We start from the raw sequence: 136165 nt of genomic DNA, 5'->3' as shown, positions 1-136165 counted from the left end.
TTGTAGAGTGAAGTAAAGAGCACAGCAATGCCCATAGCGAGCGTTGTGGTGCTCTGCATCTCTCTAAAAAATTGGTGTCAGTGGGAGGAATAGTGCCCCATCATTGGTATTAGTGTGAGGAATAGTGTCCCATCATTGGTATCAGTGAGAGGAATAGTGTCCCATCATTGGTGTCAGTGGGAGGAATAGTGTCCCATCATTGGTATTAGTGTGAGGAATAGTGTCCCATCATTGGTATCAGTGAGAGGAATAGTGTCCCATCATTGGTGTCAGTGGGAGGAATAGTGTCCCATCATTGGTATAAGTGGGAGGAATAGTGCCCCATCATTGGTATCAGTGAGAGGAATAGTGTCCCATCATTGGTGTCAGTGGGAGGAATAGTGTCTCATCATTGGTGTCAGTAGGCGGAATAGTGTCCCATCATTGGTATCAGTGAGAGGAATAGTGTCCCATCATTGGTGTCAGTGGGAGGAATAGTGTCCCATCATTGGTATCAGTAGGCGGAATAGTGTCCCATCATTGGTGTCAGTGGGAGGAATAGTGTCCCATCATTGGTATCAGTGGGAGGAATAGTGTCCCATCATTGGTGTCAGTGGGAGGAATAGTGTCCCATCATTGGTGTCAGTGGGAGGAATAGTGTCCCATCATTTGTATCAGTGGGAGGAATAGTGTCTCATCATTGGTGTCAGTAGGAGGAATCGTGTCCCATCATTGGTATCGGTGGGAGGAATAGTGTCCCATCATTGCTATCAGTGGTAGGAATAGTGTCCCATCATTGGTATTAGTTGGAGGAATAGTGTCCCACCACTGGTATCAGTGGGAGGAATAGTGTCCCATCATTGGTGTCAGTGGGAGGAATAGTGTCCCATCATTGGTGTCAGTGGGAGGAATAGTGTCCCATCATTGGTGTCAGTGGGAGGAATAGTGTCCCATCATTGGTATCAGTGGGAGGAATAGTGCCCCATCATTGGTGTCAGTGGGAGGAATAGTGTCCCATCATTAGTATCAGTGGGAGGAATAGTGTCCCATCACTGGGATCAGTTGGAGGAATAGTGTCCCATCATTGGTATCAGTGGGAGGAATAGTGTCCCATCACTGGGATCAGTTGGAGGAATATTGTCCCATTATTGGTGTCAGTGGGAGGAATAGTGTCCCATCACTGGGATCAGTTGGAGGAATAGTGCCCCATCATTGGTGTCAGTGGGATGATTAGTGCCCATCACTGGGATCAGTTGGAGGAATAGTGCCCCATCATTGGTGTCAGTGGGATGATTAGTGCCAAGAATCAATAGGAGGATTAGTGCCCGAAAGGGGCCACAGTTTGGAGAGCACTGCGGAGGGTTCCACAGTTACTAATTACTGTGATAGCAAATCACAGGCTAGCACAGTGATCATGTGATTGGGTGCTGGACTGCCGGTCCTCCCGGTTCCCAATTGTCAGTTCGAGAGACCTGGACTGATAGAGTTCACATCGGAAAATCGATCAATCCTGATGTACTGATGGCCGATCTCATTTCTGGAGGCCTTTATAATGCCAGGACAGAACAAATACCCCCCAGATTACTCCTTTTTGGAAAGTAGACAGTCCAAGGTATTTAATAAGAGGCATAGTGAGTTTACTGAAGTTGTAATTTTTTGTCATAAGTTTTTATAAAATAAAGAAACATTATTTTTTTTAACACACTTTGATCAGAGGAATATAATGTTGCCATGTAACATTCAATGTACAAGCAATCAGTATTTATTTTTTTACACATTATGTTTGCATAGCCATAGAGCAATGCATTTCATTGCTATAAGAATGCATTTCACTGAATGAAATCGATTAATTCCGTCTGTATTGTTGTGATTGGCTGTGATTGGCCAGAGCTATTCACATGGTTCAGATGGACTGTGATTGGCCCAGTCTGTACCATGTGATTACACTGACTAATCACAGCTAGCAACACAATTACATACAATGGATGGCTTAAAAGGAAGACATCCGTAGTTTACATCTGTCATGTGACCTGCTGTGATTGGTTACAGTGGTCACATGGCACCGGCAGCGAGCTGGTCCCCAGGGAGCGACCTGGGAGGACATCATATGACATCCAACCGAATCGACCATGGGATCCCGCCGGCGTCATCCTGCTATAGGCCCCGCGGGAACTAGTTAACCGCTTCCCGCCCGCCGTATGCAGAATGATGGCCGTAGAGTGGCTCTATTAAATATCCTGACTGAGCGTAGGGTGACCACGTGTCCCGGATTGCCCGGAACAGTCCCGCATTTTGTAGGTCTGTCCCGAGCACCTTCAGTCCAGGACAATACAGTGTCCCGGAATGAAACTGAAACAGTCACCCCCCCGGGCCAACCTGATGCCCCCAAAAAAGGCCGCCACATCACCACTTTACTCACTGACAGTACTTGTCCTGGCCTGGAATGCCTGGAGGAGCACAATCCCCGCCCCCTGCTTGTGATTGGAGAAATCATAAATCCCACCTCTTGTGTCCAATCACTGTGCTGTGATTCGTTACAGCACAAGCTGATTTTTGGGAAGGGAGGGTATCCCTGAATGGTAGTTTGGAAATGTGGTCACCCTAACTGAGCGTCATATGACATCCAGCAGGATAAGGCGCACAGCACGTCGCTCTGACACACCGCATCTCTGATCCCGGTAAAGAGCCTATGTGTGGTCTTTACCATGTGATGAGCTGTGCCCAATCACAGCCCAATCACAGCTCATCACATGGTAACCAGAGAGTGACGCTTATTGGCTTTTCATCTCTTCGCGCTGATCAGCGGCTCTCCTGACAGCAGGGGTCTGTGCTGATAATCAGTATATTGACTATCAGTGCAGACCCATCAAGGATGCCCAACCCGTGCTAATCAAGCATGCCAATCAATGCCCATCAGTAATGCCTATCAGTGCCATCTATCAGTGCCCATTATTGCCCATCAGTGCCACCTATAAGTGTCCATCAGTGTGGCCTATGGTAGAACTTATCAGTGCCCATCAGTACTGCATATTAGTGCCCCATCAAAAGTGCCACCTCCACAGTGCTCATCAGTGAAATAGAAAAATTACTTATTTACAAAGTTTTATAAACAGAAACAAAGAAAAACATTTTTTTTTCCAAATTTCAGTCTTTTTTTTATTTGTTTAGCAAAAAAAAAAAACCCCAGTGGTGAGTAAATACCACCAAAAGGAAGTTCTATTTTTTGGGAAAAAAAATAACAATGTCATATGGGTACAGTTTTGCATGACCGCGCAACTGTCATTCAAAGTGTGAGAGCGCTGAAAGCTGAAAATTGGCCTGGGCAGGAAAGATGGCTGTGAAAGTGCCCCCCCAGGGGTGAAGGGGTTTTGCTATGTGAATGGGAACCTGTAACAAATACAAAGTAAGTTTTATTGCAATTTGGCAGCAAAAGTGGAAATGCGCTTTAAAACATGAACTTTTTGTATCCCTGAAGAACAGGGAGAACTTTGAGCTCCTGAAACGCGTCGGGTATTTTGTGTTGTCTTGTTTGGAGTTTGTAGTCAACGTTTCTGGATTTTTGGACCCGTCCTTTGGCGCTCTCGTTATACTTTGTAGACGTGATTCTGCCTGATCTCAGTGGTGTGAAATGCTCTGTGTGGTCATACAAGGAGCAGGATGTCTCTGAACTCACATACGGTCACATGCGGTCCCTCGTCTATCGTCATTCTCAGAAGTTTCGTTTTTTTCTTCTACAAGAGTCTTCAGAGGATTATATTTCACTGGAGTTTCGGTATGACTGACACACACACAGGTCATGACAAGTGCAACCAACAAATAGAATTCTCCACCATCACCACATACAGAGGATGAGGGGCGAGATAAGTTCTGTTATGTGTAAATGCCGTGTGCAGATCCCTTCCATTGACCCCTCAAGACTTCCACAAACGACAAAATCAGGATGACAATGACCATCTGGCTGCGGGTCAAGAATTGTTAGACAAACTTCCAAAAAAATTGAATTACGAAACACATTACTAAATCTGTTAAATTGAAAATGGCAATTTTTTGGAACTAATAGGCAAGGGGGTGTCAAAAAATATCATTGAGGGGGTGTGTAGTGCACTGGAGAACATGTGCCAATGCAAAAAAAAAATTCCATTTGGCGGGGAGCAGTGATTTTTTTTTTAAATGATTAAAGTGGAACATTAAAAATGTCAAATTTCTTTAAATAACATGCCTGGGAGGTGTCCTCATCCTGGGAGGTGTCCTCAACCTGCGAGGTGTCCTCATCCTGCGAGGTGTCCTCATCCTGCGAGGTGTCCTCATCCTGCGAGAACACTGGGAGGCGTTCTCATCCTGCGAGGTGTCCTCAACCTGGGAGGTGTCCTCATCCTGCGAGAACACTGGGAGGTGTTCTCATCCTGGGAGGTGTCCTCAACCTGGGAGGTGTTCTCAACATGCGAGGTGTCCTCATCCTGCGAGAACACTGGGAGGTGTTCTCATTCTGGGAGGTGTCCTCATCCTGGGAGGTGTCCTCAACCTGGGAGGTGTCCTCAACCTGCGAGAACACTGGGAGGTATTCTCATCCTGGGAGGTGTCCTCAACCTGGGAGGTGTCCTCAACCTGGGAGGTGTTCTCAACCTGCGAGGTGTTCTCAACCTGCGAGGTGTTCTCAACCTGCGAGGTGTCCTCATCCTGCGAGAACACTGGGAGGTGTTCTCATCCTGGGAGGTGTTCTCATCCTGGGAGGCGTCCTCAACCTGGGAGGCGACCTCAACCTGCGGGGTGTCCTCAACCTGTGGGGTGTCCTCAACCTGCGGGGCGTCCTCATCCTGCGAGAACACTGGGAGGTGTTCTCATCCTGGGAGGTGTCCTCATCCTGGGAGGTGTCCTCAACCTGGGAGGTGAGCTCATCCTGCGAGAACACTGGGAGGTGTTCTCATCCTGGGAGGTGTCCTCAACCTGGGAGGTGTCCTCATCCTGCAAGGTGTCCTCATCCTGGGAGGTGTCCTCATCCTGGGAGGTGTCCTCATCCTGGGAGGTATCCTCATCCTGTGAGGTGTCCTCATCCTGCAAGGTGTCCTCATCCTGCGAGAACACTGGGAGGTGTTCTCATCCTGGGAGGTGTCCTCAACCTGGGAGGTGTCCTCAACCTGGGAGGTGTCCTCAACCTGGGAGGTGTCCGTATCCTGGGAGGTGTCCGTATCCTGGGAGGTGTCTGTAACGGGAGGGCCCGTGGAATCCAGAAGCTCCTACAAAAGTATGAGCCAGGAAATAATGGACATATCTTGGATTGCTTTAACGTGGGTCGGTAATTCACAATATATTCCAGGATATCTTGAACTATTACTGGTTGTTCTTTATGGAATTTGAATGCTATTTTGTGACAGTCCAAACATTCATTTGAATAGCCTATGGTGAAAAGAATAGTCCCAAACAAGATGTTCCGTGAGAAGACTAAGAAATTCCCACTAGAGACAGTCCAGCGATATCCTTTAAAACCACCACCACTCGTGCAATGAGCAAGTAAAACTCTTACCAGACAACGCTGGGTAATAAGCGTTGTATTATAACTTAAATCACAGCAGGGGTTAAATCCAATCCAATCCTCATTAGATATCCTCTCCCATGTGTGAAAAGAAACAAACAATGGCCCATAGCATAATTCCGTTTGGTTTAATATTAAAAAACAAAAATATATAAAATGTGCACTTACATTTGAATAAAGTAAGTCAGGCAATGTACATAACAGCTTGCGTCATTCGATCTAGGAAACGAGCATCCAGAGCGGCGTCCACCGCTCGGTTCGAAATTGTTTCTCCCGCTGCGCTGTGTAATCACACGCCAGTAACGATCGACGTGATGACGTCACTATGATGGACAGCCGTACCAACCAACCCAGACGCGTTTCGTCATAGAGTTGACTTCATCTGTGGGTGTGGTTGTACGATGCTGATAGGGGTATATATACACACCCCCTTCGCAATTATGCTAATTAGAAGAGGCCAATGCAGAGTTTATACGACGCCCGCTCTGATAGCTCATTCCTATTGAAGCATATTATATAGGCTACATAGTAAACAGTGCGTTCTCTGCCCCCTACTGGGTAAAGCAGAGAATGCCACTAATAATACACAGATTCTTTATATATTTATTCACAGCACTATCATGCTTCTAAATAATGAACTGAATATCTGCACAAAGCCAGTAATCTCCAATGTCGCCATTAACATTACCTCTATTATACACTCCATGACATAAATAGCATAAATTAAAAACCAAATGTATATAAGTAGATACAAAAATAAAATAAAAATAAATATAAAAATAGGCAAATATATGTATATATGTAAATACACAATAAAATCAATTTTATAAGAATATCAGAATATAAAGTCAACTGATATACTCGGAACTATCAATAGAATTAAAATAATAAATGAGCTGTATAAAAATTCAATAGGAATTTAATAAAAAGTTAAAAAGATTTTATATAGATGGTTAATTGGACCATATCCTTAAAGATCACTGATAAAACAGTTCACATCTAACTCCACATTCATACCCTTAGGAGTCAGAGTGTCCATAAAATGTATCCATCTTGTTTCTCTCTTGGAAATTTCCCTTACTAAATTAGAACCTCTCCAATTTGGGTGAATACAATCAATTCCCCAAAACTTCAGACGTGAAGGATCCTGGTCATGATATTTTTTAAAATGAAGGGAGACACTGTGGTCTTTGTATCCTATTTCTATATTATGCAGATGTTCTGCAATGCGTACCCTCATTTTTCTCTTCGTCCGACCAACATACATGAGATTGCATGGACATTGTAGAACATACACAACATGTGTCGTATTACACGTAATAAATTCTGTGATGCTGCAGACATTATTATTTCCAGTAGAGACAAATTCTGTCAGGCCTCTGATATGGTTATTCACTGTTATACAAGAACTGCACTTCCTGCAAGAATAAAACCCAGTAACCTGCCAACACATGCTCTTCCTTTTAGGTGGATCTAGCACCTTCTGTACAACTTTGTCGCCAAAATTCTGCGATTTCCGATAGATAAATTTCGGCATTGGTGGTAAAGCCTGTTGTAACACTCTATCCAAGCATAAGACATGCCAGTGCCGTTTGAAGATTATTTCAATATCTTTGTACTGATTATGAAAGTTGGATAAAAAGCTCCATTCTTGTTTGGAGTTAATAGGCCGGTCTTTATTTACAAGGCAGACATCTCTCGGGGTCTCAGCCAGTTCATTTATTATTTTATCCAAATGTTCCTCTCTGTACCCCTTTTGGATAAATCTCTCTTTTATGGTTTTAGAATGGGTTACAAAATCAACGTTAGTGGTACAATTTCGTTTGACTCTCATCAACTGACCCTTTGGTATATTTCTTAACCAATCCGGATGGTGTCCACTAATTAGTGGTAGGTAACTATTCCTATCCGTCGGTTTAAAGTAAATGGTAGTCACCAGAGCTGTACCTTGTATTCTAACATCTACATCCAGGAAGTGAATATGTTCATTGCTGAATTCATATTCCAGTTTAATATTATTATTGTTATTATTCAGTTCATCCAAGAAAACCAACAAAGACGATTCACTACCTTCCCAAATAAAGAATAAATCATCAATGAATCTCCTATAAAATAGGAGTCCATCTTTTTTATTTGCGAATACTGATTTGTCCTCCCATTCCCCCATAAACAAATTTGCGATGCTAGGAGCAAATTTTGCTCCCATCGCAACACCCCTTTTCTGGGAAAAAAAACCTTGATTATACCAAAAGTAGTTATGGGACAGGCAAAAGTCCAGGGCCTGTCCCAAAAAAACTTTCTGTTCGTGTGGCAGATCATCTCGCTGACATAACGCCCAATTAAGGGCTAGCAGAGCGTCGTTGTGTTGGATGATCGTATATAACGACGATACATCTGCTGTTACCAAATATATGTCAGTTTTCCCTGTCAGATCAATATCACCAATGAATTGTAAAAAACTCTTAGTGTCCTTTAAATAGGCCTTAGTTTTTTGAACACTAGCCTGAAGAAAGGTGTCCAGATATTGGCCTAGTCTGGCAGTTACTGAACCTATAGAATTGACAATAGGGCGAGCTGGTGGTCTTACAGCATCTTTATGTACTTTAGGTAATGTGTATATAGTCGGCACCCTGCAAAAGCTGGGCGATAGGTATTTATGTTCTTTATTAGTGAGAACTCTCCTTTTCTTCCCCATGTCTACAAGTTTCTGCAAATCAGCATGGTATGCATTAGTAGGGTTGTTTTTTAATTTGGCATAAGTCATCTCGTCTGACAGCATATCGGTGAGCTGGGTGTCATAATAGGATTTATCCAATATAACAACACCGCCCCCTTTGTCTGCTGGACGTATGATTACATTATTTCTTTCTTGTAGTAGCTCGATGCCGTCTTGAATATGTCTAGGATTAATGTTCTTTTTAATCTCCACTTTGTCCAAATCCTTCAAGACTAAATTCCTAAAGACCTCCAAGTGCTGATTAGCGGAATTTGGTGGATTAAACAAGGACTTGTTTTTTAGACCACTATCTATTCCTATAGTATTCTTAATGGCCGGGTAATTACTACTTGGACCAATATTCAAAAAATATTTTTTGATGTTTAACTTTCGAATATATTTATGGACATCCATATATATATCGAATTTATTGAGAGACTTTTTTGGGGCGCACTTTAAACCTAGGTTCAATATATTTAATTCTTTATGAGTAAGCTGAGCAGAGCTTAAATTGTATATTCCGGATCTTCCATCCTTCTTTTTTTGTTGTTTATATTGGGCCCTCCTTCCTGCCCTGCACCCCCTTCTTCCCTTATGGGAGGATCCTGAGGGTAGGGATAAGGGTATGGGCCCTGTTGGGGTCTCCACCAACCCTGATCGTTCTGTGGTGGGTATGCATTCCCGGGAGGTCTCCCTCTGTATGCATGGTTGCCCCTGTGTCCCCTGGGTCCTCTTTTGCCCCGACCTAAAAAAGATTGTCGTGGGGACTCACAATGGGTATACTCGTCATTATAGGCCAGTGGTCCGAATCTATTATTGGTAGCTACAGGGTATTGGTAGTTACTGTAGGGTATATTACCCTTATTATTTTGACCTCCTCGTAAAGTAGGATGATTCTGTCCACCTCGGCCCCTCCCTCCTCTTCCCCTATCATTCTGAGGTCGAGGAGTAAAATCACGAGTGAGACTTGGGGTCCCGGGTGTCTCTACATACTCTTGTCTAGTTGTACTTTGAGAGGCACTCACGGTACTATTATTGGTGATATTGTCCTTAGTCGATGCAATTTTACTTTGCCATAGGTACATTATGCCATTTTTAAAGTCCCCTGCATCACGATGATATTTTTTCACTTTTTTCTTCTGGGTATCTTTATCCACCTTTTCTAATTTTTTATTAATATTACCGTTAAATTCAGTCCATATTTGGGTGCCCTTAATGGGTTCTAGTTTAGTATTTAAGTCACTAATTAATTTTTCCAAAATAACCATCTTTTTACGTTTACGCTTTAAAACCAATTCTTGTAATTTAAAACCCACCCCATTAAAAAATTCTAGCCATTCTGTCATGGACTCAGTGTCGTCCAGGCCATCCTGAGGAGTGACCTCCCATCTGAGACTTCTAACAATAATGTGATCTTTCACATATTGTTCCATGGTGCAGATGTCCCACCAAGTTCTTATCTGTTTCTCCAATGCATTGCTGAGAGCATTGAGATTACCCTTGTGGTCATCCTGCACCACTGAATCATACTGTGCATTAAACAATGTTTTAACATCAATTTGCCTGTTCATTAAAAATTGAACTGCTTCCATAGCTGCCAAGAAAATATATCGATATAAATATCGGTATAAAAATTGCAAACCAAAGCTCTCAGCCCTTCCCTCAGCTCTCGGCGCTTATAGAGACAGAATAACAATTTAAACAAATACACAAATATAACCAAAACTGCGCGAGAGACTATATGCAGATCTATAGTGCACCTCCCTCGCACTCAGGCTAATTAGAAAAGGTGGATAAAGATACCCAGAAGAAAAAAGTGAAAAAAAATCATCGTGATGCAGGGGACTTTAAAAATGGCATAATGTACCTATGGCAAAGTAAAATTGCATCGACTAAGGACAATATCACCAATAATAGTACCGTGAGTGCCTCTCAAAGTACAACTAGACAAGAGTATGTAGAGACACCCGGGACCCCAAGTCTCACTCGTGATTTTACTCCTCGACCTCAGAATGATAGGGGAAGAGGAGGGAGGGGCCGAGGTGGACAGAATCATCCTACTTTACGAGGAGGTCAAAATAATAAGGGTAATATACCCTACAGTAACTACCAATACCCTGTAGCTACCAATAATAGATTCGGACCACTGGCCTATAATGACGAGTATACCCATTGTGAGTCCCCACGACAATCTTTTTTAGGTCTGGGCAAAAGAGGACCCAGGGGACACAGGGGCAACCATGCATACAGAGGGAGACCTCCCGGGAATGCATACCCACCACAGAACGATCAGGGTTGGTGGAGACCCCAACAGGGCCCATACCCTTATCCCTACCCTCAGGATCCTCCCATAAGGGAAGAAGGGGGTGCAGGGCAGGAAGGAGGGCCCAATATAAACAACAAAAAAAGAAGGATGGAAGATCCGGAATATACAATTTAAGCTCTGCTCAGCTTACTCATAAAGAATTAAATATATTGAACCTAGGTTTAAAGTGCGCCCCAAAAAAGTCTCTCAATAAATTCGATATATATATGGATGTCCATAAATATATTCGAAAGTTAAACATCAAAAAATATTTTTTGAATATTGGTCCAAGTAGTAATTACCCGGCCATTAAGAATACTATAGGAATAGATAGTGGTCTAAAAAACAAGTCCTTGTTTAATCCACCAAATTCCGCTAATCAGCACTTGGAGGTCTTTAGGAATTTAGTCTTGAAGGATTTGGACAAAGTGGAGATTAAAAAGAACATTAATCCTAGACATATTCAAGACGGCATCGAGCTACTACAAGAAAGAAATAATGTAATCATACGTCCAGCAGACAAAGGGGGCGGTGTTGTTATATTGGATAAATCCTATTATGACACCCAGCTCACCGATATGCTGTCAGACGAGATGACTTATGCCAAATTAAAAAACAACCCTACTAATGCATACCATGCTGATTTGCAGAAACTTGTAGACATGGGGAAGAAAAGGAGAGTTCTCACTAATAAAGAACATAAATACCTATCGCCCAGCTTTTGCAGGGTGCCGACTATATACACATTACCTAAAGTACATAAAGATGCTGTAAGACCACCAGCTCGCCCTATTGTCAATTCTATAGGTTCAGTAACTGCCAGACTAGGCCAATATCTGGACACCTTTCTTCAGGCTAGTGTTCAAAAAACTAAGGCCTATTTAAAGGACACTAAGAGTTTTTTACAATTCATTGGTGATATTGATCTGACAGGGAAAACTGACATATATTTGGTAACAGCAGATGTATCGTCGTTATATACGATCATCCAACACAACGACGCTCTGCTAGCCCTTAATTGGGCGTTATGTCAGCGAGATGATCTGCCACACGAACAGAAAGTTTTTTTGGGACAGGCCCTGGACTTTTGCCTGTCCCATAACTACTTTTGGTATAATCAAGGTTTTTTTTCCCAGAAAAGGGGTGTTGCGATGGGAGCAAAATTTGCTCCTAGCATCGCAAATTTGTTTATGGGGGAATGGGAGGACAAATCAGTATTCGCAAATAAAAAAGATGGACTCCTATTTTATAGGAGATTCATTGATGATTTATTCTTTATTTGGGAAGGTAGTGAATCGTCTTTGTTGGTTTTCTTGGATGAACTGAATAATAACAATAATAATATTAAACTGGAATATGAATTCAGCAATGAACATATTCACTTCCTGGATGTAGATGTTAGAATACAAGGTACAGCTCTGGTGACTACCATTTACTTTAAACCGACGGATAGGAATAGTTACCTACCACTAATTAGTGGACACCATCCGGATTGGTTAAGAAATATACCAAAGGGTCAGTTGATGAGAGTCAAACGAAATTGTACCACTAACGTTGATTTTGTAACCCATTCTAAAACCATAAAAGAGAGATTTATCCAAAAGGGGTACAGAGAGGAACATTTGGATAAAATAATAAATGAACTGGCTGAGACCCCGAGAGATGTCTGCCTTGTAAATAAAGACCGGCCTATTAACTCCAAACAAGAATGGAGCTTTTTATCCAACTTTCATAATCAGTACAAAGATATTGAAATAATCTTCAAACGGCACTGGCATGTCTTATGCTTGGATAGAGTGTTACAACAGGCTTTACCACCAATGCCGAAATTTATCTATCGGAAATCGCAGAATTTTGGCGACAAAGTTGTACAGAAGGTGCTAGATCCACCTAAAAGGAAGAGCATGTGTTGGCAGGTTACTGGGTTTTATTCTTGCAGGAAGTGCAGTTCTTGTATAACAGTGAATAACCATATCAGAGGCCTGACAGAATTTGTCTCTACTGGAAATAATAATGTCTGCAGCATCACAGAATTTATTACGTGTAATACGACACATGTTGTGTATGTTCTACAATGTCCATGCAATCTCATGTATGTTGGTCGGACGAAGAGAAAAATGAGGGTACGCATTGCAGAACATCTGCATAATATAGAAATAGGATACAAAGACCACAGTGTCTCCCTTCATTTTAAAAAATATCATGACCAGGATCCTTCACGTCTGAAGTTTTGGGGAATTGATTGTATTCACCCAAATTGGAGAGGTTCTAATTTAGTAAGGGAAATTTCCAAGAGAGAAACAAGATGGATACATTTTATGGACACTCTGACTCCTAAGGGTATGAATGTGGAGTTAGATGTGAACTGTTTTATCAGTGATCTTTAAGGATATGGTCCAATTAACCATCTATATAAAATCTTTTTAACTTTTTATTAAATTCCTATTGAATTTTTATACAGCTCATTTATTATTTTAATTCTATTGATAGTTCCGAGTATATCAGTTGACTTTATATTCTGATATTCTTATAAAATTGATTTTATTGTGTATTTACATATATACATATATTTGCCTATTTTTATATTTATTTTTATTTTATTTTTGTATCTACTTATATACATTTGGTTTTTAATTTATGCTATTTATGTCATGGAGTGTATAATAGAGGTAATGTTAATGGCGACATTGGAGATTACTGGCTTTGTGCAGATATTCAGTTCATTATTTAGAAGCATGATAGTGCTGTGAATAAATATATAAAGAATCTGTGTATTATTAGTGGCATTCTCTGCTTTACCCAGTAGGGGGCAGAGAACGCACTGTTTACTATGTAGCCTATATAATATGCTTCAATAGGAATGAGCTATCAGAGCGGGCGTCGTATAAACTCTGCATTGGCCTCTTCTAATTAGCATAATTGCGAAGGGGGTGTGTATATATACCCCTATCAGCATCGTACAACCACACCCACAGATGAAGTCAACTCTATGACGAAACGCGTCTGGGTTGGTTGGTACGGCTGTCCATCATAGTGACGTCATCACGTCGATCGTTACTGGCGTGTGATTACACAGCGCAGCGGGAGAAACAATTTCGAACCGAGCGGTGGACGCCGCTCTGGATGCTCGTTTCCTAGATCGAATGACGCAAGCTGTTATGTACATTGCCTGACTTACTTTATTCAAATGTAAGTGCACATTTTATATATTTTTGTTTTTTAATATTAAACCAAACGGAATTATGCTATGGGCCATTGTTTGTTTCTTTTCACACATGGGAGAGGATATCTAATGAGGATTGGATTGGATTTAACCCCTGCTGTGATTTAAGTTATAATACAACGCTTATTACCCAGCGTTGTCTGGTAAGAGTTTTACTTGCTCATTGCACGAGTGGTGGTGGTTTTAAAGGATATCGCTGGACTGTCTCTAGTGGGGATTTCTTAGTCTTCTCACGGAACATCTTGTTTGGGACTATTCTTTTCACCATAGGCTATTCAAATGAATGTTTGGACTGTCACAAAATAGCATTCAAATTCCATAAAGGAGCGCTGCTGTATACATATATTGTTTCTATATGTTGTTTGTCTATTCCATGTTTTTCTGTTTCCATAACAGAGATTAAGTAGCAGCTCTAGCTATCATTAGCAGTTTTGGTTATATTTGTGTATTTGTTTAAATTGTTTATCTGTCTCTATAAGCGCCGAGAGCTGAGGGAAGGGCTGAGAGCTTTGGTTTGCTATTACTGGTTGTTGATTCTGAACTCAACAGGTTAATTGAAAGATGTTAATTGAAAGATGTCATCACCTCCAGCTACCTGGCTGTTGTGTACTATAAAGCTTGCTGGGATAATTAAGTCTGCTACTGTGATGTAAATGAAGCTAGCATGGCTTCTGAAGAATCTGTCATTGTGTTGTGCTAATTGACCCTGTATTGTGTGAAGGTCTATTGATGATAATGTGTGTATTGCAAGTTAACAGACAGTCTAAAGGTCAGATGTCTGACTTATCAGCTGTAGTTAATTAGCTCATGTAAAGCATGAAAGAGCTGGTGCCAGAATGTCTACTAAAAGGATGTGTATTGTATAGCAGGTGAGAAGAGCCGGGATGTCTACCTTGAAAGGTCATATGTCGGAGTCACCTTGTCTGGGTAAATGATTAGTTAATTAGCTCATGTAAAGAGCTGGTGCCAGAATGTCTACCAAAAAGATGTGTTTTGGGCTCATCGTGTGATGATGTGGGTGGAGTTGAGTCATTGTTCATTTTGGTTACTAACTGTATATAAGAGCCTGATTTTCTCATTAAAGAGTCAATTCGTTTTACTGGGGGAATTCGTATGGGTCGTGTTCGCCGGATTGTGGAGAGTTCGGAATGGAATATCTTACACGGCTTTAACCCCTGTCCCATTTGGGGTTCCGTTACAGTGTCCTCATCCTGGGAGGTGTCCTCATCCTGGGAGACGTCCTCATCCTGGGAGACGTCCTCATCCTGGGAGACGTCCTCATCCTTGGGGGTGTCCTCATCCTGGGAGGTGTCCTCATCCTGGGAGGTGTCCTCGTCCTGAGGGGGGGGTGTCCTTTTCCTGGAAGACGTCCTCATCCTGGAGGTGTCCTCGTCCTTGGGGGTGTCCTCATCCTGGGAGACGTCCTCATCCTTGGGGGTGTCCTCATCCTGGGAGGTGTCCTCATCCTGGGAGGTGTCCTCATCCTGGAAAAAGGTCCTCGCCCTGGAGGTGTCCTCGTCCTTGGGGGTGTCCTCGTCCTGGGAGGTGTCCTCATCTTGGAGGACGTCCTAATCTTGCCTGTGAAGGGTCATCCCTGTGATGTACAGAAATTCCTGCAGCAGTGCTGACATTTACAAGGAAATTAAGTATTTGAAATGGCTGGGAAATTACATTTCACTGACAGCTTCTTTGTTTTTGTTTTTAATAAAACAGCACACAGACCCCTCCAAGGGTCTGCTATGTGTTTTGGGGGGAAAACAAAGAGAAAAGAAAGGAGGGCGCACCGACCTAATGCATTATCACTTAAAATTTTATTAAAAAACAGAATAAAAGCAATAGTCCTATCACAAGGAAATTTGAGTAAGCGCTTTTCAGACAGCTGGACTGGACCTTGTGGCACCTGCCAGTGGAACCTCAGACATCTGGACGGCTGACGCGTTTCTGGGGCGTACCCCCTTCCTCAAAGCCTAAGTGGTCCGTGTTTTGGGGGACCTTTAGAGAGATCTGTGCAGTGAAAAAAAAAACATTTATATTATAAATAATGAGTATTCTAAAAATGGTTGGGATTATTTTGTAATTTTTGTGCTGTAGCACATCCTACAGCAAGAATGAATTTTTTTTTTTAGCCCCCACGAAATATATACCAGACCCTCAGTCATGGATTCTAAAGGGATACCTTGGGCAGAAAATATGCGAGGTCCCCCAGAAAATCCATACAAGATCCTCAATCCAAGGCATGCATCCTGGCTGGGCAGAAAAGGAGGGGGAACACGTGTGCCTCCCTCCTGAACCATACCAGGTCACAAGCCCTCAACCTAGAGGAGTACCCATGCTGATGAACACAAGGGCCTCTTCCCCACAACCCCGGCCCGGTGGTTGTGGGGGGTCTGTGGGTTGGGGGGCTTATCAGAACCTAGAAGCCTCCTTTAATAAGGGGTCCCCCGGATACCCCCACCCCCATGTGAATCAGTGTGGGGTACTCATTCACAAGAAAGAGTGACCCAGAAATATAGACATGTGCATTTGTTTTAGTTCTAATGCATTTTTGCCTGAATTTCTGGTATTTTCATGTTCTTTTTTTAAAATACGATAACAAACGTGCAGATTCTGGAATATGAAATAAAAAATGCTTTTTTTTTATATCCATTACATTTTCGTTTCTTTGCAACAACAGTTCGATATAGATAGATAAAAGATTCGGTGACAACAGCGATCTGTGTCTATCGAACCTGTGGTTGAATGTGCCTAACCTAACTCTATTCGTCCGAGATGATTCGACATAGAGAGAAAAGATTCGACATTATAGAGAGAAAAGATTCGACATTATAGAGAGAAAAGATTCGACATTATAGAGAGAAAATATTTGACATTATAGAAAGAAAAGATTTGACATTATAGAAAGAAAAGATTCGACATTATAGAGAGAAAAGATTCGACATTATAGAGAGAATAGATTCGACATTATAGAGAGAAAAGATTTGACATTATAGAGAGAAAACATTGGATATAGGGAGAAAAGAGTTGACATAGAGAAAAGAGTCAACATTATAGAGATATGAAGATTCGACATTATAGAGAGAAAAGATTCGACATTATAGAGAGAAAAGATTCGACATTATAGAGAGAAAAGTTTCTACATTATAGAAAGAAAAGATTCAACATTATAGAGAGAAAAGATTCAACATTATAGAGAGAAAAGATTCAACATTATAGAGAGAAAGGATTTGACATTATAGAGAGAAAGGATTCGACATTATAGAGAGAAAAGATTCGACATTATAGAGAGAAAACATTGGATATAGGGAGAAAAGAGTCGACATTATAGAGATATAAAGATTCGACATTATAGAGATATGAAGATTCAACATTATAGAGAGAAAAGATTTGACATTATAGAGAGAAAACACGTGTGCCTCCCTCCTGAACCATACCAAGCCACAAGCCCTCAACCTAGTGGAGTACCCATGCTGATGAACACAAGGGCCTCTTCCCCACAACCCCGGCCCGGTGGTTGTGGGGGGTCTGTGGGTTGGGGGGCTTATCACAACCTAGAAGCCTCCTTTAATAAGGGGTCCCCCAGATACCCCCATGTGAATCAGTGTGGGGTACTCATTCACAAAAAAGAGTGACCCAGAAATATAGACATGTGCATTTGTTTTAGTTCTAATGCATTTTTGCCTGAATTTCTGGGATTTTCATGTTCGTTTTTAAAAGACGATAACGAACACGCAGATTCTGAAATCTGAAATAAAAAATGTTTTATTTTCATATCCAGTACATTTTCGTTTCTTTGCGACAACAGTTCGATATACATAGATAGAAGATTCGGTGACAATAGCGATCTGTGTCTATCGAACCTGCGGTTCAATCTGCCTAACCTAACTTTATTTGTCCGAGATGATTCGACATAGAGAGAAAAGATTCGACAGAGAGAAAAGATTCGACATAGAGAGAAAAGATTCGACATAGAGAGAAAAGATTCGACATTATAGAGAGAAAAGATTCGACATTATAGAGAGAAAAGATTCAACAATATAGAGAGAAAAGATTCGACATTATAGAGAGAAAAGATTCAACAATATAGAGAGAAAAGATTCGACATTATAGAGAGAAAAGATTCAACAATATAGAGAGAAAAGAGTTGACATTATAGAGAGAAAAGATTCGACATTATAGAGAGAAAAGATTTGACATTATAGAGAGAAAAGATTCAACATTATAGAGAGAAAAGATTCGACATTATAGAGAGAAAAGATTCGACATTATAGAGAGAAAAGATTCGACATTATAGAGAGAAAAGATTCCACATTATAGAGAGAAAAGATCCGACATTATAGAGAGAAAAGATTCGACATTATAGAGAGAAAAGATTCAACAATATAGAGAGAAAAGAGTTGACATTATAGAGAGAAAAGATTCGACATTATAGAGAGAAAAGAGTCGACGAAGCAGCTAAAAACATACGATCGCCGCGATCGTATATTTCCGATCCAATGCTCCGCCCATAGGCTATAGAAGAATTCTAATGTTGGTTGACTAATAATGATAATTAATAAATATAATTATTACTAGTGTCATACAACATTAGAATTCTTCTATAGCTTGTGGGCGGAGCATTGGACCGGAAATGTATGATGGCGGCGTCATACATTTTAGCTGCTTCGTCGAATCTTCTTAGAACATCCGACAGATAGGCTCTGATAGGCACTTCTGCACAGCCAACCAGCTGCCGTTATTCAGGTATCCGGCGCCCAAGGTCCGGCCATCTGAATAGACCAGCGGCAGCTGGCAACAATAACATACATTCATGCAATGCATGAATGTATGTTATTTGCGAGAGCCAGAGGGGGCGGGGCTGCAGAACGACATTCTTAAAGTCTTAAAGGGCCCGTTTTTTTTTCAAAATTGTCGCTCTATTTTTGTTTATAGCGCAAAAAATAAAAACCGCAGAGGTGATCAAATACCACCAAAAGAAAGCTCTATTTGTGGGGAAAAAAGGACGCCAATTTTGTTTGGGAGTCACGTCGCACGACCGCGCAATTGTCAGTTAAAGCGACGCAATGCCGAATCGCAAAAACTGCCCGGGTCCTTTAGCTGCCTAAAGGTCCGGGTCTTAAGTGGTTGGTGCGTGTTATACGCCGATAAATACAATGTATCCAAATTACACGCCCAAGTTCATCTCTTCACCACACACAGCCACAGAGGCGAGAGAATTCTCGTTGGGCCGTGTATTAGTTAATTTGCATTTAATTTTAATGGTTCAAAGAATGTCAGGCAAAATGGTCGGGGGGGGGGTGGGGGGCGCAGAAGCCTAGAAGAGCCGAAAATGAGCCTGCAGTACCTCATTTGGCCTAAGGGAAGGGGGCACAAGCCGAAGTGTCCTTAGGCCTTTTTGGTGCTCTCTTGCACCCCCCCACCTCTGGCCGCATGCGGTATTGCATCTCATTGAAGTCAATGCGGAACAAATTATTTTTGTTTCCATTGACTTCTATGGGGAAACTCGCTTTGATATGAGAGTGCTTTGGATTACGAGCATTCTCCTGGAACGGATTATCCGAGGTTCCACTGTACTTGTTAATTCTCTCTGACCATTTGTGAGGTCAGGCACTGATGTTGTATGAGAAGGTCTGGCTCGCAGTCTCCACTCTAATTCATCCCAAAGGTGTTCTATCGGGTTGAGGTCAGGATTCTGTGCAGGTAAGTCAAGTTCCTGCACCCCAAACTCACTTATCCATGTCTTTTATGGACCTTGCTTTGTTCACTGGTCCAAATCATTTGGTGGAGGGGGGATTATGGTGTGGGGGGGGGGATTATGGTGTGGGGTTGTTTCTCAGGGGTTGGGCTTGGCCCCTTAGTTCCAGTGAAGGGAACTCTTAAGGCGTCAGCATACCAAGACATTTTGGACAATTTCATGCTCCCAACTTACTCACTGTCCTCCAATGGCCTCCACACTCACCACATCTCTTCCAATAGAGAGCCTTTGGGATGTGGTGGAACGGGAGATTCGGCATCATGGATGTGCAGCCGACAAATCTGCAGCAACTGTGTGATGTCATCAGGTAACTATGAAGCAAAATCTCTGAGGAACGTTTCCAACACCTTGTTGTATCTATTCCACCAAGCTACTAGCAAGGTGGACCTAATAAATGGGGACCAATCCACTACTAGCAAGGGGGGCCTAATAAGGGGGAACAATCCACTACTAGCAAGGGGGCCCTAATAACATGGCCGGTGAGTGTATATAAATACACATATTATATGAATATGTTTAGAAATACAGAAGAGTGACCTCAATCCCGTTCATCAGGTTTTGCAACTTTCCTAAATGTTTGTCTTTATTATTTCAGTATTCAGTAGTTTGTATATTATTTGAATACTGAGGGGCAGATCCACAAAGATCTGCCCCGGCGCACCGTATCTGAGATACACTATGCCGCTGTACCTTACTGCAGTTTGGATCGAATCCATAAAGATTTTGTGCCGTAAGTTACGGCAGCGTAGTTTATCTCTCGCAGCGTAACGGCGCCTAATTCAAATCGGCGAGTAGGGGGGGCGTGTTTAATTTAAATGAAGCGCGTCCCCGCGCCGAAGAAACTGCGCATGCGCCGTCCCTAAATTTCCCGCCGTGCATTGCGCTAAATGACGTCGCAAGGACGTCATTGTTTTGACGTGGACGTAAATTACGTACATTCCGATTCACGGACGACTTACGCAAACTAAAAAAAAAAAAATTCAAAATAAACGCGGGAATGACGGCCATACTTAACATAGCAGCTTTAACTATACGCCGAAAAAAGCCGACTAGAGACGACGTAAAACAATGCGATGGCTGCTCGTACGTTCGTGGATCGTCGGAAATAGCTAATTTGCATACTCGACGCGGAAAACGACGGGAACGCCATCCAGCGGACGCCGAAAAATTGCATCTTAGATCCGAAGGCGTACGAAGCCGTAAGCCTGTCGGATCTTACCCAGATGCCGTCGTATCTTGTTTTGAGGATTCAAACTAAAGATACGACGCAGGAAATTTGAAAGTACGCCGGCGTACTCGCTTTGTGGATCTGCCCCTGAGTCTGTCACACTTTGGATATCTAAACTTCAATGACATGAAATAGACCCTAATACTAAACTTCCACCCCCCTCCCCCCCCCCCCCCCCGTTATATTTGATATCTTTTTATATTTTGTATTCTCAGCTTCTTCAGATATTCTCAGCGGTCGTCTGACACTTCCTTTTTCCAACAGTGCTCAACAAAGCCAAGGGCGGCACTATATTATTACACTGCAAATACAAGCGACGTGCCCCCCTCCCCCCCGCCCCCCACAGGGCTCAGGCTGATTGTTGCAGAGTGTCACTTAAAGCGGGAGTTCACCCAAAAAAAATGTTTAACATGACATTCAGCCGAGTTGTCAGAATGACAACTCGGCTGTTTTTTTTTTTTCAGTGCCGCACATACCATATTTTCACCGCCGCTTCCGGGTATGTAATGTGCGGGACTGGGCGTTCCTAAGTGATTGACATCCTTCCGACCGGCGCATACAGCGCGTCACAAGTTGCCAAAAGAAGCCGAACGTCGGTGCGCAGGCGCCATATAGAGCCGACTCGCAGTCCGGCTTCTTTCAACAACTCGTGACACGCTGTATGCGCCGGTCGGAAGGATGTCAATCACTTAGGAACGCCCAGTCCCGCAGATTACATACCCGGAAGCGGCGGTGAAAATACGGTATGTGCTGCACTGAAAAAAAAAAAAAAAACAGCCGATTGTCATTCTGACAACTCGGCTGAATGTCATGTAAAAAAAATGTTTTTGGGGTGAACCCCCTGCTTTAAAGCGGGGGTTCACCCAAAAATAAATTTTTAACATGACATTCAGCCGAGTTGTCCTAATGACTTTCACCGCCGCTTCCGGGTATGTCTTCTGCGGGACTGGGCGTTCCTATCTGATTGACAGGCTTCCGACCGTCGCATACAGCGCGTCACGAGTTGCCGAAAGAAGCCGAACGTCGGTGCGGCTCTACACGGCGCCTGCGCACCGACGTTCGGCTTCTTTCGGCAACTCGTGGCGCGCTGTATGCGACGGTCGGAAGCCTGTCAATCAATTAGGAACGCCCAGTCCCGCAGAAGACCATACCCGGAAGCGGCGGTGAAATACGATATGTAAGGGAAAAAAAAAAGAAGAAAACAGCCGATTGTCATTAGGACAACTCGGCTGAATGTAAAGTTAAAAATTTATTTTTTGGGTGAACCTCCACTTTAATCACTTGAGACCCGCGCTATTGACAAAAGACGTCAACAGCGCGGTTCTCAGGTGCCGGGTGGACGTCTTTGGACGTCATTTGAAATGCATTACCCGCGCGCGCCACTGGGGGGCGCGCGGCGGGTAACCACTGTGCCGCCGCATCGCTGGGAAGCCGATGCGTGTACCTGGCGCCCGCGATGTCCGCCGGGTACACGCGATCGTCGGGAACACAGCAGGGACATGGAGCTCTGTGTGTAATGATGGGGTGTAAACACAGAGCTCCACGTGCTGTCAGGGAGAGAGGAGACTGATCTGTGTCCCTTGACACAGCATCGGTCACCCCCCCCCAGTCACCCCCCTCCCCCCACACAGTTAGAACACACCCAGGGAATACATTTAATCCCTTCCTCACCCCCTAGTGTTAACCCCTTTACTGCCAGTCACATTTATACAGTAATCAATGCATTTTTATAGCACTGATCGCTGTATAAATGTGAATGGTCCCAAATTTGTGTCGAAAGTGTCCGATACGCCCGCCGCAATATTGCAGTCCCAATAAAAATCGCAGATCGCCGCCATTACTAGTAAAAAAAAAAAAAAAATGAAAAAAAATCATAATTCTGTTCCCAATTTTGTAGGCGCTATAACTTTTGCGCTTATTGCGTTTTTTTTTTTTTTTTACAAAAATACGTTGAAAAATACGTATCGGCCTTAACTGAAAATGTATTTTTTTTTTTAAATGGGATATTTATTATAGCAACAAGTAAAAAAAATATATATTTTTTTAAAATTGTCGCTCTTTTTTTGTTTATAGCGCAAAAAATAAAAACCGCAGAGGCGATCAAATACCACCAAAAGAAAGCTCTATTTGTGGGGAAAAAAGGACGTCAATTTTGTTTGGGAGCCACGTCGCACGACCGCGCAAATGTCAGTTAAAGCGACGCAGTGCCGGAAGCTGAAATTTCGCCTGGGAACGAAGGGGGTTTATGTGCCCAGTAGGCAAGTGGTTAAGTAAGACGACTAAGGACATCTAGTGACAGAGAAGCGGTATTGCGGGTCACAGTTGCGGAAGTAGCAGCGCTGTTTTTTTTGTTTTGTTTTAAACCCGTGCTGGGGGGGGAGGGGAGGGAGGGGGCTGTTTAAAAAAAATTGCAGAGAGCTCGGCTTCAATATACAATGTACACATTTAAATGCATTGCAAAGTTATTACCTGCAAGTGCCGGTGACTTGTCCTGAATGTTCCCCTATGGGGGAAGTTCCTCCACTGACTGCGCAGGCGCAAGCTTCCCGACGGAAATCCCCGAACCTCGCCCGGCATCCAGGCTCATTCTTTAACATCCCCGTGGATTGGAGGATGTTAAAAAAAGAGCCAGGAGGCCGAGCGAGCGAAGCGAGCCGTCCGAGCGCAGCGAGGACGTGAGGCCGACTGGCCACTTACCTCACAATCCACGTCGCCCTGGATGCCGGCCGCCGTTCGGGGATTTCCGTCAGCAAGTTTGCACCTGCGCAGTGTTTGAAGGAACTTTCCCGATAGCTGGAACCATCTCAGCGCATCAGTTCGCGCATGCGCTGGAACTTCCATGATACATGGAACCAGCATGTCAGATCACCGGGGTAACAAACAGTTAACTGAGGACTGTTCATTTTATTGTGCTCAATGCGATATGAAAAAAAATAAAATAAAACTCGGAATGTTTATTATTATTTTAGGGCTCCGGGAAAAAAAAAAAAAAAAAAAAAAGTACACCTGTGTCCTGGGGCTGTCCCCGCACTGCAACGGTTAAGATACAACTAACTTTTGGATTCCCATTTTGGATCTTTTTTGTTTCCTGACGCCAACGTGGCAGCACACCTGTGAGCTCCATCAATGGATTGGCGTCAGGAATAGAAAATTACGGTAACTATTTGATACAATTATTTTTTGTTTTTTTTTCAATCTGTATCCCCTGGGGGAGATTTTCCTTCACTTCCTGTCCCCACAGCCACAACAGGAAGTAAGAGGGGACATTCCTGCAAAGTGAGGGAATCCCTGGTGGTCACCCCATTGGAAGATTTCCCCTCTATTACTGTTCTTTGGGATTTTCTTTCACTTTCACATTTATTAATAACAGTAAACATGAAAAAAATTGGGTGAATTTCCATAACGGGGACACAGACAGAAAACTGACAGGGGTTCTAATCCTTTCCACTCCTAAAAAAAAAAAAAAAAAAAAAAAAAAAAGTTTTGCACACTTTTGACGCTATTTCTGGACCATTGTCATTTATACAGCGATCAGTGCTATAAAAATGCACTGTTACTGTGTAAATGACAGTGAAGCGGTTAACCAGTAGGAGGCGGGGAAGGGGTTAAGTGTGTCCTAGGGATGTGTTCTAACTGTGGGGGGGATGGGCTACCAGTGACACGACGCTGATTACTGCTCCCGATCACAGGGAGCAGAAGATCAGTGTCCTGTCCAGGGCAGCCATCACAAATTTTGGGGTCCCTTACACAGCTTTAGGCAGGCCCCCCCCCTGGAGCAGAGAACAAGGGGGGGGCCTCCTCTCTCCTGTGGTAACGAAAGTGTCATCTCTTCCCAGGGACGGGGGGGTGGGGGGGGGGGGTTGGTGCTGACAAACAAAACAAAGTCAAGTCTTCTATTCTCTCTCCTGCCGCAAGTTGCTAAAGTCAGACGGAAAAAAAAATGAGGGGGGGGTGGGACCCTGCCGCGAGTTGCTAAAGGTGGGGGGGTCAGACGAAAAAAAATAAAAAATTGAAAAAATTAAAAATAATGGGGGGGGGGGGGGCGTGCCTCTGCCGCTAGTTGCTAAAGGTGGGGGGTCAGACAAAAATGTGTTTTAAAAAAAGAAATAAAAAAAACGCAAGTTTCTAAAGGTGAGGGGTCAAACGAAAAAAAAACGAGGGGGAGGGGGGTTCAGGACCCTGCTGCAAGTTGCTAAAGGTGGGGGGGTCAGACGGAAAAAAAAATCAAAAAAATTAAAATTTTAAATAAAAATAAAAAACCCTGAAGGCTTTCACACTGAAGCGGGGCGCTAGCGGGACCGCTCCAGAAGTCCTGCTAGCCCCATCTTTGGAGCGGAGTGTTTACTGCTCCTCCCCCGCTCCTTCTCATTGAAAGCAATGTGAAACCGCGGTAATACCGCCGGCAATACCGCCGGCAATGCACCTCTGCAGAGGCGCATTACCGGTGGTATTAACCCTTTTATGGCAGCTAGGGGGTTAAAACCGCACTGCTTGCAGACGAATATCGCGGTAAAACGACGGTATAGCAGCGCAAAAAATAGCGCTGCTATACCACCAGCGCACCTCCCTCGCCCAGTGTGAAAGGGGCCTTAGGCGCTTTACAGGCACTTTTTTTAATGCTAAGACCCCTTTCACGCTGGGGCGCTTTTCAGGCGCTTTAGTGTGAAAGCACTCGGGCTTTCACATTGGGATTGCAGATGCAGCTTCTTTCAGGCGTTTTTTTTTAACGCTAAAGCGCCTGAAAAACGCCCCAGTGTGAAAGGGGTCTTAAAAAAAAACTGCGAAAAGCGATCTATCCGATAGAGCAGGGGACAAGCGGACATCTTGCCCCTGGCATTTTTTTTTGCGTCCTTGGATGGACACATTCTTCACAAGTCTTGACATGTGGGTTATGTTCCTGTTCATAGGAGAGGTCTCCCAATAGACGGAACATAACCCAATTGTCAAGACTAAAGGAGCCGTGTCCATCCAAGGACGCAAAGAGAAAAGGGTTTTACGGAGAGTACAAAAAAAAAAAATCACATTTTCACACCTAGTTATACCGCTAAACTCAACTTATATGGGGTATCACCTGGAGGGGGAGGAGCCATCACATGCAATGGGAGGAGTTATATCACCTGGAGGAGGAGGGGTCATAGTAATGGCAGAAAAAAAAGACACTGGGGTAGATTCAGGTACATTTGCCCATTTCTTACGGAGGCGCAGCGTACCGTTTTGCTGCTGCGCCTCCGTAATCTCCTGCGCTACGCTTGATTCACGGAGCAGTAGCTCCGTAAATTGCGTGGGCGCTCCTGAAAAATGCCCGGCGTAAGAGCGCGCAATTTAAATGATCCCATAGGGGGCGTGGATCATTTAAATTAGGCGCGTTCCCACGCCGAACGTAGTGCGCATGCTCCGTCGGGAAACTTTCCCGACGTGCATTGCGGTAAATGACGTCGCAAGGACGTCATTTGCTTCAAAGTGAACGTGAATGGCGTCCAGCGCCATTCACGATTCACTTACGCAAACGACGTAATTTTTCAAAAACGCGACGCGGGTACGACGGGTATACGTAGCATTGGCTGCCCCTGCTAATAGCATGGGCAGCCTTACGCAAAAACCGACGTACGCAAACGACGTAAACTGCGTACGCAGGGCGCGCGTACGGTTGTGAATCGGCGTTAGTATGCAATTTGCATACTCTGCGCTGACCACTACGGGAACGCCACCTAGCGGCCTGCGTAAGAATGCAGCCTAAGATATGCGGGCATAAGAGCCTTATACCGCGCATATCTTAGGCTGCAGTCGGCGTATCGAGGTTCCTGAATCAGGAGCATTCGATACGCCGGGGCAAGTAAGCAATTGCGCAACTATGGTTACGCAGACGCAATTGCTCTCTAAATCTACCGCAATGTTACCGTATTGGGTCAGACTTTCAGTGATAATTATCAGAGGAGATCAGTCACCACCAATCACCTAATGAGAGATCACTGTGTCCTTCTAATACAAAAAACACGAATATACCCCCCCCCGGATACACGGGGAGGTGGTATGATCCGTGCGGAATAACAGCTGCGACATTGTATCCGGTGACTTGTCGGTATGGTTCCCCTATCCAGATGGTTCCTGTAAGGACTGCGCAGGCGCAATCCTTGCCGACAGAAACCTCCGATCCTCGGCCGGCATCCAGGCTCATTCCTTTACATGGATTGGATGATGTTAAAAAAAGAGCCAGGAGGCCGAGCGAGCGGCGCGACTGGCCACTTTCCTCAAATTCCACGTCGCCCTGGATGCCGGCCGAGGTTCGGAGATTTCCGTCGGCAAGGATTGTGCCTGCGCAGTCCTTACAGGAACCATCCTGATAGCCGTTTTACTTACCTCACCCCTCGAAAGTCCCTTTGCGCGTTTTCGTCATCCTGTTCGGTTCCCAGCCTGGCCGTTGATTGGCTAGGCTGGGCGGATTGATGGCAGCGCAGCCATTGTTTGGGCTAGATTCAGGTAGATTTGTCTATTGTTACGGCGGCGCAGCGTATCGTATTTACGCTGTGCCACCGTAAGTTAGAGAGGCAAGTGCTGTATTCACAAAGCACTTGCCTCCTAACTTACGGCGGCGTAGCGTAAATGGGGCCGGCATAAGCGCGCCTAATTCAAATGATAATGGGGGGGCGTGTTTTATTTATATTAATGGTGACCCCGCATATTTTACGTTTTTTATGAACGGCGCATGCGCCGTTCGTGAAAGAATCCCAGTGCGCATGCTCGAAATTCCGCCGCAAATCGTCATTGCTTTCGACGTGAACGTAAATTACGTCCAGCCCTATTCGCCCTATAACGACTTACGCAAACTACGTAAAAAATTCAAATTTCGAAGCGGGAACGACGTCCATACTTAACATTGGCTGCGCCTCCAAATAACAGGAGCAACGTTACGCCGAAAAACCCTAACGTAAACGACGTAACTAAATTGCGCCGGGCGTACGTACGTTTGTGAATCGGCGTATCTAGGTCATTTGCATATTCTACGCCGAAAACGACTGAAGAGCCAGCGTAAATATGCACCCTAAGATACGACGGCGTAAGAGATCTTACGCCAGACGTATCTTAGGCTAATGTCGGCATATCTTGCTTTCTAAATACAGAAAGAAGATACGCCGGCGCAGCTTTGAATTTACGCGGCGTATCTATAGATACGCCGGCGTAAATCAATGCTGAATCTAGCCCCTTGTTATTTAAAAAATAAATAAAAATCTTGCCTTTAGTGAATAGGAGTGACAGGGACCATCTCGATAGCCGGAACCATATCGTCAGATCACCGGGAACCAATTAGTTTCACTTTCTATTTACAGGAAGAACACGCCCCCCTTATACACGCCTCCCCCTAGACGTTGAATACACGTGACGTAATATCTGCATTTACCCCACCCAAGGACACGCCCCTCTCCCCGATTTCCAGGGCTCCGATTGGCTGTTTGGGTGGGTGGGAGGCCAGGCTTATGTGTTTTTGACCTAAAGACACGCCCCTCTCCCCGATCTGATTGGCTGTTTGGCTGGGAGGTCAGACTTGTTTACAAACACAGGAATCGGGACTGTAACGGGGCTCCGCTCTCACCGACCTCCGATGTCCTGGTGGAAAAGGAAGCCGACCTACCCGGCCGCGGGGCTCTTCCTGCTGGGCGCCGTGTGCTGGGGTGAGTGGAGGTGCCGCTCTCTACCCTGTATATATATATATATATATAGATCCGCCCGCAGTGACCCCGCCCCGTCCTAGATACGCCCCGCCCCCTCCGTCATAGATACACCCCGCCCCCCGTGTATAGGAAATATGTACGCATTGTTATATTATAATAATAGACCACCAATAAGCAGAGTGGGCGGGACCTGGAAGGAGACGGGAGTGTGATTGGTACAACTATAGATGGGAGGGGTCGACGATTCACGATTAATCATCAGTGGGCGGGGGTTCACGCCCCGCCCACACCGCCTTGTCATTTGTCATCTCTTCCTGACTTTATATATAACCACGCCCATCCCCGCCCTTTGTGACACTTGTTGTTTACAATTATGTAACGATCGGTATTTGTTGCTAGAAAATTAATAAGAGAACCCCAAAAAAAATGTTTATATATATATTTTTAGCAGAGACCCTAGAGAACAAAATGGCGGTCGTTGCGATAATGTCACACGGTATTTGCGCCGCGGTTTTTTCAAACACTGGGGTAGATTCAGGTAGGGGCGCGCAATCTAACGGCGGCGCAGCGTATCGTATTTACGCTACGCCGCCGCAACTTTACAGGAGCAAGTGCAGTATGCACAAAGCACTCGCTCCGTAAGTCGCGGCGGCGTAGCGTAAATGGGGCCGGCGTAAGCGCGCGTAATTTAAATGTGTAAGGGGGGGGGCGTGTTTTATTTAAATGATGGTGACCCCGCGTTATTTCCGTTTTTAGCGAACGGCGCATTGCTTTCGACGTGAACGTAAATGACGTCCAGCCCTATTCGCGAACGACTTACGCAAACGACGTCGAAAATTCAAATTTCAAGGCGGGAACGACGGCCATACTTACCATTGGCTGCGCCTCCTAATAGCAGGAACAACCTTACGCCGAAAAAGCCTAACGCAAACGACTTAAAAAATTACCGCCGGGCGCACGTACGTTTGAGAATCGGCGTAACTAGGTAATTTGCATACTCTACAACGAAAACAACGGAAGCGCCCCCTAGCGGCCAGCGTGAGAATGCACCCTGAGATACGACGGCGCAATAGAATTACGCCAGTTGGATCTTAGGCTAATTTCGGCGTATCTTGCTTTCTGAATACAGAAAGTAGATACGCCGGCGCAACTTTGAATTTACGCGGCGTATCTATGGATACGCCGGCGTAAATCGCTCCTGAATCTACCCCAATATTTTATTTATTTTTTATTTTTTTCGATTTTTTTTTTTAATGATTTAACCACTTCAAAACCGCACGCCGTCATATGACGTCCAAAAAGGGGATCTCCCATCCCGGGTGTATTTTGTGCGGTGATATCTGAATGATGGGGGCACCTAGAGGCATCATTCAGATATCATTTTCTTCCTGGCGGCGATCCTGCGCACCGTAAGAACGATCATAGCGGCGGTTCCACCGCTTGATCGTTCTTATAGGCGGCAGGAGGGGACATCCCCCCCTCCCCTCCCGCCGCCATCCGGTGCTTCTCTGGACTCTTCCGTGCCATCAGGGGCCCGGAGAAAGGATTGCCGTCAGCCGGATGGGAAGAATATAGATGACTGGTGACCAGATGGTCATCAGTCATCTCTATGACCGTCGGAGGCCCGGGCGCGATGTGATGACGTCACGCCCGGGGTACCCGGAAGCAGGGCCGCTGATAAGCCAGTACAACTGGCCCTGTTGAAGCGGGCCCCGGGACAGCAGGGGCCCGGATGGCAACCCCCTTTAAAAAAAAAAAGGGCCCCAGATGACAACTCCCCTTTTTTTATTTATTTTTTATAAAAAATATATATATTTTTTTAATATATTTTTATTTTTTATCAAAGGGCCATTTTGTTTTATTTTTTTAGAGGTCCGGAGGTCCCCAGGGCCCCGGATGGCAACCCCCCTTTTTTTTATTTATTTTTTATAAAAAATATATATTTTTTCTAATATATATATTTTTTATTTTTTATTAAAAGGCCAATTTTTTTTTTCTTAGGGGTACGGGGGTCCCCAGGGCCCCCGGATGGCAACCCCCCTTTTTTCGTATCTATGCGCTTGATTCTTAGAATCAGTTACGCATTGATTTCTATCAGATCCGACCGGCGTAAGTCTCTTATGCCGTGGGATCGTAACTGCATATTTACGCTGGCTGCTAAGGGCGTGTACGCTGATTTACGCGTCAAAACATGTAAATCAGCTAGATACGCAAATTCACGAACGTACGCCCGGCCGACACGGTACAGTTCCGACGTTTACGTTAGGCTTTTCCCGGCGTAAAGTTACCCCTGCTATATGGTGGCGTACATGCGGCGTACCATGTTAAGTATGGACGTCGTTCCCGCGTAAAATTTTGAATATTTTAAGTCGTTTGCGTAACTCGTCCGTAAATAGGGGCAGGACGTCATTTACATTCACGTCAAAACCAATACGTCCTTTGGACTTTGGAGCAATGCACACTGGGATATGTCCACGGACGGCGCATGCGCCGTTCGTAAAAAAAAGTCAATCACGTCACGTCATCACAATTTGAATTAGGCGGGCTTACGCCGGCCTATTTACGCTACGCCGCCGCAACTTTCTTTTGAGAATACGGCACTTGCCTGTAAAAGTTGCGGTGGCGTAACGTAAATAGGATACGTTACGCCCGCACAAAGATATGCCGATCTACGAGAGTCTGGCCCTTAAAGCGTCGCCTATGGAGATTTTTAAGTAACGAAGTTTCGCGCCATTTCAAGAGTGTGCGCAAATACTGATTTTTACATACTTACGCCGGCCCCATTTACGCTACGCCGCCGCAACTTATGGAGCAAGTGCTTTGTGAATACTGCACTTGCTCCTGTAAGTTGCGTCGGCGTAGCGTAAATACGATACACTGCGCCGCCGTAACTAGGCGCGCAGGTACCTGAATCTGCCCCTATAACTTGTGCTAAAGTGCTCTGCAAGTGTACAACTTGCCAGTAAATATGTGCAGCAAGTAAACAAGACTCACACTGCATTTTGGGCCAGATTCACAGAATAAGTACGCCGGACGATCTGCTGATACTCCGGCGTACTTTCAAATTTGCCGCGTCGTATCTTTATTTGTAATTCACAAACAAAGATACGACGGCTTTTGGCTAAGATCCGACAGGCGTACGCCTTCGGATCTTAGGATGCAATGCTTCGGCCGCCGCTGGGTGGAGTTTGCGTCGTTTTCCAGCGTCGGCTATGCAAATGAGCTTTTACGGCGATCCACGAAGGTACGCGCGTTCGTTACGTCGTCGCTAGTCGGTTTTTCCCGTCGCAAACATAAGCCTGCTTTTTCATGGCTTACATTTAGACCAGCCATGTTAAAGTATGGGCGTCGTTCCCGCGTCGAATTTCAATTTTTTTTTTTTTTTGCGTAAGTCGTCCGGGAATACGAAACGACGTAACGCACGTCGCCGTTCAAAACATTACGTCGGGGCGACGTCATTTCGCGCAAAGCACGGCGGGAAATTTTCGCACGGAGCATGCGCAGAACGTTCGGCGCGGGAGCGCGCCTAATTTAAATGGTACACGCCCCATTTGAATTAGGCGGGCTTGCGCCGGACGGCTTTACGTTACACCGCCGTAAGTTTACACGCAAGTGCTTGGTGAATCAGGCACTTGCGCTGAAACTTGCGGCGGTGTAACGTAAAGACGATACGTTACGCCGCCGGATTTGTACATGAATTTGGCCCATTATTTTCAAAAATTCCAATCATGTAATATGTTTTTCCACTGCCTCCCCCTCCCTGATCGTCTACCTCAGGCTACATTCAGATGGACGGCCTGGGGCAGCTGCTGGCAGGAATCAGTCGATGGCCGGCACCATGGCTGCTCACACGGCTCACATGGCGATAGAGCCTCCAACCGACCAGCATTCAGCTGTAAGCTCCTCCACTTACTGCCTTGGAGCTCTGGCTGAACACACACAGGCCCCGATTCAGATAGCAGTTACGCCGTCGTATCTCTGAGTGCGCGGGGTCGTATCTATGTGCCTGATTCATAGAATCAGTTACGCATAGATTTCCCTAAGATCCGACCGGCGTAAGTGTCTTACACCGTGGTATCTTAGGCTGCATATTTACGCTGGCCGCTAGGTGGCGCTTCCGTATATTTACGCGAGGAATATGCAAATTAGGTAGATACGCCGATTCAGAAACGTACGTCCCCCCCCGGCGCATTTTTTTTATGTCGTTTACGTTCGGCTTTTTCCGGCGTAAAGTTACCCCTGCTATATGAGGCGTATCCTATGTTAAGTATGGACGTCGTTCCCGCGTCGAATTTTGAAAATTTTACGTCGTTTGCGTAAGTCGTTCGCGAATAGGGCTGTACGTAAGTAACGTTCACGTCTAAAGCATTGACGATTTGCGGCGTAATTTCGAGCATGCGCACCAGGATCCTTTCACGAACAGCGCATGCGCCGTTCATAAAAAACGTCAAATACGTGGGGTCACACTAAATTTTGATAAAACACGCCCACATCATCCACATTTGAATTAGGCGGGCTTACGCCGGACCACATACGTTACGCCGCCGTAACATAGGGTGCAAGTTCTTTCTGAATACGGAACTTGCGCCCTATTTTTACGGCGGCGTAACGTATCTGAGATACGTTACGCCCGCCGATAAATACTCCAATGTATCTGAATCCGGGCCACTGGCTTCAGCTAATTGGCCGGGTTGTAGGCGGCCGTAGCAAAAGAACGTTGCTGCATCTATTGGTGGCATTTAAGCCGCCTCTGAATGCAGCAGACTACGTGCCCCTGCCACGTGGATAAACCCTAATACCCGTTCCTGTCTAGGACTTTTATCAGTTTTCAGCACTGTGATCGTTTGACTGACAATTACTACAGTCATGCAACATTGTACAGGGGAACCCTCAGTTTACGAGTAACGCGGTTAACGAGCATTTTGAAAGATGACTCGGTTTGCGAGTGTTGTCTCGCAAAACGAGCAGAATTCAAGCTTCTGGGGCGTGCAGTAACGCATTTGGCCTGAAGTGCGGGGGCGCCGGAGCCGATCGGAGGCGTTCGGAAATACTCAGTTCCTGGGTGTTTCCGAAGCCTTTACAAGGGTTTCCGAGGTCAGCTGAGCTGTCCCCGGGCCTTTCCGAGTGTTCCCGAGGCTCTCCGGCGCCCCAACCACCTCTGGCCACATGCGGTATTGCATGCCATTGAAGTCAATGCGGAACAAATTATTTTCGTTTCCATTGACTTCTATGGGGAAACTCGCTTTGATATGCGAGTGCTTTGGATTACGAGCATTCTCCTGGAACGGATTATTTTCGTAATCCGAGGTTCCACTGTATATAATTTTTTTTTTTTTTTATATATATTATTTTTTTGGGACAGACAGAATTTTTCTGTGGCATTTAAAGGGGCTGTAAAGACAGAAGGTGCTTTCTATGCATTAAGATAAAAAGCCTTCTGTGTGCAGCAGCCCCCCAACCCCCCCCATACTTACCTGAGCCCCATCTCTCTCCAACGATGTTACAGGAGTGTCTCAGCTGCCCGGGACTCCCCTCCTCATTGGCTGAGACAGCATCATGGCACAATTGGCTCCCGCTGCTGTCAATCAAAGTCATTCAGTCAATGAGGAGAGAAAGAAGAGGGGGCCGGGCTGTGGCTCCGTGTCTAAATGAACACAGGGGGCAGCGGCTCGACTCGGGTGCCCCCATAACAAGCTGCTTGCTGTGGGGGGGGGGGCGCTCAACAGGAGGGAGGCGCCAGAAGTACCAAAGAGGGACCTGAGAAGAGAAGGATCGGGGCTGCTCTGTGCAAATCCCCTGCAACAGAGCAGGTAAGTATAACATGTTTATTATTTTTAACTAAAAAAAAATGAGACTTTCTATAAAAAAAAAAAAAAAGATTTTACAAACTGTTTAAGCACTTAAGACCCGGACCAATATGCAGGTTAAGGACCTTGCCCCTTTGTTGCGATTCGGCACTGCGTCGCTTTAACTGACAATTGCGCGGTCGTGCGACGTGGCTCCCAAACAAAATTGGCGTCCTTTTTTTCCCCCCACAAATAGAGCTTTCTTTTGGTGGTATTTGATCACCTCTGCGGGTTTTATTTTTTGCGCTATAAATAAAAATAGAGCGACAATTTTGAAAAAAAAAACAATATTTTTTACTTTTTGCTATAATAAATATCCCCCAAAAAAAGATATACAAAAAAAAACATTTTTTTTCCTCAGTTTAGGCCGATACGTATTCTTCTACATATTTTTGGTAAAAAAAAATCGCAATAAGCGTTTATCGGTTGGTTTGCACAAAATTTATAGCGTTTACAAAATAGGGGATAGTTTTATGGCATTTTTATTACTTTTTTTTTATTTTTTTTACTACTAATGGCGGCGATCAGCGATTTTTTTTTTTTCATGACTGCGACATTATGGCGGACACATCGGACAATTTTGACACATTTTTGGGACCATTGTCATTTTCACAGCAAAAAATGCTATAAAAATGTTCTGATTACTGTGAAAATGACAATGGCAGTGAAAGGGGTTAACCACTAGGTGGCGCTAAGGGGTTAACTGTGCCCTAGAGAGTGATTTCTTACTGTAGGGGGGGGCGTGGCTGTAGGTGTGACGTCACTGATCGTCGTTCCCTATGACAGGGAACAGACGATCGGTGACAGTGCCACAGTGAAGAACGGGGAAGGTGTGCTTACACTTACCTCTCCCCGTTCTTCAGCTCCTGTGACCCGATCGCGGGACACCGGCAGCGATTGGGTCCCGCAGGCGCGGTCACGGAGCTTCGGACCGGGTGGCGAGCACGCCGACGGCGGTGCGCTTGCGACCCGCGGCTGGGCTCTTAAAGAGGACGTATATATACGTCCATGTGCCCAGCCATGCCAATTCTGCTGACGTATATAGTCGTGCGGCGGTCCTTAAGTGGTTAATAACCACTGTGTTTTTTCTTTTATTATTTTTAATAAATATGAAAAAAAATAACTCAAATTTGGGATTGCTTACATTCGCCTATCATTTCCTTGTGTGGCCAGTGTCACACAAAAAACAACCCTCTCCCGTAATAATAATAAAAATCCTGTTTCTTTTTTTTTTTCTGAGCGCATGCTCAGAATCACGTCGAATTTACTCCCTAAGATACGCCGGGTCCATTCATGCGACGTGAACGTAACCTACGCCCAGCCCCATTCACGTACGACTTAGGTAAACGACGTAAAATACGATGGCTGTTCCGACGTTTCCGACGTCCATACCTTTGCATTACTTGCGCCTCATATAGCAGGGGTAACTTTACGCCGGACGTAAGCCTTACGTAAACGGCGTAGCTTACTGCGACGGGCGCAAGTACGTTCGTGAATCGGCGTATCTAGGTCATTTGCATACTCGACGTGTAAATCTACGGAAGCGCCCCTTGCGGCCAGCGTAAATATGCACCCAAGATACGACGGCGTAGGAGACTTACGTCGGTCGTATCTTGGCAAAATTCAGGCGTATCTGCTTTCCAGAATACGCGTATAGATACGACGGCGCACATTTGGACTTACGACGGCGTATCTGGAGAAACGTCGTTGTAAGTCCTTTCTGAATCCGGCCCGAAGTTTTTAACTCAAAGAAAAAAAAATCTGATTTACTTTTTCGAACTACATGCGGTACTTCAAGAGTTACTACGCTCAGGTGTGAACAGGCACAACGGGAAACCATGGTATTTAAGATGTTGGGCATTTTGGAGCTGGAGCATGGAGGTGTGAACGGGCGAAATGTTTGTAAACACTAGCACTGTTTACACTTGTGATGGCTGTCATTGGTTCACAACAATCACAAGGTACAGAGCCACTCTGATTGGCTCTGTACATTGCACCTGTGATCTAAGCCGCCCAATAACAGCTGACTTTTTTTTTCTTTACTGTATTGAGATGTTCATTGGGGAACACTCACAGAATTCTCAAAGTTTACTCCATCTGCCTATTAGGTTGCAACATCACAGGGGGGAAAAGCTACAGTTCATTTAATTAGTTACTTCTCCCCATAATAAAAAAAAAGTAACAAGGCTTGGAGCTTGCAGCTATGGGGGTGGAAACAGAGATCCACCTAAATTTTGCTCACTTGGCACCCATTCCATTCATAAAAAGTAGAGCTGCGCGATTAATCGTTAAAAAAAAAAAATCGCTATCTTGATTCAACTTCCCTCACGATCTTAATCCAGCATTTCCACGATTCATGTAATCTACTCACAGCTGGCACAGTTTATCACAACATTGCTCAGGGCTGAGATAAAATGAAACATTGTACCATTTGGTTCTAAAAATTTAGATCAAAGGGATGAACTTCGGTCTGTAAATTAGGTCAGTTTAACCACTTAAGGACCAGGCCTTTTTTTGACATTTGTTGCTTACAAGTTAAAATCAGTATTTTTTGCTAGAAAATTACTTGGAACCCTCAAACATAATATATATATATATATATATATATATATATATATATATATATATATATATATATATATATATATACATACACAGTGGAACCTCGGTTTAAGAGCAACTTAGTTTGAGAGCATTTTGATTTGCGAGCAACTTTTTTTTTTTTAATTCTGACTCGGTTGGCAAGACGAGCAGAATTCAAGCTAAATAGGCCTGCAGTACCTCATTTGGCCTGAGGTACAGGGGGCGCAGAAGCCGAGCAGAGACAAAAATAGGCCTGCAGTACCTCATTTGGCCTGAGGTAGGGGGGTGCAGGAACCCGAGAAAAGCCGGACATTGGCCTGCAGTACCTCAGTTAGCCTGAGGTACGGGGACGCAGGAAACCAGCCGAACTGTCCTCTGGCCTTTTCGGCCATTTTTGGTGCTCTTTGGCGCCCCCCACCTCTGGCCGCATTCGGTATTGCATCCCATTGAAGTCAATGCGGAACAAATTATTTTTGTTTCCATCGACCTCAATGGGAAAACTCGCTTTGATATGAGAGTACTTTGGGTTACGAGCATACGAGCATACTCCTGGAACGGATTATGCTCATAATCCGAGGTTCAAGTGTATATGTATCAGCAGAGACCCTAGAGAATAAAATGGAGATTGTTTCAATATTTTATGTCACACTGTATTTGCGCAGCGGTATTTCAAACGCAATTTTTGGGGAAAGAATACACTTTAATGAATTTAAAAAAAAGGTAAACAGTAAAGTCAGCCCAATTTTCTCTCGCAAGAGAATCGTGATCTATATTCTAAGCAAAAAACCTTTTATTCTCTTCAATGAATTCAAGGCCCTCTGCGATTGGAAGAGGCGGAGATGAACGTCACAATTTCCCCTCCTCCAATCACAGAGCCCCTTACTTTCATTGAAGAGTACAGTGGAACCACGGATTGCGAGTAATGCGTTTAAGGGACGTTTCGCAATACGAGCGCTATATTTTGAAAAATCCTGATTCGGTTTGTGAGTGTTGTCTTGCAAAACGAGCAGGATTCAGGCCAAAGCGGTGTGCAGTACAACGTTTGGCCTGAGGTGGTTCGGAGCTGTTTGGAAATGCTCGGAAAGACTTTCCAAGGTTTGTCGGGGTCAGCCAAGCTGTCCTCGGCCCTTTCTGGCTGTTTCCCGAGGCTCTCCGGCGCCCCCCTCGCCTCTGGCCACATGTGGTGTTGCATCTCATTGAAGTCAATGCGGAACAAATTATTTTAGTTTCCATTGACTTTAATGGGAAAACTTACTTTGATATGCGAGTGCTTTGGATTACGAGCATTCTCCTGGAACGGATTATCCTCGTAATCCAAGGTTCCACTGTACGTGAGACTTTTCACGAATGGAAGAGGTGCCAAGCAAGCGCCCCATAGTGATCACTGTTCTGTAGTAGGAGGTACAAATCTCAGCAATTTCGGCGCAGACAGGAGATTGCTGCTGCAAAAGTAAGAGGTGCAACAGATGCTGCAGCGGCCAGAGATGGGGCGCGCTATGTTGGCGCGATCAAATTTTTACCGTACAATTGGCCATACATCAAGTTTTGTTTTTGTTGTTATGTTTGGTCACGTGAACGCTAATTCTCCCCCGATTCTTTTCCTCGGTCAGGGATGGGCGACGCTTTCCTCATAGCTGGACGTCGGTGAAGGAAGTGACATCATTGGACTGAGTTTTGTCAGAGCTCAAAGAAGGAGCTCCGACCCGCAGAGACTTAGAATACAGCGGCACAGCTTTTGGGTACCGACAACGTAAGGGGGATCAGCCAATCCCCGTTGTCGGCCCGGGACAGGAAGTGAAACTTGTAATAAAGAAAGCGGCGGGTAAGCCAGGTAATTTATCCAAAATAAAGGTACACTGAGGTGAGCTGTAGCCTATTTTTTTAAATTTTTGCTTGGAAAGTCAATTTAATGTTTTTATCCACTGAATATATTTATAAAAAATAATAATAATAATAATAATAATTTGTATCGCTTCCTTTCATTGAAATTGCATGCAAATAATTTTGTGTGAATAGAGCAAAATTGAATATTCTGAAATTCCAATGTGTGAATGTAGAAAATACCACTTTATGGTCACTAGATGGCGCTGAGGTTTAGACTTTTTTTCCTATTATATTTTGTGCCATCTAGTGGCCATGATTTTCCGCATTCACGCCTTCGATTTGCAGAGAACATTCGACTTTGCACAGAATGAATTTACATGCAGTCCTGATGGACAGACAGCTATGAATTTTTGTTTTATTATTACACCTTTATGTGTTCACCAAAAACTTGTATTTCAAATGTTTTTATCTAGACTCAGGTACCATCCACATGCCTGAACTAGTGGCTTGGTGGTGGTCTCCTGTATCATCATATGGACATTTTCTGTTGATTTTAAGCTTTTTTGTGTGCATTATTACGCGCGTAGACGTGCATTTTTTTAAGTGTTTTGCAACCATTCTGGAAAAGAAGTACAGAAGGGTTAATCAGAAGAAGAATGGTTGAGATTCAAGCCGGGGTCGGTTTCAGTCTGGCAGTACAAAAGGGGCAAAGAAGTAGAATGGTCAAGGTACAAATCCGAGGTCAAAGGCAAGCAAAAATCAAGAGTAGTCAAATAGGTTTCCAGGTCACAATAAGCTCAGACATGTCACACACTAGCACAGGAACAAGGGGGACTGAAGATAATCCAGTAATTTGGCAGTGTAACGGTCAGGGGTTAACACCGTTTACGATATTCCATTCCACCAACCCAAGAAAGCTTATCCGACACTCCAACAATCCAACAGACACGATCCATTAGAATTCCCAGAAGGACGAGACACACACAGCTCTGTCTCTGGTTCAAAAACGAATAAATGCTTTAATGGTAACTCAGCCTTGTTATATACAGTTACAAAGCATGCTACAGTAATCACAGGGACAATGAAACTCTCCAACCAAAACATCACACAATGGGTGCTTAAGGAGTTCCCCCTCAATTCACATTCTTTTAGATAATGACATTCAGGTGAGTTAATTACCACTCATTACCCAGACGGTCTGGCTCTGCGACAAGTTAGCCTCACCTGTTACACAAAACACATTCCTTTACTAAACATAATTGACATGCTAATTCCCTACCCCTGAAAGGTCAGACTTTCTGGCACCGAATCTAGAGGAGTTAATTACTACAGCTGACAAGTCACATTCCACATCTATTATCAATAGTATCTTCACACAAAACAATGTCATTAGCATACACATTGAAAGCTCTTAGGAGCAGACTTAATTAGCATCTCAACAGTCTATGTTACACATTAAATGAGACTCTATTGACCTGTTGTGGTAAGAATAAACCACCTGTAATATGTCAATATATCCTGCAATACATGAATTATCATTAATGTCCCATCTCATGTAATTCATGATATCATTTCTCAGTCATCCTATAACCCTAGACCCAAGAATCATTAGTGAAGCTGGCACAGGAGTACCCCACATCCTTCAAAAGTCTCTGGGTATCACGGGCCATTCCGTTACAGGCAGTGTCTGGGCTGGGCTTATATAGGGAAGTTTGAGGTCACTTCCTGTGTGCCTCCTGGGCATTTTCCTGCCTTTTTTCCATCAGGTTGAGGTCACTTCATGTGCTTCTCCTAGGCATTTTCCCACCTTTTTTTCCATCAGGTTGAGGTCACTTCCTGTGTGCCTCCTGGGTATTTTCCGTTTTTTTTCCATCAGGTTGAGGTCACTTCCTGTGTGCCTCCTGGGCATTTTCCCACCTTTTTTTCATCAGGTTGAGGTCACTTCCTGTGCTCCTCCTGGGCATTTTCCCACCTTTTTTCCATCAGGTTGAAGTCACTTCCTGTGCTCCTCCTGGGTATTTTCCCACCTTTTTTCCATCAGGTTGAGGTATTTTCCTGTGCTCCTCCTGGGTATTTTCCGTCTTTTTTCCATCGGGTTGAGGTCAATTCCTGTGTGCCTCCTGAGCATTTTCCTGCCTATTTCCATCAGGTCTTCTGCACAGGTGTAGGTTGGCGCACTGATGTGTCTTTGGCACATGCTCAGTTGGCAACGCGCCATTGGTGCATGCGTAGTAAGCCCTGGACTCTTACATGGAGACAATGGTGATCCCAAAGCGGAGCCATGTTCCTTCCTGTAGAAGTTATCCTTGTACATGAAGTAGGTGGTGTTGAGGAAAAGGTCCAACAAGGAAAATATTTGGTCTGGCTCGAGTTCTGTTTAGCTGTCAAGGGTCATTTCTACTTTCATATATTTCCTTACATCCTCAATAGTCAGTATACAGGTGAAATGTCATGTGACATCATAGAAAACCTTTGTTTGTTTTGGCTGTAAAGTTTTCCTCTCCACTTCCTCCATGTACAGGTTAACTACAGTGGGAGACAATGGTGATCCTTTAGCACAGCCATGTAGCTATTGTAGATGTTATCCTTGTATATGAAGTAGTTGTCAGGGCTGGGCTCAGCCCTTCCTTCTCCGAGCTGGCCGCTCAGCTGCCGGCTAATTGCCACCTTGTATATCTCCACAGGGACTCACCTGTTGATGATATCCTGCTCATCAGTCCTGCCTACTTAGGCCGTCCAGCTCAGATGATCTCTGCCTTCGCCTTGGTCAACATCACAGAGACTATCCCCTGTGTTTCTGTTAAAGACTTACTTGGCTGACATCCCTTCTGCCTCCAGATCCCGCTTGCTGTTCCACTACGCTGATTCCTGGCTTCCTGACTTTCTGGCTTGTCTGACTATCCGTTCCGGTTACCGAACTTTGGCTTTATTTTGACTACGTTTGTTCTACTTACTTTTATTATTAAACAAGTGTGATTTTTACTGTACTTCTGTCTCGGTCTGATTCATGGTTTCTGACAGTAGTTGGTGTTGAGGCAAAGGTCCTGGGACATACTTGGTCTGGCTGAAGTTATATTCAACTGTCATGGGTCTTCTCTGGTTTTAGATGTTATCTTACATTCTTAATTGTCTCAGCAGTCAGTATACAGGTGAAAAGTGATGACATCATAGGACATCATTGTCTCTTCTGGTTGTAAGGCTTTCCACTCCACTCTTTCCATGTACAAGTTATCTCCAGTAGTAGACAATGGTGGTCCCATAGCTCCCACGTTCCTCTCTGTAGAACCTATCCTTGTACGTGAAGTAGGTGGTGTTTAGGAAAAGGTCCAACAAAGAACATACTTGGCCTGGCTTGAGTTTTGTCCAGCTGTAATGGGTCTTCTCTGGTTTTGGATGTTTCCTTAATTCCTTGATAGCCTCTGCAGTTGGTATACAGATGGGAAGCAATGTAGGACATTGTAGGACACCATTGTCTCTTCTGGCTGTAAGGTTTTCTTCTCCACTTTTCCCATGTACATTTTAGCTGCAATAGGAGACAATAGTAATCCCATAGTACAGCCATGATCCTTGTGCCAGACTGTAGATATTATCCTTGTACATTTGGCCTGTCTTGATCTCAGTTCAGCTATCAAGGGCCATATCTAGTTTCAGATATTTCCTTACATCTGAATAGCCTCTGCAGTATGTATACTGGTGAAAAGGGCCGCGACATCAAAGGACACCATTGTAGTTAAGGCCATGTACAGACTAGCTACAGTGGGACACAATTGCGATCCCATAGCAATGTACCTGTTTGTAAACCTTACCTTTGTACATAAAGTAGGTAGTTTCAAGGTAGAGGTCCAACAAGGAATATATTTGGTCTATTCGGTTGTCAGGGGTCATATCTAGTTAGGATATTTCCTTACATCCTCAATAGCCTTCACAGTTAGTATACAGGTGAAAAGTGATGTGACATCATATGACCCCATTGTCTCTTTTGCTTGTAAGGATTTCAAGGGTCTTATCTACAGTATTTTCCGATAAATCCCCCTCAATAGCCTCTGCAGTTGGTATACAAATGTGTAAATTGATTTGACACCATAGAACACCAATGTGTCTTCTGGCTGTAGGTCTTCTTCTCCACTTCCTCCATGTACACGTTCGCTACGGGTGTGGCAATGGATCATCCCTTAAAACAGCCATGTTCCTGTCTGTAGAAGGTATCATTGTATGTGAAGTAGATGGCGTTGAGGCAAAGGTCTAACAAGGAACATTCTTGGTCTGGCTTGAATGCTGTTCATCAGTCATGGGTCTTCTCTGATTTCAGATGTCTCTTCTGTGTAGGCCTTCTTCTCCACTTCTTCCATGTACTGATTAGCTTTGGGTGGGTCTCTTAGCACTCTCCTTTATAAATGCTGGCCACCAGCACTTGCCCCAGCCCACTTTATATCCCAAACTGGGTCAGCTGTCACTTCAACAGCTCCCCCTTGCATTTATTCCCTTAACCTTTTTTACCTAATTATGGTTATTATGGGTGTTTTTTTTAATAGGCTTTTTGCTCCTCCATCAGCCTGAGGGGCGTTCACTCTGTGGCTCCTTGCAAGCTCTCCGGGGTGGGCCATCCGCTGTTCGGGGGACGGGGGCAGCCTGGGCCCCTCCGGTCTATCCTTTTGGCTTCACACACTATCTATTCCTTGCTTCAGCGGTAACTATAAAAAGATTATTATGGTTAATCTAATATGATGTATGTTGACTATGTCCTCTCATCTAATTTTTGAATCCATGTAACTACTATTTTTTTGAAACTTCTGTCCCCCTGAAGAGACCCAATTGGTCGAAACGCGTCGGGGCTCAACATGTATACTACATGCAATCTTGATATGTACTCAAATCCATGTTTACTGCAATAAGGAATGTCATATTTAACCTGTATAACTGCTATCACCTTTGTAATCCTCATTTTACTATTTTTGGTATCCGAGATCCTCGGTAATAAATACTATTTTATACAACCTTTAATTATTTCCAACTTGTCTACATTGCTGCCTAAAAGTCCCAACCGGGGAACCTTTTTTCTTTTCTTCTTTTTTTTTCTTAGCACAGCCATGTCTGTAGATGATATCCTTATTAGGTTAGCTACTGTAGTAGACAATGGTGACCCCAAAGCTCCCTTATTCCACTATCTGTAGAAGTTATCATTGTACATGAAGTAGGTGGTGTTGAGACAAATGTCCAACAAGGAACATACTTGGTCTGGCATGATGTCTATTTATCTTTCTTGCGTCTTCTCTGGTTTCAGATGTTTTCTTACCTCCTCGACAGCCTCTGCAGTCTGCATACAGGTTAAAAGTAATGTGACCATTGGCCTTTGTGACCAAACACCATTGTCTCTTTTGTCCGTAAGGCTTTCCTCTCCATTTTCCTACTTGTACACGTTAGCTATAGTCAGGGACAATGGTGGTCCCATAACACCTCTTTGTCTGTAGACATTATCCTTGTACATAAAGTAGGTGGTTTCAAGATGGAGGTCCAACAAGGAACATACCCCGTCTAGCTTGAGTTCTATTCATCTGTCAGAGGGTCGTTTCTGGTTTCAGATTTTCTTACATCCTCAATATCCTTCACAGTTGGTATACAGGTGATGTGACATTATAGAGCACCATTGTCTCTTCCACCTGTAAGGTTTTGCTCTCTACTTCCTTAATGTATAAGTTAGATATAATGGGATACAATGGTGATCACATAGCCTATCCAAGTTCCTGTCTACAAAAGTTATCCTTGTACATGAAGTAGGTGGTGTTGAGGCAAAAGTCCAACAAGGAGCATACTTGGTCTGGCTTGAGTTCTGTTAGGCTTGAGTTCTGTTCATCTGCCATGAGTCTTCTCTGGTTTCAGATGTTTTCTTACATCCTCAATAGCCTCAGCAGCTGGTTTACAGTTGAAAGGTGATGTGACATCATAGGACACCATTGTCTCTTCTGCCTGTGAGGCTTTCAATGGTCTTCTCTAGTTTCAGATGCTTCCTTGCATCCATAATAGCCTCTAAAGTTGGTATACAATTGAAAAATGATTTGACTTCATAGAACACCATTGTCTGTTCTGGCTGTAGGCCTTCTTCTCCACTTCCTTCATGTACAGGTTAGCTACTGGGTATGGCAATGGGCAATCAATTAACACAGCCATGTTCCTGTCTGTAGAAGATATTCTTGTATTTAAAGCAGGTGGTGTTGGGAAAAAGGTCCAACAAAGAACATACTTGGTCTGGCTTGAGTTCTGTTCATCTGTCATGGGTCTTCTCTGGTTTCAGATTTTCTTACATCTTCAATATCCTTTGCAGTGGTATACAGGTGAGAAGTGATGTGGCATTGTAGGACGCCATTGTCTCTTCTGCCTAATAAGGCTTCTGTCTCCATATTCCTCCATGTACAGGTTAGCTACAGCGGGAGACAATGGTGATCCCATAGTACAGCCAAGTACCTGTTTGTAGATGTTATCCTTGTACACAAAGTAGGTGGTGTGAAGGCAAAGGTCCTGCAAAGAACGTATTTGGTCTTGCTTGAGTTCTGTTCAGCTATCAATCTGGTTCCATGTTTCCATAAAGTGATTGTAAAGGCAGAAGGTGCATTCTATGCATTAAGATAAAAAGTCTTTTGTGTGCAGCAGCCCCCCAACCCCCCTAATGCTTACCTGAGCCCCATCTCTTCCAGCAATGTCCATGAGTCCCTTGACCGTCCACAGCACCGGCGCCATTGGCTCCCGCTGCTGTCAATCAAAGTTAGTTAGTCAATCAGGAGAGAGAGGGGGTGTGCCGAACCAAAGCTCTGTGTCTGAATGGACACATGGAACTGCAGCTCGGCTCGGCTGCTCCCATAACAAGCTGCTTGCTGTGGGGGCACTAGACAGGAGGGAGGGGCCAGGAGCAGGAAAGAGGGACCCCGAGAAGAGGAGAATCAGGGCCACTCTGTGCAAAACTACTGCGCAGAACAGGTAAGTATAACATGTTTGTTATTTTAAAAAAAACAAAGCTTTACAATCACTTCAAGTTCTCAGTAGCCTCTGCAGTCGGTATACCGGTAAAAAGTTATTAAACATCATAGGACACCATTGTCTCTTCTAGCCGTACCAAGGTGGTTCTCAAACCCTCACACCTCCCATCATGTTCTTGGACTACTAACATCTGCCTAGACACAACTTCTTAAAGATTAAAGGAAGAAATCAAGTTAAAGCGGACTTCCACCCAAAAGTGGAACTTCTGCTTAATCCACTCCTCGCCCCCTTACATGCCACATTTGGCATGTATTTTTTGGGGGGGGGGGAGTGGGGGCTCCAGTAGGAGTGGGACTTCCTGTCCCACTTCCTCCTTCCACCCAGGGACCGCTTAGGCGACTCGTCATATTGGCTAACGCGGCCCCTCCATGATTTTTTTCTTTATCTCTACACAGGTGAGATCCAAGTGACCTCCATTGCCTATGACACTGCACATCTTCCATGTTCGTTTCATTTTATACAAGGATTGGAACACCTACTCGTTGTCTGGGAGATGGAAAAAGATGGAAAAAGCATGCAGGTCTACAAGTCTGTGAATGGTCAGAATGACCTTTCCAATCAGGATTCTCAATTCAGAGGACGCACAGTTTTTTCAGGAGACATCTCACAGGGGAAGCTGGACCTGACCCTGGTGGGAGTCACCCGGAACGATGACGCGATTTATTACTGCCGAGCTGCCAATAAAATAAATCATGGAGACAATGTGGTGGTATTATCGGTCATCGGTAAGTTCTTTCTCTGTACGTTTTGTGATATTAGATTTGCCCAAAAATATTGAGATCTTCCAGGTATGGCCATTGTGCCAGGCGGGGCATCACACTCATGACTGTTCTGGTTTCCTTATTCACTAATTCTCTTTCTTTTTCTCTTCATCTTTCTCTTCCTAATTCCCTTTCTCTTCCCTAATTCCCTTCCTCTTCCCTAATTATTGTTCTCTTTCCTAATTCTCTTCCTTTTCCCTAATTCTTGTTCTCTTTCCTAATTCTCTTCCTCTTCCCTAATTCTTGTTCTCTTTCCTAATTCTCTTTCACTTCATTTTCCCTAATTCTTGTTCTCTTTCCTAATTCTCTTCCTCTTCCCTAATTCTTGTTCTCTTTCCTAATTCTCTTTCACTTCATTTTCCCTAATTCTTGTTCTCTTTCCTAATCCTCTTCCTCTTCCTCTTCCCTAATTCTTGTTCTCTTTCCTAATTCTCTTCCTCTTCCCTAATTCTTGTTCTCTTTTCTAATTCACTTCATCTTTCTCTTTCCTAATTCTCTTCGTCTTTCTCTTTCTCTTTCCTAATTCCTAATCGTCTTTCTCTTTCTCTTCCCTAATTCTCTTTCTCTTCCCTAATTCTCTTTCTCTTTCCTAATTATTTTCCTCTTCCCTAACTATTTTCCTCTTCCTCTTCCCTGATTCTCTTTCTCTTGCCTAATCCTCTTTTTCTTTATCTTTCTCTCTTCCTAATTCTCTTTCTCTTTCCTAATTCTCGTTCTCTTCCCTAATTCTCGTTCTCTTTCCTAATTCTCTTTCTCCTTCTCTTCCCTAATTCTCGTTTTCTTTTCTAATTCTCTTTCTTTTCCTCTTTCTCTTTCCTAATTCTCTTCATCTTTCACTTTCTCTTCCTAATTCCCTTTCTCTTTCTCTTCCTCTTCCCTAATTCTCTTCCTCTCTTTCTCTTCCCTAATTCTCTTCCTCTCTTTCTCTTCCCTAATTCTCTTCCTCTCTTTCTCTTCCCTAATTCTCGTTCTCTTTCCTAATTCTCTTTCTATTCCTATTCCCTAATTCTTTTTCTCTTTCTCTTTCCTAATTCTCTTGATTTTTCTCTTTCTCTTCTTGACTAATTCTCTTCCTCTCTTTCTCTTCCCTTATTCTCGTTCTCTTTCCTAATTCTCTTTCTCTTCCTCTTCTCTAATTCTTTTCCTCTTTCTCTTTCCTAATTCTCTTCATCTTTCTTTCTCTTCCCTAATTCCCTTCCTCTTCCCCAATTCTTGTTCTCTTTCCTAATTCTCGTCCTCTTCCCTAATTCTTGTTCTCTTTCCTAATTCTTTTCCTCTTCCCTAATTCTGGTTCTCTTTCCTAATTCTCTTTCACTTCATCTTCCCTAATTCTTGTTCTCTTTCCTAATTCTCTTCCTCTTCCTCTTCCCTAATTCTTGTTCTCTTTCCTAATTCTCTTCCTCTTCCCTAATTCTTGTTCTCTTTCCTAATTCTCTTCCTCTTCCCTAATTCTTGTTCTCTTTCCTAATTCTCTTCATCTTTCTCTTTCCTAATTCTCTTCATCTTTCTCTTTCCTAATTCTCTTCGTCTTTCTCTTTCTCTTTCCTAATTCTCTTTCTCTTTCCTAATTCCTAATCGTCTTTCTCTTTCTCTTCCCTAATTCTCTTTCTCTTCCCTAATTCTCTTTCTCTTTCCTAATTCTTTTCCTCTTCCCTAACTAATTTCCTCTTCCTGTTCCCTGATTCTCTTTCTCTTGCCTAATCCTCTTTTTGTTTATCTTTCTCTCTTCCTAATTCTCTTTCTCTTTCCTAATTCTCTTTCTCTTTCCTAATTCTCTTTCTCTTTCCTAATTCTCGTTCTCTTTCCTAATTCTCGTTCTCTTTCCTAATTCTCGTTCTCTTTCCTAATTCTCGTTCTCTTCCCTAATTCTCGTTCTCTTTCCTAATTCTCTTTCTCTTCCTCTTTCTCAATGTTTTCCTCTTTCTCTTTCCTAATTCTCTTAATTTTTCTCTTTCTCTTTCCTAATTCTCTTCGTCTTCCCTAATTCTTTTCCTCTTCCTCTTCCCTAATTCTTTTCCTCTTCCCTAATTCTCTTTCTCTTCCCTAATTCTCTTTTTTGCTGTGTACACACGGTCGGAATTTCCAACAGAAAAAGTCCAATGGGAGCTTTCCATCGGATATTCCGACCGTGTGTATGCCCCATCGGACTTTTTCTGTCGGAAATGTCAGGTTCTCTATTTTTCCATCGGAAATTCCGACGGAGGTTTGTTTGTTGAAAAGTCCAACCGTGTGTATGCGGCATTTCTTTTTCTCTCCCTTAATTCTCTTCCTTAATTCTCTTCCTCTTTTTCCTCTTTCTATTTCTCATGCTCTTCCTCTTCCCTTAATTCTCTTCCTCTTCCTCTCTCTTCCTCTTCCTCTGTCTCTTCTTCCCCTTTTTTCTCTTTTCCACTCTTCTCTTTAGCAGTGAAAAACAAGTAACTTCCATCCAAGGCTTTTCACACTGGCATTTGACCTTTTTACAGAAAACATTGTAGCTTGTCCTTTGACTCTCTAGTTTTTAATTTTGGGTTCTGTACTGTTTATGTAGCTTTGATCGACAGGCATTTTGAGTGATTCTAGCCTTCGATGTGATTTTACGAATTACCTGTCTATGTTCTTTGATTGGTATAGACTGCATCTGCAGTACCGGAGGAGCTTACACTCTATTGTCCCACCACAGTCACACACTATTATGTTTTTTATTATTACTTTTACTTGTATTACTTTTATTATTACTACTATTAATAATTTTATAAATGTTTATAGCTCTGACTAATGTCCCCCCCCCCCACAGTCACACACTATTATTATTATTATTATAAAATTTTATAGCTCTGACCACAGCGCTGTACAGAGAACACTGAGCCAGTCACATCAGTCTCTGTACCAGAGGAGCTTACACTCTAATGTCCCCTCCCCCACAGTCACACATTATTATGCATTTATAAAGCTCTGACATATACCGCAGTGCTGTACAGAGATCACGTGGTTACTGCTTCCATATTGAGGTTGCTCCCTCTGCTCTCTATACAGCTCTGCCGCCACTGATGGTCCAGAAAGCGGTTGAAGATGATGTCACTCTGGTGCCAAAGTTTTCCGGGGTCCCAACAGAAATAAACTGGAAGCTGAACAATAACAAACTGGTGGATATGGAGTTGGAACCACTAGAGCGCCATTTTTATCGCCTGGCAGACAGAGCTGACTTACATCGTAACGGATCCCTGACCATAAGAAAGCTGACTAAGGAGGACTCGGGGGCCTACAAGTCGGAGGTCATTGTGAATAATTTTATCCAGGAAACTGAAATACGGCTCGCTGTACTCGGTAAGTCTGTGTGAAGGTAAAATGACAATGATGTAAAAAGATTGTGGGAAGTCCTAGGCTCTGCACAATATTTGCACGTGTGAGCGCAACACGGACACAATATCCCCTCCACGCTCCCCATTGGTCCCGGCTGTATGCCTGCTCCCTGGACATCAAGATAAACAGTGTACCAGTCACGGAATTACCTCCTATGCTGTGCTGGGGTTACCATATTCTACCCTATCATCTCTTCCCCCTTGATGTCCTACCGACCCAATATTTGGAGGTACATCAGTTCCAGGGACACGATCTGGGCACCTTGGTTGGGATAACCAGTTGCTACCCTCCACTACCCTTCAATCAAATGTGCTTCAGCCAAAGTTTTTTACCGTCATATACAAAGGTGTTTTAAAGGACCTAATACATGCCCTAAAGGCATGTTTAGGCAACAACGCTGTATATACCATACTTTATCATTAACGGTCTGCTCCACAAACCTGTGCGGAGACCTGTTTAACCTACCTCTATGCTCCTGATGAAGCGTCCTGTACGCGAAACATGTCAAGAGTAAAAGCAATACTTACCATTCCACATACCAAACTCAGTTTCAATGATTAAACGTTTATATACACCCTTCTGTGCTATATGATCTCATGTCATGAGTATATTTGCATAAGTATAAGCTGTTTTGTAATACTCTTTATAATATATACTACGTTAGTATGCCGATGTTGTACTGTTTTCACAAAATTATGTATATTCTCTTTCATATACTTTTTTTTATGAATAAATATTTATAGATTTTTTACATTCATTACTTGTACCGCTCCAAAGTCCATTCTAGTAGTCCAGACTAATTTCCATTTCCATATGTGAAAGAAAGCCGACTTCCATGGTGCCCCATATCTATGTGACACCGGTGTGAGGGTGTTAGAATGGGTCCTTGTTTTTATATTACTGTCTGAGGTTATGATTTTTGCTTACAGATCGAGTTTCCAAACCAACCATCACTGACAGCAGCACCGATCAGCAGATTATCCTGCATTGTGTGTCCTCCACAATTAATTTAACCTACAAATGGCTGGTCAATGGAATTGAAACTGAGACTACTGACCAGGAATACACTGAACTCCGACCAAAAGAGGACGTGATAGTGAGCTGCACTGTGAACAACAATGTGTCTGAAAATAGCCAATCCAGAACAATCCCTTCAGGGAAGTCAGGTGAGACACAGAGGCGAATAAAAAAATGCATATCTAACCACTTCCGGACCGCCGCACGACTATATACGTGAGCACCTTGAAGAGCAGTGGTTCTCAACCTTACTAGTGCCATGACCCCTTGCTAATATTTCCCAAGTTGTGGGGACCCCTAACAGTATAGTTATTTTAGTAGCGTGGGTTGTCAGCAGCCAAGGCAAGACAAGTCATTTGCGCCCCTAACACGCGGACATTTAGCGCTCCCCGAGTCCCTTCCACACGTACAGTATTAAAACCCCTTATGGTACATTTTTCGAATGTTCCGCTCTTTCTTTTTTACTCCTTTTCTTTCCCTTGTATCTCTTTCCTAATTTCTTGTTTTTCCCCCTCATCCCTCTCTCTAGCCGTATTTCTTGTTCTTTCTCTCCCTTTTTTCCTCTCCCTTACATGTATTCTCTAATTGTATTCCTTCTCTTACTCCTTGGTGGGAGAGTTGGGATTAGTAGCAGTGCTGACGGGGGGGTTAGGATTAGTTGCAGTGCTGGTGGGGAGTTGGCATGAGTGGCAGTGCTGGTGGGGAGTTTGGATGAGTGGCAGTGCTGGTGGGGAGTTGGGATGAGTGGTAGTGCTGGTGGGGAGTTGGGATGAGTGGTAGTGTTGGGGGGAGTTGGGATGAGTATCAGTGCTGGCGGGGAGTTGGGATCATAGGTAGTGCTGGCGGGGAGTTGGGATCAGTGGTAGTGCTGGCGGGGAGTTGGGATCAGTGGTAGTGCTGGCGGGGAGTTGGGATCAGTGGCAGTGCTGGCGGGGAGTTGGGATCAGTGGCAATGCTGGCGGGGAGTTGGGATCAGTGGCAGTGCTGGCGGGGAGTTGGGATGAGTGGTAGTGCTGGCGGAGAGTTGGGATCAGTGGCAGTGCTGGCGGGGAGTTGGGATCAGTGGCAGTGCTGGGGAGGAGTTGGAATCAGTGGCAGTGCTGGCGGGGAGTTGGGATCAGTGGCAGTGCTGGCGAGGAGTTGGAATCAGTGGCAGTGCTGGCGCGGAGTTGGGATAAGTGGCAGTGGCTGGCAGGAGTTGGCATCAGTGGCAGTGCTGGTGGAGAGTTGGGATCAGTGGCAGTGCTGGCGGGGAGTTGGGATCAGTGGCAGTGCTGGGTGGAGTTCTGACCAGCCAACTTAGGTGCTCTTGATTAAGGTCATCTGTTCTGAGATCTGAGAACTGTAGTGGGGACTTTTAATGGCAAATCTAATCACAGGTAGATAGGTTCTTCTCCAGCCCCTCCCAATTCACATTCCTCACCAGTCAGCTGACCTCTAGTCTCTGCCCCCCACCCATTCCGTGAACTGAATGAGCGGCTGCAAAGAGGCTGAGTGGGCGGCCGCAGGCTCCAGGGACAGCCCTGCTGGGCGGCCACGAAAAGACTGGTGCGGGCTTCAGGAACAGCACAATGTTTCGGTGACCCCTGGCAAATCGCATTTCGACCCCCAAGTTGAGAATCACAGTTGAAGAGGGATATCTTGGTTATGGCAGCAGCTATCTACTATAACCCACGTACCCATCTCCTCAGGCGGCGGTCCGGTTTCCGATAATGGTGGTCTCTGCGGCGGAACCCTGCCCGTTTTTTTATCGGTGTCTGTGTCCCTGTTAGGGAGAATTGGTCTCTCTAATTGTCCTGATTGCCAATGTCACTGGAAAGTGACAGTGATGGGAAAATTAAACATTTGGAGTTGCTAGCAGAAGAGAAATAGAGGAGAAATATTCTAATAGGGACACCTCTTTCTGTGATGACTGTCTAATGCCGCGCACACACGACCGTTTTTCATAACGTGAAAAATGCAATTTTTTTTAAATGTCATGAAAAACGGTCGTGTGTGGGCTTTAACGACGGGAAAAAAAAAACGCGCATGCTCAGAAGCAAGTTATGAGACGGGAGCGCTCGTTCTGGTAAAACTAGCATTTGTAATGGAGATCGCACATTCATCACGCTGTAACGGACTGAAAAGCGCCAATCGTCTCTCACCAAACTTTTACTAACACGAAATCAACAAAAACAGCCCAAAGGGTGGCGCCATCCGTGTTGTACGTCACCGCGCTTTGCTCCAGATTTTTTTGCACGATCGTGTGTGTGCAAGGCAGGCTTGACAAGAATCACGTCAAGAAAAATGTGTTTTCTTTTTAGGACATGAAAAACGGCCGTGTGTACGTGGCATAAGTCTGGTCATATGCAGTGGCGGCTGGTGCTCAAAATTTTTTGGGGGGGCGCAAACAAACGAAAAAAAAATTGCAGCCTCACTGTGCCCATCAATTGCAACCACTGTGCCCATCAAAGGCAGCCACTGTGCCATCAATTGTCGCCACTGTGCCCATCAATTGTCGCCACTGTGCCCATCAATTGTCACCACTGTGCCATCAATTGTCACCACTGTGCCCATCAATTGTCACCACTGTGCCCATCAATTGTCACCACTGTGCCCATCAATTGTCGCCACTGTGTCCAGCAATTGTCGCCACTGTGCCCAGCAATATTGTAGCCACTGTGCCCATAAATTTTTGCCACTGTGCCCATAAATTTTCGCCACTGTGCCCAGCAATATTGTAGCCACTGTGCCCAGCAATATTGTAGCCACTGTGCCCATCAACTTTCGCCACTGTGCCCAGCAATATTGTAGCCACTGTGCCCAGCAATATTGTAGCCACTGTGCCCAGCAATATTGTAGCCACTGTGCCCATCAATTTTCGCCACTGTGCCCAGCAATTGTAGCCACTGTGCCCAGCAATTGTCGCCACTGTTCCCTGTAAAATGCCCCCCCCCCGCCTGGCACTTACCTTTCTGGGGTCAGCCATCCTGCTTCTACCGTCCCTCGATGTCTTCTCCCGCCTTTGATGACGCTTCAGCCAATTCCAGAACCGGTGAACCTGATTGGCTGAGACGCCTGTCAATCTTATCCAAGAAACGCACCCCCCGTGCGTCCCCTGGATAAGAATCTGGAAGCCGGAGGGCTGTAATCGGAAAGCCTATCAGAGCCGCTGGCTCTGATAGGCACTTCCACAGCCAACCAGCTGCCGTTATTCAGATGGCCGGTGCTCACCAGGGGGCCGGCCATCTGAATAGTCGGCGGCAGCGACAATACATAGCTTCATGCAATGCAAGAATCTATGTGATGTATTCAGTGTCGGGGCGGGAGCTAGAGGGGGCGGCGCTCCGGCGCCCTCTATGGACGCACCGCCACTGGTCATATGGTAGATTTTTATTTGCACAATCATTTAGATAAATCATTCATCAGAGCGTTCGATATTACCATTATGAACTCTATGAAAGCTAAGCTATGATTATTTTGGTTTAATTGCCATGCCGGGGCTTTCAATTCTACATTTGATTTTAAGAATTTACCCCCCTTTCTGACCAGAGCACTTTTCGCGATTCGGCACTGCGTCGCTTTAACTGACAATTGCGCGGTCGTGCGCCGTCGCTCCCAAACAAAATTGGCGTCCTTTTTTTCCCACAAATAGAGCTTTTTTTTGGTGGTATTTGATCACCTCTGCGGTTTTTATTTTTTGCTCTATAAACAAAAATAGAGCGACAATTTTGAAAAAATAAGCAATATTTTTTACTTTTTGCTATAATAAATATCCCCCAAAAATATATAAAAAAATAAATTTTCCTCAGTTTAGGCCGATACGTATTCTTCTACTTATTTTTTGGGGGAAAAAATCGCAATAAGCGTTTATTGATTGGTTTGCGCAAAAGTTATAGCGTCTACAAAATAGGGGATAGATTTATGGCATTTTTATTATTATATATTTTTTTTATACTAGTAATGGCGGCGATCTGCGTTTTTTTTTTTTTTTTTTTTTTTTTTATCATGACTGCAATATTGCGGCGTACACATCAGACACTCTTGATGCTATTTTGGGACCATTGTCATTTATACAGCGATCAGTGCTATAAAAATGCACTGATTACTGGGTAAATGACACTGGCAGTGAAGGGGTTAACCACTAGGGGGGCGAGGAAGGGGTTAAGTGTGTCCTAGGGAGTGATTCTAACTTTGGGGGCTGGGCTACCACTGACACGACAGTAATCACTGCTCCCGATGACAGGGAGCAGTAGATTTCTGTCATGTTGCTAGGCAGAACAGGGAAATGCCTTGTTTTATAAAAAAAAAAAAAATAAAAAAAAAATATTTGTATTAGTGTTATAAACAAACACATGAAAAAAAAATGGTTACAACAAACCCACAGAGCAAAAAAAAAAAACGTACATAAAAACATTAGGAAGGCTGCCCGCAGTTTCAAATGTGCGTGACGGGAAAAGCCTTGTTTACATAGGCATCTCCTCGTTCTGCCTAGGGTGACCAGGTGTCCCGGATTGCCCGGGACAGTCCCGCATTTTGCAGGTCTGTCCCGGGCACCTTCCTTACAGGACAATACAGTGTCCAGGAATAAAACTTACACAGCCCCCCCCCCCCCCCCCGGGCCAAACTGATTCCCCCAAAAAAGGCCACCACATCACCGCTTTACTCACTGACAGTACTTGTCCTGGCCGGGAATGCCTGGAGGAGCACAGTCCCCGCCCCCTGCTTGTGATTGGAGAAATCATAAATCCCGCCTCTTGTGTCCAATCACTGTGCTGTGATTCGTTACAGCACAAGCTGATTTTTGGGAAGGGGGGGGTGTCCCCGAATGGTAGTTTGGAAATGTGGTCACCCTAGTTCTGCCACTCCGGCCACACGGTCACGGCGCACACGCGCCCACTAGGCGGCAGTTTCAAAGCAACGTACAGGTACGTTGCTTTGCCTGTTCATGCCATTCTGCCAACTTAAATGTATATTAGGCAGTCGGCAAGTGGTTAAAGTTGAGTTACCCTTTAAATAGCCTAAAGGGGCAGACTGTAGGCTGGACTAATGAGGCAGGTAATGGTAACCAGGTGAGTCACTGTGGTAACGAGTGGTTGGTAATTAAAGTGGTTGTAAACCCTTACAGACCACTTTGACCTACAGGTCAGCCCCTAGATTAAGGCTTACCTGTAGGTGCAAGAAATATCTCCTTAACCACTTAAGGACCGCCTCCTGCATATATACGTCGGCAGAATAGCACAGCTGGGCACATCCACGTACAGGTACGTCCTCTGTTAGTGCCCAGCCGTGGGTTGCTGGCGCGCGCCCGTGACCTGGTCCGAAGCTCCGTGACCAGGACTCGCAGACCCGATCGCCGCTGGAGTCCCGCGATCGGTCCCCGGAGCTGAAGAATGGGGAGAGGTGAGTGTAAACACTGCTTCCCCGTTCTTCACTGTGGCGCCGTCATCGATCGTGTGTTCCCTGATATAGAGAATCACAATCAATGACGTCACACCTACAGCCACACCCCCTACAGTTAGAAAAACATATGAGGTCACACATAACCCCTTCAGCGCCCCCTTGTGGTTAACTCCCAAACTGTAATTGTCATTTTCACAATAATCAGTGCATTTTAAGTGCATTTTTTGCTGTGAAAATGACAATGGTCCCAAAAATGTGTCAAAATTGTCCGAAGTGTCCGCCATAATGTCGCAGTCACGAAAAAAATCGCTGATCGCCGCCATTAGTAGTAAAAAAAAAGAGTTGATAAAAATGCAATAAAACAATCCCCTATTTTGTAAATGCTATAAATTTTGCGCAAACCAACCGATAAACGCTAATTGCGATTTTTTTTACCAAAAATAGGTAGAAGAATACGTATTGGCCTAAACCGAGGAAAAAAAATGTTTTTTATATATATTTTTGGGGGATATTTATTACAGCAAAAAGTAAAAAATATTGAATTTTTTTCAAAATTGTCGCTCATTTCTGGTTTATAGCGCAAACAAAAGCTCTATTTGTGGGAAAAAAACGATTTTGTTTGGGAGCCACGTCGCACGACCGCGCAATTGTCAGTTAAAGTGACGCAGTGCCGAATCGCAAAAAGTGGCCTGGTCTTTTAGCAACAAAATGGTCCGGGGCTTAAGTGGTTAACCTATACGGTTAAGGAGATATTTGCAGAAAAGACTGCACCGATGTCTACAGCGCATGCGCGCCGTAGACAACAATGCAGGAGCGTGCCGCAGTGAAAGGCGATCATGCCGTCACTGCCGACTCCAGCGTGCATGCACGGGAGTGACGTCGTCGCTGCTCCAGCCTGTCACAGCACCAGAGCAGGGATACCCAGAAGAAGTCACTCCGGGTATCATGGCGGAGGAGAGGAACGAGGGCCACTATGGGGGCTTTGATCTCAAGTAATTCATAATGAGCTAGTATGCTATGTATACTAGCTCACTATGCCTTTCTCTTACAGGGTTTTTTTAAGGAAAACTTTTAGAGGGTTTACTTCCTCTTTTAGTCCCCTTTACACTGGGGCGGGAGGTGCGGTGGCGGTATTTTTAGCGGCACTATACCGTTGGAATTGCGCGGTATTCGGCCGCTAGCGGTGCGGTTTAAACCCCCGCTAGCGCCCAAAAAAGGGTTAATACCGCCGGCAATGCGCCTCTGCAGAGACGCATTGCCAGCGGTATAGCCGCGGTGTCCCATTGTTTTCAATGGGAAGGAGTGGTGGAGGAGTGGTAAACACACCGCTCCAAAGATGCTGCTGGCAGGACTTTTGGAGCAGTCCCGCCAGCGCATCGCTTTCACACCGAGACTGCAGGGCAGGAGTTTTTCAGACGGTACTCAGGCGCTATTTTTAGCGCTAAAATGCCTGAAAAACTCCTCAGTGTGCAAAAAGGGGTCTAACTGACAGCTGAGCAGCCTCTGTGCACTGAAAGAAAAGAGCTGCTAGTTATAGCAGGAGCCCAGCCCTGACAATGGGGGACTTTGCTTTGAATATTAGAAATTAATTAACTAGTTTTTGGGGTTTGTGGTGCTCGGGTACAGCGAAGATCCTCTTTAATGTGAAATTTAGATCCAGGGTCGCCATCAGGGGGGAACAGGCATTACACCTGTAAGGGGCCCGGCTGGCCCCCTTCCCGTGTTTTTTTTTTTTTTTTTTTTGCATTACACCTTTAAGGGGGTCGATGGTCCCCAGTGCCCCTTACAAGCCCGGCTGGCGCCCCTCCTGTTTTTTTATTTTTTATTATTAATTTATTTATTTTTTGCATTACACCTGTAAGGGGCCCAATGATCCCCAGGGCCCCTTACAGGCCCGGCCGGCCCCCCTCTCATTTTATTTTTTGCATTACACCTATAAGGGGCCCAATGATCCCCAGGGCCCCTTACAGGCCCGGTCGGCCCCCCTCCCATTTTATTTTTTGCATTACACCTATAAGGGGCCCAGTGATCCCCAGGGCCCCTTACAGGCCCGGCCGGCCCCCCTCCCATTTTATTTTTTGCATTACACCTATAAGGGGCCCAGTGATCCCCAGGGCCCCTTACAGGCCCGGCCGCCCCCCCTCCCATTTTATTTTTTGCATTACACCTATAAGGGGCCCAGTGATCCCCAGGGCCCCTTACAGGCCCGGCCGGCCCCCCTCCCATTTTATTTTTTGCATTACACCTATAAGGGGCCCAATGATCCCCCAGGGCCCCTTACAGGCCCGGCCGGCCCCCCTCCCATTTTATTTTTTGCATTACACCTATAAGGGGCCCAGTGATCCCCCAGGGCCCCTTACAGGCCCGGCCGGCCCCCCTCCCATTTTATTTTTTGCATTACACCTATAAGGGGCCCAGTGATCCCCAGGGCCCCTTACAGGCCCGGCCGGCCCCCCTCCCATTTTATTTTTTGCATTACACCTATAAGGGGCCCAGTGATCCCCAGGGCCCCTTACAGGCCCGGCCGGCCCCCCTCCCATTTTATTTTTTGCATTACACCTATAAGGGGCCCAATGATCCCCAGGGCCCCTTACAGGCCCGGCCGGCCCCCCTCCCATTTTATTTTTTGCATTAAACCTATAAGGGGCCCAATGATCCCCAGGGCCCCCTACAGTCCCGGCCGGCCCCCCTCCCATTTTATTTTTTGCATTACACCTGTAAGGGGCCCTGTCTAAAGCTGCGTAAGTGGTTCCAAAATTTGTGATGGCTGCCCTGTTTAGATCTTTTTTCTGGCCTTGAAGGGAGGCAATCACAACCAAGTTGGAGGACTTTTCCCATTGCTTCCCCCACATCTCATCTCCAGTATAGTAGCGGGGGTTGAATGATGACCACCTGTGCGGTCTGTGACCACCTTTTGTGATCTTTTGCGGCTCCTCGCGCCTCCAGATTTTTTTCTGTTTTGTGTTATTAGTAGTATATGGTGAGTGATCAATGACTGACTGTGAGGTCTAACACCAATATCCTTTTCTGGTTTCTTTTACAGAGTATGGAAGACTTCATTTCATTTGCATTGCTATTATTATTTCTGCTACTCTTCTTCTTATTATTATTCTTATGGTCTTCATCCGAGTGTTTTGGTTTAAACGTAAGTACAGTGAACTTCAGTCAGTATAAATAAATAGAAATTCGTTTTGTGTGTGTGTGTGTGTGTGTGTGTGTATTGGACATGTGCACAACAAAAAAAAATTGTTTCATTACTTTTGTTTCGTCTCGTTTCGGTAGATTCATAAAGATTCGTAATTTCGTAAGACGCGAGTTTTCATATTCGGACCCCGTTCGCATTGTCGTAACTAGGGTTGTCCCGATACCACTTTTTTAGGACTGAGTACAAGTACCGATACTTTTTTTCAAGTACTCGCAGATACCGAATACCAATACTTTTTTTTTAAATGTGTCCCCAAATGCAGCCATGTCCCCCACAAATGCAGCCATGTCCCCCACAGATGCAGCCATGTACCCCCCCCCCCATATCCAGCCATGTCTCCCCCCATATCCAGCCATGTCCCCCCCCATATCCAGCCATGTCTCTCCCCATATCCAGCCATGTCCCCCCCCCATATCCAGCCATGTCTCTCCCCATATCCAGCCATGTCCCCCACATATGCAGCCATGTCCCCCAACAAATGCAGCCATGTCCCCCCACAGATGCAGCCATGTCCCCCCCATATGCAGCCATGTCCCCCCACAGATGCAGCCATGTCCCCCCACAGATGCAGCCATGTCTCCCCCCATATCCAGCCATGTCTCCCCCCATATCCAGCCATATCCCCCCATATGCAGCCATGTCCCCCCCCCATATCCAGCCATGTCCCCCCATATCTAGCCATGTCCCCCCCCCCATGCAGCCATGTCTCCCCCCATATCCAGCCATGTCCCCCATATGCAGCCATGTCTCCCCCCCATATGCAGCCATGTCTCCCCCCATATGCAGCCATGTCTCCCCCCATATCCAGCCATGTCCCCCCCCCATACAGCCATGTCCCCCCATATGCAGCCATGTCTCCCCCCCATATCCAGCCATGTCCCCCATATGCAGCCATATCTCCCCCCATATCCAGCCATGTCCCCCATATGCAGCCATGTCTCCCCCCATATGCAGCCATGTCTCCCCCCATATCCAGCCATGTCCCCCATATCCAGCCATGTCCCCCATATGCAGCCATGTCTCCCCCATATGCAGCCATGTCTCTCCCCATATCCAGCCATGTCCCCCATATGCAGCAATGTCTCCCCCCATATCTAGCCATGTCCCCCCCTATGCAGCCATGTCTCCCCCCCCCATATGCAGCCATGTCCCCCCCATATCCAGCCATGTCCCCCTTACCTGCATCCCGCTGCCGCCGACTGGTTAATACGTGCGGGGAACATTACAGCTTTCATTTGAATAGCTGTAATGATTTGCGCCGTGCTGCGTATAGACACTCCCCCTTGCTCGGGATTGGACAGTTCACCCGAGCAAGGTACTCCCGCAAATGCTCGGAATCGGTCCCGATACCGATACTAGTATCGGTATCGGGACAACCCTAGTCGTAACAGTTTTATTTTCTTTGATACGGAATGATTCGTAATTCTGTCCAATTTATTTATTTTCTTTGATTCTAAAATTCGTAATTTTGTTAGATAATAATTTTTGTTTATTCGGCACGCTGCTCGTAATTTCTTTATTGTTACTTTTTTGAGATTTGCCTTTTGCGTTGATTCGTGTCTACTACCGTGCTTCGAATGGATTCGTACTTTCATAAATACATTGCGGTCATTCGCAATCTCGTATTTTAGTTTCGCTTTCAACACGCGGCTATAGCCTCCGCCCCCTGTGCGCCATTTTGAGAGTGTGTATCTTGCTTAGTTTCTAATAAGTCCTGTACTTACTATTAGTCCACTCCCTCAGTCACGAGACCGGACTCCTCAACTGAATCTAAAAAGATTCAGGAATGCATTGTGACTCAGACACAAAAGAGATAAGCGGATTGGCTAAGATATTGAGTGAGTGAGTAACTTGTATAGCGCAACAAATGCGAACTTAATCGCCTCAAGGCGCTTAGCATCCAGAGTCGTACAGGTCCTTCAAAAGAGGTGGGTCTTTAGTTTTTTCCTAAATGCCCGATGGTTTTCCTCCAAGCGGATGGTGGGTGGGTAGAGCATTCCAGAGCCGTGGTCCTTGGACTGCAAATCTACGTTCTCCCTTAGATTTGTAGCGGGATTTAGGGATTTGGAGAAGGTTTTGGTTGGTTGACCGGAGCCTGCGATTGGTGACGTAGGGTTTTATGTTCTCGCTGAAGTATTGAGGAGCTTTACCCTGTATACATTTGTGGGTGAGGCAGAGTGTCTTGAATGTCACCCTGTCCTGTACGGGCAGCCAGTGGAGGGACCTCAAGACCGGGGAGACTGATTCCCACGGCTTTTTACCCGTTATCAGTCTGGCTGCCGCGTTCTGGACGACTTGTAGACGTGAAATCTGATATTTCGGTAGTCCTAAGTAGAGGGAGTTTGCGTTGTCGAGTCGTGAGTTGATGATCGTTCCCACCACTACTGCTGTGTCCTCTTCCGGGATGAAGGGGATGAGTCTACGTAGCATTAAAGTGGATGTAAAGCCGCTCTCATCCTTTCTAATCTCCTGCCATAGTGCTGATCTATACGGATATAGACGCCTCCTGCATGTATCCTTACCTGTCAGATGTCTCCCCTCTGTCTGTTATGAGACCTGAAAACTGAAGATTCTGTGGGTGGGTCTGTTGTCTGGAGCTCGGTGGGTGGAGTCGTGATGTCAGTAGACTGCCCCGCCCTCCTCTACACTCCCCTTGTCAGCATGCATTTTTTCCTGTGTATTCCTTACACTAAATTCTGCTATGATCACCAACATCCAGTCAAAATCCAGAAAAGTTACCACATGACTTCAGAAAAGGAGTGGGGGGTGGGAATTAAAAAAATAATTTAATAATTTATGGTGTCTTCACTTTCGGTGGTGGATTTTCTCAAATTGTGAATTACGGAAGGATTCATTTCAATTGTGTTTTTTCTTTGGACTTCCATGAACTCATGATTTTTCACAGCTGTTATTACTTCAAATATTTTTTTCACTTGCTATAGTTCATATAGTTTTTTTCAATTTATTATAGCGCAACTACATTTTTTCTATTGTCTATTTGTTGTGTATATCGCTTTTTAGTTGCAGCTTCATATTGGTGTTCACTTAGCGCGGTAATTTTTCCCAAATTAAAAAATAATTCCCGTCTCCAGGCTAGTGCATGAGATGATATGTAAATAACCTGTCACTCAGAGCCAGGGGGCGGAACGGACTGAGGTTTTTCTCTGCAAGTCCGTTTTATCTCACTGAACAAAAAAAGAGGATTGCTCAGAGATGGATTAACTCTGTGTGGCAAGACTGGGCACAGATGATAGGAAATCCTATACTCTACATTGTGACATTTTTTTTTAGCCAAACAGGAAGTGAGAGGAAATTTATGCAAATTAAGGGAATCCAATGCGCCCCCCCCCCCTCTGTCCCAGGGCCTAAGAACTAGGTTTCCCACTCAAAAATTTCAGGGTGGGTCTTAAACAGAAAGGGGTGTGGCCTTGCCAGGAAGGGGTGGGTCGTATTTAACCACTTAAGACCCGGAGCTTTAGGCTGGGTTCACACTACTACACTACTTTCATCCTATTTTTGCTCTGCTACATTGGTCCTACATTGGTCCTACATCCATCCTACTTTCATGAACAGGATACTACTTTGGTCCGACTTCAATGATATTCAATGGGCCTGAAGTAGGATCAATGTAGGACCAAAAGTAGTACAGGGAGCATTTTCAAAGTCAGACCGACTTGTGTAGGACGCTACAAGACGCTCTCATAGGGAAACATTGAACACAGAGCAAAGTAGGATGAAAGTAGTGTAGTAGTGTGAACCCAGCCTTAGGCAGCTAAAGGACCCAGACAGTTTTTGCGATTCGGCACTGTGTCGCTTTAACTGACAATTGCGCGGTCGTGCGATGTGGCTCCCAAACAAAATTGGCGTCCTTTTTTCCCTCACAAATAGAGATTTCTTTTGGTGGTATTTGATCACCTCTGCGGTTTTTATTTTTTGCGCTATAAACAAAAATAGAGCGACAATTTTGAAAAGAAATGCAATATTTTTTACTTTTTGCCATAATAAACATCCCCCAAAAATATATAAAAAAAAATTTTTTTCCTCAGTTTAGGCCGATACGTATTCTTCTACCTATTTTTGGTTAAAAAAAATCGCAATATGCGTTTATCGGTTGGTTTGCGCAAAATTTATAGCGTTTACAAAATAGGGGATAGTTTTATTGCATTTTTATAAAAAAAAATTACTACTATTGACGGCGATCAGCGATTTTTTTTTGTGACTGCGACATTATGGCGGACACTTCGGACACTTTTGACACATTTTTGGGACCGTTGTCATTTTCACAGCAAAAAATGCATTTGAAATGCATTGTTTACTGTGAAAATGACAATTGCAGTTTGGGAGTTAACCACTAGGGGGCGCTGAAGGGGTTATGTGTGACCTAATATGTGTTTCTAACTGTAGGGGGGGTGTGGCTGTAGGTGTGACGTCATCGATTTTGATTCCCTATATAAGGGAACACACAATCGATCACGGCGCCACAGTGAAGAACGGGGAAGCTGTGTTTACACACACCTCTCCCTGTTCTTCAGCTCCGGGGACCGATCACGGGACTCCAGCGGCGATCGGGTCGGCGAGTCCCGCGGCCGTCACGGAGCTTCGAAACGGGTCGCGTGCACGCACCCGCGCGACCCCACGGCTGGGCTTAAAGGGCAACGTACATATACGTTGATGTGCCCAGCCGTGCCATTCTGCCAACGTAAATCGGTGTGAAGGGGTCCTTAAGTGGTTAAATTGGGGGGTCACAAGTTTATTGCAGCACAAAACTTAAATACCCTACTGATGGCTACCCACCTAATATTGAGTGTGGCCCCCTTTTGCTAAAACAGCCCTCACCCCTTTTCATCGGGGGGCCATTTGGGTAATTTTTGTGGTTTTGGTATGTTAATGATGAACTTGAGATCAAGGTATTTATGTAACAAATTCACTTATAAAGGTTTAAGGCACTTTATATTTTATTATGAATTGATTTTGTTTTCATCTACATTTATTTATTAGTGAGCACTCCGCTAATTTAAACTTATAAGTAGGGTTGTCCCGATACCACTTTTTTAGGACTGAGTACAAGTACCGATACTTTTTTTCAAGTACTCGCCAATACCGATACTTTTTTTCAAGTACTCGCCAATACCGATACTTTTTTTTAAATGTGTCCCCAAATGCAGCCATGTCCCCCCACAAATGCAGCCATGTCCCCCCACATATGCAGCCATGTCCCCCCACATATGCAGCCATGTCCCCCCACATATGCAGCCATGTCCCCCCACATATGCAGCCATGTCCCCCCACATATGCAGCCATGTCCCCCCACATATGCTGCCATGTCCCCCCACATATGCAGCCATGTTCCCCCACATATATCCAGCCATGTCCCCAAACATATGCAGCCATGTCCCCCCTATATGCAGCCATGTCCCCCCACATATGCTGCCATGTCCCCCCACATATGCAGCCATGTCCCCCCACATATGCAGCCATGTCCCCCCACATATGCAGCCATGTCCCCCACATATGCTGCCATGTCCCCCCACATATGCTGCCATGTCCCCCCACATATGCAGTCATGTCCCCCCTATATGCACCCATGTCCCCCCTATATGCAGCCATGTCCCCCATAAATCCAGCCATGTCCCCCCTATATGCAGCCATGTCCCCCCTATATCCAGCCATAAATAGCTGAGGCCGGTGATCTGACGATATGGTTCCGGCTATCGAGATAGTTTCTGCAAGGACTGCGCAGGCACAATCCTTGCTGACGGAAATCGCCGAACCTCCAGGGCAACGTGGAATTTGAGGTAAGTGGCCAGTCGGCCTCACGTCCTCGCTTCGCTCGGATGGCTCGCTCGGCCTCCTGGCTCTTTTTTTTAACATCCTCCAATCCACGGGGATGTTAAGGAATGAGCCTGGATGCCGACCGAGGTTCGGAGATCTCCATCGGCAAGGATTGCGCCTGCGCAGTCCTTACAGGAACCATCTCGATAAAGGAACCATACCGACAAGTCACCGGCAGCATTCATATGTAAATAGCGGCGTCATTCCTATGTAAATAGCTGAGGCTGGCTACATTCATATGTAAATAAAGGCGGCCTTCATATGTATATCACGCCCCTCTGCAGTGAAGAGATGATGTGCTGTAACCTCTGGCAACCAACCAGTGAGCCGTATTACTGTACAGTAATCTCTAGCAACCAGTCAACAAGAAGAAATCATGTGCTGTAACCTCTAGCAACTAATCAGTGAGCCGTAATAATATGCTGTAACCTCTAGCAACCAATCGCAATCACTGCCTGATCGGATACAGTAAACTGATTTTAACTAGTAGCCGACCAGCCACCGTCATTATACGGCGGCAGGTCGGCTCTCCTGGGCGAGAGCCCGTAGCTATACGTCCTATCGTATAGCCGCCACTAGGGGGCGCGTGCGCGCCGCCGGAGGCGCGCGCACGCGCTCCCCGCTCGCCCCCGACTCCCGTGCGTGTGCCCGGCGGGCGCGATCGCCGCCGGGCACACGCGATCGCTCGGTACAGAGCGGGGAACGGGAGCTGTGTGTGTAAACACACAGCTCTCGTTCCTGTCAGCAGGGGAAATGCTGATTTTCTGTTCATACAATGTATGAACAGAAAATCAGTGTTTCCCCAAGTGAGGCCACCCCCCCCCCCCACAGTAAGAACACACCCAGGCATACTTAACCCCTTCCCCGCCCCCTAGTGTTAACCCCTTCACTGCCAGTGGCATTTTTATAGTAATCTAATGCATTTTTATAGCACTGATCGCTATAAAAATGCCAATGGTCCCAAAAATATGTCAAAAGTGTCCGAAGTGTCCGCCATAATGTCGCAATACCGAAAAAAAAATCGCTGATCGCCGCCATTACTAGTAAAAAAAATATTAATAAAAATGCCATAAAAATACCCCCTATTTTGTAAACGCTATAACTTTTGCGCAAACCAATCAATAAACGCTTATTGCGATTTTTTTTACGAAAAATATGTAGAAGAATACGTATCGGCCTATACTGAGGAAAAAAAATGTTTTTTTATATATTTTTGGGGGATATTTATTACAGCAAAAAGTAAAAAATATTCATTTTTTTCAAAATTGTCGCTCTATTTTTGTTTATAGCGCAAAAAATAAAAAACGCAGAGGTGATCAAATACCACCAAAAGAAAGCTCTATTTGTGGGAAAAAAAGGACGCCAATTTTGTTTGGGAGCCACGTCGCACGACCGCGCAATTGTCTGTTAAAGCGACGCAGTCCCGAATCGCAAAAAGTACTCTGGTCTTTAGGCAGCAATATGTTCCGGGGGGTAAGTGGTTAAGTCTAGCTGATATTTATTGTATGTCTCAGAGCAGGTGGAGAGAAAAAATTGCATGGGGGGGGCCCCAAGAATGTTTTTTTGCCCAGGGTGCAATCAAGATTAAAGACGGCCCTGCCTGGAACTAGGTCAGTTCACCAGAACTCAAGGAAGCCCCCAACCTCTGGATGGATCCTAGGGTTCCTGGCTGTTCTAGATTTACTTCACCTTCTCTCTTATAGAGTCAGGGAAACTTTTTGGCTGACTTCTCATAGGGGTGTATCCATTTTTGCAATTCCTTTTTAACGGCGATTACTTGAGCATGGCCACGTACAACCTCCTACTTGTATTGAAGGCCATATTCGGCATTTGCGGTGTGCCAGGGATTTTATGCTACGACCAGGGCCGGATTTGCTCTCCCTGCCGCCCCAAGGCCAGGTTCCACAATGCACCCCCTCCCCGCCAACCGAACGCCCCCCCCCAATCAACGGAGAAATTATTTATTCTTTTTTTTTTTACTTTTTTATCACTTTTTTTTGTATTTGTAGCTTGTCGTTTATTTTTTTTTTATTTTTGTGTAATTTTCTTATTATTTTGAATATTATTTTTCTTATTCTTTACTTTTTAATTACTTTTTTAATTTAATTATTATTATTTTTTTTTATCATTTTTTTTTCACTTAACTTTATTGCTATCACACAGGAGAAAACAATTCCCTGTGTGATAGCAATTGGAGGTGACAGGTTCTCTTTATTGACCCTGTCACCCCCAAAACAGAAGTCCTAGCACTGTGCTAGAACTCCTGTCACAGCTGAGCTGGGAAGAGCACAGCTCTCCCCTCTCACTGTGTACATCGGCGGCAGGGACAGGAGACAGACTCGGCGGCCGGGGGGAGGACGGAGGAGTCCCGAAGGAAGAGCCAGCAGAGAAAGGTATGTGGGGGGAGGGTAGGACAGACAGCAGCACACATTTGACAAGTGATTTTGGCGACATCGCCGCAATCACTTAACGAGCGAGCGGATTCCCCCACTCAATTCTCCCACACAGCAACTTACCGCCCTCAACTGTATGTTACGGCCGTCGGGGGAATCCATGCCACTGCCGCCCCTTGGCGCCCTGCCGCCCCGAGGCCTGGCCTCGGTGGCCTTGTGGGAAATCCGGAGCTGGCTACGACTGCATTCTACTGATTATATTAGTTACACCATGTGAAACAGATTCGAGGTTCATCATTTCGGAACCTCCTACCACAAATAAACTCTCACATCTTAAATATCTTTCCTCTGCAGGACACTGGAAATGTAAGAAGTACGAGAGGGATGTTGTTTTTGTTGTTGTTGAGCCAATTTCCTGTATTGCTTATCCCCCTAGTAATGGAATAAACTTGCCTGACGTTTCAGAAAGTGGCTACATGTGTGATGAAAATAGTGATAAAACACCTATAGAAGGTGAGTATACCTGAACGACAACGCACCTTGCCATCACCCTACAGATATTGGCCCATATTCTCATAGAAGTTACGATGGAGTATCTCAGGATAAGGAAGGAAGGTGGGAGGGAAGGAAGGAAGGTGGGTGGGAGGGAAGGAAGGAAGGAAGGTGGGAGGGAAGGAAGGAAGGAAGGTGGGAGGGAGGGAAGGAAGGAAGGTGGGAGCGTAACTCCCTTTTTTGGCCCGTGTATCTATACGACTGATTCTTGGAATCATTTTCGCATAGATACACTTAAGATCCACCATCTGTAAGTCACTTACACTGGCGGATCTTAAATGTAATGACGCCGGCCGCCGCTAGATGGCATTTACGTGAAGGACTCATTTGCGTATGCAAATGATCCTTCTACGCCGATTCCCGAACGAGTTCGCGTCGCGTAACCGTCGCTAACGTCGTTTGCGTAAGCGGAAATTTAGTCCTGCTATATGAGGAGTAAGTTTCCGCAAGTCCCACGTAGGCCATGTTACGGATGGCGTCGGGTCCCCGTCGTGTTTTTTCGTCGGGTACGTCGTTTCCGTAAGTCGTTCTTGAATACGACTTTACGTCAATGACGCACACGTCGGCGTCATTGACGTTTTCCGCCGAGAACTGGAGCATGCGCACTGGGCTTTTTGAAGCCCGGCGCATGCTCAGTTCATTTGAATCGGGGGCGCGCTTAATTTGAATACAAGACGCCCCCTTGGAGATCCGCCAGGCTACGCCGGGGCATTTACACTCCGCCGTCCCAACTTACGGAGCAAGTGTTTGGGGAATACAACACCTGCTCCCGTAGGTTGGGACAGCGGAGTGTAAGTGCCTTAAGCGCAGCCCGCGGATTTTTAGTGAGAATATGGGCCATTGTTGTGTGTGTGTTTTTTTTTTTTTACAAAATGTTGAAGCTGATTGTAAATAATATGTTTTGGTGGAGTTGTTAACATTTGCTAGTGACTTGTGTGAATATACCTTACCCAGGGCTTTTTTTTCCTCAAACGATAGGTGCTGGAACTCAACCACGACCCCACAAAACCCCTCCCCCCACACACACCCTCCAAATCACATCAAATAGTAGTAGGTGTGGTCATTCAAATTTTACGAACAGTAGGAGGGTCTTAAAGGGGCATTACATATCAGGATTGCATTACATACAGAGTGCAGAGCTGTCACTTGTAAACACAGAAACATTCTGTGTTTATAAGTGATTATGGTGAGCAGGCACCCAGTGGCGTAGCGTGGGGGGGCGCAGAGGGGGTCGTGGCCCTGGGAACAACATTTAGGGGGGAGGAATTTCGTGCCAGTAGTGTCGCTACTGGCTGCCTCCTCCTAATTCGAATTTCCTGTCTCCCCCCACGCTCTGGCTGCCATGTTCAGTGTCCAGCGCCCTGTGATTGGGTGTATGGGGGTCATGTGCGGCGTGGGGCTGGCCTGTTATACCGCTGTATGGTCTTGGCCACCGTGCTGCAGCTCAGTTTCAGGGTCTTGGCGATCTTCTTATAGCCTAGGCCAGTGATGGCTAACCTTGGCACCCCAGATGTTTTGGAACTACATTTCCCATGATGCTCATGCCTTCTGAATTGTAGTTGAGCATCATGGGAAATGTAGTTCCTAAACATCTGGGGTGCCGAGGTTCACCATCACTGGCCTAGGCCATCTTTATGTAGAACAACAATTATTTTTTTCAGATTCTCGGAGAGTTCTTTGCCATGAGGTGCCATGTTGAACTTCCAGTGACCAGTATGAGAGAATGAGGCCCCCTACACACGTCCGAGAAACTCGACGGGCAAAACACATCGTTTTGCTCGTCGAGTTCCTTGTGAAGCCGCAGAGGATCTCGCCGAGCCAAGTTTCCCCATTGACTAACGAGGAAATAGAGAACATGTTCCTCGTCGGTTTCCTCAGCCAAAAGTGTACACACGAGTTTCTCGGCAGAATGCGGCTCCGATCGAGTTTCTGGCTGAATTCTGCTGAGAAACTCGGTCGTGTGTACGGGGCATCAGAGCGACAACACCAAATTTAACACACCTGCTCCCCATTCACACCCGAGACCTTGTAACACTAACAAATCACATGACACCGGGGAGGGTAAAGGGTTAATTGGAGCCCAATTTGGACATTTTCACTTAGGGGTGTACTCACTTTTGTTGCCAGCGGTTTAGACATGAATGGCTGTGTGTTGAGTTATTTTGAGTGGACAGGAAATGTACACTGTTATACAAGCTGTACACTCACTACACAACATTGTAGATACAAAGGCCCAGATTCACATACATTTGGGCGTAGCGTAGCGTAATCCATTTACACCACGCCGCCGCAAATTACTTGAGCAAGTGCCGTATTCGCAAAGCACTTGCTCCGTAATTTGCGGCGGCGTAGGGTAAATGGCCCGGCGTATGGCCGCGTAATTCAAAGGGGGCGGCTTGTATTCAAATTAAGCGCGCCCCCGCGCCGATTGAACTGCGCATGCGCCGGGCTGAAAAATAGCCCAGTGCGCATGCTCCAGCCCACGACGGAAAACCATGTCGTCGTCTTTTTCCGTCGGTTACGTCGTTTTACTAAGTCATTCTTAAATACAACTTTACGTCAATGACGCTCACGTCGGCGTCATTGACGTAAAGTTGCATTCAAGAACGACTTAGTAAAATGACGTAACCGACGGAAAAAGACGACGCGGACCCTACGCCATACTTAACATGGCATACGGCGGACTGGCGTAAGGTTACCCCTCATATAGCAGGGGTAACCTTACGCTTATGGAAACGACGACGCGGCGCAAATTCGTTCGGGAATCGGCGTATCAGGCTCATTTGCATAGTCAAATGAGACCTGAACGTAAACGCCACCTAGCGGTCGGCGTTGTATTGCATTTAGGATCCGACGGTGTAAGTGACTTACACCAGTCGGATCCTAGCCTAATTCCGGCGTATCTTGTTTTGCGAATACAAAACAATGATACGCCAGCGGGAATTTCGAATTATGCCGGTGTATCAGTAGATACACCGGCGTAACTCTTTTGAGAATCTGGCCCAATGTGTCATTTCTTCAGTGTTGTCACAAAGATACAAGAAAAGATTCATAGAAATGTGAGGGGTGCACTTACTTTTGGGAGATAGTGTACTGTATGTGTAATAAAATTGTAATCAGTTTTTTAACTCAAATTTTTGGCGTTCATTTTAGTTTTCTCACACCTACATATCCCCTTTTTGTTTCTTTTCTTTTTTGTTGAATATCACATGGGATGTGTCGTATGAGATAACAAAGTATTTCTAATGGAATGTTCCCGGCACGGATTAGGGCTGAGGAAGACACTTGGAGGAACAGAGGAACATCTTCCACCTCATAGAACATTTCTAGATGAATATGACCCAAGTCCTACCAGCTGGACCTGGAACCTTACACACGGCCGTCCTCCCATCCTAGATTTACAAATAGATTTGAATGAACTTTATTTAAAAAAAGAAAATCTTAGCACACCCTCACACCTTCCATGTCTTCCCTCTGCAGGATTCCAGAAGACGGAGGAAGACCAGAGAGATGCCGCTGAACTTGAATATACTGGCCGTCTCCATCCTAAATATGATTTAGTGGCGCCACGTACTCATAAATTGTCCTCAGATAGTGACTACTTCTCTGATCAAAGTAAAGAAACTCCGGAATCTGATTGTCTTCTAGAAGGTGGGTCTAGCGGAGATTCAGCCCTTAAAATTGATGTAAAGGCTTCCAAGTCCACCGCTTCCTCAGACGCCATGCGTCCTTAGCAGTCTAAGTTCGCCAAGCCTACAGATGAGTCTTTTTTTTTTTTAAAGTGTATTTTGTGCGTGTACTCGAGAGAGGAGCCAGACTGCAGGAGTTGGGAGTAGGCAGGCCTCCCCCAGAGACAATCTGCCACCTTTCTCCATGCCCCGGGTGGCAATGGCGGGTGTGTGAGGGGGTCCTCCCACACAGCCCGCCCTACCTGCTCCGCTTTGAAGCCCAATGGGGCAGAGGGACTCCCTATAAGGGAGTGAGAGGATCTAGCCCGCTCAACCAGCCCCATTAGTCCTTCGCCTCTCTTTTTAGAGACCGCGTGGTCAAAGTGCGTGCATGTTAACCCAATTTCGAGTGCGTGTAAGTGTGGTGGTTTTTGTGGGAGGGGGGTGGGCGTACTAAGCGCAGGCTTACCTCGCATAGCACACCCACCGGGAGCTGGGCTCAACCAAACTCAATTCACATGTAGCCGAGACCGGAACCCTAACCCCTAGCTGCAGAGGTGAATGGCTTGTCAGCGCAGTGCCAATCGCGTTGAGCCACCGCAGCTCCTCAGATGAGTCTTTTTCCACGTGAAGGTTTGCCCACATTTGTGCTTCTCCAGGGCTGGGGTTAGATGTCTTCCAAGCTTCAGGGACTTCTGGATGACCCGCCTCTCAGAAAAGTGGGTTGCAAGTTAGTGATATACAGATGCACTACAAGGAAAGAGGGGAGTGGAGGCGCCAACTGTAATATTCCTAATGTTTCTAGATAATGTAAGTATGGTGTATATACTCACAGGTTCACCTGGAGATGTAGTCCATCAAGGGTGGGGGTGTCCTTAGGTCTGTGGTTCCCAGTCTGCAGGCTCTGGTGATGTTTCCCTGGCTTCTCAGACCCTCTTGTCTGACTGTCAACCCTGCCGTGCGACGTCACTGCCGCTTCCGCATTCCACACTGGACAGCGTGGAGCTTTCTGTATGTGATACCGCTGAGAAGCCAGGGAAACATCACCAGAGCCTGCAGACCGGCATCTACAGACCTAAGGACACCCCCATCCTTGATGGACTACATCTCCAGGTGAACCTGTGCGTATATACATTATACTTACATTATCTAGAAACATTAGGAATATTACAGTTGGCGCCTCCACTCCCCTCTTTCCTTGTACTGTTTTGCTGACAGAGGTTATGGACACCCTCTGAGGGTCTCTTCCTGCCTTTTGATACACAGACTGACTTAGAAGTGCCATTAGAGCCACTATTACCACTGGGCTGGATTCAAGAAGCAATTGCGCCTGTGTAACCATAGTTACACAGGCGCAATTGCTTACTTGCCCCGGCGTAACGAATGCTCCTGATTCAGGAACCTCGTTACGCCGACTGCAGCCTAAGATATGCGCGGCATAAGGCTCTTATGTCCGCATATCTTAGGCTGCATTCTTACGATGGCCGCTAGGTGGCGTTCCCGTTGTGCTCAGCGTATAGTATGCAAATTGCATACTAAGGCCGATTCACAACGTTGCGCGAGCCTTGCGTACGCAGTTTACGTTGTTTCCGTACGGCGTTTTTCGCGTAAGGCTGCCCCTGCTATTAGCAGGGGCAGCCAATGTTACGTATACCCGTCGTTCCCGCGTCGCAAAATTTCAAATTTACGTAGTTTGCGTAAGTGATTCGTGAATGGCGCTGGACGCCATTCACGTTCACTTTGAAGCAAATGACGTCCTTGCGACGTCATTTGCCGCAATGCACGTCGGGAAAGTTTCCCGACGGAGCATGCGCTCTACGATCGGCGCGGGAACGAGCCTAATTTAAATGATTCCCGCCCCCTACGGGATCATTTAAATTGCGCGCGCTTACGCCGGGCATTTTGCCGGAGCACCCACGCAATTTACGGAGCTACTGCTCCGTGAATCAAGGGCAGCGCAGTAATTTTGCGGGGGCGCAGGGCAAAAACGTTGCCCTGCACCTCCGTAAAAAATGCGCAATTGTACTTGAATCTAGCCCACTGTCTTAAAGGCATCACATCACCACGAGCACCGGAATCCCCCCCCCCTCTTTATGAATATACAGATGCACGTTTGAGGTCCTTTCCTCTCCACCAGAGGTCTTCTTCTCCTCCATCTTCATCTTGTCAGCATCTGGCAGATTTGCATTGTCAGTGCAGGCAGAGCCGGTACAAGGGGGGGGGGGGTGAAAGGGGCGGATGCCCTGGGCAGTACAATTTATTGGGGGTGCAGTGAAGTGACGCTCTTGGCCGGACCGCCAGTGTAGTAGCAGTCACTGGCTTGCTGTGACTGCGGGTTTCCCAGCAACCAGTGACGTTGCGTGTGTGCGCCCCGCTTCCTGACCGCGGTTCTCACTCCCGGTCTCCTGTCACAAGAGCACCTGGCCGGATGAGACGTCACGTGCGCGCTCCGCCCCATCCCTCTGCTATTTGCGGCTCCTGACCCTTGGCTCCTGTCCTGACTCTCACTTGCGAGATATATCCTGCAGCTTTCCGCCCCACTGCAGCTTGTGCTGACTACTCCTGAGCTCAAGCGGGGCACATGTTTCCTAAGCTGCACACTAATGGGCATACTTTGTTAAGGGGCACTCTGATGGCCATATTTTGTTATGGGGCACAATGGTAGCCCTAATTTGTTGGGCCCACCAGACTGCCCCATAACATAAAATGTGCCCATCAGCATGCTACTTATTTGCTCTGATGGGCATATTTTATGAGCAACACTAATGGGCACATTTTACGCTAAGGGGCACATGGATGGGGACATTGATTCTTTCTTAAAAATGGGGGGTGCAGTTTGCCATCTTCGCCCTGGGCAGGGCCGGACTTACCATTGGGCTTGACTGGGCTCAAGCCCATGGGCCCCGGGAGGAGGAAGCAGGAAGAGCCATGCCACTGCTGATGAAGAGGTAAGAAGCCCTCTTCACCCCTCCGTTTCCCCCCCCCCGCTCAACAACTCTGATCAGCGGCACCGCCCCCCCCCCGCTTCTCGGCTCCAGGGGGCCCCTCAATCAACACTGAAGCCCAGGGGCCCCCACCACCCTAAGTCTTGCCCTGGCCCTGGGCACCAAATGGCCTCGTCCCAGCACTGAGTGCAGGGCCTTTTGATGCAGAAAACTCACCGGCCTGTGAAGACCTGAGCAGGGAGAGTGTGTACAGTGTAGGGGAGGCTGGTGTTTTCCTTGACTCCAGGGGGTATCACCTAGTGGTTTTCTCCAAATCCCTGCACTTTGATCTCTACCTATGAGGTTACAATTGAGGGGTGGGGACGTTGAAAATCTTTTTAATGAGGAATGAGAGTTCTATGTTGAAATAGCACAATCATAGTTACCTGAGATATATTCACCATGTGAGCTACACATGCATGGTTGATAAAGAGAACTTTATTCCAAGCAGGGGCAGCTCCAGACACATTTTTTGGGGGGGTTCTGTGTTGGCGCTGAGATTAACCCCTTGGAATGGCATAAAAATGTACTCCCAGCATGGCACAATAATAAACCCCCAGCACAGAACAGTAATTACCAGCACAGCACAGTAATAGAGGAGAAAAGCACAAGGCAATGGCCGGCACACAAGTGAACAGTATGTAGCAATGCACAGTACCTAATGGCAGTGCAGAACAGGCCAGGAGCTGTATGTACTGGCAGTGGCAGGGCAGTAACATAAGGATATTCCGTGGCAGGATAATGTGCAGTATGTAGTGGCAGGGCAGCAAGCATTATATATGGGCAGGGCAGTCAGTGAACAGTAAGTAGTGGTGGGGCAGTCAGTAATCAGTACCTAAATATGCAATGGCAGAGCAATATTTAGGGGGGCAGTGTGCAGTATATAGTGGGGGCAGTGAGCGGCATATAGTGAGGGCAGTGAGGGGTATGTAATGATAGCCGTGAGAGGTATGTAATGGGGGCCGTGAGGGGTATGTAATGGGGCAGTGAGGTTTATGTAATGGGGGCAGTAAGGGGTAACTAATGGGGGCAGTAAGGGGTAAGTAATGGGGGCAGTGAGCGGTATGTAGTGGGGACAGTGAGGAGAATGTAACGGGGGCAGTGAGAGGTATGTAATAATGGGAAGTGAGCGCTATGTAGTGGGGGCAGTCAGTGGTATGTAGTGGGGCGGTAAGGGGTTTGTAATGGGGCAGTGAGTGGTATGTAGTGGGGCAGTGAGCGGTATATAGTGGGGACAGTGAGGGGTATGTAATGGGGGCAGTGAGAGGTATGTAGTGGGGCAGTGAGCGGTATATAGTGGGGACAGTGAGGGGTATGTAATGGGGGCAGTGAGAGGTATGTAATAATGGGAAGTGAGCGGTATGTAGTGGGGGCAGTCAGTGGTATGTAGTGGGGCAGTGAGCGGTATGTAGTGGGGGCAGTGAGCGGTATGTAGTGGGGCAGAGAGTGGTATGTAGTGGGGGCAGTGAGCGGTATGTAGTGGGGGCAGTGAGCGGTATGTAGTGGGGGCAGTGAGCAGTATTTAGTGGGGGCAGTGAGAGGTATGTAGTGGGGGAAGTGAGCGGTATGTAGTGGGGGCAGTGAGCAGTATGTAGTGGGGGCAGTGAGCAGTATGTAGTGGGGGCAGTGAGCAGTATGTAGTGGGGGCAGTGAGGGGTATGTAATGGGGGGGGGGAGTGAACGGTATGTAGTGGGGGCAGTGAGGGGTATATAGTGGGGCAGTGAGCAGTGTGTAGTTGGTGCAGTGAGGGTTATATAGTGGGGGCAGTGAGTGGTATGTAGTGGGGGCAGTGAGGGGTATGTAATGGGGGTAGTGAGCAGTATGCAGTGGGTGTATGTAATGGGGGCAGACAGATGTAGACATACCTCTGTCCTTCCATCCTAGATTTACAAATAGATTTAAAGTGCTTTGTTTAAAAAAAAACGTTCTTAAAAAAAAAGAAATCTCTGGCTCACCCGCCTCCCACCTTCCATGACTTCCCTCTGTAGGATTCCAGAAGACTCAGAGAGACCCGAAAGATGACCCGAAATATATTGGCAATGACCAGTCTGATGGTTATATAAAGTTTCATAAAACGTCCTCAGATGGTGACTTCATCTCTAAGAAAAGTAGAGAAGCTCCGGAACCTTTTCATGTAATAGAAGGTGAGTCCTGCAGAGATCCAGAACTTACAGTAGATGTGAACCCGATGCCATTTAGTTTGCTCTGTGCTCTGTATATCATAAATTATTCTCATTATTAATACAATCCTACAATTTTTTTTTTGGGGGGGGGGGTTTCATCCCAGTGCTGCTGATCTCCTGCAGCTTTTCAGTTGTCACTTCCTGTCTCCATGCACTCCAGCGATGATGGCTGCCTGGCATTTCTCAGGGCGGGTTTCCTGATGGTGACAACAGTACAGGTTCTGTTTATAAAAATACAGCGTTTATGGCCACTAGATGGAGCTCTGGAGGAGCATAGGCAATACATACAGTGTAACAATTCTAGAGAAATCTAGAGGGAATGTGCAAATATATGTAAACATTGATAAAATGTAATTGCTAATTCCCTCTAGTGTTTTCTAGAATTGTTACATTATATCTCTTCTAACTCACATATATTTACATAGTTACATAGTTAGTTACATAGTTAGTCAGGTTGAAAAAAGACACAAGTCCATCCAGTTCAACCACAAAAAACAAAATAAAAAAACACAGTAAAATCCTATACACCCAACTTCATACCCACAGTTGATCCAGAGGAAGGCAAAAAACCCCAGCGGAGCATGATCCAATTTACTACAGCAGGGGAAAAAATTCCTTCCTGATCCCCGGAGAGGCAATCGGATTTATGTCCTTCCTATGATCGTCAGCTCCATCTAGTGGCCATAATTTGGTATTTTACTACTGCCCATTCAGTTCAGAAGAGAAAATAGTCTTAACAATGTTAATTTTTGACCCTATATTCTATAGAGAGGAATGAGGACCTCCTTCCTCCTGATGAAGACCCCTCTAGTGATATAAAGATCTATATAGAGGAATCAGGACCTCCTTCCTCCTGATGAAGACCCCTCTAGTGATATAAAGATCTATATAGAGGGATCAGGACCTCCTTCCTCCTGATGAAGACCCCTCTAGTGATATAAAGATCTATATTGAGGAATCAGGACCTCCTTCCTCCTGCTGGTGACCCCTCTAGTGATATAAAGATCTATATAGAGGGATCAGGACCTCCTTCCTCCTGCTGGTGACCCCTCTAGTGATATAAAGATCTATAGAGAGGAATCAGGACCTCCTTCCTCCTGCTGGTGACCCCTCTAGTGATATAAAGATCTATAGAGAGGAATCAGGACCTCCTTCCTCCTGCTGGTGACCCCTCTAGTGATATAACGATCTATATAGAGGAATCAGGACCTCCTTCCTTCTGCTGGTGACCCCTCTAGTGATAACAAGATCTATATAGAGGAATCAGGACCTCCTTCCTCCGGCTGGTGACCCCTCTAGTGATATAAAGATCTATATAGAGGAATCAGGACCTCCTTCCTCCTGCTGGTGACCCCTCTAGTGATATAAAGATCTATATAGAGGGATCAGGACCTCCTTCCTCCTGATGAAGACCCCTCTAGTGATATAAAGATCTATATTGAGGAATCAGGACCTCCTTCCTCCTGCTGGTGACCCCTCTAGTGATATAAAGATCTATATAGAGGGATCAGGACCTCCTTCCTCCTGCTGGTGACCCCTCTAGTGATATAAAGATCTATAGAGAGGAATCAGGACCTCCTTCCTCCTGCTGGTGACCCCTCTAGTGATATAAAGATCTATATAGAGGGATCAGGACCTCCTTCCTCCTGATGAAGACCCCTGTTGTGCTTTTTTAAGGTCATATTTACCCGCACAGTAATTTATATTGAATTCTTTTATAACGAAGATGCTTTTAAATACAAGACAATCTATATGATATCAGTCTATAATATGAAACTTATTCACGGAGACGTATGATCATACAAAATAGCTAATTTATTGGTAGACAAATTATGAATATTTACATGAAATTAAAATACCAGTTGCGTTACATTAACGACTTGAAAATCAATAAAATACCCCCAACATGGGCATGCAATACCTTTGATTTGTGTCATGGTAAGTTCTCATGATAACTTTATGTAAATGACAATGAAACAAAAGCGTCTATTTCACATGCCCAGTCGTTACTATACTGCAGGTAAGTAAGTAATTAACAATGTGAAATATATTGGACTTTTGTTTTGTCAATAAAATTAGGACTATGCAAAAATAAAAATGTAATTAAAATTGTATTCTTTTAAGGAAAAATTACCAGTTATTGATTATGAGAACAAACCATAACTACGCGATATTCAATACTTCAATATTTCAACATTTGTTGGGAACAACAATAGATTTCAGATAAAATAAAAATGGCATAGTTACCACTTCCAAAAATGGCTATTTCCTATTGGCAAAAGACCAGAGCTAAAATCGTTGCAGTCTTCATGCATAGTGCAAGTGCGCCCCCTCCCCATCGGAGTCAGTCCTCCCTGTATCATATTTCAGTCATTGCTTCATTCCTGCTCTCATGGGGCGCTCCTATTGATGGGGTCTTCCTTGGGGTCCTCTTTCATTTTCCCATTTTAAGATCAAGATCCCTTCTTCTTTTTAAGATCTCATTCACTAACTTTATATCGATCAAAACAATAAGACCATAAAGATCATACTCAGTTCTGCCCCTCTGACAACTGTCCTTAACTCATAGGCCTGTGGCACATATGGGCGTTCCTGTCAAGACGTGTCTGGTTTCTATTGGCTGAGAGCTTAATAATAATTAACTTGTTCTCTGGGCTTGGAGAACCTCGAGTAATATTACTTCCAGCCACTAGGTGTCTCACCTTTATTGTGAGATCATCCATACGTTGGACATTTATATTTTTGGGTAAACTATCGACAGATATCTATCTATATATATATATATATATATATATATATATATATATATATATATATATATATATATATATATATATATATATATATTATATATATATATATATATATATATATATATATAAAATCTATATACATCTATGTATATCCATACACATCTACATACGACTCTGGTATCTTTATATTTCATAAAATACAACTAGTATACCTTTTGCATCGATATAATATGTTCCTATATTCCGTTATAAACGTTTTTTTCCCAAAACAGTCTTTTCAATCAATGCATAGGTTACATCTCTCAATCAAATGCAAAATAATTATTAAAATGTGGATACATGAATTATTTTGATATGTGTTTGATGGATATGTGTTACAGGTTAATTCACATTTTTATAATCACAATGTGATATCTTTCATAATGTTGATTAGCTTATTTAAAGCACTTCTATTTATAAAACACATTTCTCATATAATTCTTTCTTCTAACAAAGTTCTAAATTAACGGAATATCTCCCATGGTCCAAAGATGTCATTGATTATCTAAACATTACTTATTATTTATTTCATATCAACATATATTCTTTTAATACTATGTGTATTTTAAAATATCTCTGACTTGTATCATATTATAGGTCCGTCTCATAGATGGAGGCCTATCGTTGTCCTTGGTGTTTAATTAACTGGGTTCGTTTGCCATTGTCTAAGACACAGCTGAGACAATACTGCCTGTTTTCCTTAGGGCAACCTTATTCTTTGATACAATGGGAGTTATTTTACTTCAGTGTGATAATAGCCCAGTTTGCTATCTGTGAAAACTTTCCCGATGGCAGGATGACTAACCAGCGGTGATAGTACGCATCTCCTTGTTTATTCACCATTGTTCAGACTTTCACCCAAGCTTGTAAGGCCCCGTACACACGTCCGAGGAACTCGACGTGCCAAACACATCGAGTTCCTCGTCGAGTTCAGTGTGGAAGCCGCCGAGATCTCGGCAGGCCGACTTTCCTCATTGAACAACGAGGAAATAGAGAACATGTTCTCATTTCGGCCTGACGAGTTCCTCGTCGGCTTCCTCGCTGAAAAGTGTACACACGATCGAGTTTCTCGGCAGAATCCAGCTCCGACCGAGTTTCTGGCTAAATTCTGCCGAGAAACTCGGTCGTGTGTACGGGGCCTAAAAGTTATAGATTGCTAAGTCAATTGTTAGTGTCCTGGATGCTGGGCAAATATGGCTTAGTTCCTGAAGAGTTCTCATTTCAGTGATTCATCTCAAATTTTAGGCTTAATGGACTTCCCATATTTTTGTCGGAAAATATTAAAATATATTATTATTATCTTCGCCAAAACCCATAACACCCCTCTATTGATATAAAGATCTATATAGAGGAATCAGGACCTCCTTCCTCCTGCTGGTGACCCCTCTAGTGATATAAAGATCTATATAGAGGAATCAGGACCTCCTTCCTCCTGCTGGTGACCCCTCTAGTGATATAAAGATCTATATAGAGGAATCAGGACCTCCTTCCTCCTGCTGGTGACCCCTCTAGTGATATAAAGATCTATATAGAGGAATCAGGACCTCCTTCCTCCTGCTGGTGACCCCTCTAGTGATATAAAGATCTATATAGAGGAATCAGGACCTCCTTCCTCCTGCTGGTGACCCCTCTAGTGATATAAAGATCTATATAGAGAAATCAGGACCTCCTCCCTTCTGCTGGTGACCCCTCTAATGATATAAAAATCTATATAGAGGAATCAGGACCTCCTTCTTCTTGCTGGTGAGCCCTCTAGTGATGCACCCCGGAATTCTATTCATTTTTTCCACTCTGAGGCCATACAGTTTGCTCATCTGAAATGAGCATCTCTAAATCTTTTTGAAGGAACAAAACATAACTGAAATGGAAAGACTATATGAAAGAATGAGAGAACACCACAGATGTAGACCAAGTTCAGTAAAAGTTTATTTTTCACAAATGAGAGGTCCAAAGATCTAGTTATCACATTTGGGGGGGGGGGTCACAAATCCTCTTTCATCAGGGTGTATATTCTGGTAGTAGTATACATTTGGAGACAATACTGGACAGGTAGTTGCAGGACACAAAGATTACAGTAAAATGGTGCACAAGAAAAAGTTTTTATTTTTTTGAGTTGTAACAACAAAAGTGATACATTTTACAATTTAAATATATATATATATATATATATATATATATATATATATATATATATATATATATATATATATATATTTATATATAATTTAAATATATTAAATAGAGCTTATGAATAAAAAATCAGCAGAACCTCGGATTACGAGGATAATCCGTTCCAGGAGAATGCTCGTAATCCAAAGTACTCGCATATCAAAGCAAGTGACTGCAATGGGATGCAATACCGAATGCGGCCAGAGGTTGGGGAGCGCCGGAGAATCTCGGAAAGGCCCGAGGATACTTCAGCTGACCTCGGCAAAGCTCTGAAAGACTTCCTACCGGAGATTTGCCGCAGTCAGCAGCGCTGCCCTCGGGCCTATCCGTGCATTTCCGAACGGCGCCGATTGCTGTGATCGGCAACGTTCGGCTCTGCTTGGATGCGGCGCCCCCACCTCAGGCCAAAAAACGATACTGCACTCCGCTTTTGCCTGAATCCTGCTCGTTTTGCGAGACGACACTCGCAAACCGAGTCACAATTTTTTTTAAATACAGCGCTCGTATTGCGAAATGCTTGTAAACCCCGTTACTCGCAATCCGAGGTTCCACTGTAATAGAGTAAATCTGGCTTCTTGAAGTTGACCAGTCACAGATTTAGTTAGTGAGGAGTGTTCCAGTCATGTGACTTCTGCTTTCTCATGCAAGCTGAAAGCTGGGCTGAGAGTCGTAGATTCCTCCCGATCTCGGTGTTGGCGGTTCTTCTGGCACACCCAGCATCTCCGTGCTCCTCCAGGATCCTCTGCAGGGTGGTGAACCTCTGGCTGATTCCCTGTATGAAGAGCGGGTTCTCTGCTCCCTCCGGGATACAATCGGACAGATGTTGGTCCTGGTAGTGGAAGAGTTCCTGAAGCCTCTCCCAGGAAGGCCGGTGGTAGTCCAGTCTGTCCTGGTTTCTTCTGTAGAACCGGATGGTTTGGTCGGCCACTTCACGCACAGCAATGGCGGCAGACTCACCTTGAGTAATATTGTAAAGCCAGTCAATGACAGGAAGGGGAGTTGGGTTCTCTTGGCAGAGTTGACCTGTCTTCTCTGAAGGAACCATCTGGTTGAAGCTGTGCAGAACCTGTCTGGTCCATTCTTCTTGGTTTCGGTGGAGCCATTTGCAGGTTTGGACAGAGACCATGGAGCTGAGGCTCAGTAGGAGGACCATCCAGGAATATGTGCTGATCATTGTGTCTGGGGTACAAGGGATCGTCTGTTCCATGGGCTCCTTGGTCTCCAGAGGAGGTCCTGGATCTCCTGGATTGCTGCTCTGTGATGAGCTCCATCTTTTAGCTCTCTTCTTATGTGCTGAGATTTAGGATTTATATCACAAAAGTGAAAACTTTCATCTCAAAATTCCCAGACTGACTGATGGGAGTTTCAGTTTCACATTCATTTTACAGTAGTGTGACCACGTGTCCCGGATTGCCCGCATTTTGCAGGTCTGTCCCGGGCACCTTCATTCCAGGACAATACAGTGTCCCAAAATGAAACTGACACAGCCACCCCCCGGGCCAATCTGATGCCCCCAAAAAAGGCCGTCACATCACCGCTTTACTCACTGACAGTACTTGTCCTGGCCGGGAATGCCTGGAGGAGCACAATCCCCGCCCCCTGCTTGTGATTGGAGAAATCATAATTCCCGCCTCTTGGGCTAGATTCACATCTTTAGATCCGCGTAATCTATGTGATTTACGATCCGCCGGTGCAATTTAGCGAGGTCAGTGCAGTATTCACAAAGCACTTACCTCGAAAATTGCACCGTCGGATCGTAACTCCCCTGGCTGAATTCAAATTCCGCGGCTAGGGGGAGTGTACAATAAAAATCAGGCGCGTTCCCGCGCCGATTTAACTGCGCATGCGCCGCCGGCGAAATTACCCTGTGTGCATGCTCCAAATGACGTCGCTAGGACGTCATTGTTTTCGGCGGCAACGTCAATTGCGGCCATCCGTATTACAGACCGACTTGCGCAAACGACGTAAAAATTTGAAACTCGGCGCGGGAACGACGGCCATACTTAACATTAGCTACCCCTCATATAGCAGGGGTAACTATCTGCCGGAAAAAGCCGAACGCAAACGACGTAAAAAAAAAGCGGCGGGCGTTCGTTTCTGAATCGGCGGTTCTCCTCATTTGCATATCCAACGCGTAAAAGACAGAGGCGACACCTAGCGGCCGGCGGGAGATTGCAGCCTAAGATCCGACAGTGTAAGTCACTTACACCAGTCGGATCTAAGGGAGATCTATGCGTAACTGATTCTTATGAATCAGTCACATAGATCCGACCGTCGGATCTCAGAGATACGACGGCGGATCAGGAGATACGCCGTCGTATCTCTTTGTGAATCTGGCCCCTTGTGTCCAATCACTGTGCTGTGATTCGTTACAGCACAAGCTGATTTTTGGGAAGGGGGCGTGTCCCTGAATGGTAGTTTGGAAATGTGGTCACCCTATTTCACAGCCACCGAAAATCTCATTTGAGCTTCTTTTACTTCCTCCCTTTCTCAACTCTATTTGCTTCCTTTTTCATGACATATTCTACATGGAGTTGAATAGATTCAGCAAACCAAGGAAGGATTTACCCGCTAAGATTCAGCCTCAACTTAACCACTCCAGCCCCCGGACCATTTCGCTGCCCAAAGACCGGGACACTTTTTTGCGATTCAGCGCTGCGTCTCTTTAACTGACAATTGCGCGGTCGTGCGACGTGGCTCTCAAACAAATTTGGCGGCCTTTTTTTCCCCACAAATAGAGCTTTCTTTCGGTGGTATTTGATCACCTCTGCGTTTTTTATATTTTGCGCTATAAACAAAAATAGAGCGACAGTTTCGAAAAAAAAAACAGTGGCCCGGATTCAGGTACAATTTACGGCGGCGTGATACGCTGCCGTAATTTCAAATCTGCGCCGTCGTATCTTTACGGCGATTCTCAAAGGCAGAAAAATAGGCTTCCTCCACCGACGTAACTAGCATACGCCGGGCGTATAATTGTGTGCAATTTTACGCTGGCCGCTAGGTGGCGCTTCCGTTGATTTCCGCCTTGAATATGCAAATTAGCAAGATACGCCGATTCAGAAACGTACGTCCGCCCGGCACATTTTTTTACGTCGTTTACGTAAGGCTTTTTCCGACGTAAAGTTACCCCTGCTCTATGAGGCGTAGCCAATGTTAAGTATGGACGTCGGGCCAGCGTCGAATTTTGCGTTGTTTACGTCGTTTGCGTAAGTCGTACGCGAATAGGGCTGTGCGTAAGTTACGTTCACGTCTAAAGCATTGACTATTTGCGGCGTAATTTGGAGCATGCGCACTGGGATAAGAACGTCAATTACGTGGGGTCACGGCTAATTAGCATACAACACGCCCCCTACCAGCCTATTTTAAATTACGCGGGCTTACGCCGGCCAATATACGCTACGCCGCCGTAACTTTAGGCGCAAGTTCTTTCTGAATACAGGACTTGCCTCTCAACGTTACGGCGGCGTAGCGTATATGAGATGCGCTACGCCCGCCTAAAGATAGGCGGATGTTTCTGAATCCGGGCCAATATGTTTTACTTTTTGCTATAATAAATATCCCCCAAAAACATTTTTTTTCCTCCAGTTTCGGCCGCTACGTATTCCTCTACATATTTTTGGTAAAAAAAAAATGTAATATTGATTGGTTTGCGTAAAAGTTAAAAGTGTTATAGCGTCTACAAAATAGGGGATAGTTTTATGGCATTTTTATTAATATTTTTTTTTTCTAGTAATGGCGGCGATCAGCGATTTCTATCGTGACTGCGGCATTATGGCGGACACTTGTACTCCCTCCTGGAGCCATGCCAAACACAGCCACTGTGCCATGCCATTGTCGCCACTGTGCCTATCAATTGTCGCCACTGTGCCTATCAATTGTCGCCACTGTGCCATGCCATTGTCGCCACTGTGCCATGCCAAAACGCAGCCACTGTGCCTATCAATTGTCGCCACTGTGCCATGCTATTGTTACCAAGTAACTTTATATTTAAGATTTAATAACTCACATATATGATATGTGGTTAACAATAAGAGAGTTCAATTCAGAGTGAAAGTTTCAACATAACACATTTATTTATAGAAAAGATATTAGCTATCTAACATACTGCATACATATACAGTTTTAAAGTAAGGGAAATAAAAGTTAGTTTCAAATACAAAGTAAGTACATCACACTAAAAGTATTGAGAAAACAAATTATGATTAAGCTATGATAAGTGCGTGAGGAGAAGATTCCTTGATATTACCTTCAGAACGGTGTTCCCCTGGGCCCAGGATCTGTTCTCATTTCTTCTATCTAACTAACTAGACTGCCAGGTCTTAATTTATATTCCTGGGGCCCATTCTGATTGGACAATACTCTCCTTTCCTAATATGGTCACAGCTTCCTTCCTCCTTACTTTAGGTCCCTGAGGCCCACTCTGATTGGACATTACTATCCTTTCCTAATATGGTCACAGCTTCCTTCCACCCTAAAAAGGAGGAATGAAATAGATTTGAAGACAAGTTAATTAACTCATGTTTCATTAACATCCCTTCAATGGCCATTCAGGTACAGGAAGAGTCATTTACGGTGTCTAGGTGTCATCTAGCCTCCTGCTGTTATCTCTCTTCCTGGGTTGTTTGTATATCACAAAGGTGAGGTGGATGAGCCGTCTCTTGCGACCTTATCCATTTGCCTTCATGCATATCAAACGGAGGGTGTTGAATAGATTTTTACACACTAGACTCTGAGTCTGGTTCAAACCGTTCCTGGAATGCTTCCCTTACACACTATACATTTTATCATTATCGTATATTATATCTATGTACAATTATTCCTAGTTGCTAATGGCGATTAGACATAACATTTTTATAAGGCAACACTATTGTCACCACTGTGCCTATCAATTGTCGCCACTGTGCCTATCAATTGTCGCCACTGTGCCATGCCATTTTCGCCACTGTGCCATGCCAAACGCAGCCACTGTGCCATGCCATTGTCAGCCATCCTCGGATCGATCCCTCAAAGTAGTCCAGAACCTGTGAACCTGATGGGCGGAGACGCCTGTCAGTGTTAACCACGGAACGCACATCCCCTGCGTCCCCTGGTTAACTATTTGGAAGCCGATTACAGCCCACTGGCTCTTATAGACACTTCCACAGCCAACCAGCTCACCAGGAGGCCCCGGCCATCTGAATAGTGGGCGGCGGCGACAATACATAGATTCATGCACTGCATGAATCTATGTATTGTTTTTCAGTGGCGGTGCAGGAGCGAGAGGGGACGGCGCTCCTGCACCCCTCTATGGACGCACTGCCACTGGCTGCAGCCATCTTTCGGCTATAGCGTGGACGCCAAATGGGTAATATTGTCACATTGTGACATGTCAGATTCAAATGTATACCGTATTTATCGGGATATACCACGCGCTGGCGTATAACGCGCGCCCCAAGTTTAGAAGGGAGATTTAAGGTTTAGGAAAAAACATTTTGGATGTCTTGCCCGGCGTCCATCAGCGGCCTTGTCCGGCGTCCGTCTGCAGGCCTTGCGCGGGGTCCGTCCAGCCTTGTCGGTGTCCGTCTGCTGTCTTGCCCGGCGTCCATCAGCGGCCTTGTCCGGCGTCCGTCTGCGGGCCTTGCGCGGGGTCCGTCCAGCCTTGGCGGTGTCCGTCTGCTGTCTTGCCCGGCGTCCATCGGCGGCCTTGTCTGGCGTCCGTCTGCAGCCTTGCGCGGGATTCGTCCAGCCTTGGCGGTGTCCGTCTGCTGTCTTGCCCGGCGTCCATCGGCGGCCTTGCCCGGCGTCCATCGGCGGTCTTGTCTGGCGTCCGTCTGCAGCCTTGCGCGGGGTCCGTCCAGCCTTGGCGGTGTCCGTCTGCTGTCTTGCCCGGCGTCCATCGGCGGCCTTGCCCGGCGTCCATCGGCGGTCTTGTCTGGCGTCCGTCTGCAGCCTTGCGCGGGGTCCGTCCAGCCTTGGCGGTGTCCGTCTGCTGTCTTGCCCGGTGTCCATCGGCGGCCTTGTCTGGCGTCCGTCTGCGGCCTTGCGCGGGGTCCGTCCAGCCTTGTCGGTGTCCGTCTGCTGTCTTGCCCGGCGTCCATCAGCGGCCTTGTCCGGCGTCCGTCTGCGGGCCTTGCGCGGGGTCCGTCCAGCCTTGGCGGTGTCCGTCTGCTGTCTTGCCCGGCGTCCATCGGCGGCCTTGTCTGGCGTCCGTCTGCAGCCTTGCGCGGGATTCGTCCAGCCTTGGCGGTGTCCGTCTGCTGTCTTGCCCGGCGTCCATCGGCGGCCTTGCCCGGCGTCCATCGGCGGTCTTGTCTGGCGTCCGTCTGCAGCCTTGCGCGGGGTCCGTCCAGCCTTGGCGGTGTCCGTCTGCTGTCTTGCCCGGCGTCCATCGGCGGCCTTGCCCGGCGTCCATCGGCGGTCTTGTCTGGCGTCCGTCTGCAGCCTTGCGCGGGGTCCGTCCAGCCTTGGCGGTGTCCGTCTGCTGTCTTGCCCGGTGTCCATCGGCGGCCTTGTCTGGCGTCCGTCTGCGGCCTTGCGCGGGGTCCGTCCAGCCTTGGCGGTGTCCGTCTGCTGTCTTGCCCGGCGTCCATCGGCGGCCTTGTCTGGCGTCCGTCTGTTTGAGTTTGGCGCCTCGGTCGAGCTGTGCAGAGCCGGATTTCCGGTGTGTTCGGCTCCTCTCGCGTGGCTGCGGGCGGAGACGAGCCTGGCCGAGCCTAGCCGAGTGCCCAGTACACTCGGCTCGGCTCGGTCTTTGTCGGCAGCGCTCTGAGACCGCCGACAAAGACAGGATCGGCGTATAACGCGCACCCACGATTTCCCCCCGATTATATGCCGATAAATACGGTAATTGTCTTGTAATTAAAGTTTTATATAAATGTCATTTTTCTCTTTTTGTCTTTTTTGTCTCTTAGAACGCTGATTTCCACCTGAATGAGAAGCAAAGTTCCTTAGGAGGGGAGACTGCATTCATTCGCCCCTCGTCCAATCACAGTTTGTGTTCCATGAAAAGAGCCAAAAGTCTGGCGCTTACAGCGGACATTGGGGGCCCTCTCACACCGAACGCAGTTGGCTGCATTTTGAACTCCAACTGCACAGACTGCCTAAAATCAAGGTTCACGTCATTGCAGTGCAGTTCAACGCAATAAAAAAAAAGGAGTGCATGCTGCAATTTTTTGCGCACAGCAAATGCAGGGAACGTGCTACAAATGCGTGTTAAATGCACCGCACCGCGCCCCTTTAAGCCAAGCCCAAAAATGTATACAAATTTGCGCGGCATAACGCATGCAAAACACATACAAGCACAAATCAAACGTGCTTTAAATGCATGTTTAACTGACACATTGGGGTTTCATTTGGTGGTAAACGGCAATGGAAATCAGATTATTATTATTTTTATTAGCAAAAGAAAACTGACACAAATTAGATTTTTTTTGGAATGTAGCTATATATTTGTATAATTCTTGCTATTTCCATAACCTACCACTAGGGTTGCACTATAATAATGCAACCCTAGTGGTAGGTTATGGAAATAGCAAGAAATATACAAATATATAGTTACATTCCCCAAAAAATTATAATTTGTGTCAGTTTTCTTTTGCTAATAAAAAAATAATGGGGTAGATTCAGTTAGATTTGCGCAGTTTTTACGGAGGCGCAGCGCACCGTTTTGCCGCTGCGCCTCTGCAAATTACCTGCGCTACCCTTGATTCACGGAGCAGTAGCTCCGTAAATTGCGTGGGCGCTCCGGCAAAATGCCCGGCGTAAGCGCGCGCAATTTAAATGATCCCGTAGGGGGCGTGGATCATTTAAATTAGGCGCGTTCCCGCGCCGAGCGTAGTGCGCATGCTCCAAGGACGTCATTTGCTTCAAAGTGAACGTGAATGGCGTCCAGCGCCATTCACGATTCACTTACGCAAACGACGTCAATTTCAAATTTCGCAACGCGGGAACAACGGGTATATGTAGCATTGGCTGCCCCTGCTAATAGCAGGGGCAGCCTTACGCAAAAACCGACGTACGCAAACGACGTAAACTGCGTACGCAGGGCTCGCGTAGGGTTGTGAATCGGCGTTAGTATGCAATTTGCATACTATGCGCTGACCACAATGGAAACGCCACCTAGCGGCCTGCGTAAGAATGCAGCCTACGATATGACGGCATAAGGAGCCTTATGCCAGTCATTTCTTAGGCTGCATTCGGCGTAACGAGGTTCCTGAATCAGGAGCATTCGTAACGCCGGCACAGGTAAGCAATTGCGCTGCGTAACAGCGTCCCTTTAAAATGTAAAGAAATTTACGGTGGTGTTCTTTTCCTTTCTTTAACCACTTGCTGTCCAGTCAAGTACCTGGTAGGTCATTGATCTTCAAGTGGTTGTACCAGGATGATGCCCAGCCCAGGGACCCCTGCTCTAGGACCTCTGCTTTAAAAAATATATATAGTGGGGCAGATCCACAAAAGAATTACGCCGGCGTATCTATTAATACGCCGGCGTAATTTTAAATTTCCCGCGTCGTATCTTTGTTTTGTATCTTCAAAACAGGATACGACGGCATCTCGGGTCGAACCGACAGGCGTACGTCTTCGTACGCCTTCGGATCTTAGATGCAATTTTTCGGCGGCCGCTAGGTGGCGTTTCCGTCGAATTCCGCGTCGAGTATGCAAATTAGCTAGATACCTTGATCCACGAACGTACGTCTGGCCGGCGCATTTTTTTTTACGTCGTTTGCGTTCGGCTTTTTCCAGCGTATAGTTACCCCTGCTATATGAGGCGTATCCCATGTTAAGTATGGCCGTCGTTCCCGCTTCGAATTTTTAAAATGTTACGTCGTTTGCGTAAGTCGTTCGCGAATAGGGCTTTGCGTAGAATGACTTCACCGTCGTAAACATTGGCTTGTTCCGGTTTAATTTCGAGCATGCGCACTGGGATACCCCCCACGGACGGCGCATGCGCAGTTGAAAAAAAAACGTCATTTACGTCGGGTCAAGACGTATTTACATAAAACACGCCCCCCCCATCACATCCATTTGAATTGCGCGCCCTTACGCTGCCAAAGATACACTACGCCGACGTAACTTACGGTGCGCATTCTTTGAGGATACAAAAAAAAGTAAGTTACGGCGGTGTAGTGTATCAGAGATACGTTACGCCTGACGGAAATATGCGCCAGGGTACGTGGATCTGGCCCACAATATACACTGTGTATACGATGTGTGTTTTTTTTGGGGACCAGCAGAAGGGGGTGTTATCTTCTATTGACATGTTTTTCTCTGTCTTGCCTCAAAAAACATGTTGCTTGCAGAGCTCAATAGCTCAAGTGTGTATGTATATATATATATATATATATATATATATATATGTATATATGTACTTTTTAACAACTTACATTTATTTTTGCAGTGAAGTTTTTATATATATATATATATATATATATATATATATATATATATATATATATATATTAATTTTTTTTTGGCCAAACACAAAATATTCACTGTGTGTACTATGTGTGTTTTTTTTTTGCCCAGCAGAAGGGGGTGTTATCTTCTATTGACATGTTTTTCTCTGTCTTGCCTCAAAAACCATATTGCTTGCGGAGCTCAATAGCTCAAGTGTGTATATATATATATATATATATACGTATATACACATACATACTTTTTAACATCTAACATTTATTTTTGCATTGAAGTTTTCATATATATATATATATATTTTTTTTTTTGCAAACACAAAATATTCACTGGCCCAGATTCAAGAAGCAATAGCTGTTTTGCTCCCGCGTAGCGAATGCCCCTGATTCAGGAACATCGCTTCGCGGACTGCAGCCTAGGATATGACAGACATAAGCCTCCTTATGCCTTCATATCTCAGGCTGCATTCTTGCGTTGGCCGCTAGGGGGCGCGGCCATTGTGATCGGCGTATAGTATGCAAATTGCCGATTCACAAAAGTTGCGCGGGCCCTGCGCACGCAAGGTACGGAGTTTCCGTACGGCGACTTTAGCGTAAGGCTGCTCCTGCTAATAGTAGGAGCAGCCAATGCTAAAGTATAGCCGCCCTTCCCGCTCGTGAAATTTAAATTTCACATCGTTTACGTAAGTGATTCGTGAATGGCGCTGGACGCCATTCACGTTCACTTAGAAGCAAATGACGTCCTTGCGACGTCATTTGCCGCAATGCACGTCGGGAAAGTTTCCCGACGGAGCATGCGCTGTTCGCTCGGCGCGGGAGCGCGCCTAATTTAAATGATTCCCGCCCCCGGCGGGATCATTTACATTAGGCGCACTTACGCAGGGCTAATTAGCATAGCGCCCGCGCAATTTACGGAGCTACTGCTCCGTGAATCGCGGGCAAATCGAAATATTTGCGTGGGCGCAGAGCAAAAATCGTTGCCCTTTGCCCCTGCAAATATTGCGCGGATCTACCTGAATCTGGGCCACTGTGTATACTATGTGTTTTTTTTTGGGACCAGCAGAAGGGGGTGTTATCTTCTATTGACATGTTTTTCTCTGTCTTGGATCAAAAAAAAAAACATGTTGCTTGCAGAGCTCAATAGCTCAAGTATATATATACTTGTAGCCGTGTGTGTACTTTTTAACAACTTACATTGATTTTTGCCTTAAAATGTGTATGTATACATATATATATATATATATATATATATATATATATATATATATATATATATATATATTTTTTTTTTTGCCAAACACAAAATATTCACTGTGTATATGATGTGTGTTTTTTTTGGGGGGGGGGGGGTGTTATTGACAGGTTATTAACAGAAGGGGGTGTTATTGACAGGTTTTCCTCTGTCTTTCCTCAAAAACCATGGGCCAGATCCACAGTGAGAGTACGCCGGCGTATCTACTGATACCCCGGCGTACTTTCAAATTTCCCGCGTCGTATCTTTAGTTTGAATCCTCAAACCAAGATACGACGGCATCTGGGTAAGATCCGACAGGCGTACGGCTTCGGATCGTAGATGCAATACTTTGGCGTCCGTTGGGTGGAGTTTGCGTCGTTTTCCACGTCGGGTATGCAAATTAGCTTTTTCCGTCGATCCACGAACGTACGCGCGGCCGTCATATTCTCTTACGTCGTCTCTAGTCGGCTTTTTCCGGCGTATAGTTAAAGCTGGTATTTTGCGGCGCATAGTTAGACTTGCCATGTTAAGTATGGCCGTCGTTCCCGCGTCGAAATTAGATTTTTTATTTTTTTTGCGTAAGTCGTCCATGAATAGGGATGGACGTAATTCACGTCTAAGTTAAAAAAATGACGCTGCGACGTCATTTAGCGCAATGCACGGCGGGAAATTTAGGGACGGCGCATGCGCAGGACATTCGGCGCGGGGACGCGCTTCATTTAAATGAAACCCGCCCCCAACCCGCCCAATTTCAAATCCGCCGCCAGAAATACACTACGCCGCCGTAACTTACGGCGCGAAATCGCTGACGATTCGAAAATGCGCCAGGTAAGGTACGGCGGCGTAGTGTATCTCTGATACGCTGCGCCGTTCTACAAGTATGTGGATCTGGCCCTGAATATCTCTAACAAACATGTTATATAGAAATATATATTTTTTTCTTTAGAGTGTTGGTGTGACAAATATATCAAAGTACAAAGTCATATACAATAAGAAGAACAGGTAACATGTGGTAAATAATCAACAATATCTTTAATTTTTATTATTATATAAGTATTAGTTTAACCACTTACCCCCCGGACCAATATGCTGCCCAAAGACCAGAGTACTTTTTGCGATTCGGGACTGCGTCGCTTTAACAGACAATTGCGCAGTCGTGCGACGTGGCTCCCAAACAAAATTGTCGTCCTTTTTTTCCCACAAATAGAGCTTTCTTTTGGTGGTATTTGATCACCTCTGCGGTTTTTAGTTTTTGCGCTATAAACAAAAATAGAGCGACAATTTTGAAAAAAGTGAATATTTTTTACATTTTGCTATAATAAATATCCCCCAAAAATATATAAAAAAACATTTTTTTTCCTCAGTTTAGGCCGATACGCATTCTTCTACATATTTTTAGTTAAAAAAATCACAATAAGCGTTTATTGATTGGTTTGCGCAAAAGTTATAGCGTTTACAAAATAGGGGGTATTTTTATGTCATTTGTATTATATTTTTTTTACTAGTAATGGCGGCGATCAGCGATTTTTTTTTTCGGTACTGCGACATTATGGCGGACACTTCGGACACTTTTGACACATTTTTGGGACCATTGGCATTTTTATAGCGATCAGTGCTATAAAAATGCATTGGATTACTATAAAAATGCCACTGGCAGTGAAGGGGTTAACACTAGGGGGCGAGGAAGGGGTTAAGTATGCCTGGGTGTGTTCTTACTGTGGGGGGGGGTGGCCTCACTAGGGGAAACACTGATCCTCTGTTCATACATTGTATGAACAGAAAATCAGCATTTCCCCCGCTGACAGGACCGGGAGCTGTGTGTTTACACACACAGCTCCCGGTCCCCGCTCTGTACCGAGCGATCGCGTGTGCCCGGCGGCGATCGCGCCCGCCGGGCACACGCACGGAAGTCGGGGGCGAGCGGGCGGCGCGCCCCTAGTGGCGGCTGGGAGAGAGGACGTCATACTACGTGCTCTCGCCCAGCCGAGCCAACTTGTCGACGTAGAACGGCGGTGGCCGGTCGGCAAGTGGTTAAACCCAGAATGAGAAGTTCCATTTTGTAATTTTCCTCCACCCCCTAAAAAAACAAAAAAAAAATTGGCCCCAATTCATCTTAGCTTCCTTTTGAGAGAAATATGAATGTTGATAATTAATACGTCTGTTAGTTGGAATCATATAAGCTTGCAACACAGAGCACTTTAAGAAACCTACCTCATAAGTTTGATATGTTTTGTTGGATTTTTTGTTGTATATGTTGTATTATATTATAATTGTATTTCCTTCTTTTAATATAAAATAATATTTTGTAAAGTGTTGAGTAAGTTTTTTTTTTTTATTATTCTTTTTTATAAAATTTTCCACGTAAAACTTTTACCTTCTTTTGCAAATCCTACATATAAAAAAAAAAAAACATTCTGACATTCACATAAATACATACAAAAAAAAAAAATACATTACTACATATAGGTACATAAAAGGATCCATCCTCCTAAACATGCATTTAAAAATAAATCTATCCCGCGGCATATGCTCTTTATTCTCCTAGGTCCTCTGAAAGAGACGAGAGACATGGGAGAAAACCTGTTTCCCCATCTCCCCCCCCTTTCCCCTCCCTCTCTTTAAAGAGGGGGGAAGACACATACGTACACACATATGGATACCCCTCTTTGTATGTGTGACTGTACCCCACAAGAAGGCAGCTTGCCCCATTCCCCAGAAGACAACGCGAGGAGGACGAGGAAGAAGACTTGCCGTGGACTAAGAAGAGGCAGATTAGGAACTTCCGCATAGCAACAACCTTTTCTGGTAAGTATAAAAAAAAACTATTTTATTTTTTCAATTTTTTTGCAATGTTTTTTTGTGTATTTTTTTTTAGGGTGGAACTCCACTTAAATTTTTTTAATTGCCTCTAGGCATTCTGGGGTTTAGCTAAAAATGCTCCGATGCTTCACCCAATACTTGGACAGTCAGGGTGATCAGTGCAGTGGGGGAGTTACAAGCACCGATCACCGCTGACTGTCCTCGTATCCTCCTCCAGCCCCCTTCCATTCTGCTGCTGCCCCCCTCCGTGTCCCCCTGCATACTGCCATCTCCCTCCGTGTCCCCCTGCATACTGCTATCTCTCTCCGTGTCCCCCTGCATACTGCCATCTCTCTCCGTGTCCCTCTGCATACTGCCATCTCCCTCCGTGTCCCCCTGCATACTGCCATCTCCCTCCGTGTCCCCCTGCATACTGCCATCTCCCTCCGTGTCCCCCTGCATACTGCCATCTCCCTCCGTGTCCCCCTGCATACTGCCATCTCTCTCCGTGTCCCCCTGCATACTGCCATCTCCCTCCGTGTCCCCCTGCATACTGCCATCTCTCTCCGTGTCCCCCTGCATACTGCCATCTCCCTCCGTGTCCCCCTGCATACTGGTATCTCCCTCCGTGTCCCCCTGCATACTGCCATCTCCCTCCGTGTCCCCCTGCATACTGCCATCTCTCTCCGTGTCCCCCTGCATACTGCCATCTCCCTCCGTGTCCCCCTGCATACTGCCATCTCTCTCCGTGTCCCCCTGCATACTGCCATCTCTCTCAGTGTCCCCCTGCATACTGCCATCTCTCTCCGTGTCCCCCTGCATACTGCCATCTCTCTCCGTGTCCCCCTGCATACTGCCATCTCTCTCCGTGTCCCCCTGCATACTGCCATCTCTCTCCGTGTCCCCCTGCATACTGCCATCTCTCTCCGTGTCCCCCTGCATACTGCCATCTCCCTCCGTGTCCCCCTGCATACTGCCATCTCCCTCCGTGTCCCTCTCCGTGCTGCCATGTCCCTCTCCATGCTGCCGTGAATAGGAAAGGACGTAACGCACGTCGCCGTTCAAAAGATTACGTCGGTGCGACGTCATTTCGTGCAAAGCACGGCGGGAAATTTCAAAACGGAGCATGCGTGGGGGGGGGTTAGCTGCAGATTCAAAAAGATTGAAAATTGCAGGAATTACACTGACTGGGTATAAATTATACATGCAGACACTTATAAAGAAACATTGTAACTCTCCTAGACTGTAAGCTCTAAGTACCAGGGCCCTCTGATCCCTCCTGTATTGATTTGTATTGTAACTGTACTGTCTGCCCCCCATGTTGTAAAGCGATGCGCAAACTGTTGGCGCAATATAAATCCTGTATAATATATAAACCCTGTATAATAATAATGACGCTGGCATAATCATCTATATAGGCAGAGTGATTCTCATACATGGGGGGAATTATTGTATAAGAAATATAATACTTGTATGCAGGTATGACGTTGGTTGGATCTTCCTGTCTTTGTTACATTTTTTTGCACTCTGTTTTGGGTTTATTCGTTCTCAAGAATAAACCTCACTAATAAAGAATTATCTGATTAAAAAAAATATTATATATGATTTTGGTGTTTTGAGTTGACATCTTCTTTATTATTATTATTATTATCCCCTCCCCCCCTCTCCTGCCCAGACCAATTTTCAGCCTTCAGCGCTGTCACACTTTGAATGACAATTACTCAGTCATGCAACATTGTACTCATATAACATTTTTATATTTTTTTTTTTTCACACCAAATAGAGCTTTCTTTTGGGGGTATTTAATCACTGCTGGGTTTTTATTTTTTTGGTAAGGCTTCATTTCCATGGACGTTTTTACAGCCACTTTTCTGAGCTTTTTTTGCAGCTTAAAAACAGCTCTCCATGTTAGTCTATGGTCTCATGCCCACCATGACGTTTTTGAGCTGTAGATGGCTGAGCAGTTTTTAAGCTGCAAAAAAAACCCAGGACCAGTGAGTTCTGAAGCTCCAGCGTTAGAGCTGTAAAAACGCTAGACGTTAAAAAATGCTCAAAAACGCTCAAAAACTCGCAAAAACGCTACCGTTGCGTTTTTGAGCTCCAGCTCAAAATGAATAAATTAAAAAAATAGAAAAAAATAAAAATAAATAAACATGGACAGGCGTTTTTAAGGTGTAAAAAGGCTAACAAAAGTGTCTGTAAAAACGTCCATGGAAATGAAGCCTAAAAGAAAAAAAGACAGGGGGCCAGATTCACGTACCGCGGCGTATCTGTAGTCGGGCGTAGCGCATATGCGCTACGCCGACGTAACTTAGTGAGGCAAGTACTGTGGGCCAGATTCACAGCGGAGATACGACGGCGTTTCTCCTGATACGCCGTCGTATCTCTGTTTCTATCTATGCGGCTGATTCATAGAATCAGTTACGCATAGATAGGCAGAAGATCCGACAGGTGTAATTGTTTTACACTGTCGGATCTTAGGATGCAGTACCGCGGCCGCCGCTGGGGGGAGTTTGCGTCGTAAACCAGCGTCGGGTATGCAAATTAGTAGTTACGGCGATCCACAACGGTTTTTCGCGGTCGCTGCTAGTCTAGTTTCCCGTCGCAAATTTAGTCGTCGTTTTGGGTGCCCTAACTTTACTCAGCACACGTATGTGCTGTATAAAGTATGGCCGTCGTTCCCGCGTCGAAATTTAAAAATTCACGTCGTTGGCGTAAGACGTCCGGGAATACGGAAGTACGCTACGCACGTCGCCGTTCGAAAAAATGACGTCAGTTCGTGCAAAGCACGGCGGGAATTTCGAAACGGAGCATGCGCAGTAGGTCCGGCGCGGGAGCGCGCCTAATTTAAATGGCACACGCCCCTTTAAATTACGCGGGCTTACGCCGGAGGCCGCCAGTGTAGGTTTTCATTGCAAGTGCTTTGTGAATCAGGCACTTGCGATGAAAACTTGCGGCGGTGTAACGTATCTATGATACGTTACGCTGCCGCAGTTCTACGTGAATCTGGCCCCGTATTCACAAAGCACTTGCTCCCTAAGTTACGGCGGCGTAGCGTATATGGGCCGGTGTAAGCCCGCCTAATTCAAAGTAGGCTGGTATGGGGCGTGTTGTGTGGAAATGAATCGTGACCCCATGTAAATGAAGCGCATGCTCAGTATCACGTCAAATTTTCTCCCTAGGTTACGCCGGCTCAATGCCTGTGACGTGAACGTAACCTACGCACAGCCCCATTCACGTACGACTTACGTAAACAACGTAAAAAGATACACTTGTGCCGACGTCCATACTTTGCATTACCTGCGCCTCATATAGCAGGGGCAACTTTACGCCGGACGTAAGCCTTACGTAAACGGCGTAGCGGGGCGCAAGTACGTTCGTAAATCGGCGTATCTAGGTCCTTTACATATTCGACGCGTAAATCTACGGATGCGCCCCTTGCAGCCAGCGTAAATATGCGCCCAAGATACAACGGCGTACGGCGACTTACGTCGGTCGGCTGAAGCCAGATTTCAGGCGTATCTAGGTTCCAGAATACCACGCAGAGATACGACGGCGCATCTTTTAACTTACGTGGCGTATCAATAGATACGCCGGCGTAAAAGCTTTCTGATTCTGGCCCAGAAAATTTTGAAAAAAAAAAAAAAATTCTTCGTTTCTGTCATTAAATTTTGTAAATAAATAATTTTTCTCCTTCACTGATGAGGCAGCACTGAGGCACAGTGTGAGGCAAGAAGAGCCGATAAACGGCACTTCCTCATTTACATGTGATCGGCTGATCACGGCACAGCCATGATTGCCACGCTGCGTGCCCCCACCTGAAGGAATGCGAGAGCGGTGTTACTGGGGCAACGTCATATGGCGTCGCCCATGAACGAGAGGGGATCCCGCCCACCGTATAGTAAAATGACGGGGGGGGAGAGATCCCCTCTCCTTCTGGGGTAGTTAATAAAAAAAATACACAGGACTAGATTCAGCATTGATTTACGCCGGCGTATCTATAGATACGCCGCGTAAATCCAAGGCTGCGCCGGCGTATCTTTTTTCTGTATTCAGAAAGCAAGATACGCCGACATTAGCCTAAGATCCGACTGGCGTAAGTCTCTTACACCGTCGTATCTTAGGCCCCATACTCACGAGCAAACATGTCTGCTGAAACTGGCCCGCAGGCCAGTTTCAGCAGACATGTTTGGTCGTGTGTGGGCGCGAGCGGGCCGAATTCCAGCAAACATTTGCCCGCCGGGCCTTTTCCCAGCAGACAAATATTCCTGGACTTGTTTTAAAACAGTCCGCTGGAATTCAGCCCGCTCGGACATGTACGGTCGTCAGTACAGACCTACCGTACATGTCCAGGCGCCCGCCGTCCCTCGCATGCGTCGAATGACTTCGACGCATGCGTGGAAGCATTTTAAAGGCGGGCCGCCCACGTCGCCGCGTCATTGTCGCGGCGACACCGCGTCATCGACGCGGCGACACCGCGGACACGCCCCGCGTATTGTTTACGCGCGGACTTCTGTACGATGGTGTGTACAACCATCGTACAGAAGCCCTCTGGCAGACATGTATGGTGGAAACGGTCCGACGGACCGCTTTCACCATACATGTTTGTCCGTGTGTACCCGGCCTTAGGGTGCATATTTACGCTGGCCGCTAGGGGGCGCTTCCATCGTTTTGGCGTAGAATATGCAAATGACCTAGATACGCCGATTCACAAATTTACGTGCGCCCGGCGCTATTTTTGTTACGTCGTTTACGTTAGGCTTTTTCGACGTAAGGTTGCTCCTGCTTCTATGAGGCGCACGCAATGTTAAGTATGGACGTCGTTCCTGCGTCTAATTTTGAATTTTTTTACGTTGTTTGCGTAAGTCGTCCATGAATGGGGCTGGACGTAATTTACGTTCACGTCAAAACCAATGACGTCCTTGCGGCGTACTTTGGAGCAATGCACACTGGAAAATTCCACGGACGGCGCATGCGCCGTTCGGGAAAAACGTCAATCACGTCGGGTCACCAAGAATTAACATAAAACACGCCCCCCTCATCCTCATTTGAATTAGGCACGCTTACGCCGGCCCCATTTACGCTACGCCGCCGTAACTTAGGAGGCAAGTGCTTTGTGAATACAGCACTTGCCTCTCTAACTTGCAGCGGCGTAGCGTAAATACGATACGCTGCGCCACCGTAACAATGCGCGCCCCTACCTGAATCTAGCCCTTGATGTATTTTTTTTTTTAAAGTAGCTTTTTTATTTGTCACAGAAGGTAGAAGACAGAAGGTGGGGCATGTTCAGACAGAGGGTGGGGCATGTTCAGACAGAGGGTGGGGCATGTTCAGACAGAGGGTGGGGCATGTTCAGACAGAGGGTGTGGCATGTTCAGACAGAGGGTGTGGCATGTTCAGACAGAGGGTGTGGCATGTTCAGACAGAGGGTGTGGCATGTTCAGACAGAGGGTGTGGCATGTTCAGACAGAGGGTGGGGCATGTTCAGACAGAGGGTGTGGCATGTTCAGACAGAGGGTGTGGCATGCGGGACATGCTTTTCATGTAACCAGGCAGGTGATTGGTTGCTAGGACCGCCCGCATTCTAGTAATTAACCACTTCACCCCCGGACCATATTGCTGCCCAAAAAGTACTTTTTGCGATTCGGGACTGCGTCGCTTTAACAGACAATTGCGCGGTCGTGCGACGTGGCTCCCAAACAAAATTGGCGTCCTTTTTTTCCCCACAAATAGAGCTTTATTTTGGTGGTATTTGATCACCTCTGCGGTTTTTATTTTTTGCGCTATAAACAAAAATAGAGCGACAATTTTGAAAAAAAATAATATTTTTTACTTTTTGCCATAATAAATATCCCCCAAAAATATATAAAAAAACATTTTTTTTCCTCAGTTTAGGCCGATACGTGTTCTTCTACATATTTTTCGTAAAAAAAAATCGCAATAAGCGTTTATGATTGGTTTGCGCAAAAAGTTATAGCGTTTACAAAATAGGGGGTATTTTTGTCATTTTTATTAATATTTTTTTTTTACTAGTAATGGCGGCGATCAGCGATTTTTTTCGGTATTGCGACATTATGGCGGACACTTCGGACACTTTTGACACATTTTTGGGACCATTGGCATTTTTATAGCGATCAGTGCAATAAAAATGCATTGGATTACTATAAAAATGCCACTGGCAGTGAAGTGGTTAACACTAGGGGGTGGGGAAGGGGTTAAGTATGCCTGGGTGTGTTCTAACTGTGGGGGGGGGTGGCCTCACTAGGGGAAACACTGATCCTCTGTTCATACATTGTATGAACAGAAGATCAGCATTTCCCCCGCTGACAGGACCGAGAGCTGTGTGTTTACACACACAGCTCCCGGTCCCCGCTCTGTAACGAGCGATCGCGTGTGCCCTGCGGCGATCGCGCCCGCCGGGCACACGCACGGGAGTCGGGGGCGCGCGCCCCTAGTGGCGGCTGAAAGAGCCGACGTAGAATGACGTGCTCTCGCCCAGGAGAGCCAGCTTGCCGACGCGGTCGGCAAGCAGTTAATCACCAGCTTGTTAACTTAAAAAGCACGTCCCGCATGCCCCGCCCTCTGTCCGGACATGTCGTGCCTTCTATAGGATGAGTGATGTAGCGGTGGCGGGGGAAGGAGGATGTCAGCTGGGAGAGGAAACTCTGGCTGTTAAATGGCGGACCTACGGTCCAGATAGGACTGTCATTCGGTCGGCTATTTGGACCGCGGTCCGCCATTTAGTGATGCCTGGTGTAGAGATATATTGAAAAGAATAAAAGACAATAAAAATTTACTCACTAATTAAAAGTTTATCAAGGCTTGTCCTAAACCCGTGTAGACCTCCATAGGATAGGCTTGCTGAAGCAGAGTTGGTGGAAGTACAGCTGTCAGGCCTCAGGCTCCCTAATGCCACCGTGACGGCATGTCTAGTGTTATTAAATGCAAATAATTTATATACAGTAATATAGAAAGGTCCAGAGGCCTAATGGTGATCTCGAGGGTTAGGGAGAGCTGACCTCCTTCATTGTAGAGTGGGTTACCAACAGGCCCAGACTGGCCATAGGGCATATGCCCGGTGGGCCGCAGGTCACGTCTCTGTAATGTAGGGGGGGTCTGTATGGGCTGTATTGTAGGGGGAGTCTGTATTGTGTAGGGGGGGTCTGTAATGTAGGGGGGTCTGTACTGTAGGGAGGTCTGCACTGTAGGGAGGGGGTCTGTACTGTAGGGAGGGAGTCTGTACTGTAGGGAGGGGGTCTGCACTGTAGGGAGGGGGCCTGCACTGTAGGGAGGGGGTCTGTACTGTAGGGAGGGGGTCTGCACTGTAGGGAGGGGGTCTGCACTGTAGGGAGGGGGTCTGCACTGTAGGGAGGTCTGTGTAACATGCAGAACTGTTCGGGGGGTGTCTGTGTAACAAACTGTGGGGGCTGTGTAATGTAAAGGGGTCCAGAGGTGCGGTGCTATATAATGTAAAGGGGTCCAGAGGTACAAGGTGCTGGAACCCCACATACCATCATTAACCACTGCCGTGCCCCCCCACCTCCCCGGGCTGCTCAGTCTAAAATGCCCGGGCCTATTTTTTGTCTCAGTCCGGGCCTGGTTACCAAGCATGGTGGGTGTGATGTGGGAGAGAGGGTTAGGGCCAGGCCACCCTTGAGTAGATGCAATGGTAATTGGCAGACTCCGAGACTTCTATAGGCAGACAGCTATACAGTGGAAGACCTCCAGCCGGATAACACTTCTGTATAGGTAGGGTCGTTGTCTCCTATGGCAACTAATCTTGTAACAGTCAATAAAGGTAGTTGTACGTAACTCTTGGTAACACACAACAGTCCGTTTCTTATCTCACAGTATCCCACTGTAGATCTTCACTCACTGAGCTCCAAGTCTCTCACTAGACTTCCAGATCCCAGCCGCCCGCTGGATCCCCTGAGCTTTTCCACAGCTATCCTTCAGTATACCCCTCAAGCATCACCCCCACTATCCTGCTGGGTCCCTGGCTTGGCACTTGCTGATGCATTCCTACTTCTTCACCGTCCCCGGCTGGTGAGAAGACTGCTCAGGTACTTGCTTCAGCAAGGTGGATGGTCCCTTAGTGGCGACAGCTTTCCCTCTACCTCCAACCACAACTGGTTCCCGTTCGTCTGAACTAGGGATGAGCCAAACACCCCCCCGTTCGTTTCGCACCAGAACTTGCGAACACACCAAATGTTCGTGTGAACTTTAGAACCCTATTAAAGTCTATGGGACTTGAACATTTGAAATCTAAAGTGCTAATTTTAAAGGCTAATATGCAAGTTATTGTCCTAAAAATTGTTTGGGGACATGTATCAATGCAAAAACAAGTTTTAAAAACGGCCATTTTTTTCGGGAGCAGTGAATTTAATAATGCTAAAAGTGAAACAATGAAAGTGTAATATTACTTTAAATTTCGTACCTGGGGGGGTGTAAAGTCAGCATGTGAAATAGCGCATGTTTCCCGTACATAGAACTGTCCCTGCACAAAGTGTCATTTCTGAAAGGAAAAAAAGACATTTAGAGAGAATTCATTCATAAAAAAAAAAAATAGTGTGGGGGTCCCCCCAAATTCCATTACCAGGCCCTTCAGGTCTGAAATGGATATTAAGGTGAACCCCGCCGTCAATTTAAAAAAAAATGACGTGGGGTTCCCCCCAAATATCCATTCCAGACCCTTTCAGCTCTGGTGTGGATTTTAAGGGGAACTCCACCCCAAATTTTTTTAAAAAATGGCGTGGAGTTCCCCCAAAAATTCACACCAGACCCCTTATCCGAGCACGTTAACCTGGCCGGCCGCAGAAAAGAGGGGGGGACAGAGTGCGGCCCCCCCCCTCTCCTGAATCGTACCAGGCCACATGCCCTCAACATGGGGAGGATGTCCCCATGTTGATGGGGACAAGGGCCTCATCCCCACAACCCTTGCCCGGTGGTTGTGGGGGTCTGCGGGCGGGGGGCTTATCAGAATCTGGAAGACCCCTTTAACAAAGGGGACCCCCAGATCCTGCCCCCCCCCCTAGTGGCTAATATGGAAATCTCTATATTTCACACAATCCTAAAATATGGAAGAGGCAAACATGTCACATCTGAAAATGACTATAAAACTGACTTTAATGAATTAATAACTCAAAATATTTGGCCACTTAAACGACACTATACTTCCCATTTAGGCCCTTTTCACACGGGGTGGATCCGCTGGATGAAATCCGCTTTGCTCAGTGGGGGGGGGGGTCGCTTAGTTGATTCCTGCTGATCGGATCGGATGGCAGGCTGGCGTCAGTGGACGTACATCCGTAATGCCTATACAATCAATGAGTGGCCCGATTGGATCCGCCTGAAACAATGTGACAGGCCGATCGGAGTGGGCCCGATCGTGTGAAATGTATATTTTTGGTATTCATACTCCTAATGTTTGGAATGTTATGTAGAAAATTGGAGTTCTGTCGCTCCCATTGTATTTAAGTATAGCTGTATTTGTTTGGCTATACATGCTTTATGTACTATAACAGTTTGATAAGCTTTGTATTTTTTTTTATCCTTTAAATTTGTGTTCAAATTTAAAATGTTATTAAAACTGATTTTTTTTTAAATCCATTTTAATTGTAAATTTTATTTAAAAATAACATTTACATTTTTTTAAATGTAGTTTTTGTAAAAAATTTAAAACATTTATTTTAAATATATTTGCTTTATTTTTTGTATATATGTATGATGTATATAATGTATATCATGGTGTACCATGTACAGTAGCTCAATAGTTACTTTAAATGAGTTACAAGTATCCCCTTGGCATGCGAATTCTAATAATAATAAAAAGTATTATTCTCAAGTGGTTTCTGTTTATTTTTTGAATTTTTATTACTGATGTTGCCCTTTTGTTGAAGCTGAACTCTGGGCTGAACAAATATATAAAATCCATTATTTATGTGTCTTTTTCTTGAATCTCGGTGTGCTTTGTGTATTTCTTCCGGCTCTGTGCAGTAATCCAGTGTGATACTTTACCTCTGTGCAGGAGCTTCCTGTACTAAAGACCGGCCATTGCTGCTCTCCCTGCTTGTGAAGGGTGACTGGTATTGTCTCCGCCCCCTCCTGTAGTTTACTGTAGGCAGCCTGTAGTGGGTGGGGCCTGCTTGGCCCATCCCACAGCTCTGCTCTGTCTGCTTGTGCAGGGTGACTGGTATTGTCTCCGCCCCTCTCCTGTAGTTTCCTGTAAGCAGCCTGTAGTGGGTGTCCTAACCCTACCCCTATCCCTACTCATAACCCTAACCCTAGCCCTTAAACCAACTACTCCTAACCCTAACCTAACCCTACTCCTAACCCTAACCCCTACCCTACTCCTAACCCTACTTCTAACCCTAGCCCAAACCCCTACTCCTAACCCTAACCTAACCCTACTCCTAACCCTAACCCCTACCCTACTCCTAACCCTAGCCCTAACCCCTACTCCTAATCCTACCTCTAACCCTAACCCCTACCCTAACCCTACTCCTAACCCTAACCTAGCCCTAACCCCTACTCCTAACCCTATTTCTTAGCCTAACCCCTACCCTAACCCTACTCCTAACCCTAGCCTTAGCTCTAACCCTAACCTAACCCTACTCCTAACCCTAAACCCTACCCCTAACCCTACTCCTAACCCCTACTCCTAGCCCTAGCCCTAACCTCTAAACCTAACCCTACCCCGAATTTAAACAATTCCAAAATAAGCAAAAAAAAAATTCGATTGAAATTTGAATTCGAATACTTTTCGAATAGTTTTCAAATTGGAATCATTTTTGAATTCCATTATTTTTCAAAATTCCAAAGAGAATAAAGTATAATAGAAAACAAAGGAATAGAATAGAAAAAAAATAGGATAGAAAAGAATATAACAGGAAATAAAAGAATATTTATCTAAATAACAAATCAAAACAAAACAAAATCCTTTTATTCATTCTGCACATGTCTAACAAGAAGAAGTGTCATTACTGACAGGATCTCCAGAAAAAGAAATGATTTGCAATAGAAAACCGAATACAGTGAGACTCGATGGCAAACATACTAGAAAGTAGATTCTGGGTGTTCACCCGGCTTTGGTGATGAATTCATTCACCTCGTTCTTATGTTTTTTACCACAACGGAGGCGGAGGAGGATATTTATTGGCTGGTGAGGCTCCCATTGGCCACAAGGATATTGTCCTCCTGCATTGCTGTGATTGCCCCTCCTGGGGTTGGGGGATGGAGGGGACATCGGGAGGAAGAGCTCAGGAAACCTTCTCATGTACCCACCATAGGAGAGAGGTGCGGATGATGGAGGAAGAGATTTCTGTCTCTGATTGATGTGATGAGAGTGGAATCACTGAGGAAATTCTGTGGCTTTCACAGGAAGTTCTATAAATATTCACAGATCATCAGATGACTAAACCGACACACACCAACCTATAGCAGTACAATGTGTGGGCATCACACCAACCTATACCAGTACAATGTATGGGCATCACACCAACCTATACCAGTACAATGTATGGGCATCACACCAACCTATACCAGTACAATGTGTGGGCATCACACCAACCTATAGCAGTACAATGTGTGGGCATCACACCAACCTATATCAGTACAATGTATGGGCATCACACCAACCTATAGCAGTACAATGTGTGGGCATCACACCAACCTATATCAGTACAATGTGTGGGCATCACACCAACCTATAGCAGTACAATGTGTGGGCATCACACCAACCTATAGCAGTACAATGTGTGGGCATCACACCAACCTATATCAGTACAATGTGTGGGCAGACGTCCATCTAACGCTCCATGGCTTTTGGATGCAAATTGCAACAAATGTCTGTAAAATTCATGATTTATTGATCCGACTTCAGTGATGTGAAAGCCCCCTTCCCTTTCCCCCCCCCCCGAATGCAATACGTTTCTGCAATAAAAATATTATAAAACTATCCCCTATTTTGTAAACGCTATAACTTTTGCGCAAACCAATCAATAAACACTTTTTGCAATTTTTTTTATTTACCAAAAAATATGTAGAAGAATACGTATCGGCCTAAACTGAGGAAGAAATTCATTATTTTTTTTTTATTATTATTTGGGGGATATTTATTATAGCAAAAAGTAAATATTGGGGTAGATTCAGGTACATTTGCGCATTTTTTACAGAAGCGCAGCGCACTGTTTTGCCGCTGCGCCTCCGTAAATTACCCGCACTACGCTCGATTCACGGAGCAGTAGCTCCGTAAATTCCGTGGGCGCACCTGAAAAATGCCCGGCGTAAGAGCGCGCAATTTAAATGATCCCGTAGGGGGCGTGGATCATTTAAATTAGGTGCGTTCCCGCGCAGAGCGTAGTGCGCATGCTCCGTCGGGAAACTTTCCCGACGTGCATTGCGGTAAATGACGTCGCAAGGACGTCATTTGCTTCAAAGTGAACGTGAATGGCGTCCAGCGCCATTCACGATTCACTTACGCAAACAACGTAATTTTCTAATTTCGCGACGCGGGAACGACGGGTATACGTAGCATTGGCTGCCCCTGCTAATAGCAAGGGCAGCCTTACGCAAAAACCGACGTACGCAAACGACGTAAACTGCGTACGCAGGGCGCGCGTACGGTTGTGAATCGGCGTGAGTATGCAATTTGCATACTCTACGCTGACCACAACGGGAACGCCACCTAGCGCCCTGCGTAAGAATGCAGCCTACGATACGACGGCATAAGGAGCCTTATGCCAGTCATATCTTAGGCTGCAGTCGGCGTATCGAGGTTCCTGAATCAGGAGCATTCGATACGCCGGCGCAAGTAAGCAATTGCGCTGCGTAACTATGGTTACGCAGACGCAATTGCTCTCTGAATCTACCCCATTGTTTTTTTTTTTCAAAATTGTCGCTCTATTTTTGTTTATAGCGCAAAAAATAAAAAACGCAGAGGTGATCAAATACCACCAAAATAAAGCTCTATTTGTGGGGAAAAAAGTACGCCAATTTCGTTTGGGTACAGCGTCGCACGACCGCGCAATTGTCAGTTAAAGCGTCGCAGTGCCGAATCCCAAAAAGTGCTCTGGGCACGAAGGGGGTAAAATCTTTCCGGGGGTGAAGTGGTTAAATTAAAGCTAAAAAAAAAAAAAAAAATCGTCCAATACTAAAGCCCAACTCCAGGCTTCATCTCCCATCCCCCAGTGTACCCCACCCCCACCTGTAACTCCCATCAATATTTATTCATTCAGTTTTTTTCCAAAGTCTTCTTTCCTGCCTCTTACGGTACAATTGACACTTTGCTAAAAAAATATAATAATAATTGCAACCCCTCTGCCACTTAGAATGCCATCACCCAAACACTGTGTGAAACGCATAGGCGTTGGGGGAGGGGATGTTAGTGGTCCATTATTCAATTAGAAACTGATAAAGACAGATGGGTGAGTGAGAAAACTTTTCACACCTAAGCCCGCGACGGGTCAGAAGGTCACCATCAGATATCAAATCAAATAAAAAGACGAAGGTAAATCTATCGCAATCATATAGTTCTACATTAACCACTTAAAGGACCGGAAGATTTGCCCCTTTAATGACCTTTTTTTTGCGATACGGCACTGCGTCGCTTTAACCCACTTCAGCCCCGGAGGATTTGACTGCCCAATGACCGGGCCATTTTTTGCGATTCGCCACTGACAATTGCGCGGACGTGCGACGTGGCTCCCAAACAAAATTGGCGTCCTTTTTTCCCCACAAATAGAGCTTTCTTTTGGTGGTATTTGATCACCTCTGCGGTTTTTATCTTTGCGCTATAAACAAAAATAGAGCGACAATTTTGAAAAAGAAAAACAATGGGGTAGATTCAGGTACCTTTTGCGGCGGCGTATCTCCATGTGTGTGTCATCATTTTCCCCGGAGTCAGTGGGCAGCGCCGAGGGCTTCGTTGCCATCACAACGGGGTGGGCACTTCCAACGCTGATGCCCGTTGTGATGGCAACGTGAGAAGTTTACGGCGCTTCGATACTGTCATACTGCGCATGCGCGAGAACGGGCGGTGCATGCTGGTCACGCGGCTGCACCGTGTTCCCGGAACATTATGCTTGTGGGCTTCACATGCCCACAAGCAATATGCGAACAGCCAGGAAGCAACTATATAAGTAATTTTTTTAATATTAAACCGGACATCGGGGGACGAAATTTTACGTGAGTGTTATATGGTAATGTTTTAAACTTATCAAATTTTATTATTTTTTTTTTAACCACTTAAGGACCGCCTCATGTACATATACGTCAGCAGAATGGCACAGGCAGGCAAATCAACGTATATATACGTCCTCTGCTTGACGTGGGTCGGGGGTCCGATCGGGACCCTCCCTGGGAAATGCGGCAGTCCCCGTGGCTTCAGGAGCGATCCGGGACGACGGCGCGGCTATTCGTTTATTGCCGCTCCGTCGCGATCGCTCCCCGGAGCTGAAGAACGGGGAGAGCCGTATGTAAACACAGCTTCCCCGTGCTTCACTATGGCGGCGCATCGATCGAGTGATCCCTTTTATAGGGAGACTCGATCGATGACGTCAGACCTACAGCCACACCCCCCTACAGTTGTAAACACACACACACTGAACCCTAAATGTTACAGCGCCCCCTGTGTTTAACTCCCAAACTGCAACTGTCATTTTCACAATAAACAATGCAATTTAAATGCATTTTTTGCTGTGAAAATGACAATGGTCCCAAAAATGTGTCAAAATTGTCCGAAGTGTCCGCCATAATGTCGCAGTCACGAAAAAAATCGCTGATCGCCGCCAATAGTAGTAAAAAAAAAAAATAAAAAAAAATGCAATAAAACTATCCCCTATTTTGTAAACGCTATACATTTTGCGCAAACCAACCGATAAACGATTATTGCGATTTTTTTTTACCAAAAATAGGTAGAAGAATACGTATCGGCCTAAACTGAGGAAAAAAAATTATATATGTTTTTGGTGGATATTTATTATAGAAAAAAGTAAAAAATATTGCATTTTTTTCAAAATTGCCGCTCTATTTTTGTTTATAGCGCAAAAACTAAAAACCGCAGATGTGATCAAATACCACCAAAAGAATGCTCTATTTGTGGGGGGAAAAAGGACGCCAATTTTGTTTGGGAGCCACGTCGCACGACCGCGCAATTGTCTGTTAAAGCGAAGCAGTCCCGAACTGTAAAAACACCTTGGGTCTTTAGGCAGCATATTGGTCCGGGGCTTAAGGGGTTAATATAACATCAGGGGGAATCAAAGGGTTAACTGCGTGCCTTGCCAGTGTTTTGGTGTACAGCGTGGTGCTTTTACTAAGGGAAGTGATGGGGTTTTCTTTCCCTGCTTTGCAGGACAAAGCTCTGCCTTGTTTACATAGGCAGAGTTCTGTCCTGTGTGTCTTCTCGACGATCGGTGGTGCTTGCAGTCATCCATTGGCCAGCACCTGATGATCGGCATCTGCTGTATATAATCACAGCACAGCTGGGTCACTGGGGGGGGGGGCACACGCCCCCTACCCACAAGTGCCGGATCACGCACCTAGTACACGATCTGCACAGCAGAGCCGCCTTGCCGCCTAACATGTAAGTGATACGGTCAGGAAGCAGTTAAACGGTGAATTCGGAGACAGAGGAAAGCAAGATGAATGCAGAGAAGGTTTTATTCAAACTGGGCTGAGGTTTGGGGTTAAGGTTAGTGGTTAGGCTTAGGGGTTAGGGTTTGAGGTTAGGGGTTGGGGGTTGGAAGTTAGGGTTAGTGATTAGAAGTTAGGGTTAGTGGCTAGGGTTAGGGTTAGGGATTGTAGTTTAGGGGGGTTAGGGTTAGGGATTGTAGTTTAGGGTTAGTGGTTAGGGGTTAGGGTTTAGGGTTAGGGATTGTAGTTTAGGGTTAGTGGTTAGGGGTTAGGGTTAGGGTTAGGGATTGTAGTTTAGGGTTAGTGGTTAGGGGTTAGGGTTAGGGATTGTAGTTTAGGCTTAGTGGTTAGGCTTAGTGGCTAGGGTTAGGGTTAGGGATTGTAGTTTAGGGTTAGTGGTTAGGGCTTAGGGTTAGGGATTGTAGTTTAGGGTTAGTGGTTAGGGGTTAGGGTTTAGGGTTAGGGTTAGGGATTGTAGTTTAGGCTTAGTGGTTAGGGGTTAGGGTTTAGGGTTAGGGTTAGGGATTGTAGTTTAGGCTTAGTGGTTAGGGTTTAGGGTTAGGGTTAGGGATTGTAGTTTAGGCTTAGTGGTTAGGGTTAGGGCTAGGGATTGTAGTTTAGGGTTAGGGGTTAGGGTTAGGGATTGTAGTTTAGGCTTAGTGGTTAGGGGTTAGGGTTAGGGATTGTAGTTTAGGCTTAGTGGTTAGGCTTAGTGGCTAGGGTTAGGGTTAGGGATTGTAGTTTGGGGTTAGTGGTTAGGGGTTAGGGTTAGGGTTAGGGATTGTAGTTTAGTGTTAGTGGTTAGGGGTTAGGGTTAGGGATTGTAGTTTAGGGTTAGTGGTTAGGGGTTAGGGTTAGGGTTAGGGTTAGGGATTGTAGTTTAGTGTTAGTGGTTAGGGGTTAGGGTTAGGGATTGTAGTTTAGGGTTAGTGGTTAGGGGTTAGGGTTAGGGATTGTAGTTTAGTGTTAGTGGTTAGGGGTTAGGGTTAGGGATTGTAGTTTAGGGTTAGGGGTTAGGGTTAGGGATTGTAGTTTAGGGTTAGGGGTTAGGGTTAGGGATTGTAGTTTAGGGTTAGTGGTTAGGGGTTGGGTTTAGTGGTTAGGGCATAGACACAGCCGTAATGGATCAGAGAAGAAATGATAAGATAAGAGGATTTCTATCAATGTTTTTCAACATCTTTTACAAATAAATATGTGAAGGGGGGGTACATTTGTATTCAGCCCCCTTTACTCTGATACCCCCATCTAAAATCTAGTGGAACCAATTGCCTTCAGAAGTCACCTAATTGCATCCACTATGCCATCAAACGCAGCCACTGTGCCCATCAAACGCAGCCACTGTGCCATCAAACGCAGCCACTGTGCCATCAAACACATCCACTGTGCCCATCAAACGCAGCCATTGTGCCATCAAACGTAGCCACTGTGCCCATCAAATGCAGCCACTGTGCCATCAAACGCAGCCACTGTGCCATCAAACGCAGCCACTGTGCCCATCAAACGCAGCCACTGTGCCCATCAATTGCCGCCACTGTGCCATCAAACGCAGCCACTATGCCCATCAAACGCAGCCACTGTGCCCATCAATTGCCGCCACTGTGCCCATCAAACGCAGCCACTGTGCCCATGAAACGCACCTACTGTGCTCATTAATTGCCGCCACTGTGCCATCAAACGCAGCCACTGTGCCCATCAAACGCAGCCACTGTGCCCATCAAACGCAACCACTATGCCATCAAACGCAGCCACTGTGCTCATCTTAAAACGCAGCCACTGTGCCCATCAAACGCAGCCACTGTGCCATCAAACGCAGCCACTGTGCCCATCAAACGCAGCCACTGTGCCCATCAAAAGCAGCCACTGTGCTCATCAGACGCAGCCACTGTGCCATCAAACGCAGCCACTATGCCATCAAACGCAGCCACTGTGCCCATCAAACGCAGCCACTGTGCCCATCAAAAGCAGCCACTGTGCCCATCAAAAGCAGCCACTATGTCCATCAAACGTAGCCACTGTGCCCATCAAACACAGCCACTGTGCCCATCAAACACAGCCACTGTGCCCATCAATTGCCGCCACTGTGCCATCAAATGCAGCCACTGTGCCCATCAAACGCAGCCACTGTGCCATCAAACGCAGCCTCTATGCCCATCAAACGCAGCCACTGTGCCCATCAATTGGCAGGGGGTGTGTCCTCTGCCTACATACTTTTGCTGATAGATGTCCCTCATTACCATCTTAAAAAGTTATGAGGTGGGCATTCTGTACCCAGTTTTATAGGCCAGATACAGCCCTAACGTGCCCTAATGTGCCCTAACGTGCCCTAATGTGCCCTTATGTGCCCTAATGTGCCCCCACACATTTATTTCTGATCAGCGATCCACAAGATAACCTGGGCACAATTCAATAGACGTGCAGTGAGAGAAAAATCCCCCCATACAGTTATCCTGTGTTTGTGTTACTTGCTTAGCAATGTGGTCTGAAGCTAAAGTTGATATTTCCTTTTTCTAGAACGAGAACTATAGCAGGTAATTTTCAGCAGAACACCACGAATGGAATATGTGGTCAGCTCGCGGAGGGAGGAGTCCGGCAGTCAGGCACTGAAGTCACACTTGTGTTGGTTCTGAGCACTATGAATATTTCCAGTGATGGCCTCCGTAGTGCTGCTCCTGAGCCTCCTTCTAGGTAGGTGGGTTTGATTTTGTGAATCTGATCTCACCAATCGTAATCCAGGAATTACCCCCAAATGTTCATTATCATTTATTCTCGATTATCTGTCTATGGGGAGTCCTGCTGCTACTTTGTGTGATTGGTGGTTAAATGTGTCAATGGCTGTGCTTTTATATAGTTCTATGAAGTAGTCGGAGGATTCAGCATGTTATGTTTTGTGGTCACGGTGGTGGAAAATGTTCTCCTCGGCGTAAAATCAAGCTGAGAATTTCTTGTGTTTTATGAAAACATATCTTTAAAGCTTGTAGGGCCCCCCCCCCCATGAACATGCTTCACCAAAGATTACCATGGCCCGGATTCACAAAGCACTTGCGCCGACGTATCTCGAGATACGCCGCGTAAGTGCAAATATGCACCGTCGTATCTGTGCGCCGTGCCCACAAAGCAAGATACGCCTGAAAATAGGCTTGATCCGACCAACGTAACTTGCCTACGCCAGGGTAGAGTGGGCGCATATTTACGCTGGACGTATTTGTCGCTCCCATTGATTTTCTATTCACATATGCAAATGAGGGAGATACGCCGATTCACGAACGTCCGTCCGTCCGACGCAGTGCGCGTAAAGTCATACGTCCGGCGTAAAGTTATGCCCCATAAAGGAGGTGTAACTCAGCAGCATTCATGCAAAGGTCTGCACCAGGGAACTCAAGCCGTCGTATTTTACGTTGTTTACGTTGGACGTGAATATGACTAGGCGTAGGTTACGTTCACGCCGTAGGCAGTGATCCGTTGTATCTTAGGGAGTAGATCCGACGTGATTCTGAGCATGCGCACTGGGATGCGTCCACGGGTCGGCGCATGCGCCGTTCATTATACGTATCTGTCTGAGACTCAGCCCATCATTTGCATGGGGTCACGCCTCATTTGCATGGCTCACTCCCACTTCCACCTATGCCGGCTTACGCCTAGGAAACCCAGCGCAGATTTGGCAGCACTGGCTTTGTGAATCCAGTGCTTGCCTCTCTGCGCTGCGTCGGCATAGCGTAAAGAAGATACGCTACGGCGGCATAAATATGCGCCGCTGTTTATGAATCTGGGCCCATGTGTGTACACAGGCCAGCCATTGTTTTATAATGGTGTTCATTCACATCGGTGAAATGTGCTGCCATTATATTTTTCTGATACAATGATGGACATTTCAGTGTCTATTGATGGCAATGGCAGCACATGGAAACTTTCGATAACACATGATGATGCACATGGAAAGGCGTCTGAATGAACGATGACGTACAGTTGTAATAAAAAGTATGTGAACCCTTTTGGAATGATATGGATTTCTGCACAAATTTGCCATAAAATGTGATCTGATCTTGACTGACCTAAGCAACCAATGACTGACCTAAGCAACCAATGACAGACCTAAGCAACCAATGACTGACCTAAGCAACCAATGACTGGCCTAAGGAACCAATGACTGACCTAAGCAACCAATGACAGACCTAAGCAACCAATGACTGGCCTAAGGAGCCAATGACTGACCTAAGCAACCAATGACAGACCTAAGCAACCAATGACAGACCTAAGCAACCAATGACAGACCTAAGCAACCAATGACTGACCTAAGCAACCAATGACTAACCTACACAACCAATGACTAACCTAGGCAACCAATGACAGTCCTAAGCAACCAATGACCGGCCTAAGCAACCAATGACTGACCCAAGCAACCAATGACCGGCCTAAGCAACCAATGACTGACCTAAGCAATCAATGACAGTCCTAAGCAACCAATGACCGACCTAAGCAACCAAGAACGGTGTCTATTGATCTATATTTTGACAGGGTCAAGCATGATAAGTTGTAGCATGCATCAACGTTGGTCAGATTTGATCAACAAGAGGACAGTCAGTGTCAAGCGGGTGAAGAGAGTAGAAGGGAACACTAAAAAGTAAGAGAGAAAAAGTAAAAAATACTAACCCAATTATTTCAGGTTTGTAGAACTTAGCAAGGTGCATACAACGCACCAAGACAATAATGAAATAACCGGGATTGCAGTGCTAATGTATATAAATTATTTTGGCAGTTATCAAGAAAAAACCTAAACACAGTACTATTCATGACCAACCTAAGCAACCAATGACTGATCTAAGCAACCAATGACCGACCTAAGCAACCAATGACTGACCTAAGCAATCAATGACTGACCTAAGCAACCAATGACTGACCTAAGCAACCAATGACTGACCTAAGCAACCAATGACTGACCTAAGCAACCAATGACTGACCTAAGCAACCAATGAACGACCTAAGCAACCAATGACCAACCCAAGAAACCAATGAACGACCCAAGAAACCAATGAACGACCTAAGCAACCAATGACCGACCTAAGCAACCAATGACCGACCTAAGCAACCAATGACAGTCCTAAGCAACCAATGACAGTCCTAAGCAACCAAAGACAGTCCTAAGCAACCAATGACAGACCTAAGCAACCAATGACTGACCTAAGCAACCAATGACAGACCTAAGCAACCAATGACTGATCTAAGCAACCAATGACCGACCTAAGCAACCAATGACTGACCTAAGCAATCAATGACTGACCTAAGCAACCAATGACTGACCTAAGCAACCAATGACTGACCTAAGCAACCAATGACTGACCTAAGCAACCAATGACTGACCTAAGCAACCAATGAACGACCTAAGCAACCAATGACCAACCCAAGAAACCAATGAACGACCCAAGAAACCAATGAACGACCTAAGCAACCAATGACCGACCTAAGCAACCAATGACCGACCTAAGCAACCAATGACCGACCTAAGCAACCAATGACAGTCCTAAGCAACCAATGACAGTCCTAAGCAACCAAAGACAGTCCTAAGCAACCAATGACAGACCTAAGCAACCAATGACTGACCTAAGCAACCAATGACAGACCTAAGCAACCAATGACCAACCTAAGCATCCAATGACCGACCTAAGCAACCAATGACAGACCTAAGCAGCCAATGACAGTCCTAAGCAACCAATGACCGACCTAAGCAACCAATGACAGACCTAAGCAACCAATGACAGTCCTATGCAACCAAAGACAGTCCTAAGCAACCAATGACAGACCTAAGCAACCAATGACCGACCTAAGCAACCAATGACAGACCTAAGCAACCAATGACCGACCTAAGCAACCAATGACCGACCTAAGCAACCAATGACAGACCTAAGCAACCAATGACTGACCTAACCAACCAATGGCAGACCTAAGCGGGTAAAAAGAGTAGAAGGGAACACACAAAATTAAGGGAGAAGGGTAATAAGGTGACGGGGTATTGGAGGAAGAAGAGGAGAGTCAGGTAGGGATTCCGGGGGCTTCTTGGGCAATAGCAGGTTGCAGATGGCTCGGTGGCAGAAGACGGAGAGACGTCAATGGAGTAGTAGAAGGGTGGAGCTCAAATTAGGGGGGAGATAATGGTCCATCCACAGCTGCCAGATTCTAGTATATTTCGCTACTCTATCTTTAAAAACTTCTTCAATTTTAGACAAATTACTTTATTTTTAGACTCAACAAGGTTCAGGTGGGAAGTTAAAATTAGTTTTCTCACAATTTTTTTTTTTTTTTTTACATACTGTCACCAGTGCTGTACAGGGTCACCATATGGCTGGTATGGTAGTGATCAACTAACGGGTGACAGCATGTAAAAAATAATAATAAAAAAATATTTTTTTAATCAATTTATTAATTTGTTTTTCCTTTTTTAATAGTTTTTTTTAATTTTTTTACAATTTTCTTTATTTGTAAATCCTGTCATCACAGTAGTTCAGTGTCACCATAGTGATGGTTAATAAAATAGAAATAATAAAACTGCAGGAAAATAATAGCTGAGGGGAAAAGAGGGCCAAGGAGTTAATTAGAGCCGATTAGGATATAATAAGGGTTAAGAAGGGGTTAATTAGCCATATTTTATTTTTATTTTTGTAATTCTTTTTTTACTTGTCAGGTTGCTTTAACTGCCTAATCAATGTTTATAAACAATGTTACTTTGTATCTCTCTATCTCCCGCCTGATCAATGTATATAAACAATGGCACAGATTCAGAGAGCAATTGCGCCTGCGTAACCATAGTTACGCAGCGCAATTGCTGACTTGCTCCGGCGTTACGAATGCTCCTGATTCAGGAACATCGTAACGCCGACTGCAGCCTAAAATCTGCGTGGCATAAGGCTCTTATGCCACGCAGATTTTAGGCTGCATTCTTGCGATGACCGCTAGGGGGCGTTCCCATTGTGCTCAGTGTATAGTATGCAAATTGCATACTAACACCGATTCACAATGTTGCGCGGGCCCTGCGTACGCAAGTTACCGAGTTTCCGTACGGCGTCTTTAGCGTAAGGCTGCCCCTTCTAATAGTAGGGACAGCCAATGCTAAAGTATACCCGCCGTTCCCGCGTCGTGAAATTTGAATTTCACGTCGTTTGCGTAAGTGATTTGTGAATGGCGCTGGACGCCATTCACGTTCACTTTGAAGCAAATGACGTCCTTGCGACGTCATTTGCCGCAATGCACGTCGGGAAAGTTTCCCGACGGAGCATGCGCTCTACGCTCGGCGCGGGAGCGCGCCTAATTTAAATGATTCCCGCCCCCTACGGGATCATTTACATTAGGCGCCCTTACGCAGGGCAAGTTTACACAGCGCCCCCGCAATTTACAGAGCTACTGCTCCGTGAATCGCGGGTAGCGCAGTAAATTTGCGGGGGCGCAGGGCAAAAACGCTACCCTGTGCCTCCGTAAGAAAGGGGCAAATTCTACCTGAATCTGGGCCAATGTTACTTTGTATCTCTCTATCTCCTGTCTGATCAATGTTTATAAACAATGTTACTTTGTATCTTTCTATCTCCTGTCTGATCAATGTTTATAAACAATGTTACTTTGTATCTTTCTATCTCCTGTCTGATCAATGTTTATAAACAATGTTACTTTGTATCTCTTGAAGGTAGATTCAGTAAGAGTTAGGCCGGCTTATCAGTAGATAAGCCGACCTAACTCAGAATCTACGCCGACTTATGTTTAAGTGCATGCTCAAACAGAGATACGCTTAAACATATCTAAGATACGATGGCTTGAGCCGTCCTATCTTAGGTTGCAATATTTTGGATGGCCGCTAGGTGGCGCTTCCATTGCGGCCGTCGTAGAGTATGTAAATGAGTTTATACGCCAATTCACGAATGTACGCCCGGCCGCCGCAGTCGATTTACGCCGTTTCCGTAAGGCATTAGCAGGCCTAAAGTTATTCCACCTATTAGGTGGAATAACAATGTTAAAGTATGGCCGCCGTTCCCGCGGCGTGATTAAAATTTTTTAAGTCGTTTGCGTAAATCGTCCGCGAATCGGGATTTACGTCGTTTACGTCCACGTCAAAATCAATAGGCCCGTACGGCGTACGTAGCCGCAATGCACACTGGGAAATGTAGGCGCCCGGCGCATGCGCACTTAAAAAAAAACGTAAAAAACGTGAGGTCAAGCCTCATTACCATCAAACACGCCCCCCTCCAACGCATTTGAATTCGGCGCCCTTACGCCCGCCCGCTTTAGGCTACGTCGCCGTATATTAGCAGGCAAGTATATTGAGAATCATTACTAGCCTAGCTAATTTACGGCGGCGTAGCCTAAACCGGCATCTTTTTTTTTTTGCAGTAAAACGCCGCCGCATCTTTAAGCACTCGTACCTGAATCTACCTATTTATCTCCTGTCTGATCAATGTTTATAAACAATGTTACTTTGTATCTCTCTATCTCCTGCCTGATCAATGTTTATAAACAATGTTACTTTGTATCTCTCTATCTCCTGTCTGATCAATGTTTATAAACAATGTTACTTTGTATCTCTTTATCTCCCGTCTGATCAATGTTTATAAACAATGTTACTTTGTATCTCTCTATCTCCCATCTGATCAATGTTTATAAACAATGTTACTTTGTATCTCCATCTCCCGTCTGATCAATGTTTATAAACAATGTTACTTTGTATCTCTCTATCTCCCATCTGATCAATGTTTATAAACAATGTTACTTTGTATCTCTCTATCTCCCGTCTGATCAATGTTTATAAACAATGTTACTTTGTATCTCTCTATCTCCCGTCTGATCGATGTTTATAAACAATGTTACTTTGTATCTCTCTATCTCCCATCTGATCAATGTTTATAAACAATGTTACTTTGTATCTCTCTATCTCTGGTCTGATCAATGTTTATAAACAATGTTACTTTGTATCTCTCTATCTCCTGTCTGATCAATGTTTATAAACAATGTTACTTTGTATCTCTCTATCTCCTGTCTGATCAATGTTTATAAACAATGTTACTTTGTATCTCTCTATCTCCTGTCTGATCAATGTTTATAAACAATGTTACTTTGTATCTCTCTATCTCCTGTATGATCAATGTTTATAAACAATGTTACTTTGTATCTCTCTATCTCCCGTCTGATCAATGTTTATAAACAATGTTACTTTGTATCTCTCTATCTCCCGTCTGATCGATGTTTATAAACAATGTTACTTTGTATCTCTCTATCTCCCGTCTGATCGATGTTTATAAACAATGTTACTTTGTATCTCTCTATCTCCCATCTGATCAATGTTTATAAACAATGTTACTTTGTATCTCTCTATCTCTGGTCTGATCAATGTTTATAAACAATGTTACTTTGTATCTCTCTATCTCCTGTCTGATCAATGTTTATAAACAATGTTACTTTGTATCTCTCTATCTCCTGTCTGATCAATGTTTATAAACAATGTTACTTTGTATCTCTCTATCTCCTGTCTGATCAATGTTTATAAACAATGTTACTTTGTATCTCTCTATCTCCTGTATGATCAATGTTTATAAACAATGTTACTTTGTATCTCTCTATCTCCCGTCTGATCGATGTTTATAAACAATGTTACTTTGTATCTCTCTATCTCCCATCTGATCAATGTTTATAAACAATGTTACTTTGTATCTCTCTATCTCCCGTCTGATCGATGTTTATAAACAATGTTACTTTGTATCTCTCTATCTCCCGTCTGATCAATGTTTATAAACAATGTTACTTTGTATCTCTCTATCTCCCGTCTGATCAATGTTTATAAACAATGTTACTTTGTATCTCTCTATCTCCCGTCTGATCAATGTTTATAAACAATGTTACTTTGTATCTCTCTATCTCCCATCTGATCAATGTTTATAAACAATGTTACTTTGTATCTCTCTATCTCTGGTCTAATCAATGTTTATAAACAATGTTACTTTGTATCTCTCTATCTCCTGTCTGATCAATGTTTATAAACAATGTTACTTTGTATCTCTCTATCTCCCGTCTGATCAATGTTTATAAACAATGCTACTTTGTATCTCTCTATCTCCCGTCTGATCAATGTTTATAAACAATGTTACTTTGTATCTCTCTATCTCCTGTCTGATCAATGTTTATAAACAATGTTACTTTGTATCTCTCTATCTCCTGTATGATCAATGTTTATAAACAATGTTACTTTGTATCTCTCTATCTCCCATCTGATCAATGTTTATAAACAATGTTACTTTGTATCTCTCTATCTCCCGTCTGATCAATGTTTATAAACAATGTTACTTTGTATCTCTCTATCTCCTGTCTGATCGATGTTTATAAACAATGTTACTTTGTATCTCTCTATCTCCCATCTGATCAATGTTTATAAACAATGTTACTTTGTATCTCTCTATCTCCCGTCTGATCAATGTTTATAAACAATGTTACTTTGTATCTCTCTATCTCCCGTCTGATCAATGTTTATAAACAATGTTACTTTGTATCTCTCTATCTCCCGTCTGATCAATGTTTATAAACAATGTTACTTTGTATCTCTCTATCTCCTATCTGATCAATGTTTATAAACAATGTTACTTTGTATCTCTCTCTCCTGTCTGATCAATGTTTATAAACAATGTTACATTGTATCTCTATCTCCCGTCTGATCAATGTTTATAAACAATGTTACTTTGTATCTCTCTATCTCCCATCTGATCAATGTTTATAAACAATGTTACTTTGTATCTCTCTATCTCTGGTCTAATCAATGTTTATAAACAATGTTACTTTGTATCTCTCTATCTCCTGTCTGATCAATGTTTATAAACAATGTTACTTTGTATCTCTCTATCTCCCGTCTGATCAATGTTTATAAACAATGTTACTTTGTATCTCTCTATCTCCTGTCTGATCAATGTTTATAAACAATGCTACTTTGTATCTCTCTATCTCCCGTCTGATCAATGTTTATAAACAATGTTACTTTGTATCTCTCTATCTCCTGTATGATCAATGTTTATAAACAATGTTACTTTGTATCTCTCTATCTCCCATCTGATCAATGTTTATAAACAATGTTACTTTGTATCTCTCTATCTCCCGTCTGATCGATGTTTATAAACAATGTTACTTTGTATCTCTCTATCTCCCGTCTGATCAATGTTTATAAACAATGTTACTTTGTATCTCTCTATCTCCCGTCTGATCAATGTTTATAAACAATGTTACTTTGTATCTCTCTATCTCCCGTCTGATCAATGTTTATAAACAATGTTACTTTGTATCTCTCTCTCCTGTCTGATCAATGTTTATAAACAATGTTACATTGTATCTCTATCTCCCGTCTGATCAATGTTTATAAACAATGTTACTTTGTATCTCTCTATCTCCCATCTGATCAATGTTTATAAACAATGTTACTTTGTATCTCTCTATCTCTGGTCTAATCAATGTTTATAAACAATGTTACTTTGTATCTCTCTATCTCCTGTCTGATCAATGTTTATAAACAATGTTACTTTGTATCTCTCTATCTCCCGTCTGATCAATGTTTATAAACAATGCTACTTTGTATCTCTCTATCTCCCGTCTGATCAATGTTTATAAACAATGTTACTTTGTATCTCTCTATCTCCTGTCTGATCAATGTTTATAAACAATGTTACTTTGTATCTCTCTATCTCCTGTATGATCAATGTTTATAAACAATGTTACTTTGTATCTCTCTATCTCCCATCTGATCAATGTTTATAAACAATGTTACTTTGTATCTCTCTATCTCCCGTCTGATCGATGTTTATAAACAATGTTACTTTGTATCTCTCTATCTCCCGTCTGATCAATGTTTATAAACAATGTTACTTTGTATCTTTCCATCTCCTGTCTGATCAATGTTTATAAACAATGTTACTTTGTATCTCTCTATCTCCCGTCTGATCAATGTTTATAAACAATGTTACTTTGTATCTCTCTATCTCCCGTCTGATCAATGTTTATAAACAATGTTACTTTGTATCTCTCTATCTCCCGTCTGATCAATGTTTATAAACAATGTTACTTTGTATCTCTCTATCTCCTGTCTGATCAATGTTTATAAACAATGTTACTTTGTATCTCTCTATCTCCCATCTGATCAATGTTTATAAACAATGTTACTTTGTATCTCTCTATCTCTGGTCTAATCAATGTTTATAAACAATGTTACTTTGTATCTCTCTATCTCCTGTCTGATCAATGTTTATAAACAATGTTACTTTGTATCTCTCTATCTCCCGTCTGATCAATGTTTATAAACAATGTTACTTTGTATCTCTCTATCTCCCGTCTGATCAATGTTTATAAACAATGCTACTTTGTATCTCTCTATCTCCTGTATGATCAATGTTTATAAACAATGTTACTTTGTATCTCTCTATCTCCCGTCTGATCAATGTTTATAAACAATGTTACTTTGTATCTCTCTCTCCCCCGTCTGATCAATGTTTATAAACAATGTTACTTTGTATCTCTCTCTCCCCCGTCTGATCAATGTTTATAAACAATGTTACTTTGTATCTCTATCTCCCGTCTGATCAATGTTTATAAACAATGTTAATTTGTATCTCTCCATCTCCCGTCTGATCAATGTTTATAAACAATGTTACTTTGTATCTCTCCATCTCCCGTCTGATCAATGTTTATAAACAATGTTACTTTGTATCTCTCTATCTCCTGTCTGTTACTTTTTATCTTTGTAGAGCTGCTCTATTTACAAACATTTTAATTATCAGGTAATGGAATTAATGTTTTGAAAGATAACTTTTTCGAATTAAATTCTAGCCATGTATGTCCAGCTTACCTCCTGTGTGTCTGTGTGTGTGTGTGTGTGTGTGTGTGGGGGGGGGGGGTGTGTGTGTGGGGGGGGGTGTGTGTGTGGGGGGGTGTGTGTGGGGGGGGGGTTACGTCATCAGTAGACACCCGTTAGCCACAGAGGAGAGAGGAAGGACCGATGAGTGAAGATGTTGGTGTTGGAGGTGAGAAGACCAGGAAGTAAATCTCTCATGATGAGTAAATATTCTCTTCTACTCGCACGTTATGGCGAACGCTCCAGGAGCCGCCAAAGATTTACTTCCACTTTACTGGAATTTTTTATATATTGTATGAAGGCGACTTGACTTCACAGGTTTTTCCGTTTGCTTAAAGAAGCCATATTTACTTCAGTCATTAACCCCTTCCATACCGGGGGGGCACTTACGCACCTTCCTGCCCAGGCCAATTTTCAGCTTTCAGCGCTGTCGCACTTTGAATGACAATTGCGCGGTCGTGCTACACTGTACCCAAACAATTTTTTTATCATTTTTTTCCCACAAATAGAGCTTTCTTTTGGTGGTATTTGATCACCTCTGCGGTTTTTATTTTTTGCGCAACAACTAAAAAAAATACAGAAAATTTTGAAAAAAAAAAAATTTCTGTTAATTTTTTTGTAAATAAGTATGTTTGCTTCTTCAATTACGGGCACTGATATGGCGGCACTGATGGGCACCGATGAGGTGGCACTGATGGGCACCGATGAGGTGGCACTGATGGGCACCGATGAGGTGGCACTGATTGGCACCGATGAGGTAGCACTGTTGGGCACTGATATTCACCAGGGATGGGCACTGATGGGCGGCGATGGTATGTGGCACTGATGGGCACTCATAGGCGGCACTGATGAATGAATGACTTGTATAGCGCTACACATGCAAACTGAATCGCCTCTGGGCGCTTTTCCAGCCAGTGTCTGCTTGGCTGGTGCAGTCATTTTACCCCGTAGGATCTCGACACGCTTGGGACACACAGTCATACACACAGATATACATATATATATATACTGGGCCAATTTGGACAAGATCCAATTTACCTACCAGCATGTCTTTGGAGTGTGGGAGGAAACTGGAGTACCCGGAGGAAACCCACGCAGTTACAGGGAGAACATGCAAACTCCAGGCAGATGGTGTCGTGGTCAGGATTCGAACCAGCGACCCTTTTGCTGCTAGGCAAAAGTGCTACTCACTACACCACTGTAGTGAGTAGCACTGGGCACTCATAAGCGGCACTGATGGGCACTCATAGGCGGCACTGATGGGGCACTCATGGGCGGCACTTATGGGTGGCACTGATGGGTACTTATAAGTGGCACAGATGGGCACTGATAGGTGGGCACTGGGCATGGATGGGCACTGAGAGGTGGCACTGATGGACACTGAGGGGTGGCACTGCTGGGCATCACTTCAGTCAGTTCCCATGTTGCCAGTCAGTGCCCATTTGTGGGCACTGACTGGCATCTATTGTGCTCATTTAAAAAAAAAGTTTTATTGTTGCCTATTATTTCTTTATTGTTGTTTTATTGGGTCCACTGCACTGTGGGGCTAATTGCCGCCTGACCGCTCCTCCCGTTCTGCTCTCCGCTCCACTGTGGGGCTAATTGCATGAATAGAGCCATAACAGGTCCCTTTTATACTCCTATACATGTATAGAGCCATTATAGGTCCACTTTAGTTATTATGATATCAAATAATGGATGTGGGGGCATTTTGGTGGGTGTAATTTTTTTTTTTTTTGGGGGGGGGGGGGAGAATTTCATTCTTGGTACCAGGCAGCACAATGTCTTGGGCCGGCACTGGTTTGATGGCATGGCACAGTGGTGTGAATTGATGATGGCATGGCACAGTGGCTGCATTTGATGGGCACAGTGAGGCTGCAATTTTTGTTTCCGTTTGCGCCCCTCAAAAATTTTGAGCACCAGCCGCCACTGCTGTCTGTCACACACTGAGACTGACAGAGTGACTCACTGCACAGGTCAGCGCCACTGCGGGGACCAGCGGGACTCGTCCTTCAGATGCCGCCCACAGCAGCAGCCCACAGACACACTCTACGATCGGGCGGCGACTGTCACCGTCTGTCATGGAACGGTCAATTTTCCGCCCTGTTCCCTGGCGGCGCTGGTGCCCATGTTGCCTTGCGCTAGCGCCGGCCCTGACTGGGCTCCAATGGTCCCGCTCTCTGCCCAAACATTGCCCCCCGTGCATGCACAACTACCTTCTAGCTGCCAGAAGAAGAGCTATTGTCCATACATGTGCAATGCTGTGCAACCTTTTAAACACCTGTAAAAAAAATGCTGTAAACTAAAGTGAGGAGGCTTTGAAAAATAATGCAATAAATATTTTTTAATTACAAATTACCAATCTGCACAGAGTATAAACAGAAGAAAAACTAAACTGAATCGATATTTGGTGTGTCTTTGCTTTAAAACAGTATTAATTCTGCACCCGGGTACAGTGATGGGTTTGCAGGCATAGGGTGCAGAAATGAAACTAGTGAGGAAAAGCCACAGAACTGAGGTCAGTCAAAATGTCTGTATTGCTGGATTAACCAGTTCCCCTCCAGAGCCATTCTTTCTTCTTTTTTTGTTTTTTCACGTTAAAATCTGCATTATTGGTCTTTAAAAATTACTTAACCACTTCAGCCCTGGAAGGATTTACCCTCTTAATGACCGGGCTATTTTTTGCGATGCGGCACTGCGTCGCTTTAACTGACAATTGCGCAGTCGCGCGCTGCTGTACCCAAATAAAATTTACGTCCTTTTTACCCTACAAATAAGAGCTTTCTTTTGGTGGTATTTGATCACCTCTGCGGTTTTTATTTTTTGCGCTACAAACAAAAATAAAGCGTCAATTTTGAAAAAAAAACAATATTTTTAACTTTTTGATATACCGTATTTATTGGGGTATAGCACGCTCCCGCGTATAGCGCGCACCCCTAAAGTTGTCCCCAATTCCTGTGGAAAAAATATTTTTGTACTTACAGTTTGGTGTCTTGCGCGGCATCCATCGGCGGCCTCGTCGGGTCCGGCGTCCGTCTGCGGCTTCGGGTGTCCTCTTCGTCGGGTCCGGCGTCCTTCTGCGGCGTCCTCCCCGCTCGTGTCCCGCTTTCCCGCGCCGAGTTTGAATACTGCGCCGGCATATACCGAGCGCAGTACACTCGGGCAGGCTCGGCTACTCTCGCGCTGACGTCCTGTACGTCCAGGACGTCAGCGCGAGAGGAGCCGAGACTGCCCGACAATACACGAGTGTACTGCGCTCGGTATATGCCGGCGCAATATTCAAACTCGGCGCGGGAAAGCGGGTATCGGCGTATATCGCGCACCCACGATTTTGCCCCGATTTTACGCCGATAAATACGGTAATAAATATCCCCCAAAACATTTTTTCCACAGTTTAGGCCGATACGTTTTCTTCTACATATTTTTGGAAAAAGAAAAACGCAATAAGCGTTTATTGATTGGTTTGCGTAAAAGTTATAGTTACAGCGTCTACAAAATAGGGGATAGATTTATTGCATTTTTATTTATTTTTATTTATTTACTAGTAATGGCGGCGATCTGCGATTTTTTATTGTGACCGTGACATTGCGACGGACATATCGGACACTTTTGACACATTTTTGGGACCATTCACATTTATACAGCGATTGGTGCTATAAAACTGCACTGATTACTGTGTAAATGTGACTGGCAGGGAAGGGGTTAACACTAGGGGGCGCTGAAGGGGTTAAATGTGTTCCCTAGGGAGTGACTCTAACTGTAGGGGGAGGGGATTCACAAGGGGAGGAGACCGATCTGTGTTCCTCTGTACTGAGAATACACATCGGTCTCCTCACCTCACACACACATCCACAGTCCTGCCGTGATTGCGGGAAATTTGCGGGTGCCCAGCTGACTTCGCAGACGCCGGGCACATGCACCGGGTGCAGCAATGCCAAAGGGTGCGCGTGCGCCCCCTAGACGGCCGGGAAGCCCAGGACGTCATATGACGTCCACCCAGGATGTGAGATCCGATCTGTGGACGTCATATTTCTATGGCCGCCCATAGTAATATGAAGGGAAGTGGTTAAAAAAATTTTTTTTTTACTTTCTGCTATAATACATATCCAAAAACAATGGGCTGGATTCAGGTACGGCGACGTAAATTTGTGCGGGCGTAACGTATGTTATTTACGCTTCGCCGCCACAATTTAGAGAGGCAAGTGCAGTATTCACAAAGCACTTGCTCCGTAAGTTTTGGCGGCGTAGCGTAAATCTGCCGGCGTAAGCGCGCCAAATTCAAATTGTCAAGAGGTGGGCGTGTTTTATGTAAATAAAACATGACCCCGCGTAAATGACGTTTCTCACGAACGGCACATGCGCCGGCCGTGAACGTATCCCAGTGTGCATGCTCCTTATCACGTCGCAAATAGTCAATGCTATTACGCAAAGCCCTATTCGCGAAAAACTTACGCAAACGACGTAAAAATTTCAAAATTCGACACGGGAACGACGTCCATACTTAACATTGGCTATGCCTCATATAGCAGGAGTAACGTTACGCTGGAAAAAAGCCTTACGCAAACGACGTGAAAAAATCCGCCGGGCGCACATACGTTTCTGAATCGGCGTATCTAGTCATTTGCATATTCTACGCTGAAATCGACGGAAGCACCACCTAGCGGCCAGCGTAAATATGCACCCTAAGATACGACGGCGTAGGAGACTTACGTTGCTCGTATCTTAGCCTAATTTAAGCGTATCTGGTTTCCAGAATACGTTTACATTTACGAGGGCGTAGATTCAGAGTTACGACGGCGTATCTACTGATACGCCGGCATAACTGTCTCTGAATCTAGCCCAATATATATAAAAATTGAAGTGTATATTGCTCTATGAAGAGCTGGATGAATGTTCTCCTGATTTTCAGGTGTGTGATTTTTTCTATAAATTAAGGGATTGTGTATTTTCGGGAGGCCGTGGTTTGTAACACTTCCTTACTTGAAGATGCTGCCGGTGAGGAAACACTTTGTGATGATTCAGAAGCAGCACAAAGAGTGTTTTTGGAATGAGAACTGGGGAGGGAAAATCTCCTCGCACTTTCATTCTGGTACTCATCGTTTCGATCCAAAAAGTATTTTTAGTGTCTTTAGGGGACCTCTGGCGTGCCAGGATGGGTTTTGTCTTCCTTGTAGCATTTGGAAAAGAATATTTCTTCTCACAATATCTGCAAATTGCCGCTTTGCTCTCAGCAGAAATCGCACTGTTTCCAGTCTCTAGAATGGCCCCATTTTACTGAAAGGAGGAAAAGAAAAAAAAATGTATTGAAGGGAAAAAGGACCCTTCCAGAACGTTGTCTACCTGATTTGTCAATGGTAGGTCCAACCCACTGATGACAAGTTACCAGGGGTTTGCCAGCTGAAAAAACAGTTGGGAATCTTTGACTCTGGAGCCTCAACAGAGTGACTGAGATGTCATATAATACAGAACATTCTTAGGTGCAATACTCTGCAAACAATGTAAAACAAAACAGATGTCAGATGTGTCCGCCGAAATGTCGCAGGGCTGATTAAAATCGCAGATTGCCGCCATTACTAGTAAAAATAATAATAAAAATGCCATAAATCTATCCTCTATTTTGCAGACGCTATAACTTTTGTGCAAATCGATCAATAAACGCTTATTGCGATTGTTATTACCAAAAATATGTAGAAGAATACGCATCAACCTATTTTTGGAGGCCGTGGTTTGTAACGCTTCCTTACCTGAAGATGCTGCTGGTGAGGAAACACTTTGTGATGATTCAGAAGCAGCACAAAGAGTGTTTCTGGAATGAGAACTCGGGAGGGAAAATCTCCTCGCGCTTTCATTCTGGTCCTCATCGTTTTGATCCAAAAAGTATTTTTAGTGTCGTCTTTAGGTCACCTCTGGCATACCAGGATGGGTTTTGTCCTCCTTGTAGCATTTGGAAAAGAATATTTCTTCTCACAATATCTGCAAATTGCCGCTTTGCTCTCAGCAGAAATCGCACTGTGGAGATGTTTCCAGGCTCTAGATGTTGGCCTCACCATTTTACTGAGAGGAGGAAAAGAAAAAAACACAATTTACTGAAGGGAAAAGGGACCCTTCCAGAACGTTGTCTACCTGATTTGTCAATGGTAGGTCCAACCCACTGATGACAAGTTACCAGGGTTTGCCAGCTGAAAAAAACTGTTGGGAATCTTTGACTCTGGAGCCTCAACAGAGTGACTGAGATGTCATATAATACAGAACATTCTTGGGTGTAATACTCTGCAAACAATGTAAAACAAAACAGATGTCAGATGTGTCCGTCATAATGTCGCAGTCCTGATAAAAATTGCAGATCACCGCCATTACTAGTAAAAATAATAATAAAAATGCCCTAAAACTATCCCCTATTTTGTAGACGCCATAACTTTTGTGCAAACCAATCAATAAACGCTTATTGCGATTTTTTTTACCAAAAATATGTAGAAAAATACGTATCGGCCTAAACTGTGGAAATGTTTTTTTTTTCTAACCAATTAAGGACTAGCGCACACACATATACGTCGACAGAATGGCAGGGACAGGCAAATGGGCGTACAGGTACGTCTCCTTTAAATTTGCCGCTGTGTGGTCGCGCACACGCCGCTGGCGTCGCACGCGAGCTCCGCGATCATGCCCATGGGACCCGCAGACTCGGTGTCTGCCAGTGTCCCGTGATTGGGTCACAGAGCTGAAGAACGGGGAGATGTCAGTGTAAACACCCCGTTCTCCCCGTTCTGCCTAGTGACATGTCACTGATTGTCTGTTCCCTGTCATCGGGAGCAGTGATCAGTGATGTGTCACTTGTAGCCATGCCCCCTAACAGTTAGAATCACTCCCTAGGACACACTTAAAGCAGAGCTCCACCCTAAAGTGGAACTCCCGCTGATCGGAACCCTCCCCCCCTCCGGTGTCACATTTGACACCTTTCAGGGGGAAGGGGGGTGCAGATACCTGTCTAAAGACAGGTATTTGCACCCACTTCTGGCCACACAGTCTCGGGCAGACTGCGGGCAGGACGTCACCTAAGCACCCCCCCCCCCCCAGTTGTGTTCTGGGAACACTCGGCTCCCAGTACACAGTGGGAGCCAATCGGCAGGGGTAGCGCGACTCGCGCATGCGCTGTAGGGAACCGGGCAGTGAAGCCGGAGCGATTCAGTTCCTGGTTCCCTCACCGTGGATGGCGGGGGGGGGGCAGCAGAGTGATGAGCGATCGCTCCTCCTCTGCTGCGGACGGCGCTGGACTCCAGGACAGGTAAGTGTCCTAATATTAAAAGTCAGCAGCTGCAGTATTTGTAGCTGCTGGCTTTTAATATTTTTTTTTCAGCGGAGCTCCGCTTTAACCCATTCAGCGCCCGCTACAGGTCACTGCCAGTCATATTTATACAGTAATCAGTGCATTTTTATAGCACTGATCGCTGTATAAATGACAATGGTCCCAAAATGGCATCAAAAGTGTCTGATGTGTCCGCCATAATGTCACGGTCACGATAAAAAATCGCGGATCGCCGCCATTACTAGTAAAACAAAATTATAAATAAAAATGCCATAAAACTATCCCCTATTTTGTAGACGCTAGGGGCCAGATTCACAAAAGAGATACAACGGCGTATCTCCTGATACGCCGTTGTATCTCTGTGATCCGCCCGTCCTAACTATGCGGCTGATTCATAGAATCAGTTACGCATAGATAGCCCTAAGATCCGAGAGGTGTAATTGACTTACACTGTCGGATCTTAGGATGCAATTCTATGCCGGCCGCTAGGTGGCGAGGCCATTGCGGTCAGCGTAGAATATGCAAATGACTAGTTACGGCGATCCTCGAACGTCCGCGTTTCCCGTCGCTCTAACTTTACGTAGTTTCCGTCGAGATACGCGTTGTAAAATTAGGGCTGAGCCCTAGGTGTTCTAAGCCATGTTAAGTATGGCCGTCGCTCCCGCGTCGAAATTTAAAACCTCAAGTCGTTTGCGTAAGTCGTCCGTGAATGGCGCTGGACGCCATTTACGTTAACGCCGAAACCAATGACGTCCTTGCGATGTCATTTAGTGCAATGCACGTCGGGTAATTTACCCGACGGAGCATGCGCAGTACGCATTTGAATTGGGCGCATTTACGTTACACCGCCGCAAGTTTACAGGTAAGTGCTTTGTGAATCAGGCACTTACGCTGCAAACTTGCGGCGGTGTAACGTAAATGGATTACGTTACGCCACCGCTGCGTAGCGGAAATGTATGTGAATCTGGCCCTATAACTTTTGCACAAACCAATCAGTAAAACGCTTATTGCGATTTTTTTTTACAAAACATGTAGAAGAATACGTATCGGCCTAAACTGAGGAAAAAAATGTATTTAAAAAAAAAATATTTATTATAGCAAAAAGTACAAAATATATATATTTTTTTTAAATTGTCGCTCTTTTTTTGTTTATAGCGCAAAAAATAAAAAACGCAGAGGTGATCAAATACCACCAAAAGAAAGCTCTGTTTGTGGAGAAAAAAGGACGCCAATTTTGTTTGGGAGCCACGTCGCACGCAATTGTCAGTTAAAGCGACGCAGTGCCGAATCACAAAAAATGGCCCGGTCATTAAGCAGCCAATTCTTCCAGGGGGTGAAGTGGTTAACCACTTCCCTACCAAAGGACATCATATGACGTCCTGGACTTTAGGGGGGGTATCTGAATGATGGGGCAGCTACAGGCATCATTCAGATATCCTTCTTTTCAGCCAGCGATTCTGCGCACCATAAGAACCATCATAGCGGCGGTTCCACCACTTGATCGTTCTTATAGGTGGCGGGAGGGGACATCCCCCCTCCCGCCGCCATCCGGTGCTTCTCCGGGCTCTCCCGTGCCATTGGGGGCCCGGAGAACGAATCGGCCGGCGCCGAATGAGAACCATAGAGATTTCCGGTGAACAGATGGTCATCGGTCATCTCTATGACCGTCGGAGGCCGGGCGCGGTGTTATGACGTCATTCCCGGGTACCCAGAAGTAAACAAAGCCGCAATCGCGGCTGTCAGCATAAGATCGGTGAATTATTATTTTTTTCCGATCTCATGGTTTCCAGCCTGGAGGAGAGATGTGGGGTCTTATTGACCCCGCCTCTCTCCATAAAGAGGACCTGTCACACTGATTCCTATTACAAGGGATGTTTACATTCCTTGTAATAAGAATAAAAGTGATAACCCTAACCCTAACCCTAAAAATAGAAAAAATTAAGTAAAATAAAAAATAAAAAAATTAAAACGCCCCTGTCCCCGGTAGCTCGCGCACAGAAGCGAACACACATGTAAGTCCCGCCCACATATGTAAACGCCGTTCAAACCACACATATGAGGTGTCGTCGCGTGCGTTAGAGTGAGAGCAATAATTCTAGCATTAGACCTCCTCTGTAACTCTGAACTGGTAACCTGTAAAAAAAATGTAAGCGTCACCAATGGAGAGTTTTAAGTACCGAAGTTTGCCGCCATTCCACGAGCGTGCGCAACTTTAAAGCGTGACGTGTTAGGTATCTATTTACTCGGCGTAACATCATCTTTCACATTATACAAACAAATTGGGCTAACTTTACTGTTTTGTTATTTTTTTAATTCATAAAACCATTTTTTTCCCCCAAAAAAATAAGTTTGAAAAATAGGGGCCAGATTCTTGTAGAACGGTGTATCCTTGCGGCGGCGTAACGTATCCGATTTACGTTACGCCTCGGCAACTTAGACGGGCAAGTGCTGTATTCTCAAAGCACTTGCTCTGTAAGTTGCGGCGGCGTAGCGTAATTCGGCCGGCGTAAGCCCGCCTAATTCAAATTTGGATCAGGGGGCGTGTTTTATGCAAAACTACTGTGACCTGACATGATTGACATTTTTGCTGCACGGCGCATGCGCCGTCCGTGGAATTTCCCAGTGTGCATTGCTCCAAAGTACACCGCAAGGACGTCATTGGTTTCGACGTGAACGTAAATGACGTCCTTCCCCATTCACGGACGACTTACGCAAACAACGTTAATTTTTAACAATTTTTGACGCGGGAACGACGGCCATACTTAACATTGTTGCGCCGCACTTATGCCACCATATAGGCGCCGCACTTATGCCACCATATAGCAGGGGCAACATTACGTCGGGAAAAGCCTAACGTAAACGTCGTAACTTTACTGCGTCGACCGCGCGTACGTTCGGGAATTCACGTATCTAGCTAATTTGTATACTCAACGTGGAATTCGACGGAAGCGCCACCTAGCGGTGAAAAAAAAATGCATTTAAGATCTGACGGCGTAAGAGACTTACGCCTGTCGGATCTAATGGATATCTATGCGTAACTGATTCTAAGAATCAGGCGCATAGATACGACGGGTCAGATTAGGACTTACGACGGCGTACATGGCGCTGCGCTGTCGTAAGTCCTTTGAGAATCTGGGCCTTATTGCGCAAATGCCGTGCGAGATAAAAAGTTGTATTGAGGATAGTGAATGTGCTTTGTTTTCTCCCAGGTGTTGGCACAGTGTCGGTGATCCAGGACCCCCCACAACTTACCCTGTCTGTAGGAAAGACGGTCGAGATGTCCTGTGATGTCAGAGGTATAAAGGAAGCAGATATTCATTCTTATTACTGGTATAAGAATGGATCTCGGGATTCTCTGAACAACACTTGCCGGGTGACGGTCACACGGAACTCTCTCACCATCTCCTCTGTTACATATAATGACTCCGGACTTTACACCTGCCGAGTGCGGAACAGCGAACTCAATCTATATAACGGGACTGGGACATATCTATCAATCACAGGTGAGCACCAGAACAGACTTTACTAGCTCCACACAGTGCCAGTCTGTACCAGAGGAGCTTACACTCTAACCCCCCCCAGGGCCATCTTATCCAGTGGGCACACCTGGGCACAGCCCAGGGACCCCAGGTGCCCATGCGGCCCCATCAGGATGGGAAGGGCCAATCCGGGTGTACCACGCCCTGGCACTGTAAGCTGCTGCAGAAAAGGAGCGCAAAGCCTCCGAAGCTGTGGCATGCCACTTGACTGCACTGGTTGCTAGAATCCCTGGCCGCCTGGCGCCTAGCAACCAGTGACGTCAGAGGCTGCGGCCGCCCCAGCATTCAGAGTGTGCCGCGGCCGCCCCAGCATTCAGAGCGCGCCGCCTCCATGGCTGGAAAACTAGATCGGCTCCGCCCACCTCTGCCATCTTCAGACTCAGACAGCATAGCACGCCACAGGTCACCATCTTCATTGTTTTGGCCCCAATGCATTTATTTGCCCAGGGGCCCATGATGCTATTAAGATGGCACTGAACCCCCCTCTAGGGTTGCCTCCTGTCTGGGATTCACGGACAGTTTGGGTTTGGAATCATGCATCCGGGTTTCAGACTGCCTGAAACCCGGACACATTATTCAGACTAGACTCTGGCTTCCCAGCAGGGTTGCTGGCTGCAGTTGTCTAAGCTGAGAGTGTCTGTTACACTCTCTTTCATACTGCCCCAAAGCCAACAGTGTTGGCCCAACACTAACAACCCCCCCCCCCACATACAGTGGAACCTCAGATTACGAGGATAATCTGTTCCAGGAGAATGCTCGTAATCCAAAGCACTCGCTTATCAAAGCGAGTTTGCCCATAGAAGTCAATGGAAATGAAAATAATTTGTTCCGCATTGACTTCTATGGCATGCAATACCGCATGCGGCCAGAGGAGGGGGGGGCGCCGGAGAGACTCGGAGGCCGGTCGGCTGCCCTCGAAAACCCCCGGAAAGGCTTAAAAACACTCGGGAGTTGAGTATTTTAGAATATTTGAGTGTTTCTGAGTATTTCTGAAAGGCTCCGGCGCCCCCACACCTCAGGCCAAATGCAGAGGCTTGAATCCTGCTAGTTTTGCGAGACAACACTCGCAAACCGAGTCAGTATTTTTTTAAAATACAGCGCCCGTATTGCGAAACGCTTGTCAACCGCGTTACTCGCAATCCGAGGTTCCACTGTACACACATACACAGATGGGAGAGGAGAGAAGCTTCGATCTGCACCTCTTCCCCCCGCCCCTACCCCTCTTTGTCTGCCCACACTCCAATCTCCAGGGATGTGCCTCAAAAAAGAAAAGTTGGGGCTGGAAATTTGTAGTCCAGCAGCCTCAGATACATCTGGATGAGAGGTGCTGACTGACAAGGGGTGAGTGAGCTCACCATCCATCCCTGTCTGTGACTGAAGTCTCCCCCCTTCTCTCTCCTGCCTCTGAGTGAGTACAGTAAGGTAAATCAGGGTTCTCAGAGCACCCCTTATATC

General features: G+C 45.3%; 1 protein-coding gene across 3 annotated transcripts; it reads left to right on the top strand.

Moving 5' to 3' along the window:
* The first annotated feature begins 28251 nt into the window (after window positions 1-28251).
* On the top strand, window positions 28252-89387 carry LOC120928128. 3 transcript variants are annotated; one of them, XM_040339243.1, is made up of 10 exons: window positions 28319-28400; window positions 38440-38660; window positions 46078-46407; window positions 49459-49749; window positions 50715-50951; window positions 59228-59329; window positions 67969-68127; window positions 71647-71817; window positions 76808-76963; window positions 88854-89386. In XM_040339243.1, exons 3-10 carry the CDS (start codon window positions 46176-46178, stop codon window positions 88859-88861), a joined length of 1356 nt encoding a protein of 451 aa, XP_040195177.1. In that variant the 5' UTR covers window positions 28319-28400; window positions 38440-38660; window positions 46078-46175; the 3' UTR covers window positions 88862-89386. The 3 variants fall into 3 exon arrangements, with proteins under 3 accessions (XP_040195175.1, XP_040195176.1, XP_040195177.1); XM_040339241.1 differs by lacking the exon at window positions 38440-38660 and having other exon boundaries at window positions 28252-28400; window positions 88854-89387; XM_040339242.1 differs by lacking the exons at window positions 38440-38660; window positions 59228-59329 and having other exon boundaries at window positions 28252-28400; window positions 88854-89387.
* The last annotated feature ends 46778 nt before the right edge of the window (window positions 89388-136165 follow it).

This window comes from Rana temporaria, chromosome 2 (genome assembly GCF_905171775.1).
Source record: "Rana temporaria chromosome 2, aRanTem1.1, whole genome shotgun sequence".
Lineage (NCBI taxonomy): Eukaryota > Metazoa > Chordata > Amphibia > Anura > Ranidae > Rana > Rana temporaria.
The sequence above is the reverse complement of the archived record's forward strand: the minus strand, read 5'-3'. Positions and strand labels throughout refer to the sequence as shown.

What these genes read in the sequence shown, in the direction of transcription:
- LOC120928128 (XM_040339241.1), top strand. Translation starts at nt 28,331, where the DNA reads ATGTCCTGGTGGAAAAGGAAGCCGACCTACCCGGCCGCGGGGCTCTTC. An exon ending in GCTGGGCGCCGTGTGCTGGG is followed by an intron (nt 28,401 to 46,077) that starts GTGAGTGGAGGT and finishes ATCTCTACACAG; the next exon opens with GTGAGATCCAAGTGACCTCC. An exon ending in GGTGGTATTATCGGTCATCG is followed by an intron (nt 46,408 to 49,458) that starts GTAAGTTCTTTC and finishes CTCTCTATACAG; the next exon opens with CTCTGCCGCCACTGATGGTC.